The following is a 144,179-nucleotide window of genomic DNA, read 5'->3' as shown; positions in this document are numbered from 1 at the left end:
TTCTATGTTGAACCGGCTCGATGACGCCTATCAGTTTTGTCAGGTAAAACTCGGGCCAGGCTAGGCTGGGGCCTAGGTTTTCATCTTCGGACTTTTTCAGGCCCAACCCGCCTCGAGTTTTGCCTAGGTATACTCATATCTAAATTGAGCAACAACGACGAGAGGGTTTTAAGCAAACAAAGTTTACTACCTGACTCGAGCTTGTTGATCATGCCACCGCTATCACCACTGCCGATGATGCACGGATCATGGTGGGAAGGTTAGATTTTACACATGGGGAAAGATTCTGCATCAACCACTTCATGTACCTTGGATCTGCATCCGGACGTTACCGCCGCCGCCTCTAACAAGCAACATACCGTTGTTGGGATCTGGAGAAAAGGCGAGGGATTTTACGAGAGAATCCAACCCTCGCCAAGCTCACGATCCAATCACCTTCTAGGATCACGGGCTTTGATACAACTTGACAAGTTCAAGCTTGACAATCGAATATTCAGAGTAGCACAAGAAATAACATGGAATTTAGAGTTTCATTGTAGAGGGATGATATGCCATACCACGAAAATAGGCGACTAGGGTTTCAATCCAGGTTTACAAGCATGTCTGATATCTTCCGAATCCGAGGCTAAATGAAGGAAAAAAAAGGATAAAAGACAAATAAGATGGGCAATGCTAAAGCTACATACTACAACAACTACTCGACGGGGCTCGGCCGTTGGATTGACGATGGACGCTTCACCATTCGCAGCGAAGGCGCGAAGCCTACATTGTGATTAGAGTCGTCCGATGCAATATCAACGATTGACAACATCTATAGTTAACTGAGACGAAAAGTATGGGGCGTGTTTGGTAGGCTGGGCGCCCCTTGGCTCGCATCGGGCCAGAAATTTTTGGCCCATTTGGTTGCCCGGCTGAGTGGTGTTATTGCACGAACCGGTTCTTAAAGCACCCTCGAGCCAGACCCTGGAGGAACACTTGGTTCAGCAGTTTCCAGCGGTGCAGGCAAATCTCGAACGAGGCTGATACAAAAGCGAATCTTTGGTGCACGCGCGGAGACGAAGATGGAGATGGTGGGAGCTGCGGCGCGCATCGGCGAAAAGCGAAAAGAGGGGCGGGATGGATTCTGCCACCTCCCGGCACGCCCTATGGCCTATTTCTACCCCTCCCCCACTCTCCCCACAAATTTAGAGTTCCTCCTCCCGTCGGCAAGCAGGTAAGAGGCGCACGCATCTCCGGTCGGTGACGGTGGCAGTGGCGACGGCGACTGCATCTGGGCGGCTTCATCTACTTCATGGTGCATCACATCTTCACCTCCGGCGATGACTGTAAGGAATCCCTTATCCCGGTACCGTGGTTATGTTTAGATCTAGGTTAGGAGTTGTCAGATCTTGCCTAGGGTTTGCTCTTATACCAGGGGTTAGTCCGGATTGTGCTGAGCTATCATGATCTTGCTAGGGTTCGACATTTACGGTTGCTGTTTGTCCCAAATGTGATGACTTACCATGTTCTTGCTAGGGTTTTTGGTGTTCACAATTGCAATGAACTGCTTGTCTGATTTAGGATGATGTTGGCATGGTATGTGTTGTCCACTTTAGGCATGTCTTTGTTCCCAAGTAGATTCACGTTATATGTACTACGATGTATGTAAGACTCCTTCTGTGATGACTTTAGCAAGACACTTGTCTGTGTTGGGGACTCTTAGATCCCTGCGCAAGTTCCCGATTCACAGCCCCTCTATGACTCCAAGGTGGTGGTCACCCCTTTGCCGGCCATCAATGGGCCTGTGGCTGACCTGGTGGCTCAGGTAGAGGCAGAGGTTGCGGCTAGGTTGGCCGCCACAAAGAAGAACAAGAACCGTAGGGAAGCGGACTAGGACTTGAAGGCCTCACAAAAAGGGACTGGCACCATGAAATGGCTTCCATTCATGTCTAGCTTCGTCTTCGAGAAGATGTACATCTTGATCAAGACCGGAGTGAGAATTGACAAAGGATTCAAGGAAGTCCATTTGACTGTTGTGGCGATGGGCCTGTTTGAACATTGTGGTGTCTCCGCGTGCTCCACTCAGGTGTACAACCACCTGAGGAAGTGGAGGCAGAGGTGGCTCACCATTACCAGGCTTCGCGATCTAAGTAGGGCTCAATGGTGCGAGATACCAAAAGCACCATCCTTGAGGGTGAGCACTGATACGCGTACAGCACGCGTCCGTTGGGAACCCCAAGAGGAAGGTGTGATGCGTATAGCAGCAAGTTTTCCCTCAGTAAGAAACCAAGGTTTATCGAACCAGTAGGAGCCAAGAAGCACGTTGAAGGTTGATGGCGGCGGAGTGTAGTGCGGCGCAACACCAGGGATTCCGGCGCCAACGTGGAACCTGCACAACACAACCAAATTACTTTGCCCCAACGTGACAGTGAGGTTGTCAATCTCACCGGCTTGCTGTAACAAAGGATTAGATGTATAGTGTGGATGATGATGTTTGCAGAAAACAGTAGAACGAGTATTGCAGTTGATTGTATTCGATGTAAAAGAATGGACCGGGGTCCACAGTTCACTAGTGGTGTCTCTCCCATAAGATAAATAGCATGTTGGGTGAACAAATTACAGTTGGGCAATTGACAAATAAAGAGGGCATGACCATGCACATACATGTTATGATGAGTATTGTGAGATTTAATTAGGCATTACGACAAAGTACATAGACCGCTATCCAGCATGCATCTATGCCTAAAAAGTCCACCTTCAGGTTATCATCCGAACCCCCTCCAGTATTAAGTTGCGAACAACAGACAATTGCATTAAGTATGGTGCGTAATGTAATCAACAAATACATCCTTAGACATAGCATTGATGTTTTATCCCTAGTGGCAACAACACATCCACAACCTTAGAACTTTCTCATCTGTCCTGCATTTAATGGAGGCATGAACCCACTATCGAGCATAAATACTCCCTCTTGGAGTTACAAGTAACGACTTGGCCAGAGCCTCTACTAATAACGGAGAGCATGCAAGATCATAAACAACACATAGATAATAGATTGATAATCAACATAGCATAGTATTCATTATTCATCGGATCCCAATAAACGCAACATGTAGCATTACAAATAGATGATCTTGATCATGTTAGGCAGCTCGCAAGATCTAACAATGATAGCACAATTAGGAGAAGACGACCATCTAGCTACTGCTATGGACCCATAGTCCAGGGGTGAACTACTCACACATCACTCCGGAGGCGACCATGGCGATGAAGAGTCCTCCGGGAGATGATTCCCCTCTCCGACAGGGTGCCGGAGGCGATCTCCTGAATCCCCCGAGATGGGATTGGCGGCGGCGGCATCTCTGGAAGGTTTTCCGTATCGTGGCTCTCGGTACTGGAACTATTCTCGACGAAAGCTTATGTAGGCGAAGAGGTAGGTCAGGGGGCGCCACGAGGGGCCCACATGCTAGGGCCGCGCCGCCCTGTTGTGTGGCCGCCTCGTCGCCCCACTTCGTTTCCCTTTCGGACTTCTGGAAGCTTCGTGGAAAAATAGGCCCCTGGGCGTTGATTTCGTTCAATTCCGAGAATATTTCCTTACTAGGATTTCTGAAACCAAAAACAGCAGAAAACAACAACTGGCTCGTTAATAGGTTAGTGCCGGAAAATGCATAAATATGACATAAAGTATGTATAAAACATGTGAGTATCATCATAAAAGTAGCATGGAACATAAGAAATTATCGATACGTTGGAGACGTATCAGCATCCCCAAGCTTAGTTCCTACTCGTCCCGAGTAGGTAAACGATAACAAAGATAATTTCTGAAGTGACATGCCATCATAATCTTGATCAATACTATTGTAAGCACATGTAATGAATGCAGCGATTCGAAGCAATGGTAAATACAATGAGTAAACAATTGAATCATATAGCAAAGACTTTTCATGAATAGTACTTTCAAGACAAGCATCAATAAGTCTTGCATAAGAGTTAACTCATAAAGCAATAAATTCATAGTAAAGGCATTGAAGCAACACAAAGGAAGATTAAGTTTCAGCGGTTGCTTTTGACTTGTAACATGTATATCTCATGGATATTGTCAGCATAAAGTAATATAACAAGTGCAATAAGCAAGTATGTAGGAATCAATGCAAAGTTAACACAAGTGTTTGCTTCTAAGACAGAAGGAAATGGGTAAACTGACTCAACATAAAAGTAGAAGAAAGGCCCGTCGCGGAGGGAAGCATTGATTGCTATGTTTGTGCTAGAGTTTTTATTTTGAAAACAAGAAACAATTTTGTCAACGGTAGTAATAAAGCATATGTATTATGTAAATTATATCCTACAAGTTGCAAGCCTCATGCATAGTATATCAATAGTGCCCGCACCTTGTCCTAATTAGCTCGGATTACCTGGATTATCATTGCAATACATATGTTTTAACCAAGTATCACAAAGGGGTACCTCTATGCCGCCTGTACAAAGGTCTAAGGAGAAAGCTCGTATTGGATTTCTCGCTTTTGATTATTCTCAACTTAGACATCCATACCGGGACAACATAGACAACAGATAATGGACTCCTCTTTAATGCATAAGCATTTAGCAACAAATAATATTCTCATAAGAGATTGAGGATTGTCGTCCAAAACTGAAACTTCCACCATGGATCATGGCTTTAGTTAGCGGCCCAATGTTCTTCTCTAACAATATGCATACTCAAACCATTCAACTCATGGTAAATCGCCCTTACTTCAGACAAGACGAACATGCATAGCAACTCACATGATATTCAACAAAGTGTTGATGGCGTCCCCAGGAACATGGTTATCGCTCAACAAGCAACTTATAAGAGATAAGATACATAAGTACATATTCAATACCACAATAGTTTTTAGGCTATTTGTCCCATGAGCTATATATTGCAAAGACAAAGAATGGAAATTTAAAGGTAGCACTCAAGCAATTTACTTTGGAATGGCGGAGAAATACCATGTAGTAGGTAGGTATGGTGGACACAAGTGGCATAGTGTTTGGCTCAAGGATTTTGGATGCATGAGAAGTATTCCCTCTCAATACAAGGTTTAGGCTAGCAAGGTTATTTGAAACAAACACAAGTATGAACTGGTACAGCAAAACTCACATAAAAGACATATTGCAAGCATTATAAGACTCTACACCGTCTTCCTTGTTGTTCGACCCTTACTAGAAAATATCTAGACCTTAGAGAGACCAATCATGCAAACCAAATTTTAGCAAGCTCTATGTATTTCTTCACTAATAGGTGCAAAGTATATGATGCAAGAGCTTAAACATGAGCACTACAATTGCCAAGTATCACATTATTCAAGATATTATACCATTTACCACATGTAGCATTTTCCGTTTCCAACCATATAACAATTTAACGAAGCAGTTTAACCTTCGCCATGAACATTATGAGTAAAGCTAAGGACATATTTGTCCATATGCAACAGCGGAGCGTGTCTCTCTCCCACACAATGAATGCTAGGATCCACTTTATTCAAACAAAAACAAAAACAAAAACATACAGACGCTCCAAGTAAAGCGCATAAGATGTGATGGAATAAAAATATTGTTTCATTAGAGGAACCTGATAATGTTGTTGATGAAGAAGGGGATGCCTTGGGCATCCCCAAGCTTAGATGCTTGAGTCTTCTTGAAATATGCAGGGATGAACCACGGGGGCATCCCCAAGCTTAGAGCTTTCACTCTCCTTGATCATATTGTATCATCCTCCTCTCTTGATCCTTGAAAACTTCCTCCACACCAAACTCAAAACAACTCATTAGAGGGTTAGTGCATAATCAAAATTCACATGTTCAGAGGTGACATAATCATTCTTAACACTTCTGGACATTGCACAAAGCTACTGAAAGTTAATGGAATAAAGAAATCCATCAAGCATAGCAAAACAGGCAATGTGAAATAAAAGGCAGAATCTGTCAAAACAGAACAGTCCGTAAAGACGAATTTTTTAGGTGCACCAGACTTGCTCAGATGAAAATGGTCAAATTGAATGAAAGTTGCGTACATATCGGAGGATCACTCACGTAAATTGGCAGAATTTTCGGAGTTACCTACAGAGACTACTGCTCAATTTCGTGACAACAAGAAATCTGTTTCTGCGCAGTAATCCAAATCTAGTATGAACCTTACTATCAAAGACTTTACTTGGCACAACAATGCAACAAAATTAAGATAAGGAGAGGTTGCTACAGTAGTAACAACTTCCAAGACTCAAATATAAAACAAAGTACTGTAGTAAAATCATGGGTTGTCTCCCATAAGCGCTTTTCTTTAACGTCTTTCAGCTAGGCGCAGAAAGTATGTATCAAGTGTTATCAAGAGATGAAGCATCAACAGCGGGGTTTGGAGTTTTCTCAACTATGCATTGTATCTTATCTATGTAAGTTTCAGAGGCTCCCTTTTCATTAGTCTTAGGCTTGCTACCCTCATCAAACAAATTTTCAGGAACAATCCAATCAAAATTCTTTTCTAGTGCCTCACACATTCCCAAGAGCTTGCAAGGTATTGATGTTTTAATATCTCCCTCATAATTAACTTTATTAGTGTACTTTTGTCTATCTTTTTCCATCTTTTCAAGAGTGCTAGCAAAGTTGGTATAAGAGCCAAGCATATTATATTTAGTAAAGACTTTTCTAGCTTCCCTTGCTACATCACCAAATTCTTTAAGAATGGTTTCTAAGACAAAATCTTTCTTTTCTCCTTCTTCCATGTCACCTAGTGTAAGAAACATATGCTGCATTACGGGGTTGAGTTTAACAAATCTAGCTTCTAACATGTGTACTAAAGAAGCAGCAGCAATTTCGTAAGTAGGAGCAAGTTCTACCAAGTGTCTATCTTCAAAATCTTCAACCGTACTAATATGAGTGAAAAAATCTTCTATATTATCTTTTCCAATGATAGACCCTTGGCCTACCGGTACATCTTTAAGAATAAACTTAGGAGGAAACATAAGATGTGACCGAATAAAAATATAGTTTCACTAGAGGTGACTAATGTCTACGGGTTCTTCTATTCTTGTAGGCAGTGTTGGGCCTCCAAGAGCAGAGGTTTGCAGAACAGCAGCAAGTTTCCCTTAAGTGGATCACCCAAGGTTTATCGAACTCAGGGAGGAAGAGGTCAAAGATATCCCTCTCATGCAACCCTGCAACCACAAAGCAAGAAGTCTCTTGTGTCCCCAACACACCTAATACACTTGTAGGAACAACGAAGGGTAGATTTAGAAACGGGATGTGTATTTCATCGCAAAACGAGGGAAATTTCCGCGCCTTATTGCAACTAAACCTAAGAGGGATCGAGGTTCTCTCTCATTTTGCAATTAGGGTTAGGCAATGTGAGTAGGGCAATTTCGACATGATCTCTTTTGTATCTTATTGCTTTCGGGGAATGATTGCATTTGACAAGTGTTAACACATTTAACAATAAGCATCACACAACATAAATAATGAATTCATAATTCAAACACAACTTATAAATTCAAATGACTTTGAATTTCAAATTGAATATCAAATACAATATTTAATCAAGAATATAAATATTACATAAGACAAAAGCTCATAAACAAAACTTGAGCTTTATTGATACATAACACAAATTACAAAGTCTTTACAATATTCTTGATACAAGAATTGAGATATAATAAACAGAAATAAAAAGGGAAAATTACAAGTTGGTTCTAAACTAAAACCTAGACTAAATGACTTGAGGATGATTTTCTGGCCATAATTCACTTCAAACCTGTAAAACAAATAACAAGTGCTAGACCAGAATGTAAGTGTTAGAAAATTCAGTTTGGACAGTTAGCACAAATCACAGAAATTCAGTTTGGACAGTGAATACTGTTACTGCACACTTGTGCTTGTCCAAATTCCTGGACAGCACAAGATAAGACCGAGGCAGACCAAACCTGAGCAGCCACAGGGGCTCAAGTTTCAGCATATGAGGGTTGTTGCTAACCAAGCAACAGCAAGGCAATGCAAGGGATGAGTCACAAAGTAACCAGGCCTTGTGTGTCATGGCCAGAGTAGAAGTAACAACAACAACAACAACAACAACCGCAACAACAACAATAACAACCGCAACAACAACAACAACAACAAGAGGGGAAAGCCTTATGGAAAGCTGAATTGCACATCTTTGGAGCAAGCGGAAGAGTCGGATCAAACAGTCTTAGGTACGCTAAGCATTCTTACTCATCATGGCAAAGTATTATTTGATACTGGAGCAACCACATCATTTCTTGCATTAGAGTTTGTGGAAAAATTCGGGCTTAGATGTTCTGAGTTAGAAACCCCTATAACTGTTCTATCCGCGGGGGGAACGATCTTAGTAACCCACGTGAAAGAAGCACAAGTCCTAACCATATGTGACTGTGTGTATTTCGCGGACCTATTCATCATACCCATGAAGGACATATCTGTCATCCTAGGGATGGATTGGTTGACCGAGCATGGAGCGGTGATTAACTGTGGAGACAAAACAGTATCACTTCGCAACTCCATCGGAGGTCGAATAGTGTTCCAAGGAGATAAGTACAGTGAGTTGGAGATAGGATTGGAACTTAATAGTCTGAAGGAGGTGAGGATTGAAGATATTCCTGTAGTGAATGAGTTTCAAGATGTATTTCCTAAGGAACTACCGGGGATGCCACCCGATAGGGAGATAGAATTCACAATCGATCTGATTCCAGGCACAGCACCAATAGCTCAACAACCATATAAGATGGGGCCAAAGGAATTAGTGGAACTGAAAGCTCAGATTGATGAATTAGAACAGAAGGGATTCATTCAAGAAAGTGTGTCACCATGGGGTACACCAGTTATTTTTGTGGATAAAAGAGATGGAGGAAAGAGAATGTGTGGAGATTACAGAAATTTGAACAATGTAACTATCAAGAACAAGTATCCTTTACCTAGAATCCAAGATCTTTTTGATCAAGTTCAAGGAGCTGGAGTCTTCTCGAAGATAGATTTAAGGTCAGGATACCATCAAATCAAGATCAAGAAGGAGGATGTACCAAAAACAGCGTTCGTATCAAGCTATGGACACCATGAATACTTGGTTGTACCATTTGGACTAACAAATGCACCAGCAATTTTCATGAATTTGATGAACAAGATATTCATGAAGTACTTGGACAAGTTTGTGATAGTGTTCATAGATGATATTCTAATCTATTCCAAAGATAAAGAAGGACATGCCAAGCATTTGAAGATAGTTCTGCAAATTTTGAGAGAACATCAGCTGTATGCAAAGTTCAGCAAGTGCAAATTTTGGTTAGATAGTGTTGAATTTCTTGGACATGTCATAACCAAAGAAGGCATAGCGGTGAAACCAAGCAAGGTTCAGTCCGTATTGGAATGGAAATCACCTAAAAATGCTAAGGAGATACGAGGATTTCTTGGTATGGCAGGCTATTATCGGAGATTCATAGAGGGATTTTCAAAGATTGCCGGACCAATGACCAAGTTACTCAAGAAAAATACTCCATTTGAGTGGACAGATGAGTGTGAAGCCAGCTTCCAAACACTCAAAGATAAGTTAACCACAACACCGGTGTTAGCAGTTCCTGAACCTGGAAAGGATTACACGGTGTATTGTGATGCTTCCAAGAATGGACTTGGATGTGTTCTTATGCAAGACCGGAAAGTAATAGCTTATGGCTCAAGACAGTTGAAACCACATGAACACAACTACCCAGTACATGATCTAGAGTTAGCAGCAGTTGTGTATGCTTTAAAGAGTTGGAGACAATTTTTATATGGATCCAAGTGTGAGTTATACACCGATCATAAAAGTTTGAAATATTTCTTCACTCAGAAGGAATTAAACATGAGGCTGAAGAGATGGTTAGAGTTGATTAAGGATTATGACCTTACAATCAACTATACACCAGGCAAGGCTAATGTAGTAGCAGATGCTTTAAGCAGGAAGAGTACGGAGAATCAACCTACGGAATGGGAGATTCCAAAGGAACTTCGGAAAGAGCTAGAGGATGCTCAGATTTTGTTTATTCAAGGTGATGTTAAGGGAAGTATAGCAACCATGAGGATTATGGACGAGATGTACTCAGACTTGAAGTATGAGATTATCCGAAAACAAGCGGATGATTTGTTCATCCTAGAAGAAATCAAAAGGATTGGAGAGGGAAGACCATCGGAATTCCATCTAGGGGATTTTGATTCATTATACTTTCAGAAAAGGATATGTGTACCGGATGATCCTATCACATATGAAGAAATAGAATTGAAGTCTGATTTAACTTATGTGGGAAGATCGGAAAAGATTCTAGAAGTACAATGGAAGAAGTTAAGAAACAGAGCAATCAAATATTGCAAGGTTCAATGGCAACATCATCCTGAGCGCGAAGCAACTTGGGAGACGAAAGAAGAACTCAGGAAGTCTTACCCCGAGATGTTCAGGTACCAATCTTAACTTCAGGACGAAGTTTCTGTTAAGGGGGAGAGGCTGTAATAACCCAGAACATAGGAACAACGAAGGGAAGATTTAGAAACGGGATGTGCATTTCATCGCAAAACGAGGGAAATTTTCGCGCCTTATTGCAACTAAACCTAAGAGGGATCGAGGTTCTCTCTCATTTTGCAATTAGGGTTAGGCAATGTGAGTAGGGCAATTTCGACATGATCTCTTTTGTATCTTATTGCTTTGGGGGAATGATTGCATTTGACAAGTGTTAACACATTTAACAATAAGCATCACACAACATAAATAATGAATTCATAATTCAAACACAACTTATAAATTCAAATGACTTTGAATTTCAAATTGAATATCAAATACAATATTTAATCAAGAATATAAATATTACATAAGACAAAAGCTCAGATGAAAATGGTCAAATTGAATGAAAGTTGCGTACATATCGGAGGATCACTCACGTAAATTGGCAGAATTTTCGGAGTTACCTACAGAGACTACTGCTCAAATTCGTGACAACAAGAAATCTGTTTCTGCGCAGTAATCCAAATCTAGTATGAACCTTACTATCAAAGACTTTACTTGGCACAACAATGCAACAAAATTAAGATAAGGAGAGGTTGCTACAGTAGTAACAACTTCCAAGACTCAAATATAAAACAAAGTACTATAGTAAAATCATGGGTTGTCTCCCATAAGCGCTTTTCTTTAACGTCTTTCAGCTAGGCGCAGAAAGTATGTATCAAGTGTTATCAAGAGATGAAGCATCAACAGCGGGGTTTGGAGTTTTCTCAACTATGCATTGTATCTTATCTATGTAAGTTTCAGAGGCTCCCTTTTCATTAGTCTTAGGCTTGCTACTCTCATCAAACAAATTTTCAGGAACAATCCAATCAAAATTCTTTTCTAGTGCCTCACACATTCCCAAGAGCTTGCAAGGTATTGATGTTTTAATATCTCCCTCATAATTAACTTTATTAGTGTACTTTTGTCTATCTTTTTCCATCTTTTCAAGAGTGCTAGCAAAGTTGGTATAAGAGCCAAGCATATTATATTTAGTAAAGACTTTTCTAGCTTCCCTTGCTACATCACCAAATTCTTTAAGAAGGGTTTCTAAGACAAAATCTTTCTTTTCTCCTTCTTCCATGTCACCTAGTGTAAGAAACATATGCTGCATTACGGGGTTGAGTTTAACAAATCTAGCTTCTAACATGTGTACTAAAGAAGCAGCAGCAATTTCGTAAGTAGGAGAAAGTTCTACCAAGTGTCTATCTTCAAAATCTTCAACCGTACTAATATGAGTGAAAAAATCTTCTATATTATCTTTTCCAATGATAGACCCTTGGCCTACCGGTACATCTTTAAGAATAAACTTAGGAGGAAACATAAGATATGACCGAATAAAAATATAGTTTCACTAGAGGTGACTAATGTCTACGGGTGCTTCTATTCTTGTAGACAGTGTTGGGCCTCCAAGAGCAGAGGTTTGTAGAACAGCAGCAAGTTTCCCTTAAGCGGATCACCCAAGGTTTATCGAACTCAGGGAGGAAGAGGTCAAAGATATCCCTCTCATGCAACCCTGCAACCACAAAGCAAGAAGTCTCTTGTGTCCCCAACACACCTAATACACTTGTAGGAACAACGAAGGGTAGATTTAGAAACGGGATGTGTATTTCATCGCAAAACCAGGGAAATTTTCGCGCCTTATTGCAACTAAACCTAAGAGGGATCGAGGTTCTCTCTCATTTTGCAATTAGGGTTAGGCAATGTGAGTAGGGCAATTTCGACATGATCTCTTTTGTATCTTATTGCTTTGGGGGAATGATTGCATTTGACAAGTGTTAACACATTTAACAATAAGCATCACACAACATAAATAATGAATTCATAATTCAAACACAACTTATAAATTCAAATGACTTTGAATTTCAAATTGAATATCAAATACAATATTTAATCAAGAATATAAATATTACATAAGACAAAAGCTCATAAACAAAACTTGAGATTTATTGATACATAGCTGTAATGTCCCAGGTTTAGAGACGATCGAGGGGTAGATTTTAGAAAGGGATGTGCATTGCATAGTAAATTCTGGGGAAATTTCGCGCTTTTAAACAAAAACTGCATTGAAGGGGGACAAGTTTCTCTCTCGACACCTTACAGGGTTAGGGTTTCGAGAGTGCGACAAACTTGTTTCTTACTTCACTAGTTTAGGGTTTTGAGATGAGAGAGGAGGGTTTACTTGATTGAATTCCAAATGATATGACATGGTTGAATTCAAACCAAGGTTGAATTTGAATTTCAAATTTAAACATCATATGAATATCTCATAATTCAAAATTGAGGTAATTCATTAAACAAATAGTAATAATCAAGAATATAAACATTACATTTGTTTAGGAAAGCTCATTAAGGAAAATTTGAGCTTTATTGATCATCACACACATTACAATGTCATTACAATATTCATAAGTGAAATAAAAGAATAATACAACACATTACAAGAATTGAATAAATAGAAAATAGTAAATGAAAATTACAAAGATATTGTAAAGGGCTAAACTAGATAAGAAAATCTTCATGATTTTCTTGGACATCACTTGATTGAACTTCTTGATCATTTCCTTAAACCTGCATAGGAAGACAACAAAGACAAAAAAATAAGGATTATGCCAAGTGGTAAAACCACTTGGCAGGTTAGCAAATATGATCAAATTGAGAGGATAACTCAAACACTGCCGGGGTGTCAAGCCAAAGGACCAAGTCCCAACCTATGAAGCACACGAGCAGCTCACAGGGATAGCCGCATGCCTCACAAAGACACACAGACCAGGGGAGAGTCACCAAAGTGACCAGACACAAGTCTGTCGACCAGGGAGAGTACAGCAGCACCATATATAACATTTTCAGTGCTCAAACCCTAGCCATTTGCTCATCCATCGACAGCAGCAGTGGTAAGAACACCAAGAACAGCCAAGAACACCAAGAACAGATGAACAGCTAGAGCTGTTTCATCTATTCCCAATCACCAGAAAATAAACCAAGCTTCACAAGCTCACCAGGAGGAGCAGGGCAAGCAACTCAACCATCAGATCAACACTGAAGAAAATCCTCTACACCAACACTCTATTTCTAGGAGCTGGAGTGAGGTATACCACTCAACATGAACAAACCAGATGGTTTGTTCATAAATAAGCATATGCATCAAACACACAGAAGCAAAAGGGTGTGAGTACCCTGTTTGTGTCATCATCTGGCTACTAAGCCATATGGTGCAAGCAAGAGTAGAGAGGCCACTGGTTAAGCATCTAAAGGGAACAACAGCCATGTAAATTAATGCATAACTGAAGGAATCCAGTAGAGATGAAGACACAAACTAGCCTGGCCACATACTCAACACCTATAACTATTGATTCCATCATCGATAGACAATATATGTCTATTTAAGTTTGTCAACAAAGAAAGAGCCACTGGAAGTCCAAATCTGGATCAACCAGTAAGCATCCAGTAATCACAGCAAGCCAACAAGATGTGGGAGCTTCCTGAACAGTCAAAAATGGCTGTTGAGGCAACCTCTACCACTTAAGCAATCAAACCATAAAACCAGCACATATATCATTACCCAGAAGGGTTCAAGTGAAGCTAGGGTTCCCAATATATGATTGGCATCCCTCTAGCTTAATTAGATTCATTCATATGATCATCACTGCAGAGCAGTTCACATCATTTATCTACTTAATGAATCAAAGCTACACAGATAAATGAAACAGAGAAGTAAGCTATGCATCAGGCCATGCAGATGATCCAATGGATCATTGCAGATAGTAGCAGGGGCTTGAGCAAATACCAAGGAGTACAAACACAAGCCACTGTGTTACACTGACATCAGGAGAGCATCGCCTAGACCCCGAATGAAACAAAGCAGCCATTCACTGTGCAACTGATGATCATAAGATCATCAGGACTTGATCAAGCATGCTAGAACCAAGCCTAGCATCAACACTTTAACCATATAAATTAAATGGCTACAGAATAGGAACAATGGCATAGCAGACAATCAAAAATATGACAAATAATTGTATGCAGTAGCTTATCATCAAGAGAGGGTATTGTCTAGACCAAAAGCATGCTCAATGGAGCATGTCTATGAATTATAGCACACTGAAGAGCACCCAGGTGCACTGGTTCTTGCAAATTTGCAAGAGTTGCACACTGTAATCAATCCAGAGTAGTATATATGAACACATTTGATGTCAGGCAAGCATAGAACCAAGAGCAAAGGCACAGGGAAGAACTCTAGCAAGTAAAGCAAGCTTTCACAGGCATACAGCTTAGCAATCTTGCGCAGTAGCACACACATAGCGCAGCAGCATCGCATAACAGGAGCAGGCAAACATGGCGCTACAGATGAACACAGCAGGGCTTGCGTAGGCAAGCACACTACAGCAGCAGTTCTAGAGGTGGAAGAAGGTCAGGCACAGGAGGGGAGCAGGAAAGGAGGCGCACTTACCCGGAGACGAGGAGAACAGCGCAGCCATGGCGGCCACGGCGGCACACGCCGGAGCGCGGCGGCGCCAGGCCAAGCCAGGCCATGGCAGCACCATAGCACCACGGCCTGGCACAGTAACACCGCAGCATCAGGGGCGCCGGCAGGCGGCGCATCGCCATGAATCCATGCGGCCAGGGTTGCAGGCGAGTTGGGGCCGCATGGTAGCGTGGATGAAATCCAGATCGACGCGGACCACCGTGTCCGCCGTCGAAAGGCGGATCAGATCCACCTGATCTCGCCGGTGGCGGCGGCCTGAGTTGGCCGGAGAAATTCCGAGAAGGGGGCGGCGACGAGGAAATCGCCAGAGAGGCGAAGGGGATTAAGGTTAGGTCGAGCGGCGCGGGGAGAGGAAGTGAGCGACCGACCGCTCGGGTCGGTTGGACCCGAGCTGTTCTAGCCCAAACCTCTGGGCTCCACTGACAGGTGGGCCCAGGGGCAATATAGACATTTCACAATTTCATTTAAAACAAGAAAACTTGGAAATTTAATAGAAAATTGATAAGAGCTCTAAAAAAATAATTAAAAATATGAAAATTAATCAGCATAAAATTCTCAATAATAATAAAATACAAAAGAGAGTTTTTGAAGACAATTAAAAATAAGTCTTTACTTGAGGATTTAAATAATCATTTAAATCACACATAAAATTTTTCAATAATAAAATAAGTCCATTAATGAAATGGGACTTCAAAAACACCTTGACAAAATTTCAAGGTTGTATTTTACTTTAATTCATGTACCCCAAATTGTTCTTAGTATTAACCTCTTACATGAAATATTAACGACATCGGAAGGGGGGAACAAACCCTAAAAATGGAATCATGCATAATTGCTTCTTTAACCATTGCCCTTATCGGACAATGATGCTATTTTTCAGAACAAGAGGACAAGGGTCAGTCCATACCTACCAACCCAGTAACTTTGCAGTGTTCGTGCAAGTTCATCACTTGCTCATGTCATTTGAGTATTTCTATCAAATTACTTGCAAAGTATTATGGTTATCACTATTGCATAAAAAATCAAAACCACTACTTTCATAACTATGAATATGACTATGTGGTGGGCAATGGAACCATGGATTGTGTTGATATGGTGGAGGTTCCATTGCAAGGGTTTATATCCATCTAGGATTAAACAACAAATGTCGCCAGTGATTCTTGTGCCGTAATACCCGTGTTAACCATAAGATCTGGAGTGGGACGGAGTAGTCAAAAGTGTTTCCACCTCTCGTACATCAACGGATGCACTTACCGTAGACACTTGACCCAGGTTGGGCAAGCGGTGGGGTGGGGATCCCATTCTAATTCCCCACGGTAAGTGGTCTATGATGGGTTGCAGCTACCGGCGAAGGAGTTTGGTTAACGAGTCCCAAACTGTTGTCGTGGTCGGGGTCCACCCTGAAATTACGGGAATAATGGGACCGACGTGGACCCGTGGTCGGCGCATGCAACAAAGGGTGGGTGTTCGAGGTAGCGGAGGAACATGATTGGCTAGACCTTATACCGGGCCTCACACCTAAGGAAGTGTGGACGGAAAGCTGCCGGTTGGCACCAAGGTTAAGATCTCTTATGGGTAAAGCAACACACCTCTCGCAGAGCGTAAGAATCGTGGACTGTCACTCCCTGTTCCGGGATTGAGGAACTGCGAACGCGGCCGGAAAGGAGCTCCATGAAGTTCTAGTAAACCGGTGAAGGCTGACGGACATAGCTCTTTGAAATAAAAGCAATCTATTGAAGAAATGTTTATCAAAACTTGCATTGGTATTAGACTTTCTGGTCTAATATCGTAGCTAGTGCATTAAACACCTCTTATCTATAATGAACTTGTTGAGTACGCTCGTACTCATACCACTCTTAAACCCCATGCTTAGATTGTCTGAACCGTCTGGAGGAGGAGGACTACGACAGCAATGATGGAGCCGAGATCATCGGCTACGAGGAACCAGACCTCTCAGGAGGTGTTGAAGGCGTAGACTACATCATAGTCTACGGATCCGGGGAGGCTTCCGGAGGAGAACAAGCCTAAGGATATCAGGAGGAGTAGTAGTAGCCGAGCAGCACAAACTCTTACTACAGAGCTGCTCGATTAAATAAATGCTTAGTTTAATGAGACAATGGTATTGTAAGTTAAGTTGGGTTCACCTCGAACCCAGGAGTTATCCTCTTAGGACCCAAGAGGAGCTCCGAGACGACTTGTGTATGATGATTGTAATAATATGTGAATGAGTTATGGACCTTGCTATGTTCTGTTGTACTACTCTGAGGGATGTAATATTTGCGGAATGGTACTTCGCGAATGTTATATCAACGACTGGCATACTACAACATGCAGTGGTATGCAGGGTCACCACAGTTGGTATCAGAGCAAAAGCTTTGACCTTAGGTTGGAACCTAGTAAATGGGACTAAACGTTAGGAGTCAAATAGGATTAGTAAAGAATTCTCTAAAAATATGGTGTATATTCAATTGAGAATACAACAATCATATCTTTTAGTGCGATAATTCTTTATGATCTCTATTATGATGCATTATCACTAATCTTATAATCTTTCTATTTCTACAGCCAACATGGCAAGTGCACGACCGGGAAGAAACGTGAAAGTTATGGATTCCACACTGAACGAGTACAAAGGAGGACTTGCTGATATCCTACGAGCCATGTTGCTGGAATTTGGGTGTGATCCCCAGATTCCAGTAAAGAAGTACATGTTCTATGATGGACCGGTGTTAGCCAAGTGCAGAGTAGGACTGCGACTTCCCGAATCTTTGGGAATGAGCGTAGTCATGCCAGCTGGAGAAGCTAGGACAACCAACACAGCCTATCATATAGCTGTTATGAGAGCCATAATCGACATACGGGAACATAAGACAAAAGAGCTTATGGATTCCGAGTTCTCCCATATTCCTCATAATCAGGAGGAGGAAGATCCTTTGCTCAACCACTACAAATACGCCAAACGCAAACCCATAGCAGCGGCAAAATATATGGATAATAGCCGTAACTTCATATCATTACTCTTTCAGCTGAATCATCATCTGATAGGAGCTATTGATACGATGCTAGAGGAATTTACCGAACCCAAGGAGGAGAGTAGGGGGAAAGAACCTATGGAGAATGTAGTGCACACACCAGTTTATTCAGCTGGTGACTACATCAGCTTTGATCCACTTGCACGTGAACCTACACCTGCTACACCTGGGAACTACCTGAATAGTTCCTATGGGGGATACGAAGGCGGAGCGGAATCCGGAAACAACCAGCGTTCCGAGACTCCGATCGAGAATTCTAGGGGTTGGCGTTGGGGTAGTGATACTGGAACCCATAGTACTACTGAGTATTATGATGGAGAGATGAACGATGATGTAACAACCCAGAACCAGAGCTATCCTAGTAATGAAGGAGTGGATGGTGTATATCCGACACAGGTGGAGTCGGGTATGGGTTTTGGTAACCCTTATGGTGGGGCTACAGGAGAGTACACCCGATGGGTGGACTATGATGCACTCAACGATCAGTTTGTGAACACTGATTTCTCCTTAGGGTCATCATCGGATTCGGACTACAAGCCAACGGGGAGACCTTATGTTCCAGGGTCTATCAGGAGGACGACACGTTCGACCGGATGGAAGCCTGGAATGTATCGGGAGTGAAGACCGATTAGAAGTCCACCAAGGGAGGCGTGGCTATAATACACAAGTACCACGTGTATTATAGTTTGTAATATTTGTATAAATTTGTACATATACTTTAATAAGTGAGTTGCATACTCACATCGACTTGAGTATTGTAATAAGACCACTTATGTATGTATATACAGGGTATATGTTTTGTATGATTTGGATTTGCTTCTTGATTTCCATTGCGTGACTAGTTCTGTGCACAAAGTTGAGCTCAGAAAACTTGCGCATGGAGTAATTATGAGAATCATCTTGTGTTGCAGAACTAGGGGGATTATGTCGGGAACGTTAGGAAACGAGACTGAAGCACAGCGCATGGAGCGCGAAGCAAAAGAGAAGGAAGAGGCTGAGGGTGCAGCCAGAGATCAGTTTCCACCACCACCACCACCCATGACGCAGCAAAACTTTATCCAGTACATGCAACTGGCGGAAGAGAGGCAGCGTGTAACATTGGAGCTGCAGAACAAATTCCTTCAGGATCTGATGCAGCAGAATAGGGTGGAGAGACCTGAGAACCAGGGAGTCACATTAGCAGACTTCCAAAACACCAAGCCGATATCTTTCGCATACGTGCCCGAGCCGATGGACGCGGAAGATTGGTTGATGGATACTGAGCGCAAGCTCAACACGGTTGGATGCAATGACCAAGAGAAGGTCCGATATGCTACCCATCTGCTATGTGGACCAGCCGCATCATGGTGGGACAACATTGTAGCCGTGTATCCGGCAGGAAAGGTATTTACCTGGGAGGAGTTTGCAAGGAAATTCAGGGAATCCAATGTCCCTGAAAGTATTGTGGAACTGAAGCGTCGAGAGTTTGAGAGTCTCGAGCAGAAGGATAAGGCAATCCTGACTTATGTCAGGGAGTTTTCAAAGCTGTCCCGGTATGCGGTTGAGGAAGTCAATACCGAGGACAAGAAGAAGAAGAGATTTCTGAGGGGGTTAAGTCCCCAGTTTAAGGTGCAGCTACGGATGATGAGAGCAACGGAATTCCAAGAGTTGGTGGATGCAGCCATCACTCTTGAAGATGACTTTAAACAACTGCAAGAAGAAAAGAGGAAGAACGCCAAGTATGAGCCGAAGAGGTTTGTTAGTAACAAGCCTAACACCAGCTTGAGTTTCAAGCCACGGTATAACAACAACAACAACAACAACAACAACAACAACAACAGCAACCAGAGGAGGAACCAAGGATATCAATCTGCAAATCAGATTACATGCCATTCCTGTGGATTCAAAGGACATGTCGCGAAGGATTGTAAGAAACCCAAGATCATATGCTTTGGGTGTCGCTGGGGGAGGGGCACATGCTGAAGGACTGCCCCAAGAAGAATAGTGGAGGAGGAGGAAATCGAGGAAACACCGGAGGGAACTGGAAGAACAAGAGGCCCTTCGGCAAGCTGAACTGTACCAGTCTGGAGGAGGTGGTCAACTCTGACCAGGCGGTGATAGGTACGCTTCAGATACTCACTCATCCTGGCAAAGTACTTTTCGATACTGGTGCAACTACATCATTCATTTCTCAACAATTCATCATCAAACATGGGATTAGTTGCACTAAGTTAGATACACCCATAACCATACTTTCTGCGGGGGGAACGATAGTAGTAACCCATGCCAAACAAAAACAAGTCATTATGATCAATAAGTGCGCGTTTGACGCGGACCTGTTCATTTTACCGATGAAGGACATTGATGTCATTCTTGGTATGAACTGGTTAGAAGCTAATGGAGCATTGATCGACTGTGTAAACAAAACGGTGTCATTAAAAAGTCCCGATGGAAGTAGAATGATCTACCAAGGCGACAAACATACACAGATTGAAGTGGAGCTACAGCTGAATAGCATGAAGGAAGTGAAGTTAGAAGATATACCTGTAGTAAATGAATTCCAGGATGTGTTTCCTGCGGAATTACCTGGTATGCCACCAGATAGGGAGATAGAATTCACTATCGACCTAATCCCAGGAACAGCTCCGATTGCCAAAGCACCATATAAAATGGGGCCTAAGGAACTGAAAGAACTGAAGGAGCAATTGGATGACTTGGAACAAAAGGGATTCATTCAAGAGAGTGTTTCACCATGGGGATCACCTGTGATCTTCGTAGATAAAAGGGATGGAGGAAGAAGGATGTGCGGAGACTACAGGAATCTGAACAACGTCACAATCAAGAACAAGTATCCACTTCCAAGAATACAAGATCTATTTGATCAGGTTAGAGGAGCGGGAGTCTTTTCTAAAATTGATCTAAGATCGGGTTATCACCAGATAAAGATCAAGAAAGAAGATGTTCCGAAAACGGCTTTTGTCTCAAGGTATGGACACCATGAATACCTTGTAGTACCTTTTGGATTAACCAATGCCCCAGCAATATTCATGAATCTCATGAATAAGATTTTCATGCCATATCTTGACAAGTTTGTCATCGTATTCATCGATGATATTTTGATATATTCCAAGAACAAGGCGGAACATGCCGAACATTTGAGGTTAGTGTTGCAAACACTAAGGGAACACCAACTTTATGCAAAACTCAGTAAGTGTGAATTTTGGCTAGATCAAGTGGAATTTCTTGGTCATGTCATTAGTAAAGATGGAATCGCTGTCAACCCGAGCAAGGTAGCAGCAGTTTTAGAATGGGAAGCACCCAAGACTGTCAAGGAAATCTGAGGATTCCTTGGAATGGCAGGATATTATCGGAGATTCATTGAAGGATTCTCTAAGATCGCAGGACCAATGACAAAGTTGCTAAGGAAGAACACACTATTCGTGTGGTCAGAGGAGTGTGAGAAGAGTTTTCAAACTCTGAAGGAGAAACTCACCACAAAGACTTGGTGTTAGCAGTTCCGGAAGTTGGCAAGGATTACACCGTGTACTGTGACGCATCCAAACACGGATTGGGTTGCGTACTCATGCAAGATCGGAAAGTGATATCCTATGGATCGAGGCAACTCAGACCTCATGAAGTGAATTATCCAACACATGACTTAGAATTAGCAGCGGTCGTATTCGCACTTAAAACATGGAGACATTTTCTCTATGGAGCTAAGTGTGAGCTCTATACAGACCATAAAAGCCTCAAATATTTCTTCACTCAGAAGGAACTTAACATGAGACAGAAAAGATGGCTAGAATTGATCAAGGATTATGATCTGACGATCAACTATACCCCAGGGAAGGCTAATGTTGTAGCAGATGCCTTGAGTAGGAAGAGTACCGGAGGAGTGGAACAAGAAATATCACCGGAGTTGAGGAAGGAAATAAGTCAAGCCCAAATACAACTTTGGGAGAAGGAAGCCCATGAAGGATTATCGGCGTTGCAAGTAGCCGATGAGTTGAATGTCAATTTGAAGAATGAGATAATGATGGGTCAGTTGGACGATCCATTCATTGTAGAAGAGATGAGGAGAATAGATGAGGGAAGACCATCAGAATTTCACCGAGGAGAATCTGGATCTTTGTGGTTCCAGAAAAGAATTTGCGTTCCGGATATTGCTGAAATTAAGGAAGTAATACTCCGGGAAGCTCATCAGACCCCATATTCAATACATCCGGGAAGTACAAAGATGTACATGGATCTAAAGGAACTATTCTGGTGGAATAACATGAAGAGGGAGATCGCGCAATATGTGGCAGAATGCCATACCTACCAGCGAGTGAAGGCGGAACATCAGAGTCCGGCAGGGAAGTTACAACCTCTACCTATTCCAGAGTGGAAATGGGAAGAGATAGGGATGGATTTCATCACCGGACTACCCATGACTAATAAAAAGAAGGACATGATATGGGTAATTGTGGACCGGTTGACAAAAAGTGCACATTTCTTAGCGGTAAACCAGCAGGATAAAGGAGAGAAACTTATCGATCTTTACATTAAAGAGATCGTAAGTAAGCATGGAGTGCCAAAGAAGATTGTATCGGATCGAGGATCCGTGTTCACATCGGCATTCTGGAAGCAACTTCACAAAGCTTTAGGATCCAAGTTGGATTACAGTACCGCGTATCACCCACAAACAGGCGGACAAACTGAGAGAACCAATCAGATCTTAGAAGATATGCTTAGGGCTTGTGCCCTAGACTTCGGAGGATCATGGGAGGAGCATCTACCTTTAGCAGAGTTTTCATACAACAATAGTTATCAAAGCAGCATCAAGATGGCACCATTTGAAGCTCTGTATGGAAGGAAATGCAGATCACCAATCTGTTGGTATGAAGCCGGAGCAAGCAAAGAGTTCAACCCTGATTATGTCAAGGAAAAACAACAAATCATTGACATTATCAGAGACAGGCTCAAGATAGCCTGCAGTCGGCAAAAGAGTTACGCCGATCAGAAGAGAAGAACGTGGGAGCCACAAGTTGGAGACATGGTTTATCTTAAGGTAAGCCCGATGAAAGGACTCCAGAGGTTTGGAGTAAAAGGGAAACTCAGTCCTAGATATATAGGACCTTTCAAGATACTGAGTCAGAATCGAGGTTTAGCCTTTGAGTTGGATCTACCGGGAAGGTTAGCTCAAGTCCATAATGTATTCCATGTGTCACAACTTCGGAAATGTTTGAAGACCCCAGATGAACCAATATCACATGAAGAGCTCGAGTTACAACCAGACTTGACATACATCGAGAAGCCAGCCAAGATTCTTGAGGAAAGCTGGAAACAACTCAGAAATAAGGCGATCAAGTATTGCAAGATACAATGGAAGCACCACCCCGAGAGGGAAGCCACCTGGGAAAAAGAGGAAGACCTGAGGAAAACATACCCCGAGCTGTTCAGGTATTACAACCACAACTTCGGGACGAAGTTTTCTTTAAGGGGGAAAGGCTGTAATGTCCCAGGTTTAGAGACGATCGAGGGGTAGATTTTCGAAAGGGATGTGCATTGCATAGTAAATTCTGGGGAAATTTCGCGCTTTTAAACAAAAACTGCATTGAAGGGGGACAAGTTTCTCTCTCGACACCTTACAGGGTTAGGGTTTCGAGAGTGCGACAAACTTGTTTCTTACTTCACTAGTTTAGGGTTTTGAGATGAGAGAGGAGGGTTTACTTGATTGAATTCCAAATGATATGACATGGTTGAATTCAAACCAAGGTTGAATTTGAATTTCAAATTTAAACATCATATGAATATCTCATAATTCAAAATTGAGGTAATTCATTAAACAAATAGTAATAATCAAGAATATAAACATTACATTTGTTTAGGAAAGCTCATTAAGGAAAATTTGAGCTTTATTGATCATCACACACATTACAATGTCATTACAATATTCATAAGTGAAATAAAAGAATAATACAACACATTACAAGAATTGAATAAATAGAAAATAGTAAATGAAAATTACAAAGATATTGTAAAGGGCTAAACTAGATAAGAAAATCTTCATGATTTTCTTGGACATCACTTGATTGAACTTCTTGATCATTTCCTTAAACCTGCATAGGAAGACAACAAAGAAAAAAAAAATAAGGATTATGCCAAGTGGTAAAACCACTTGGCAGGTTAGCAAATATGATCAAATTGAGAGGATAACTCAAACACTGCCGGGGTGTCAAGCCAAAGGACCAAGTCCCAACCTATGAAGCACACAGGCAGCTCACAGGGATAGCTGCATGCCTCACAGCACACACAGACCAGGGGAGAGTCACCAAAGTGACCAGACACAAGCTGTCGACCAGGGAGAGTACAGCAGCACCATATATAACATTTTCAGTGCTCAAACCCTAGCCATTTGCTCATCCATCGACAGCAGCAGTGGTAAGAACACCAAGAACAGCCAAGAACACCAAGAACAGATGAACAGCTAGAGCTGTTTCATCTATTCCCAATCACCAGAAAATAAACCAAGCTTCACAAGCTCACCAGGAGGAGCAGGGCAAGCAACTCAACCATCAGATCAACACTGAAGAAAATCCTCTACACCAACACTCTATTTCTAGGAGCTGGAGTGAGGTATACCACTCAACATGAACAAACCAGATGGTTTGTTCATAAATAAGCATATGCATCAAACACACAGAAGCAAAAGGGTGTGAGTACCCTGTTTGTGTCATCATCTGGCTACTAAGCCATATGGTGCAAGCAAGAGTAGAGAGGCCACTGGTTAAGCATCTAAAGGGAACAACAGCCATGTAAATTAATGCATAACTGAAGGAATCCAGCAGCAGATGAAGACACAGCTAGCCTGGCCACATACTCAACACCTATAGCTATTGATTCCATCAGACTGATAGACAATATATGTCTATTTAAGTTTGTCAACAGCAAAGAGCCACTGGAAGTCCAAATCTGGATCAACCAGTAAGCATCCAGTAATCACAGCAAGCCAACAAGATGTGGGAGCTTCCTGAACAGTCAAAAATGGCTGTTGAGGCAACCTCTACCACTTAAGCAATCAAACCATAAAACCAGCACATATATCATTACCCAGAAGGGTTCAAGTGAAGCTAGGGTTCCCAATATATGATTGGCATCCCTCTAGCTTAATTAGATTCATTCATATGATCATCACTGCAGAGCAGTTCACATCATTTATCTACTTAATGAATCAAAGCTACACAGATAAATGAAACAGAGAAGTAAGCTATGCATCAGGCCATGCAGATGATCCAATGGATCATTGCAGATAGTAGCAGGGGCTTGAGCAAATACCAAGGAGTACAAACACAAGCCACTGTGTTACACTGACATCAGGAGAGCATCAGCTAGACCCCAGAATGAAACAGCAGCCATTCACCAGGCAACTGATGATCATAAGATCATCAGGACTTGATCAAGCATGCTAGAACCAAGCCTAGCATCAACACTTTAACCATATAAATTAAATGGCTACAGAATAGGAACAATGGCATAGCAGACAATCAAAAATATGACAAATAATTGTATGCAGTAGCTTATCATCAAGAGAGGGTATTGTCTAGACCAAAAGCATGCTCAATGGAGCATGTCTATGAATTATAGCACACTGAAGAGCACCCAGGTGCACTGGTTCTTGCAAATTTGCAAGAGTTGCACACTGTAATCAATCCAGAGTAGTATATATGAACACATTTGATGTCAGGCAAGCATAGAACCAAGAGCAAAGGCACAGGGAAGAACTCTAGCAAGTAAAGCAAGCTTTCACAGGCATACAGCTTAGCAATCTTGCGCAGTAGCACACACATAGCGCAGCAGCATCGCATAACAGGAGCAGGCAAACATGGCGCTGCAGATGAACACAGCAGGGCTTGCGTAGGCAAGCACACTACAGCAGCAGTTCTAGAGGTGGAAGAAGGTCAGGCACAGGAGGGGAGCAGGAAAGGAGGCGCACTTACCCGGAGACGAGGAGAACAGCGCAGCCATGGCGGCCACGGCGGCACACGCCGGAGCGCGGCGGCGCCAGGCCAAGCCAGGCCATGGCAGCACCATAGCACCACGGCCTGGCACAGTAACACCGCAGCATCAGGGGCGCCGGCAGGCGGCGCATCGCCATGAATCCATGCGGCCAGGGTTGCAGGCGAGTTGGGGCCGCATGGTAGCGTGGATGAAATCCAGATCGACGCGGACCACCGTGTCCGCCGTCGAAAGGCGGATCAGATCCACCTGATCTCGCCGGTGGCGGCGGCCTGAGTTGGCCGGAGAAATTCCGAGAAGGGGGCGGCGACGAGGAAATCGCCAGAGAGGCGAAGGGGATTAAGGTTAGGTCGAGCGGCGCGGGGAGAGGAAGTGAGCGACCGACCGCTCGGGTCGGTTGGACCCGAGCTGGTCTAGCCCAAACCTCTGGGCTCCACTGTGAGTAGGGGCCTGTGGCAATATAGACATTTCACAATTTCATTTAAAACAAGAAAACTTGGAAATTTAATAGAAAATTGATAAGAGCTCTAAAAAAATAATTAAAAATATGAAAATTAATCAGCATAAAATTCTCAATAATAATAAAATACAAAAGAGAGTTTTTGAAGACAATTAAAAATAAGTCTTTACTTGAGGATTTAAATAATCATTTAAATCACACATAAAATTTTTCAATAATAAAATAAGTCCATTAATGAAATGGGACTTCAAAAACACCTTGACAAAATTTCAAGGTTGTATTTTACTTTAATTCATGTACCCCAAATTGTTCTTAGTATTAACCTCTTACATGAAATATTAACGACATCGGAAGGGGGGAACAAACCCTAAAAATGGAATCATGCATAATTGCTTCTTTAACCATTGCCCTTATCGGACAATGATGCTATTTTTCAGAACAAGAGGACAAGGGTCAGTCCATACCTACCAACTGCAGAACTTTGCAGTGTTCAGGCAAGTTCATCACTTGCTCATGTCATTTGAGTATTTCTATCAAATTACTTGCAAAGTATTATGGTTATCACTATTGCATAAAAAATCAAAACCACTACTTTCATAACTATGAATATGACTATGTGGTGGGCAATGGAACCATGGATTGTGTTGATATGGTGGAGGTTCCATTGCAAGGGTTTATATCCATCTAGGATTAAACAACAAATGTCGCCAGTGATTCTTGTGCCGTAATACCCGTGTTAACCATAAGATCTGGAGTGGGACGGAGTAGTCAAAAGTGTTTCCACCTCTCGTACATCAACGGATGCACTTACCGTAGACACTTGACCCAGGTTGGGCAAGCGGTGGGGTGGGGATCCCATTCTAATTCCCCACGGTAAGTGGTCTATGATGGGTTGCAGCTACCGACGAAGGAGTTTGGTTAACGAGTCCCAAACTATTGTCGTGGTCGGGGTCCACCCTGAAATTACGGGAATAATGGGACCGACGTGGACCCAGGGTCGGCGCATGCAACAAAGGGTGGGTGTTCGAGGTAGCGGAGGAACATGATTGGCTAGACCTTATACCGGGCCTCACACCTAAGGAAGTGTGGACGGGAAAGCTGCCCGGTTGGCACCAAGGTTAAGATCTCTTATGGGTAAAGCAACACACCTCTGCAGAGCGTAAGAACTGTGACCTGTCACTCCCTGTTCCGGGATTGAGGAACTGCGAACGCGGCCGGAAAGGAGCTCCATGAAGTTCTAGTAAACCGGTGAAGGCTGACGGACATAGCTCTTTGAAATAAAAGCAATCTATTGAAGAAATGTTTATCAAAACTTGCATTGGTATTAGACTTTCTGGTCTAATATCGTAGCTAGTGCATTAAACACCTCTTATCTATAATGAACTTGTTGAGTACGCTCGTACTCATACCACTCTTAAACCCCATGCTTAGATTGTCTGAACCGTCTGGAGGAGGAGGACTACGACAGCAATGATGGAGCCGAGATCATCGGCTACGAGGAACCAGACCTCTCAGGAGGTGTTGAAGGCGTAGACTACATCATAGTCTACGGATCCGGGGAGGCTTCCGGAGGAGAACAAGCCTAAGGATATCAGGAGGAGTAGTAGTAGCCGAGCAGCACAAACTCTTACTACAGAGCTGCTCGATTAAATAAATGCTTAGTTTAATGAGACAATGGTATTGTAAGTTAAGTTGGGTTCACCTCGAACCCAGGAGTTATCCTCTTAGGACCCAAGAGGAGCTCCGAGACGACTTGTGTATGATGATTGTAATAATATGTGAATGAGTTATGGACCTTGCTATGTTCTGTTGTACTACTCTGAGGGATGTAATATTTGCGGAATGGTACTTCGCGAATGTTATATCAACGACTGGCATACTACAACATGCAGTGGTATGCAGGGTCACCACAATAACACAAATTACAAAGTCTTTACAATATTCTTGATACAAGAATTGAGATATAATAAACAGAAATAAAAAGGGAAAATTACAAGTTGGTTCTAAACTAAAACCTAGACTAAATGACTTGAGGATGATCTTCTGGCCATAATTCACTTCAAACCTGTAAAACAAATAACAAGTGCTAGACCAGAATGTAAGTGTTAGAAAATTCAGTTTGGACAGTTAGCACAAATCACCGAAATTCAGTTTGGACAGTGAATACTGTTACTGCACACTTGTGCTTGTCCAAATTCCTGGACAACACAAGATAAGACCGAGGCAGATGATGACCCACAAGTATAGGGGATCGCAACAGTCTTCGAGGGAAGTAAAACCCAATTTATTAATTCGACACAAGGGGAGACAAAGAACACTTGGAAGCCTTAACAGCGGAGTTGTCAATTCAGCTGCACCTGGAAACAGACTTGCTCGCAAGAGTTTATCAGTAGTAACAGTTTTATAGCAGTAGCAGTAGTGAAATAACAGCAGCAGAGTAACAAAGACAGCAGTAGTGATTTTAGTAAACAGCAGGATTAAAATACTGTAGGCACGGGGACGGATGACGGGCGTTGCATGGATGAGAGAAACTCATGTAACAATCATAGCAGGGCATTTGCAGATAATAATAAAACGGTGTCCAAGTACAAAGCAATCAATAGGCATGTGTTCCATATATAGTCGTGCGTGCTCGCAATGAGAAACTTGCACAACATCATTTGTCCTACCAGCCGGTGGCAGCCGGGCCTCAAGGGAAACTACTGGATATTAAGGTACTCCTTTTAATAGAGTACCGGAGCAAAGCATTAACACTCCGTGAACACATGTGATCCTCACATCGCTACCATTCCCTCCGGTTGTCCCGATTTCTGTCACTTCGGGGCCATTGGTTCCGGACAGCGACATGTGTATGCAACTTATAGGTAAGACCATAAACAATGAATATCATGATGAAACAATAACATGTTCAGATCTGAGATCATGGCACTCGGGCCCTAGTGACAAGCATTAAGCATAACAAGTTGCAACAATATCATCAAAGTACCAATTACGGACACTAGGCACTATGCCCTAACAATCTTATGCTATTACATGACCAATCTCATCCAATCCCTACCATCCCCTTCGGCCTACAGCGGGGGAATTACTCACACATGGATGGGGGAAACATGGCTGGTTGATGTAGAGGCGTTGGCGGTGATGGCGGTGATGATCTCCTCCAATTCCCCGTCCCGGCGGAGTGCCAGAACGGAGACTTCTGGCTCCCGCGACGGAGTTTCGCGATGTGGCGGCGTTCTGGAGGGTTTCTGGCGACTTCGACTTCCCCTCGTGCGTTTTTAGGTCGAGGCCGATAAATAGTCCGAAGGAGGGCGTCGGAGGCCGGCCGAGGGGGCCACACCACAGGGCCGCGCGGGCCCCCCTGGGCCACGCCGCCCTATGGTGTGGGGCCCTCGGGCCTCCACCTTAATTGTCCTTCTGGCTCCGTCATTATTCTGGGAAAATAGGGCCTTCTGCATAAATTCCGAGGATTTTCCCGAAAGTTGGATTTCTGCACAAAAACGAGACACCAGAGCAGTTCTGCTGAAAACAGCGTTAGTCCGTGTTAGTTGCATCCAAAATACACAAATTAGAGGCAAAACAATAGCAAAAGTGTTCGGGAAAGTAGATACGTTTTGGACGTATCAACTCCCCCCAAGCTTAGCTTATTGCTTGTCCTCAAGCAATTCAGTTAACAACTGAGCGATAAAAGAACTTTCACGAACACCTTTGCTCATATGATGTATATATTCTCATGCTATGGCTAATACTTAAGCAGTTCATAATGAGATTCATGCAAATAAGATCATCTAACAGCTATGTCAATCATGGAGAGGTACCAACAATTAATAATAAGCATCATGAATCATGTATATAAGCAGGATTGCAATGTTCATAAGAGAGTATGATAAAGTGGTATCTCGCTTGCCTGTATTTGATTGGCAAAACATAAATGCCCGGGCACCTCTGGAGTTCATAGAAAGACTAGAAGTAGTGATTGTCAAAAGATAAATGCATCAAAGTTATACCACAATCAACCATATTTTGAGACAAGCATATTATACTAAGAATGACAGTTGTGCTCTCAAGATAGTGCTCAAAGAAATAATGGAGACACAACATAAAAGTAAAAGATTGACCCTTCGCAGAGGGAAGCAGGGATTAACATGCGCTAGAGCTTTTCATTTTTATAAAGACAGGAGTAAAATTATTTTGAGAGGTGTTTGTTGTTGTCAACGAATGGTAATGGGTACACTAACTACCTCGCCAACCGGACTTCCAAGAGCGGCTCCCATGAATTATTGCATATTTATTTGGCACTCCTTCCAACCTTTCTTTCACAAACCATGGCTAACCGAATCCTCGGGTGCCTGCCAACAATCTCGTACCAAGAAGGAGTGCCTTTTTATTTTATTTTCATTATGATGATGACACTCCCCCCAACCTTTGCTTACACAAGCCATGGCTAACCGAATCCTTCGGGTGCCGTCCAACAATCACAAACCATGGAGGAGTGTCTATTTAAGTTAATTAATTCGGGACTGGGAATCCCATTGCCAGCTCTTTTTGCAAAATTATTGGATAAGCGGATGTGCCACTAGTCCATATGAGAGTCCGTCAAAAGTAAATGACAAGGTTGAAAGCTAAACACCACATACTTCCTCATGAGCTATGAAACATAAACACAAATTGAGAAACATTTTGAAGATTTTAAAGGTAGCGCATGAGAATTTACTTGGAATGGATTGAAATGCCATGCATAGGTATTTATAGTGGACACTTTTGGAACAACTTGGTTTTCAGGTGTTTGGAAGCACGAGCAGCGTTCCCGCTCAGTACAAGTGAAGGCTAGCAATAGACTAGAGAGCGACAAATCAAGAGAGCAGTAACTGTCATAATCATGCTTGCAGCAAAATAAATTAACGGAGGCATAAAAATGATACAAGAACTCTGAAGCAATATAGATCATCGAGGCTTAATTGACTTTTTGTTCAGTCATATGCATGCGTGAGCATGTGCCAAGTCGATATGAATGAATTATTCAGAGGAGGATACCACAATGCCATACTTACTTATGAATAAAACAATGCAAGCAAACATCCATGACATGCTACCCATATTAATAGATTGGAGCTAAACATGAGAGATCATGAACTACTAGACTTTCTCAAATAACATATACCTCACATGAACCAACTAAGCATGCTCACATGGATGAGTATATGTACAAAAATGAAAACAAATAGAGTTCATACCAGCCTCTCACCACAATCAGATTGTCGTAGATCGTCATTATTGCCTTTCACTTGTGCAGCTTGGATAATATGAAATGAAAACCACGCTCCAGCCACCGAAGACCATTGAACTCAAGATGAACTTTACAAACCAAAGAAGAACAGCAAATATTTTTGGTGTTTTCGAATTGCAAATAAGAACAAAAGGAAACAAACAAACAAAGCAAAATCTTTTTGGGTTTTCTTATAGCAAACTAGCAATAGCAAATAAAGTGAAACAAATGCAAGAAACCAAAGCAAACAAATGGTGCAGAGAAACAACAGAAATATTTTTGGTCTTTTTGTGTTTTGGAAAGGAAACAAGGCAGAAACAAGAAATAGCAAACTAAAAGAAACACAGAAAAGCGAGATGACAGAAATCTGCCAAAACCTGACAGCAGTACAGAAATCGATTTTTACAAAAATCTTACGTTGCTCAGATCGAAAAGTGTTGAACTAATGAAAGTTAGATAACAACCTGGGGAACCTGCACAAAAATTGGCAGCTCAAAATGACGCTCTGGCTATTTTTGAGAATTTTTACGGTAACATTCCAGAATCTGTTTTCAGGCAGCACTTCCCCAAATATCATCTTCCTCTCATTAGAAAACCACTCGAACGAACAAAACAAGTATGTACAAGTATCCAGCAACCATAATATGCAAAGAATGAGTGATGCCGGTATACCTCCCCCCAAGCTTAGGCTTTTGGCCTAAGTGGAGTTCAATCCCATCGATCCCATGAGGTAGTATCTCCGTAGTACGACGAAGATGGATCATCTTCCGGGTATGTGCTAGAAGAAGCACCCGGATACGTGACGGTGTGGTCGTAGGAGGCCCCGGCGTCCTCGTAGTCATGTTGCTGGTGGAAGTCTTTTATCTTTAAATGTTCATCCACTTCCTCCTTAGTGCACGACCATGATTGCCTGTCAATACTGAACAAACCTGGTTGGGGAAAAGGAATTTCCTTCTCATCCCCGTCAGAAAACAACATTCTATAGACCATATTATCTAAAGTAGAATCAGCGGTAACAAAATGATGACTCTTCATAGCAGCAATATCGAGTCTCCTAGGGGCCAATGGCACATCATTAGGATCAATAGGAAGACTTAGATATGTTAAAACGCGCAGTGCGATAGTTCCTCCAAAAATAGGCCCCCTGGTAGTCAGGCGGCGAGCAATAAGAGCACCAAGGTGATAAGATGTCTGACCAGTAAGTGCAATATTCAAGAAAGCAAGATGGTAACTAGAAATGTTGCTAGTGTTCTCCCTACCAAGAATGCTAGTAGCAATGTAATATGCAAAATATTTAATGGCGGGGAGTTGAATTTTCCTTATCTTGCCACGCTGAATGGTGCGACAATCATCATCGGTGATCCCTCGATAGAGCTCCAACAAGTCCCGGGGGTTGTCATCAATCCTACTTCCTGTACCTACAGGTGCAATATCCAATGCACGACAAAAATCTTCCAATCCCATAGTAACAGGATTACCATAGATCCTGAATGCAACCGTCGGCTCATATTGTTTGTTGTTGAACTGGAAACTCTCGACGAAGATCTTGGTGAGCATGTAGTATTGCTCCCTTTCATCTCCCACATAGGTGGTTAACCCTGCCCTGTTGACAAGGGTGAAGAAATCCTCCAATATCCCTGCATTCCTCAGAAAATCATAGCATGGAAAAGACGAAGCATTAGGAGCCCCGTTGTCCTCTTCGGGCGCAAAGCTAGGCGCGATGATGTCTTAATTGTATGATCGCCTAATCCGGGTGGCGGCCCTAGAAGGCCTCCCAGTGCTGGTTGTTCCTTTCTTGAAAAACTCTCCAAAGTTGAACTTCTTCATAGCTTCTCTGAAATTTTCAACAAGTGATATAAAATTTGGTTTGGTGACATATAATTGAGGGAAACTACCATAGGAACTTGCTAGAGTACTAATCATGCATCAAAACTAGTTTCTACCACTTAGAACAAGCATGCAAGCTCACTAAACATGTTACCTACAGTAGCAAAATATTCAAGATATACTCAACCAAACAAAATTCTACTTGGATGGGTGGAGGAGTCACATACCAAGGAGCAAATGTGCCAAATTTCAGCAAGAAATCTGGGCTGAGCAAAGAGATCGAGAAATCTGGAGTTCTTGAGCAAAAACGCGAGTGAGAGGAACTTGGTACGAGTTTTTTCGGGAGAGAGAAGGTGCTGGGAGAAAGAGATGGCAAAGTGGGGCAAAGAGGGGCAAAGAGGGGCCCACACCACATGGTGGCGCGGCCACCTCCTTGGCCGCGCCGGCCTGTGGTTTGGCGCCCTCTGGTGCCCCACAGGTCATCCTCTGGTGCTCCCAGGTGCCTTATCGAAAAATAGGACCAACGGTATAATTTTTGTGAATTTTTGAAAACTTTGAAAAACGCACATTTCTGGGTATTTAGTTTATTATTACTGGCCAGGAAATTTTTTGAAATCTTCGATTAACTAAGGAACTTTGCAAGTTAAAAGTGCTATAGCAACTAGAGCAAGTGGATGAAGAAAGAGATGTTGTTTACCCTCTCTATGCATGTAAAAGGTATTTGTTAACAAGGTTGATCAGGTCTTGCCACCAAATAAATTTTACATAGCATAAGAAGAAATAAACCTCAAATCAATCATGTTACCTTGAATTGTATTGATATGGATCCAATCACGAGAGTTTGATATTCTTCCTTAGGCTCATATATAGGACAATCAATAGTTCCAACTTTGATAGTTCTCACATTAAAAATAGTATTGACTCCACATACTTTATCAATCTTCTTGGGGAAATAGACGGTATGCTCCCTATCATCAACATTGAAAGTAACCTTTCCTTTATTGCAATCAATAACAGCCCCTGCGGTGTTAAGAAAAGGTCTCCCAAGAATAATAGACATATTATCATCTTCCGGCATTTCCAACACAACAAAATCAGTTAATATCAAGCAATTAGTAGTAACTTGAACAGGGACATTCTCACATATACCAACAGGAATAGCAGTAGATTTATCAGCCATTTGCAAAGATATATCAGTAGGTATCAACTTATCTAAATAAAGTCTCTTATAAAGAGAAAAAGGCATAACACTAACACCGGCTCCCAAGTCACATAGAGCAGTTTTAACATAATTATTCTTAATAGAACAAGGAATAGTAGGTATACCTGGGTCGCCCAACTTCTTTGGAACTTTGCCATTGAAAGAGTAATTAGCAAGCATAGTGGAAATTTCCTCATTGGGGATTTTCCTTTTGTTAGTAACAATATCTTTCATATACTTTGAATAAGGAGGCAATTTAATAGCATCAGTCAAAGGGATTTGCAAGAATAAAGGTTTCATCCAATCACAAAATTTATTATAGTGTTCTTCTTCCTTTGATTTTAGTTTCTTAGCAGGAAAAGGCATTTGCTTTTGCACCCAAGGTTCTCTTTCATTACCATGTTTCTCAGCAATAAAATCTTCTTTAGTGTACTTTTTATTTTTAGCATGCTTTTCAGGTTCTTATTCAACTTCTTCCTTATCAGGAGCATCATTCTTATCATTATCATTATCATGTTCATTACCACTTTCAGTTTCAGCATCAGAAATAGAAATACTATTAGGATCATTAACAGGTTCAGAGGATTCTACAACATTTTTATGTTTCTTTTTCTTTTTCTTCTTAGAATGAGCACTAGGTTCAATGCATTGAGAATCTTGTTCAGTTCTTTTGGGATGCCCTTCAGGATATAGATGATCCTGGGTAGAGACACCACCTCTAGTTGTTACTTCATAAGCATGTTTCTCTTTAGAATTATTCCCTAACAAGTCATTTTGCACTTTAGTGAGTTGATCAATTTGAGTTTGAATCATATGAAAATGTTTAACAAGCATCTTAACATCATTGGAGGTTCTTTCCACAATATCATGCAATTCACTAATAGCTCGAGAATTTTCCATTAAATGATTCTCTACTCTCATATTAAAATTTTCTTGCTTAACAATATAATTATCAAACTCATCTAAGCATTGTGCAGGAGGTTTCGAATACGGAATATCTTCCCTAGTAAAGCGTTGAAGGGAGTTTACCTCAATCATGGATGAAGGGGGAATTATCTCACATATATCTTCTATAGGAGGTAGATTCTTCATATCTTCAGATTTAATACCTTTCTCCTTGAGAGACTTCTTGGCTTCCCTCATATCTTCATCATTCAATTTAATTAAACCCCTCTTCTTCAATATTGGCGTTGGAGTTGGTTCAGGCGTAGTCCAATCATCATGATTCCGGCTTATTTTAGCCAATAATTCTTCAGCATCGTCTGGAGTTCTTTTCCTGAAAACACAACCAGCACAACTATCCAGGTATGCCCTAGACTCAATGGTTAGTCCACTATAAAATATATCAAGTAACTCATGCTTTTCCAGATCATGCTCAGGCCGAGCTCTAATAAGAGAGCAAAATCTCGCCCAAGCCTCAGGCAATTTCTCTTCATCTCCCTGGTCAAAATTATAAATTCTCTGCAAAGCAATATGTTGAGCACTAGCAGGAAAGTATTTGCGGAAGAAAACATCAAGCAGTTCTTTTGGACTTCTAATAGAATTAGGTGGCAAATTATTATACCAAGTTTTAGCGTCATCCTTTAATGAGAATGGAAAAATTTTAGCAACAAAGTAAGTACGCATCTTGACATCATCAGAAAACAAGCTACTTAGAGTAGATAACTCAGTCATGTGTTCAACAGCACTTTCTTTTTCAGTACCACAAAAGGGTGCTTTCTCAACAATAGCTATATGAGATAGATCAAGAGAAAAATCATAATCTTTATCCTTAATGTTTATAGGAGATGTGGCAAACTTAGGATCAGGAGACAGTTTATATCTAACAGCATGTTCTGCAAGCAACTTTTTAATTTTTCTTGCATCAGTAGTAGCATTGCATTTTTCAATAAAATCATCATTAAGCTCCACATAATCTTCATCAGGATCATCACTAAAATAATCAAGTTCAGGTGAACTAACAGGTGTAGTAGCATTAGGAGTTTTAGTATTTTCGATTTGTCTAGACCTAGCAATTGTAGCATCTAGAAAAGATCCCAATGAACCACTATCATCAAGCACAGCAGAAATATTATCAATATTATGAGAGTTTTCAGATTCAGCAGAAGTACCCGCATGTGAAGCATGTGGCGGTGAAACAAGTTTATCAATCACAGATGGTGAATCAAGAGCAGCAGAGGTATTCAGAATTGTACCTTTTCTTGTAGTGGATGGTAATATGGCGATCTTAGTATCGCGAGGTTTACCCATGATGGAGAATTTGCAGCGAACAATATTAATCCAAGTGAACTTCCAAATAAAGCTATGCTCCCCGGCAACGGCACCAGAAAATAGTCTTGATGACCCACAAGTATAGGGGATCGCAACAGTCTTCGAGGGAAGTAAAACCCAATTTATTGATTCGACACAAGGGGAGACAAAGAACACTTGGAAGCCTTAACAGCGGAGTTGTCAATTCAGCTGCACCTGGAAACAGACTTGCTCGCAAGAGTTTATCGATAGTAACAGTTTTATAGCGATAGCGGTAGTGAAATAACAGCAGAGTAACAAAGACAGCAGTAGTGATTTTAGTAAACAGCAAGATTAAAATACTGTAGGCACGGGGACGGATGACGGGCGTTGCATGGATGAGAGAAACTCATGTAACAATCATAGCAGGGCATTTGCAGATAATAATAAAACGGTGTCCAAGTACAAAGCAATCAATAGGCATGTGTTCCATATATAGTCGTGCGTGCTCGCAATGAGAAACTTGCACAACATCTTTTGTCCTACCAGCCAGTGGCAGCCGGGCCTCAAGGGAAACTACTGGATATTAAGGTACTCCTTTTAATAGAGTACCGGAGCAAAGCATTAACACTCCGTGAACACATGTGATCCTCACATCGCTACCATTCCCTCCGGTTGTCCCGATTTCTGTCACTTCGGGGCCATTGGTTCCGGACAGCGACATGTGTATACAACTTATAGGTAAGACCATAAACAATGAATATCATGATGAAACAATAACATGTTCAGATCTGAGATCATGGCACTCGGGCCCTAGTGACAAGCATTAAGCATAACAAGTTGCAACAATATCATCAAAGTACCAATTACGGACACTAGGCACTATGCCCTAACAATCTTATGCTATTACATGACCAATCTCATCCAATCCCTACCATCCCCTTCGGCCTACAGCGGGGGAATTACTCACACATGGATGGGGGAAACATGGCTGGTTGATGTAGAGGCGTTGGCGGTGATGGCGGTGATGATCTCCTCCAATTCCCCGTCCCGGCGGAGTGCCAGAATGGAGACTTCTGGCTCCCGCGACGGAGTTTCGCGATGTGGCGGCGTTCTGGAGGGTTTCTGGCGACTTCGACTTCCCCTCGTGCGTTTTTAGGTCGAGGCCGATAAATAGTCCGAAGGAGGGCGTCGGAGGCCGGCCGAGGGGGCCATACCACAGGGCTGCGCGGGCCCCCCCTGGGCCACGCCTCCCTATGGTGTGGGGCCCTCGGGCCTCCACCTTAATTGTCCTTCTGGCTCCGTCATTATTATGGGAAAATAGGGCCTTCTGCATAAATTCCGAGGATTTTCCCGAAAGTTGGATTTCTGCACAAAAATGAGACACCAGAGCAGTTCTGCTGAAAATAGCGTTAGTCCGTGTTAGTTGCATCCAAAATACACAAATTAGAGGCAAAACAATAGCAAAAGTGTTCGGGAAAGTAGATACGTTTTGGACGTATCAGCAGACCAAACCTGAGCAGCCACAGGGGCTCAAGTTTCAGCATATGAGGGCTGTTGCTAACCAAGCAACAGCAAGGCAATGCAAGGGATGAGTCACAAAGTAACCAGGCCTTGTGTGTCATGGCCAGAGTAGAAGTAGGGAGCATATAAATAGAACACAAACCCTAGAACCCTGACAGTCGACAGATAGGATAATTCACCAGGTAAGGGTGAAGCTAGAGCCAATACAAGTTCATCCAGTTCATACTCAATAACAGCAGCAACACACAACCACTTAGCCACCAGGAATCATGGTGACCTGAGAAGATCAACCAGAGCCTGGAGGTGAAGGGCTGTGCACAAAACCACAAGTCTGCAACAACAAAACATCTCATACTAGGAGCTGGAACAAGGTATACCAAGTTCCTGGACAGATCCAATGGATCTGATCCATACATTATGCATGACATAGTCATGGGATTGAGCAGATGCTCAAAGGGGTAGATCATCACTTGGTTTTCACCAAGGATTACTGCCAGTCTAAAAGCCACTAAAAATGCAAATCATCTAGATACAGATCTTGTACACACAAGCTAGCAATCATGCACAGATGCACACACTAGCCAGATCATATGCACAGATAGCACCAGTAGATGTATTGCAAGGATTAGCAGCTAATAAAGACTACACAGTAAATCCTAAGCATGTAATCATCAGTAAACCCTAGATTTCATCAGGCAAGCATATTGGCATTCATATCTAGTATGATCCCCAAATATGCAAGCAAAGGTTGAGTAGCCACAAGATCCAATCAAATAGGTGAGCAACCAATCAGTAGCAAGGCTACTGAGGTCACATCACACCTAGCACCATTTAAAATAAAGCCAACTATAGCACATCATTATCCAGAAATGGATTCAGATTCATTTGCTTGTTAAACAATCATGAATAGCCAATTCATATACAAGCAAGAAATTTAAATCATCACTGCATAAGTAGTTCATTATGAATCAATTTAATTCAAGCATGAATTTATTACAGATCCATGCTTAGTACTAACAATAGCATACTGTTAAGCAACACAGCACCAACCACTAGATCATAGCCACTGGATCTAGTCCAGTAAGCTTGAATGAGCAATAACACAAGTAAGTAGTAGCATAGTGATGCTTGAGCATCATCATCAACAAGGAAAATGAATCACTTAGCCACAGAATTAAACAGAAAGCCATCACTGACATTTAATTGATCAAATGGATCAATTGAATCAAGTCAAGCCACACAGACAAGCTAGCCAACAAGAAATGGTTGATCCAAGGGATCATTGGCTTACACAGGAAGCACATAGGCACTTCAGAAGCACCACTGGCACTCACAAGTGTCACTGATGCACCACAGTACACCTAGACAAGCAAGTATAACATGCCAGTGAGCACAAGCAAGCCCATAAGCAAGTACCACATGGCATAGCAAGCTCTTAAGCAAGCACAACGGAGCATAGCAAGATTAGAGCAGGCTAGGAGCAACAGATAAGCAAACAGAGTATGTATAGCAAGCAAGGCAGCTCTGGCCAGTACCAGGAACTGGTGATTTGGCCATGAGCTTGCAGCAAATAGAAGCATAGGCAGATTAAGCAGCCATGGCAGAGCTCTGTGTGATCACAGGATCACCAGAGAGCAACAGAACATGAGGAGGAAGAAGTACAGTAGCAAGGGAGGCGCACAGGCATGGAGAAGAGAAGGAGGAGGTGAAGGTTACTTACACGCGCCTGGAAGCAGAAGCTAGGGCATGGCGAGGCAGTGCTCGCGCGGCCATAGCAGCTGCAAAGCCAGGGTAGGCGCCGACGTTACGCCGGCGAACACGAACACACCACCGTAGCAGAGCACCAGAGACGACGGCACAGGTACTGCGAGCAGCACCCGCGCCAGGTCAGTCTTGGAGGCGCACATGTCGACGGCGAGGACGAGGGCTCGTCGGAGATCGTCAATCACCAGAGGCGATTCTCCACGAGATCCAGAGGGGAGGCGATTCGCCAGGAGAGGAAGAAATGGGGGAAACCACGCGGACAGATCGGTAGATCATCTCGCGGCGGTCCCGATTTGGTAAGTGGCTAGAGCAGGGGAGCATGGAGATGGTCGGAGAGTGGCGGCGGCCATAGCGGCGACGCCATCGCCACGGGCGACGCGAGAGAGAGTTAGGGTTAGAGACGAGCGCGTGAGAGAGACAGTGAGGGAGCGAGGTGGGCCGCTTCGGCGCCACCGACCCATAATGGGACAAGCCTTAGTGGGCTGGCCCAATAGGGGCCAGGGGTATTTCTATCTTTTTACTTTTTAGAAAAATACCAGAATTTCACCAATTTTTAGTAAATAAAATACAACTCTAAAAATCCATTAAAAATTGGATTAGTGAATGAAAAATAAATCTTAACCAGAATAAAATATGAAATAGAATTTAAGAAACAAATTCAAAATTACGAATTTGATGAATTTAAATAATAACTTGGAATTTTAAACTACTATTTCCTTGTATTTAAAATTCAAGGAAAAATCTCAAATAAGTTCAAATACTTATTTTCAAACATTTCAAAATGAAATTCTATTATTCCAAGTCATTTCTATTGAAAAAGGTATTTTTCCAAGAAAAATACTATATTCCTTTTTATTCCAAAAACTATAGAGGTAACTCTATGATTTCAAATTATTTTTGGAATGAGTAAAGGAATCACCAAGTAAAGTAGTTTTACTTTGAAGTATCTTACTTTATGTGAATTAAAAAAGGTTTACACTTTTAAATCAATTGCAAGTTACTGCCAAAGTCATAAATCTTAACTCAACCCTAAATTGCTATAACTCAACGGGGTAAAGGGATTCAACATAAAATAATACATCCATGATTGCATTATTTGGATTTTAGAACATTGTCCTTACCGGACAATGATGCTTCTTACAGAACCAGAGGTCCAGGTTCCATCAACTGCATTGAACTGCACTATCTCGCAGTCCACAGGCAAGTTCACCCTTGCTCATGTCAACTTGATTATTTTCTACTACTTTAATGCAAAGCTATATACTTATCATTCCTGCATCGCAAACAAAATGTTACTTTTCAACTATGAATATGACTATGTGGCTGGCAGTGGAACCATGGTATGTGTTGATATGGTGGAGGTTCCATTGCATGGGTTATATCACCCTAGGATTAATTACCAATGCCGTCCAGTGATTCTAGCGCCGTACAAACCGCGTTGACCATGAGATCTATAATGGCTCTAGGGAAGCCAGCCGTATCTTTTCCCTTCTGCACGCCAACGGATTGGTAGAGCTGGTGGGGTGTTGGAGGCACTGCCGCAATAGGTTGGGATATCCTTTTAAATCCCCATCCATTAGTGATGATAAGCTCTACGATCTATGATGGATTGTCCGGAGTACACCGTGAGTAAAGCCGTATTATCGGGAGAAGTCTACTGGGGGTGTACGGTTGGACAAAAGGGTGGGTTTGCAGTCGCGGAGAAGGCGGTGTGGGCTTGGATTTTCATACCTGGCCTCACACCAAAGGAAGTGTGAACGGGGGCAAGTCCCTGCGGATGGCAAAAGGGGTGGAATCTCTTATGGGAAAAGTAACGCACCTCTGCAGAGGATACTGAATTGTGACTGTCACTCCTTGTTCCGGGAAGGGAACTACGAACGCGGCAGGAAAGGAACTCCACGAAGTTCTAGTCAACCTGTGAAGACTGACGGGCATAGTTTTCATAATAAAAGCAACCTTTTGATGAAATGATTTCAAAACATGCATTGACCTGCGATTTCCTGATCAATGGTCGTAGCTAGTGCATCAAACACCTTTTTACTCTTTTAGAACTTGCTAAGTACCTCTGTACTCACTTTCTTTCGACACCCTTGCTAGACTGTGATCCGAAAGTGGAGGCCATCAACGATGGAGCACCAGAAGGAAGTTACGAGCTGGTCTACGAGGAACCTGATCTTACCGGCGGAGTGGAAGGAGTAGACTATGGGATAGTCTACGGACCAGATGACACGGAGGTGGAGGAGTAGTGACATACCCTAGCATCATAGAGCCGAGCAACGTAGAACTTACCTAAATAAGTTGTTGAGCTCTCTTTATATTTGTTATGAGTTGTAATCATACTTAAGTAGTATCTTAGGGTGTTCTCATAGGACCTGTGAGAATACAAACTTGTTAAGACAATGTTTGTAATAAAGTATGGAGTGTTATGACCTGCAATGTTTCTGTTGTACCACTCTGAGGGATATGACAATTTGTGAAGAAGTCCCTTCACAAAGATCATATCAACGACTTGTATACTACAACATGCAGTGGTATGCTGGGTTACCGCACCACCCCCTGAAGGAGATATGCCCTAGAGGCAATAATAAAATGGTTATTATTTATATCTTTATGTTTATGATAAATGTTTATATATCATGCTAGAATTGTATTAACCGAAACATTAGTACATGTGTGATATGTAGACAAACAAGAAGTCCCTAGTATGCCTCTTAAACTAGCTTGTTGATTAATGGATGATTAGTTTCATAATCATGAACATTGGATGTTATTAATAACAAGGTTATGTCATTGTGTGAATGATGTAATGGACACACCCAATTAAGCGTAGCATAAGATCTCGTCATTAAGTTATTTGCTATAAGCTTTTGATACATAGTTACCTAGTCCTTATGACCATGAGATCATGTAAATCACTTATACCGGAAAGGTACTTTGATTACACCAAAAACCACTGCGTAAATGGGTGGCTATAAAGGTGGGATTAAGTATCCGGAAAGTATGAGTTGAGGCATATGGATCAACAGTGGGATTTGTCCATCCCGATGACGGATAGATATACTCTGGGCCCTCTCGGTGGAATGTCGTCTAAAGTCTTGCAAGCATATGAATGAGTTCATAAGAGACCACATACCACGGTACGAGTAAAGAGTACTTGTCAGGAGACGAGGTTGAACAAGGTATAGAGTGATACCGAAGATCAAACCTCGGACAAGTAAAATATCGCGAGACAAAGGGAATTGGTAATATATGTGAATGGTTCATTCGATCACTAAAGTCATCGTTGAATATGTGGGAGCCATTATGGATCTCCAGATCCCGCTATTGGTTATTGGTCGGAGTGAGTACTCAACCATGTCCACATAGTTCTCGAACCGTAGGGTGACACACTTAAAGTTGGATGTTGAAATGGTAGCACTTGAATTATGGAATGGAGTTCGAATATTTGTTCGGAGTCCCGGATGAGATCCCGGATATCACGAGGAGTTCCGGAATGGTCCGGAGAATAAGATTCATATATAGGATGTCATTTTATGTGAAATAAAATGTCACGGAAGGTTCTATGGAAGGTTCTAGAAGGTTCTAGAAAAGTCCGGAAGAAACCACCAAGGAAGGTGGAGTCCACAAGGGACTCCACCTCCATGGCCGGCCAGCCCTAGATGGGGTGGAGTCCCAAGTGGACTCCACCATAGGGGGCCGGCCACCCCCACATGGGAGGTGGGAATCCCACCTTTGGGTGGGAGTCCTAGTTGGGCTAGGTTTCCCCTCCTATGGAAGGTTTTGGTTTCGGGTCTTATTCGAAGACTTGGACACCAACACTTGGGATCCACCTATATAATGAGGGGCCAAGGGAGGGGGCCGGCCACCCCAAGACCATAAGCTGGCCGCCCCCTTGAGTGGCCGGCCACCCTCCCAAACCCTAGCTTTGCTCCTCCACTCCATATTGCCCGCATAGCTTAGCGAAGCTCCGCGGACTTCTACACCGCCACCGACACCACGCCGTCGTGCTGTCGGATTCAAGAGGAGCTACTACTTCCGCTGCCCGCTGGAACGGGGAGGTGGACGTCGTCTTCATCAACAACCGAACGTGTGACCGAGTACGGAGGTGCTGCCCGTTCGTGGCGCCGGAACCGATCGTGATCAAGATCTTCTACGCGCTTTTGCAAGCGGCAAGTGATCGTCTACCGCAGCAACAAGAGCCTCCTCTTGTAGGCTTTGGAATCTCTTCAAGGGTGAGACTCGATACCCCTCGTTGCTACCGTCTTCTAGATTGCATCTTGGCTTGGATTGCGTGTTCGCGGTAGGAAAATTTTTGTTTTCTATGCAACGTTATCCTACAGTGGTATCAGAGCCGTGTCTATGCATAGATGGTTGCACGAGTAGAACACAATGGTTTGTGGGCGTTGATGCTCTTGTTATCTTTAGTTTGAGTACTTTGCATCTTTGTGGCATAGTGGGATGAAGCGGCTCGGACTAACTTTACATGACCGCGTTCATGAGACTTGTTCCTCGTTCGACATGCAACTTGTATTGCATAAGAGGCTTTGCGGGTGTCTGTCTCTCCTACTATAGTGAAGATTCAATTTACTCTTCTATTGAAAACATTAGTATCAACGTTGTGGTTCATGTTCGTAGGTAGATTAGATCTCTCTCGAAAACCCTAAACCACGTAAAATATGCAAACCAAATTAGAGACGTCTAACTTGTTTTTGCAGGGTTTGGTGATGTGATATGGCCATAATGTGATGATGAATATGTATGAGATGATCATTATTGTATTGTGGCAACCGGCAGGAGCCTTATGGTTGTCTTTAAATTTCATGTTGAGTAGTATTTCAAAGTAGTTGTAATAGTTGCTACATGAGGTGAACAACCATGAAGACGGCGCCATGAACCTTGACGCTACGCCAACGATGATGGAGATCATGCCCGTTAATGATGGAGATCATGTCCGTGCTTTGGAGATGAAGATCGAAGGCGCAACGACAAAAGGGCCATATCATATCACATATGAATTGCATGTGATGTTAATCCTTTATGCATCTTATTTTGCTTAGAACGCGACGGTAGCATTATAAGATGATCCCTCACATTAATATCAAGATAATAAAGTGTTCTCCCCTCGTATGCACCGTTGTAACAGTTCGTCGTTTCAAAGCATCTCGTGATGATCGGATGTGATAGATTCAACGATTCACATACAACGGGTGTAAGCCATGTTGCACACGCGGAATACTTGGGTTTGCTTGACGAGCCTAGCATGTATAGACATGGCCTCGGGACAACGGAAACCGAAAGGTTGAACACGAGTCATATGGATGATATGATCAACATGTTGATGTTCACCATTGAAGCTACATCATCTCACGTGATGATCGGTTTTTGGTGTAGTGGATTTGGATCGTGTACCACTTAACAACTATGAGGGATGTTGTAATAAGTGGGAGTTCATTAGTAATTAGATTAAAACATGAACTAATTATCATAAACATAGTTTGAGTAGTATTTTGAATTAATTTTGTAGTATTGGCATCCGTTTACTACTATGCGCTAGTCTTGTAATTGAGATAGAAATACTGTTAAAATCTGACAAGAAACTTTACGGTTTGGTACCGTATTGTTAAAGAATCAAGATTAATTAAGTCCTATTGCAAACTTTTAGTAAACCTCACATTGTTGATTCAAAGAGTTATAGTTTCAATTAGTACCTAAAGTTATCTTGTCTCCGTAAAACTTGAAGTTCAAATTTGTTTGAAAAGTAAGGAGCTGAAAATTTAATTTTCAGAAATAATCAAGGTATGAGATATATGTGATATCTAAGACCTTATTACAAGATAATAGAATATAATTTGGTGAGACTACATAAACTCATAAGTTTTATGGGAATGTATGAAGGTTGAAGACGCTAGGCGTCACAATCCTCCAACTATTGGGGCACTAACGATATTCGCATATCCATGAAGTGATTGTCCTTAGTATGCACCGTTGCTAAGACTCGTCGTTTCGAAGCATCATGTGATGATCGGGTGTTATAGATTCTACGTGTGCTTCCAACGGGTGCAAGCCAGATTTGCATATGCGAATACTAAGGTTTAAACTTTATGAGCCTAGCATGTACAGACATGGTCTCAGAAAGTTATCATGAATTGATGGATAAAATTATGAGTGAAATTGTTCATCATATTACAAAGTTACTAATAGTGAAATCTGAAACACTTGTCAACTTCAAAGTAAGAACCTCAAGGTTATTGGTATTTGACCAACAAACCTAGAAGTTATTGATGTTGAAATGTTTTTCTGAATAATGAGGAAAGCTAAAAAGAGAAACTGCAAAAGATATTTTGGCAAAAGAAAAAAAGAAAAGACTAGAAAGTCTAGCTCAGGTGTATATAAATGATATACATGTTATGGTTGTATTCCTAGGTAAGTTACACAATGAAATTCTTGGGTATTAGTACCATATTGGTTGGTATGAAGTGTCATACAAAACAACGCAATACAAGAATACAATGGCCTAAGTGACTGACAAGGAATATGATAGGAATGCACGTCTGGAACAAAATAAAGTGTTATTATGTTCGTCGTTGGCATTCTATCTAGCCCTTAGAATTTATAATAAAGAACTTAATAATTGTTATTTTGCTCTGGTCAAATGAAAACAATGAGTTGTTCAAATTATGACATTACTCCATGTACGATGGATAAGTTATTATAAATCTTAATGGTGAAACATACATACATAACACTGACGCTAAAAATGCCATAAGGCATATGATTTGAATTCCACTTATTTGTGGAACCGCAATTTAAGTCATGTTAGAAAGGATCGCATGAAGGAACTCCATGCAAATGGATTTTTGGAGTCATTTGATTTTTGAATCATTTGGCGCTTGCAAATCTTTTCTAAAGAGAATGATTAAAATACCGTTCATAGGCCAAAAGTAGAACGGACAACTAACTTAGTGAAAAATACATGATGATGTATGTGGTTCACTGGGCATAGTTGTGTGCGGGAGATTCTTCTACTTCATGAAAACTTTCAACAATGAATTGAGTATATATATGTGGATATATTCAATAAGGAAGAAGTTTGAAACATTTGAATGGATTCAAATAAATTTCAGTATGAAGTGGAAATCATCGTAATAGAAATCGAATATCTATGATTGGATCATGGTGGAAATATTTGAATTACGAGTTTTAGCGAACATCTAAGAGAGTTATGAAATTGTTCTACAACTTATGTTTCTTGGAGTATCATAGTGATGAAGAAGTATCCAAGAGATATATCCAAATTTTGTTGGATCAATGATGAGATAAAATATTGATGCCATTATATTTTTGTGGATTATGCTTTAGTGACTACCGCTTTTACACTGAATAGAGCATCATCATGATCCGTTGAAATGACACCATACAAGTTATGGCATGGGTATAAACCCTAATAGTCAACCAAAATCGGATGAATGTCTTTGTTGGTTATCCCAGAGATTTAATTGGGAATTCTTCCCACGAGACAAAAGTGTTTGTCAATGTTTCTTATTTCCGAGAAATTGTTTCGAGTGAAGTATTTGAGTGGGAGGACAATATAATTTGATAAGGTTTATGAACCTAAGCATAATGATCAGAGTAGCGCAGCATCAGAATTGGTTTCGGAAGCGGCCACGACGATCATGGCTCTCATGACTACAAAGTGTTTTAGCCATGGAGATCGAAGTACATATTGAACCTTGTAGGTATGGTTTACTTTGTGATCAAATAAATGATTTGTGGACAAAGGATTGATTTTGAACAATGATAAACCAACTACAAACAAAGAAGTTATGATGGGCCCTGACTTCGTTAAAATGGCTATACGCCATAAAATCCAAGATAGATGAATACTTTTTGAAAGTAAATGGATCTATGAAATTGATGGACTTGGATGAAATATCCTTGAAGAAGCTCAACTTATTGAAAAGTTGTTTATGACAAAGTTCAAAGAGTTGACTACGATAAGATTAGATCTTCCGTAGCAATGCTTATAGTCTATGTGGATTATTCTAGTAATCACTACATACTTCTTTTATGAGATATGTTAGTAAGATGGCAAAATACACTACTTAACAGAAGTGTATATTAAAGGTGTGTACTAGATACAAACCAAGAGTTTTGCTGGTCCGTGAAATACTAGATAGGTATACGAACTTCAATTGGATGAAGTAAGTATCGCGGAGTTTGAATCTTCACTGGATGAAATAGTCAAATAGTTTTTGATTTCATCAGAGACGATGAAGAGGCTTGCATTTGCAAGAAATTAAGTGGGAGCGCTGAGACATATTTATAATACTTATGTAGAAGACATATAGTTGGTTATAAATAATGTAATTACATACTTGATTAAAAGGTTTCATTGAAAATTAACTTCAATGAAAGGATATGGACTAAAACATATTTAGTGTCAAGATCTATGAAGATAGATTGAAACACATAATAAGTTTAAGTCGAAGTACATAGAATGGATATTGAAATAGTTCAATATAGAAATATTAAGAAAATGTTCTTGTCATGTGAAAGTTTAACAAGACTTGAGTGTATCTGACACTCGATGAGTAAAAATACATGAGTGATTTTAGATCACAAATAAAATGTACAAAATCAGATATCTTGTGCTCTAAAATGTTATGAGCATATACCGGAATGATTCATAAGATGATCATAGGACGACAGTAAGAATATCCTTGAGTACTTTAGAAGAACTAAGGATATACATATATATTTTTGTATGAAGAAATGACAAACAAATCGCTGTAAGGTGTTACACCGATATTTATTTTGTCACATATCAAAATAGAATTTCAATCTCAAATTAGACTAAGTGTTGTTTTAAAGGTAGCACAATGAACTAGAAGTTGTCTATGTTAGATTTAGAAGAGTTCTAAATATTGTGATGGATTCTACAAAACGAAGGCAGAATATGTCATTTGTTTTGACAAATGACTGAGGATGTTGAGTCAAGAAGTTCTTTGAGAACTTGGTGTAGTTTCGATAGTGTCAGAACTTTGAAGCTATATTGTATGTGACAATATTAGTGACTTATTTCAGACCGCGGAATTAAGGTTCCACCATAAGATCAAACATATTTAATGCCAACTCATTTGGAAATGAGTGATGCGTTGAGACGCAAATGAATTACAAAATACATACGTTTCTAAGCGTGTCAGATCCGTTGACTAAAAACCTCTCCCGTGAGCTATACATGATAAAGCACCATAAGGCCAAGGTGTTATATCTTTACAAATGTAAACTAGATTATTGACTCTAGTGCAAGTGGGAGACTGAAGGAGATATGCCCTAGAGGCAATAATAAAATGGTTATTATTTATATCTTTATGTTTATGATAAATGTTTATATATCATGCTAGAATTGTATTAACCGAAACATTAGTACATGTGTGATATGTAGACAAACAAGAAGTCCCTAGTATGCCTCTTAAACTAGCTTGTTGATTAATGGATGATTAGTTTCATAATCATGAACATTGGATGTTATTAATAACAAGGTTATGTCATTGTGTGAATGATGTAATGGACACACCCAATTAAGCGTAGCATAAGATCTCGTCATTAAGTTATTTGCTATAAGCTTTTGATACATAGTTACCTAGTCCTTATGACCATGAGATCATGTAAATCACTTATACCGGAAAGGTACTTTGATTACACCAAAAACCACTGCGTAAATGGGTGGCTATAAAGGTGGGATTAAGTATCCGGAAAGTATGAGTTGAGGCATATGGATCAACAGTGGGATTTGTCCATCCCGATGACGGATAGATATACTCTGGGCCCTCTCGGTGGAATGTCGTCTAAAGTCTTGCAAGCATATGAATGAGTTCATAAGAGACCACATACCACGGTACGAGTAAAGAGTACTTGTCAGGAGACGAGGTTGAACAAGGTATAGAGTGATACCGAAGATCAAACCTCGGACAAGTAAAATATCGCGAGACAAAGGGAATTGGTAATATATGTGAATGGTTCATTCGATCACTAAAGTCATCGTTGAATATGTGGGAGCCATTATGGATCTCCAGATCCCGCTATTGGTTATTGGTCGGAGTGAGTACTCAACCATGTCCACATAGTTCTCGAACCGTAGGGTGACACACTTAAAGTTGGATGTTGAAATGGTAGCACTTGAATTATGGAATGGAGTTCGAATATTTGTTCGGAGTCCCGGATGAGATCCCGGATATCACGAGGAGTTCCGGAATGGTCCGGAGAATAAGATTCATATATAGGATGTCATTTTATGTGAAATAAAATGTCACGGAAGGTTCTATGGAAGGTTCTAGAAGGTTCTAGAAAAGTCCGGAAGAAACCACCAAGGAAGGTGGAGTCCACAAGGGACTCCACCTCCATGGCCGGCCAGCCCTAGATGGGGTGGAGTCCCAAGTGGACTCCACCATAGGGGGCCGGCCACCCCCCCCATGGGAGGTGGGAATCCCACCTTTGGGTGGGAGTCCTAGTTGGGCTAGGTTTCCCCCCTCCTATGGAAGGTTTTGGTTTCGGGTCTTATTCGAAGACTTGGACACCAACACTTGGGATCCACCTATATAATGAGGGGCCAAGGGAGGGGGCCGGCCACCCCAAGACCATAAGCTGGCCGCCCCCCCTTGAGTGGCCGGCCACCCCCTCCCAAACCCTAGCTTTGCTCCTCCACTCCATATTGCCCGCATAGCTTAGCGAAGCTCCGCCGGACTTCTACACCGCCACCGACACCACGCCGTCGTGCTGTCGGATTCAAGAGGAGCTACTACTTCCGCTGCCCGCTGGAACGGGGAGGTGGACGTCGTCTTCATCAACAACCGAACGTGTGACCGAGTACGGAGGTGCTGCCCGTTCGTGGCGCCGGAACCGATCGTGATCAAGATCTTCTACGCGCTTTTGCAAGCGGCAAGTGATCGTCTACCGCAGCAACAAGAGCCTCCTCTTGTAGGCTTTGGAATCTCTTCAAGGGTGAGACTCGATACCCCTCGTTGCTACCGTCTTCTAGATTGCATCTTGGCTTGGATTGCGTGTTCGCGGTAGGAAAATTTTTGTTTTCTATGCAACGTTATCCTACACCCCCCACATCGAAGGGTGGGAATCCCACTTGAGGTGGGAGTCCCACCTTGGGTAGGTTTCCCTACAACATGGAAGTTTTTGGGTTTGGGTCTTATTCGAAGACTCTTCTATTGACAACACTAGTATCACCGTTGTGGTTCATGTTCGTAGGTAGATTAGATATCTCTCAAAAACCCTAAACACGTAAAATATGTGATACGTCTCCAACGTATCGATCATTTCTTATGTTCCATGCTTGTTTTATGACAATACCTACATGTTTTATACACACTTTATGTCATATTTATGCATTTTCCGGCACTAACCTATTAACGAGATGCCGAAGAGCCAGTTGCTGTTTTCTGCTATTTTTGGTTTCAGAAATCCTAGTAAGAAAATATTCTCGGAATTGGACGAAATCAACGCCCAGGGTCTTATTTTTTCTCGAAGCTTCCAGAAGTCCGAAAGGGAAACGAAGTGGGGCGACGAGGCGTCGACACAACAGGGCGGCGCGGGCAGGGCTTGGGCCGCGCGGCCCTGGCGTGTGGTGCCCTCGCGTCGCCCCTAAACGTACCCTTCCGCCTATAAGAAGCCTTCGTCGATAATAACTCCAGTACCGAGAGCCACAATACGGAAAACCTTCCAGAGACCGCCGCCACCAATCCCATCTCAGGGGATTCAGGAGATCGCCTCCGGCACCCTGCCGGAGAGGGGAATCATCTCCCGGAGGACTCTTCACCACCATGGTCGCCTCCGGAGTGATGTGTGAGTAGTTCACCCCTGGACTATGGGTCCATAGCAGTAGCTAGATGGTTGTCTTCTCCTCATTGTGCTATCATTGTTCGATCTTGTGAGCTGCCTAACATGATCAAGATCATCTATTTGTAATGCTACATGTTGCGTTTGTTGGGATCCGATGAATATGGAATACTATGTTATGTTGATTATCAATCTATCATCTATGTGTTGTTTATGATCTTGCATGCTCTCCGTTATTAGTAGAGGCTCTGGCCAAGTCGTTACTTGTAACTCCAAGAGGGAGTATTTATGCTCGATAGTGAGTTCATGCCTCCATTAAATCTGGGATAGTGACAGAAAGTTCTAAGGTTGTGGATGTGCTGTTGCCACTAGGGATAAAACATCAATGCTATGTCTAAGGATATTTGTGTTCATTACATTACACACCATACTTAATGCAATTGTCTGTTGTTTGCAACTTAATACTGGAAGGGGTGCAGACGCTAACCTGAAGGTGGAATTTTTAGGCATAGATGCATGCTGGATAGCAGTCTATGTACTTTGTCGTAATGCCCAATTAAATCTCACACTACTCATCATAATATGTATGTGCATTGTCATGCCATCTTTATTTGTCAATTGCCCAACTGTAATTTGTTCACCCAACATGCTATTTCTTATGGGAGAGACACCACTAGTGAACTGTGGACCCCTGTCCATTCTTTACATCGAATACAATCTACTGCAAACATTGTTCTTACTGTTCTCTGCAAACATCATCATCCACACTATACATCTAATCCTTTGTTACAGCAAGCCGGTGAGATTGACAACCTCACTGTTTCGTTGGGGCAAAGTATCTTGGTTGTGTTGTGCAGGTTCCACGTTGGCGCCGGAATCCCTGGTGTTGCGCCACACTACACTCCGCCGCCATCAACCTTCAACGTGCTTCTTGGCTCCTACTGGTTCGATAAACCTTGGTTTCGTACTGAGGGAAAACTTGCTGCTATACGCATCACACCTTCCTCTTGGGGTTCCCAACGGACGCGTGATGTACGCGTATCAAGCTCTTTTTCTGGCGCCGTTGCCGGGGAAGTGAAGGAAATTACACCACAGAGATTTCTAACTCCCACGTCAACTGCACGCCAGCAACTCTTTTTCTGGCGCCGTTGCCGGGGAGATCAAGACACGCTGCAAGGGGAGTCTCCACTTCCAATCTCTTTACTTTGTTTTTGTCTTATTTATTTTATTTACTACTTTGTTTGTTGCACTATATCAAAATACAAAAAAATTAGTTACTTGCTTTACTTTATTTACTATCTTGTTTGCGTTCTCCATATTAAAAACACAAAAATTAGTTACTTGCATTTACTTTACTTATTTCATCATGTTTCCTCCTAAGTTTACTCTTAAAGATATACCGGTAGGACAAGGGTCTATCATTGGAAGAGATAATATAGAAGAATTTTTCACCCATGTTAGCATGGATGAAGATTTTGAAGATATACCCTTGGTAAAAGCTGTCCCTACTTATGAAAGTGCCTCTGCCTGTTTGGTACACATGTTGGAAACTAGATTTGTTAATCTCAATCCCATAATACAACATATGTTTCTTACACTTTCTGATATGGAGATGGGAGAAAAGAGAGATTTTGTTTTAAAGGTCCTTGTTCGAGAATTTGAAGATATAGCAAAAGAAGCTAGAAAAGTTATTATTAAGCATAAGAGGCTTGGTTTGTTCACTGATTTTAAAAGAACACTTGAAAAGATGGACATGGATAGAATAAGTTACACTAATAATGTTAATGATGGTGGGGAGATTAAAGCACCGATACCTAGTAAGCTCCTAGGAATGCATGAAGCTCTAGAAAATAATTATGCTTGGCTTGTCCCTGAAAATTTGTTTGATTAGAATAGAAAGCCTAAAACAAATGAAAAGGGAGCCTCTGAAACTTACATATACAAGATACAATGCATAGCTGAGAAAACTCCAAACCCCGCTGTTGATGCTTCATCTCTTGATAATACTTCATACACACTTTCTGCGCCTAGCTGAAAGGCGTTAAAGAAAAGCGCTTATGGGAGACAACCCATGATTTTACTACAGCACTTTTATTTTATATTTGAGTCTTGGAAATTGTTACTACTGTAGCAACCTCTCCTTATCTTTATTTTGTTTCATTGTTGTGCCAAGTAAAGTCTTTGATAGTAAGATTCATACTAGATTTGGATTACTGCGCAGAAACAGATTTCTTGCTGTCACGAATTTGAGCAGTATTCTCTGTAGGTAACTCAGAAAAATCTGCCAATTTACGTGAGTAATCCTCAGATATGTACGCAACTTTCATTCAATTTAAGCATTTTCATTTGAGCAAGTCTGTAGCACCTAAAAAATTCGTCTTTACGGACTGTTCTGTTTTGACAGATTCTGCCTTTTATTTCACATTGCCTGTTTTGCTATGTTTGATGGATTTCTTTATTCCATTAACTTTCAGTAGCTTTGTGCAATGTCCAGAAGTGTTAAGAATGATTGTGTCACCTCTGAACATGTGAATTTTTGATTATGCACTAACCCTCTAATGAGTTGTTTTGAGTTTGGTCTGGAGGAAGTTTTCAAGGGTCAAGAGAGGAGGATGATATAATGTGATCAAGAAGAGTGAAAGCTCTAAGCTTGGGGATGCCCCGGTGGTTCATCCCTGCATATTTCAATAAGACTCAAACATCTAAGCTTGGGGATGCCCAAGGCATCCCCTCTTCATCGACAACATTATCAGGTTCCTCTAGTGAAACTATATTTTTATTCCGTCACATCTTATGTGCTTTACTTGGAGCGTCTGTATGTTTTTGTTTTTGTTTTGTTTGGATAAAATTGGATCCTAGCATTCATTGTGTGGGAGAGGGACACGCTCCGCTGTTGCATATGAACAAATATGTTCTTAGCTTTATTCTTAATGTTCATGGCGAAGGTTGAAACTGCTTCATTAATTGTTATATGGTTGGAAGCGGGAAATGCTACATGTGGTAATTGGTATAATGTCTTGAATAATTTTATACTTGGCAATTGTTGTGCTCATGTTTAAGCTCTTGCATCATATACTTTGCACCTATTAGTGAAGAAATACATAGAGCTTGCTAAAATTTGGTTTGCATGATTGGTCTCTCTAAAGTCTAGATATTTTCTAGTAAGGGTTTGAACAACAAGGAAGACAGTGTAGAGTCTTATAATGCTTGCAATATGGTCTTATGTGAGTTTTGCTGTACCGGTTCATACTTGTGTTTGCTTCAAACAACCTTGCTAGCCTAAGCCTTGTATTAAGAGGGATTACTTCTCGTGCATCCAAATCCTTGAGCCAAAAACTATGCCACTTGTGTCCACCATACCTACCTACTACATGGTATTTCTCTGCCATTCCAAAGTAAATTGCTTGAGTGCTACCTTTAAAATTCCATTCTTTGTCTTTGCAATATATAGCTCATGGGAAAAATAGCTTAAAAACTATTGTGGTATTGAATATGTACTTATCTATCTTATTTCTTATTAAGTTGCTTGTTGTGCGATAATCATGTTCCTGGGGACGCCATCAACTATCTTTGTTGAATATCATGTGAGTTGCTATGCATGTTCATCTTGTCTGAAGTAAGGGTGATTTATCATGATCAATGGTTTGAGTATGCATATTGTTAGAGAAGAACATTGGGCCGCTAACTAAAGCCATGATCCATGGTGGAAGTTTCAGTTTGGAAAACAATCCTCAATATCTTATGAGAATTTTATTTGTTGTTGAATGCTTATGCATTAAAGAGGAGTCCATTATCTGTTGTCTATGTTGTCCCGGTATGGATGTCTAAGTTGAGAATAATCAAAAGCGAGAAATTCAATGCGAGCTTTCTCCTTAGACCTTTGTACAGGAGGCATAGAGGTACCCCTTTGTGACACTTGGTTAAAACATATGCTATGCAATGATAATCCATGTAAATCCAAGCTAATTAGGACAAGGTGCGGGCACTATTGGTAATCTATGCATGAGGCTTGCAACTTGTAGGATATCTTATACATAACACATATGCTTTATTACTACCGTTGACAAAATTGTTTCTTGTTTTCAAAATAAAAGCTCTAGCACAAATATAGCAATCCATGCTTCCCTCTGCGAAGGGCCTTTCTTTTACTTTTATGTTGAGTCAGTCCACCTACTTCTTTCTATCTTAGAAGCAAACACTTGTGTTAACTGTGCATTGATTCTTACATACTTGCATATTTGCATTCATCATATTACTTTGCATTGACAACTATCCATGAGATATACATGTTACAAGTTGAAAGCAACCGCTGAAACTTAATCTTCCTTTGTGTTGCTTCAATTCCTTTACTATGAATTTATTGCTTTATGAGTTAACTCTTATGCAAGACTTATTGATGCTTGTCTTGAAAGTACTATTCATGAAAAGTCTTTGCTATATGATTCAGTTGTTTACTCATTGTCTTTACCATTGCTTCGAATCGCTGCATTCATCTCATGTGCTTACAATAGTATTGATCAAGATTATGATAGCATGTCACTTCAGAAATTATCTTTGTTATCTTTTACCTACTCGGGGACGAGTAGGAACTAAGCTTGGGGACGCTGATACGTCTCCAACGTATCGATAATTTCTTATGTTCCATGCTTGTTTTATGACAATACCTACATGTTTTATACACACTTTATGTCATATTTATGCATTTTCCGGCACTAACCTATTAACGAGATGCCGAAGAGCCAGTTGCTATTTTCTGCTATTTTTGGTTTCAGAAATCCTAGTAAGGAAATATTCTCGGAATTGGACGAAATCAACGCCCAGGGTCTTATTTTTCCACGAAGCTTCCAGAAGTCCGAAAGGGAAACAAAGTGAGGCGACGAGGCGCCGACACAACAGGGCGGCGCGGCCAGGGCTTGGGCCGCGCGGCCCTGGTGTGTGGGGCCCTCGCGTCGCCCGTAAACCTACCCTTCCGCCTATAAGAAGCCCTCGTCGATAATAACTCCGGGACCGAGAGCCACGATACGGAAAACCTTCCAGAGACGCCGCCGCCGCCAATCCCATCTCGGGGGATTCAGGAGATCGCCTCCGGCACCCTGCCGGAGAGGGGAATCATCTCCCGGAGGACTCTTCACCATCATGGTCGCCTCCGGAGTGATGTGTGAGTAGTTCACCCCTGGACTATGGGTCCATAGCAGTAGCTAGATGATTGTCTTCTCCTCATTGTGCTATCATTGTTCGATCTTGTGAGCTTCCTAACATGATCAAGATCATCTATTTGTAATGCTACATGTTGCGTTTGTTGTGATCCGATGAATATGGAATACTATGTTATGTTGATTATCAATCTATCATCTATGTGTTGTTTATGATCTTGCATGCTCTCCGTTATTAGTAGAGTCTCTGGCCAAGTCGTTACTTGTAACTCCAAGAGGGAGTATTTATGCTCGATAGTGGGTTCATGCCTTCATTAAATGCAGGACAGTGATGAAAGTTCTAAGGTTGTGGATGTGTTGTTGCCACTAGGGATAAAACATCAATGCTATGTCTAAGGATATTTGTGTTGATTACATTACGCACCATACTTAATGCAATTGTCTGTTGTTTGCAACTTAATACTGGAAGGGGTGCGGACGCTAACCTGAAGGTGGACTTTTTAGGCATAGATGCATGCTGGATAGCGGTCTATGTACTTTATCGTAATGCCCACTTAAATCTCATACTACTCATCATAATATGTATGTGCATTGTCATGCCATCTTTATTTGTCAATTGCCCAACTGTAATTTGTTCACCCAACATGCTATTTCTTATGGGAGAGACACCACTAGTGAACTGTGGACCCCGGTCCATTCTTTACATCGAATACAATCTACTGCAAACATTGTTCTTACTGTTCTCTGCAAACATCATCATCCACACTATACATCTAATCCTTTGTTACAGCAAGCCGGTGAGATTGACAACCTCACTGTTTCGTTGGGGCAAAGTATCTTGGTTGTGTTGTGCAGGTTCCACGTTGGCGCCGGAATCCCTGGTGTTGCGCCGCACTACACTCCGCCGCCATTAACCTTCAACGTGCTTCTTGGCTCCTACTGGTTCGATAAACCTTGGTTTCTTACTGAAGGAAAAGTTGCTGCTATACGCATCACACCTTCCTCTTGGGGTTCCCAATGGACGCGTGCTGTACGCGTATCAATATGAAAACAAAATTAGAGACGTCTAACTTGTTTTTGCAGGGTTTGGTGATGTGATATGGCCATAATGTAATGATGAATATGTATGAGATGATCATTATTGTATTGTGGCAACCGGCAGGAGCCTTATGGTTGTCTTTAAATTTCATGTTGAGTAGTATTTCAAAGAAGTTGTAATAGTTGCTACATGGGAGAACAATCATGAAGACGGCGCCATTGACCTTGACGCTACGCCGACGATGATGGAGATCATGCCCGTTGATGATGGAGATCATGTCCGTGCTTTGGAGATGAAGATCAAAGGCGCAAAGACAAAAGGGCCATATCATATCACATATGAACTGCATGTGATGTTAATCCTTTTATGCATCTTATTTTGCTTAGATCGCGACGGTAGCATTATAAGATGACCCCTCTCACTAAAATATCAAGATAATAAAGTGTTCATCCTTAGTAGCACCGTTGCCAAGACTTGTCGTTTCGAAGCATCTCGTGATGATCGGGTGTGATAGAATCAACAAGTGCATACAACGGGTGCAAGCCAGTTTTGCACATGCGGATACTAAGGTGGCCTTGACGAGCCTAGCATGTACAGACATGGTCTCGGAACACGTGATATCGAAAGGTAGAGCATGAATCATATGATTGATATGATGAACACTTTGAGTGTTCACCATTGAAGTTACATCTTGTCTCGTGATGATCGGACTTGGTGTGGTGGATTTGGTTCGTGTGATCACTAAGAAAATTCGAGGGATATTGTTTTGAGTGGGAGTTCACCTAGTTTTTAATTATGTTGAATTAAAATTTGAACTCAATTTGTCATAAACTTAGTCTAAACTATTGCAAATATATGTTGTAGATATGGCGTCCCCAATCTATTTTAACCAGTTCCTAGAGAAAGAAAAGCTTAAGAGCAACGGTAGAACCTTCACCGACTGGTTCCGTCATGTGAGGACCTTCCTCGCTGGTGGAAATCTGCAATATGTGCTTGATGCACCGCTAGGTGACCCTCCTGCAGAAACTGAAACTGATGAAGTAAAGAATGTTTACGCAACTCGGAAAACTCGGTACTCTCAAGTTCAGTGTGCCATCCTATGCAGTCTGGAAGCCGATCTTCAAAAACGTTTTGAGCACCACGATCCTCATGAGTTGGTCAATGAGATGAAAGCTATCTTTGAAACTCATGCGGCCGTGGAATGCTATGAAGCATCGAAACACTTCTTCAGCTGCATGATGGAAGAAGGCAGCTCCGTTAGTGAGCACATGCTCTCCATGACCGGGCATGGAAAGAAACTCAGTGACTTGGGAATAGTGATTCCTAACAGACTGGGGATTAATCGTGTCCTTCAATCACTGCCACCTAGTTACAAGAACTTTGTGATGAACTACAATATGCAGAACATGAACAAAGAGTTACATGAACTCTTCGCCATGCTAAAGTCTGCTGAGATTGAGATCAAGAAAGAGCACCAAGTGTTGATGGTCAACAAGACCACCAGTTTCAAGAAACAGGGCAAGTCTAAGGGAAAATTCAAGAAGGGTGGCAAGAAAGCTGCCACGCCTCCTATGATACCTAAGAACGGCCCTAAGCCTGATGCTGAGTGCTATTACTGCAAGGAGAAGGGACACTGAAAGCGTAATTGCTCCAAGTATTTGGCTGATCTGAAGAGCGGCCTTGTCAAGAAGAAGAAAGAAGGTATATCTGATATACATGTTATATATGTTTATCTTACTGGTTCTCGTACTAGTACCTGGGTATTTGATACTGGTTCGATTGCTCATATTTGTAACTCGAAACAGGAACTAAAGAATAAACGAAGACTACTGAAGGATGAAGTGACGATGCGCATTGGAAATGGATCCAAAGTCGATGTGATCGATGTCGGCACACTTCCTCTACATCTACCTCCGGGATTAGTTTTAAGCCTCAATAATTGTTATTTTGTACCCGCGTTGAGCATGAACTTTATATCTGGATCTTGTTTAATGCAAGATGGTTATTCATTCAAGTCTGAGAATAATGGCTGTTCTATTTTTATGAATAATATCTTTTATGGTCGAGCACCTGAAAAGAATGGCTTATTTCTGTTAGATCTCGATAGTAGTGATACAAATATACATAACATTGATGCTAAGCGAATTAGATTGAATGATAATTCTACTTATATGTGGCACTGTCGTCTTGGTCATATTGGAGTGAAACGCATGAAGAAACTCCATACCGATGGATTACTTAAATCACTTGACTTTGAGTCACTTGATAAATGCGAAGCATGTCTAATGAGAAAAATGACTAAGACTCCATTCTCTGGTATTATGGAGCGAGCTACTGACTTATTAGAAATCATACATACCGATGTGTGCGGACCAATGAGTGTAGCATCGCACGGTGGTTATCATTATGTTCTAACCTTCACAGATGATCTGAGTAGATATGGGTATATCTATTTCATGAAACATAAATCCAAAACTTTCGAGAAGTTTAAGGAATTTCAAAGTGAAGTAAAAAATCAACGTAACAAGAAGATTAAATTTCTACGATCTGATCGCGGAGGTGAATATCTGAGTTATGAGTTTGGCATGCATTTAAAGAAATGCGGAATACTTTCACAATTGACACCGCCGGGAACACTTCAACGAAACGGTGTGTCCGAATGTCATAATCGAACTCTCTTAGATATGGTTCGTTCTATGATGTCTCTTACTGATTTGCCGTTATCATTTTGGAGTTATGCATTAGAGACATCCGCATTCACTTTAAATAGAGCACCATCAAAATCCGTTGAAACGACACCGTATGAATTATGGTTTAATAAGAAACCTAAGATGTCGTTCCTTAAAGTTTGGGGTTGCGAAGCCTATGTAAAAAAGTTACAACCGGACAAGCTAGAACCCAAAGCGGAGAAATGCGTCTTCATAGGATACCCTAAGGAAACTATAGGGTACACTTTCTATCACAGATCCGAAGGCAAAATCTTTGTTGCTAAGAACGGAACCTTTCTTGAGAAAGAATTTCTCACTAAAAAAGTGACTGGAAGAAAAGTAGAACTCGACGAGATTACTGAATCTTCACTAGTTGATCAGAGTAGAGCAGTACCGGAAGTTGTTCCTGTGCCGCCTACACCGGCAACAGAGGAAGCTAATGATAATGATCATGAAACTTCGAACGAGGAAGCTACTGAACCTCGCAGATCGACAAGGGAACGTGCCACTCCTGATTGGTATGATCCTTGTCTAAATGTCATGATTGTGGACAACAATGATGAAGACCCTGCGACGTATGAAGAAGCAATGATGAGCCCAGATTCCAACAAATGGCAAGAAGCCATGAAATCCGAAATGGGATCCAAGTGTGGACTTTGGTAGACTTACCTGATAGCCGCAAGGCTGTCGAGAATAAATGGATCTTCAAGAGAAAAACAGATGCTGATGGTAATATTACTGTCTATAAAGCTCGAATTGTCGCAAAGGGTTTCTGACAAATTCAAGGTGTTGACTACGATGAGACTTTCTCACTTGTAGTGAAGCTAAAATCTGTGAGGATTTTGTTAGCAATAGCTGCATTTTTCGATTATGAGATTTGGCAGATGGATGTCAAAACGGCGTTCCTTAATGGAGACATTGAGGAAGAGTTGTATATGGTACAACCCAAAGGTTTTGTCGATCCTAAAAATGCTGACAAAGTATGCAAACTTCAGCGTTCAATTTATGGACTGAAGCAAGCATCGAGAAGTTGGAACCGACGCTTTGATAAGGTGATCAAGGACTTCGGGTTTATACAGTGTCATGGAGAGGCCTGTATTTACAAGAAAGTGAGTGGGAGCTCTGTAGCGTTCCTGATATTATATGTAGATGACATATTATTGATTGGGAATGATATAGAACTATTAAGCAGTGTAAAAGGTTATTTGAATAATAGTTTTTCAATGAAAGACCTTGGTGAAGCATCGTATATATTAGGCATCAAGATTTATAGAGATAGATCAAGATGCCTAATAGGGCTATCACAGAGTACATACCTGGACAAGATTCTAAAGAAGTTTAGAATGGACGAAAGTAAGAAAGGATTCTTACCTATGTTACCAGGCAAGGTCTTGAGTAAGACTCAAGGTCCGGCTACGGCAGAAGAAAGAGAAAGGATGAGTCAGATCCCCTATGCTTCGGCAGTAGGCTCTATCATGTATGCCATGCTATGTACTAGACCGGATATAGCACATGCTGTTAGTTTGACTAGCAGATATCAAAGTGATCCAGGAACGGAACACTGGACAACGGTCAAGAATATCCTGAAGTACTTGAAAAGAACTAAGGATATGTTTCTTTGTTATGGAGGTGACCAAGAGCTCGTTGTAACCAGTTACACCGATGCAAGTTGGAACACTGATCCTGATGACTCTAAGTCACAGTCTGGGTACGTGTTTATATTGAATGGTGCGCGATGGCTGGGCAAGCTCGAAGCAGTGCACGGTGGCGAAGTCATCAACAGAATCGGAGTACATAGCGGCTTCAGAGGCTTCATCAGAAGCGGTATGGATGAAAAGGTTCATTGTAGAGCTCGGTGTGGTTCCTAGTGCATTGGACCCACTAGTTATCTACTGTGACAACATGGGTGCCATTGATACGTCTCCGACGTATCGATAATTTCTTATGTTCCATGCCACATTATTGATGATATCTACATGTTTTATACACATTATATGTCATATTTATGCGTTTTCCGGAACTAACCTATTGACGAGATGCCAAAGGGCCAGTTCCTGTTTTCTGCTGTTTTTGGTTCCAGAAATCCTAGTAAGGAAATATTCTCGGAATCGGACGAAATCAACGCCCAGGTTCCTATTTTGCCCGGAAGCATCCAGAACACCCGAGAGTCGCCAGAGGAGGGCCACACAGGCCCCAGATGATAGGCCGGCGCGGCCCAGGCCCTGGCCGCGCCGCCTTATGGTGTCGTCGCCCCGTTGACCTTCTGACGCCGCCTCTTCGCCTATATAAAGGTCCCAGACCTAAAACACGATACGAAAAAGCCACGGTACGAGAAACCTTCCAGAGCCGCCGCCATCGCGAAGCCAAGATCTGGGGGACAGGAGTCTCTGTTCCGGCACGCCGCCGGGACAGGGAAGTGCCCCCGGAAGGCTTCTCCATCGACACCACCGCCATCTTCATCAACGCTACTGTCTCCCATGAGGAGGGAGTAGTTCTCCATCGAGGCTCGGGGCTGTACCGGTAGCTATGTGGTTAATCTCTCTCCTATGTACTTCAATACAATAATCTCATGAGCTGCCTTACATGATTGAGATTCATATGATGATGCTTGTAATCTAGATGTCATTATGCTAGTCAAGTGGGTTTTACTTATGTGATCTCCGGAGACTCCTTGTCCCACGTGTGTAAAGGTGACAGTGTGTGCACCGTGTGGGTCTCTTAGGCTATATTTCACAGAATACTTATTCACTGTTATGAATGGCATAGTGAAGTGCTTATTTATATCTCTTTATGATTGCAATGTGTTTTGTATCACAATTCACCTATGTGCTACTCTAGTGATATTATTAAAGTAGTTTTATTCCTCCTGCACGGTGTAATGGTGACAGTGTGTGCATCCGTGTTAGTACTTGGCGTAGGCTATGATTATGATCTCTTGTAGATTATGAAGTTAACTATTGCTATGATGGTATTGATGTGATCTATTCCTCCTACATAGTGTGAAGGTGACAGTGTGCATGCTATGTTAGTACTTGGTTTAGTCGTGTTGATCTTTCATGCACTCTAAGGTTATTTAAATATGAACATTGAATTGTGGAGCTTGTTAACTCCGGCATTGAGGGTTCGTGTAATCCTACGCAATGGTGTTCATCATCCAACAAAAGAGTGTAGAGTATGCATTATCTATTCTGTTATGTGATCAATGTTGAGAGTGTCCACTAGTGAAAGTATGATCCCTAGGCCTTGTTCCTAAATACTGCTATCGCTGCTTGTTTACTGTCCTGGGCAAAGCACTTTTCTGGTGCCGTTGCTACTACTTATTTATACCACCTGTATTTCACTATCTCTTCGCCAAACTAGTGCACCTATTAGGTGTGTTGGGGACACAAGAGACTTCTTGCTTTGTGGTTGCAGGGTTGCATGAGAGGGATATCTTTGACCTTTTCCTCCCTGAGATCGATAAACCTTGGGTGATCCACTTAAGGGAAACTTGCTGTTGTTCTACAAACCTCTGCTCTTGGAGGCCCAACACTATCTACAAGAATAGAAGCTCCCGTAGACATCAAGCTATTTTCTGGCGCCGTTGCCGGGGAGGAAAGGTAAAAGGTACTCACCCTCCGGATCTCGGCTACTAAGCTATTTTCTGGCGCCGTTGTAAGTACTCGAAGCTATTTCCTTTAGATCCTGCAATTGCATCTTTTTGTTTCTTGTTTACACTAGTTAGGCGTAATGGAAAACAACAAAAATATGAGAGATCTTTATGAACTTTATCTTGAATTAGGACATGATGTGTTTGAAGAGAGAATTAAAAAACCCATGGAACTTTATATGCATGCTAATGGGAATGTTATTAATATGAATGCTTTGAACACTATTGTTGCTAATGCTATGGAAAATTCTAAGCTTGGGGAGGTCGGTTTTGATGAAAATGATCTTTTTAGCCCTCCGGGTGTTGAGGAGAAAGTTTATGTTGATTATGATATGCCTCCCATATATGATGATTATAATGATGATAGTCTTTTGTTGCCACCTGTTATGGAGGATAAATTTGATTATGATTACAATATACCTCCTATATTTGATGATGAGAATAATAATGATAGCTACTTTGTTGAATTTGCTCTCACTACAACTAATAAAATTGATTATGCTTATGTGGAGAGTAATAATTTTATGCATGAGACTCATGATAAGAATGCTTTATGTGATAGTTATATTGTTGAGTTTGCTCATGATGCTACTAAAAATCTTTATGAGAGAGGAAAACATGGTTGTAGAAATTTTCATGTTACTAAAATGCCTCTCTATGTGCTGAAATTTTTGAAGCTACACCTATTTTATCTTTCTATGCTTGTTGCATTATGCTTCATGAACTTGTTTATTTACAAGATTCCTTTTCATAGGAAGCATGTTAGACTTAAATGTGTTTTGAATTTGCCTCTTGATGCTCTCTTTTGCTTCAAATACTATTTCTTGCGAGTGCATCATTAAAACTGCTGAGCCCATCTTAATGGCTATAAAGAAAGAACTTCTTGGGAGATAACCCATGTGTTATTTTGCTACAGTACTTTGTTTTATATTTGTGTCTTGGAAGTTGTTTACTACTGTAGCAACCTCTCCTTATCTTAGTTTTGTGTTTTGTTGTGCCAAGTAAAGTCGTTGATAGTAAGGTTCGTACTAGATTTGGATTACTGCGCAGAAACAGATTTCTTTGCTGTCACGAATCTGGGCAAAATTCTCTGTAGGTAACTCAGAAAATTATGCCAATTTACGTGAGTGATCCTCAGATATGTACGCAACTTTCATTCAATTTGAGCATTTTCATTTGAGCAAGTCTGGTGCCTCAATAAAATTCGTCTTTACGGACTGTTCTGTTTTGACAGATTCTGCTTTTTATTTCGCATTGCCTCTTTTGCTGTGTTGGATGGATTTCTTTGTTCCATTAACTTCCAGTAGCTTTGTGCAATGTCCAGAAGTGTTAAGAATGATTGTGTCACCTCTGAACATGTGAATTTTTATTATGCACTAACCCTCTAATGAGTTGTTTCGAGTTTGGTGTGGAGGAAGTTTTCAAGGGTCAAGAGAGGAGGATGATATACTACGATCAAGAAGAGTGAAAAGTCTAAGCTTGGGGATGCCCCGGTGGTTCACCCCTGCATATATCAAGAAGACTCAAGCGTCTAAGCTTGGGGATGCCCAAGGCATCCCCTTCTTCATCGACAAATTATCAGGTTCCTTCTCTTGAAACTATATTTTTATTCGGTCACATCTTATGTGCTTTGCTTGGAGCGTCGGTTTGTTTTTGTTTTTGTTTTTGTTTGGATAAATGCTTGTGTGGGAGAGAGACACGCTCCGCTGGTTCGTATGAACACATGTGTTCTTAGCTTTTAATGTTCATGGCGAAGGTTGAAACTGCTTCGTTAATTATTATATGGTTGGAATTGGAAAATGCTACATGTACTAATTGGTAGAATGTCTTGAATAATTTGATACTTGGGAATTGTTGTGCTCATGTTTAAGCTCTTGCATCATATACTTTGCACCCATTAATGAAGAAACACCTAGAGCTTGCTAAATTTGGTTTGCATATTTGGTCTCTCTAAAGTCTAGATAATTTCTAGTATTGAGTTTTGAACAACAAGGAAGACGGTGTAGAGTCTTATAATGTTTACAATATGTCTTTTATGTGAGTTTTGCTGCACCGGTTCATCCTTGTGTTTGTTTCAAATAACCTTGCTAGCCTAAACCTTGTATCGAGAGGGAATACTTCTCATGCATCCAAATATTTGAGCCAACCACTATGCCATTTGTGTCCACCATACCTACCTACTACATGGTATTTCTCCGCCATTCCAAAGTAAATTGCTTGAGTGCTACCTTTAAATTTCCATTCTTCACCTTTACAATATATAGCTCATGGGACAAATAGCTTAAAAACTATTGTGGTATTGAATATGTACTTATGCACTTTATCTCTTATTAAGTTGCTTGTTGTGCGATAACCATGTTCACTGGGGACGCCATCAACTACTCTTTGTTGAATTTCATGTGAGTAGCTATGCATGTTCGTCTTGTCTGAAGTAAGAGCGATCTACCACCTTATGGTTGGAGCAAGCATATTGTTAGAGAAGAACATTGGGCCGCTAACTAAAGCCATGATCCATGGTGGAAGTTTTAGTCTTGGACATATATCCTCAGTCTCAAATGAGAAAATTAATTGTTGTTACATGCTTATGCATAAAAGAGGAGTCCATTATCTGTTGTCTATGTTGTCCCGGTATGGATGTCTAAGTTGAGAATAATCAATAGCGAGAAATCCAATGCGAGCTTTCTCCTTAGACCTTTGTACAGGCGGCATGGAGGTACCCCATTGTGACACTTGGTTAAAACATGTGTATTGCGATGATCCGGTAGTCCAAGCTAATTAGGACAAGGTGCGGGCACTATTAGTATACTATGCATGAGGCTTGCAACTTGTAAGATATAATTTACATGATACATGTGCTTTATTACTACCGTTGACAAAATTGTTTCACGTTTTCAAAATAAAAGCTCTAGCACAAATATAGCAATCGATGCTTTTCCTCTTTGAAGGACCATTCTTTTACTTTTATTGTTGAGTCAGTTCACCTATTTCTCTCCACCTCAAGAAGCAAACACTTGTGTGAATTGTGCATTGATTCCTACATACTTGCATATTGCACTTGTTATATTTCTCTATGTTGACAATTATCCATGAGATATACATGTTATAAGTTGAAAGCAACCGCTGAAACTTAATCTTCCTTTGTGTTGCTTCAATACCTTTACTTTAATTTATTGCTTTATGAGTTAACTCTTATGCAAGACTTATTGATGCTTGTCTTTAAGTACTATTCATGAAAAGTTTTTGCTTTATGATTCATTTGTTTACTCATGTCATTACCATTGTTTTGTCGCTGCATTCATTACATATGCTTACAATAGTATGATCAAGGTTATGATGGCATGTCACTTCAGAAATTATCTTTGTTATCGTTTACCTGCTCGGGACGAGCAGAAACAAAGCTTGGGGATGCTGATACGTCTCCGACGTATCGATAATTTCTTATGTTCCATGCCACATTATTGATGATATCTACATGTTTTATACACATTATATGTCATATTTATGCGTTTTCCGGAACTAACCTATTGACGAGATGCCAAAGGGCCAGTTCCTGTTTTCTGCTGTTTTTGGTTCCAGAAATCCTAGTAAGGAAATATTCTCGGAATCGGACGAAATCAACGCCCAGGTTCCTATTTTGCCCGGAAGCATCCAGAACACCCGAGAGTCGCCAGAGGAGGGCCACACAGGCCCCAGATGATAGGCCGGCGCGGCCCAGGCCCTGGCCGCGCCGCCTTATGGTGTCGTCGCCTCGTTGACCTTCTGACGCCGCCTCTTCGCCTATATAAAGGTCCCAGACCTAAAACACGATACGAAAAAGCCACGGTACGAGAAACCTTCCAGAGCCGCCGCCATCGCGAAGCCAAGATCTGGGGGACAGGAGTCTCTGTTCCGGCACGCCGCCGGGACGGGGAAGTGCCCCCGGAAGGCTTCTCCATCGACACCACCGCCATCTTCATCAACGCTGCTGTCTCCCATGAGGAGGGACTAGTTCTCCATCGAGGCTCGGGGCTGTACCGGTAGCTATATGGTTAATCTCTCTCCTATGTACTTCAATACAATAATCTCATGAGCTGCCTTACATGATTGAGATTCATATGATGATGCTTGTAATCTAGATGTCATTATGCTAGTCAAGTGGGTTTTACTTATGTGATCTCCGGAGACTCCTTGTCCCACGTGTGTAAAGGTGACAGTGTGTGCACCGTGTGGGTCTCTTAGGCTATATTTCACAGAATACATATTCACTGTTATGAATGGCATAGTGAAGTGCTTATTTATATCTCTTTATGATTGCAATGTGTTTTGTATCACAATTCAACTATGTGCTACTCTAGTGATGTTATTAAAGTAGTTTTATTCCTCCTGCACGGTGTAATGGTGACAGTGTGTGCATCCGTGTTAGTACTTGGCGTAGGCTATGATTATGATCTTTTGTAGATTATGAAGTTAACTATTGCTATGATGGTATTGATGTGATCTATTCCTCCTACATAGTGTGAAGGTGACAGTGTGCATGCTATGTTAGTACTTGGTTTAGTCGTGTTGATCTTTCATGCACTCTAAGGTTATTTAAATATGAACATTGAATTGTGGAGCTTGTTAACTCCGGCATTGAGGGTTCGTGTAATCCTACGCAATGGTGTTCATCATCCAACAAAAGAGTGTAGAGTATGCATTATCTATTCTGTTATGTGATCAATGTTGAGAGTGTCCACTAGTGAAAGTATGATCCCTAGGCCTTGTTCCTAAATACTGCTATCGCTGCTTGTTTACTGTCCTGGGCAAAGCACTTTTCTGGTGCTGTTGCTACTACTTATTTATACCACCTGTATTTCACTATCTCTTCGCCGAACTAGTGCACCTATTAGGTGTGTTGGGGACACAAGAGACTTCTTGCTTTGTGGTTGCAGGGTTGCATGAGAGGGATATCTTTGACCTTTTCCTCCCTGAGATCGATAAACCTTGGGTGATCCACTTAAGGGAAACTTGCTGCTGTTCTACAAACCTCTGCTCTTGGAGGCCCAACACTGTCTACAAGAATAGAAGCTCCCGTAGACATCAGCCATCACCAATGCACAAGAACCAAGGTCACACAAGAGGCTGAAGCATATCAAGCTGCGTTATCATTCGATTCGCGAGTACATCGAAGATGGAGAAGTAAAGATTTGCAAAGTACACACTGATCTGAATGTAGCAGATCCATTGACTAAAGCTCTCCCTAGGGCAAAGCATGACCAACACCAGAATGGCATGGGTGTTAGGTACCTTATAATGTAATCTAGATTATTGACTCTAGTGCAAGTGGGAGACTGTTGGAGATATGCCCAAGAGGCAATAATAAAAGTGGTTATTATATATCTTTATGTTTATGATAAATGTTTATATACCATGCTATAATTGTATTAACCGAAACATTGATACATGTGTGTTATGTAAACAACAATGAGCCCCTAGTAAGCCTCTTAACTAGCTTGTTGATTAATAGATGATTAGTTTCATAATCATGAACATTGGATGTTATTAATAACAAAGTTATATCATTATATGAATGATGTAATGGACACACCCAATTAAGCGTAGCATAAGATCACGTCATTAAGTTATTTGCTATAAGCTTTCAATACATAGTTACCTAGTCCTTTCGACCATGAGATCATGTAAATCACTTATACTGAAAAGGTACTTTGATTACATCAAACACCACTGCGTAAATGGGTGGTTATAAAGGTGGGATTAAGTATCCGGAAAGTATGAGTTGAGACATATGGATCAACAATGGGATTTGTCCATCCCGATGACAGATAGATATACTCTGGGCCCTCTCGGTGGAATGTCGTCTAAATAGCTTGCAAGCATATGAATAGTTCATAAGAGACCACATACCACGGTACGAGTAAAGAGTACTTGTCAGGAGACGAGGTTGAACAAGGTATAGAGAGATACCAATGATCAAACCTCGGACAAGTAAAATATCGCGTGACAAAGGGAATTGGTATCGTATGTGAATGGTTCATTCGATCACTAAGTCATCGTTGAATATGTGGGAGCCATTATGGATCTCCAGATCCCGCTATTGGTTATTGGTCGGAGAGAGTTCTCAACCATGTCCACATAGTTCGCGAACCGTAGGGTGACACACTTAAGGTTTGATGTTGTAATAGTAAAACTTGAATATGGAATGGAGTTTGAAGTATTGTTCGAAGTCTCGGATGGGATCCCGGACATCACGAGGAGTTCCGGAATGGTTCGGAGAATAAGATTCATATATAGGAAGTCATTTTATAAGTTTGAAAATGATCCGGTGAATTTATGGAAGGTTCTAGAAGGTTCTAGAAAAGTCCGTAAGAAATCACTTTGGAAGGCGGAGTCCCGGAGGGACTCCACCACCCATGGCCGGCCAACCCTAGAAGGGTGGAGTCCCAAGTGGACTCCACCAAGGGGGCCGGCCACCCCCCACATGGAGGGGTGGGAATCCCGCTTGAGGTGGGAGTCCCACATTGGGTAGGTTTCCCTACAACATGGAAGGTTTTGGGTTGGGGTCTTATCCGAAGACTTGTAGTCCAACACTTGGGGGTTCCACCTATATAATGAGGGGCAAGGGGGAGGGGGCCGGCCACACCAAAGCCATTGTGGCCGCACCCCTCATAGTGGCCGGCCACCCCCTCTCTCCCCAAACCCTAGCCGCCCCCTCTCCTCCACCTCTCCCGCAACGCTTAGCGAAGCTCCGCCGGAGATCTCCATCGCCACCACCACCACGCCGTCGTGCTACCGGATTCAAGGAGGAGCTACTACTTCCGCTGCCCGCTGGAACGGGGCGAAGGACGTCGTCTTCATCAACACCGAGCGTGTGACCGAGTACGGATGTGCTGCCCGATTGTGGCACCGTCAAGATCTTCTACGCGCTTTTGAAAGCGGCAAGTGATCGTCCACCGCAGCAACAAGAGCCTCATCTTGTAGGCTTTGGAATTCTTCAAGGGTGAGTCTCGTTCATCCCCTCGTTGCTCCCGTCTTCTAGATTGCATCTTGGCTTGGATTGCGTTCACGCGGAAGGAAATTTTTTGTTTTCTATGCAACGTATCCCTACATGAACTGGATGATGATGATGTACATTTTGGCAATAGCTAGGGTTGAAAGACATTTGATGGCCTCCTTTTGTAACTATGATGAGGTGGTATATAATAACTCCTCAAGTGATGGTGAACTTGCGGTGTTAGGATAACACCCACTTTTGTTGTGGTGGTAGGATGACACCATAGTAGTGTAGGATGAACTTGTGATCCACTTTTGTAATGATCATGCATGGCCCTGTTAGTTTATCATTTGTTGTTAACACTTGTGTGGTTCTATCGCTCTGTTATGAGTTGGTTCATGGTTGTGATCGATTACCTGTTCTTCTTATGCCGTGCTAGTGGTATGTGGTGTTCCGTGGACGGGTTCGAGGAATATACAGCTCATGGAGGGTCTGTTAAGACCAGGTCAGTAGCTACTCCAACAACAACTACCGAGGGTATGGAACATTGGAGGAGGCACAACAAGAGTACCTCACCTTCCTGGAAGAAGAGTTCCTGGAATATCAGTCCATCAATGAGGCAGTGCCATTAGCACAGCTACCGCCGGAGGAAGTGCATGATCTACAAAGAGCACCACAAGAGGTACGTCCGAGTCGGGTCAAAGATTACATCATCGCCTTCCTCATCATGGTGATCGTGGGGATCTTGTTCTTCTGAATGGTGTCTGATCATATGTAACATGCTATGGCATGATAATCTCACCCTATTTGAATTGTGGTACGGATATGGAAATGTGATTTAATCAACCAAACATCCGAGTCGTGTTTTCCTACAAATTTGAACAAGTTTTTTAAAAGATTTTTTGTTAAAATTTAAAAATCGTTCGAAATATATAATTTGTTAAAATTTAAAAATTCTTCCAAAATATGGAAATTCGTTGAAGGTTAAAAATTTGTTCAAATTTCAAAATTCATTCATTTTAAAAATCATTTAAATTTAAAATTTGTTGAAATTTCAAAGTTCGTTCAAGATTGAAAATTTGTTCACATTTTGAAATTCGTTCAAATTTTGTCAAACTAGAACAATTTGATAATTTTCGGAAAAATATTTTTGAACAGAAAAATAAAACGATAGAACAAAAAAAACACTGAAAAAAGAAAACAGAAAACAAAAAACAAAACAGAAAAGAAAAAGAGAAAATAGAAAAAAAGGCAAAAGAGAAAAAACAGGGGAAAATTGTCTAACCGGGCCGGCCCACACCGCGCGCGAGGGTGTGCGGCGCGGTGCAGGTACCGACCTGGTCGGCATATAAGAATTCCGACCAAACGAACCCATGATCGACACTTCTTCAGACAGCGGCAGGTCCTGACAACAAGACTTCGCCCGCAACCGCACCGGAAGAAAATCAAAAGAGGGGCGCTAGATTAGAGGATTTCGGCGGCGCCACCCGTCCCCGGCGGCGGCCCGCGCTACCCGTCCCCGGCAGCGACCGTCGCTTCTGCTCCCTTTTTCTCCCGTTTCGATCGATGTGAGTTATTTACCCTTCCGTCCCTTTCCGTTCCTTTATCTCGCGGGAAACCCTGATGAAACCCTACCTAGTACCTACGCTTACCTTTTACGGCAGCGAGCTGAAGCCTGGGGAGGTAGATAGATCAAGATGGATGCTCCCGAGGAGACTATGTCTCAATGGTAAGATTCAGTCTCTCCATCTCTGTCATTTTACATGTCAATTGGATGGATGGATTGATTGCTGTGTTGGCTCAACGATCGTAATTGATTGAATATAAATTAGTCCATTGTATGTATTGAATGGTCGTTTGCATTTGTTTGCCGTTGCCGATTTTGATTTTCCAGGGTAGATCCCAAGAATAACCCACCTGTGGTTAGCGAGAGGCAGAGGTGTTCCCCGACGTCAATTTCGGCGTCAGTGTCCAAGGTGCTCGATGATGACGACCTCCTCATCGAGATCCTCCTCCGCTTCGGCTTCCCTACCACCCTCGTCCTCGCCGCCGCTGCCGTTTGCAGGCGCTGGTTCCACTATGCCTCTCCGACCGCGTCTTCCTGCGCCGTTTCCGCGAGCTCCACCCGCCCCGCCTCCTCGGCTTTTACGTCAACCCCTGTGAAACACGGACCATCCCGTGCTTCGTCCCGATGCTGCCTTAGCATCCAGAGTTCGCATCTGTCATCCGCCTCGCAAGCTCCAGCTTGGCCACCTACCAGAGCGACAATGCGTCGACCTACATAAGAGACTGTTGGAACGGAACGTCCTCATCCAGCACCTGGGCAGGAATGAATCCACAACTGGAGTGCACAACCTGCTGTGTCCTGACAGAGGCATGGCCACCGTCCCACGATTCCAACCACCCCAACCCCAGAACGGTAGTTTCTACGTACACTTCCCAGAAGATTCTCTCCAAAGAAGAAGAAGGTGGCGGCCTGTCTTACTTGAATGTGTTGATGCAGTCTATTGCGGAGAGAAAAAATGCGGCACACGTGTATATGTTGCAAGATGGTGTCTGGTGCATGCATAACTTGACTATAGACCAGATTCCTCACAAAGCATGCTCGTCGACAAAATCTATATGCCAGCCGCTAAGAGGGAGATTGTTGTGTTGGATTTGACGGCTTCGAGTTTCGCCACAATTCAGTTACCGCAAGGTGTGGAGTATGGCCCGAGAAACATGTTCTCACGGGCTGAAGATGCTGCTGCTGTATATCTCGTCCGTGTGAAGGAGCTTAAGGTCAGTGTCTGGCTTCACAACGGGGACGGATGGTTGCTGTGGACACCATTTGTTTGTTTGAGATTTGTTCTAGTTTGACCATGTTAGATCGCAATGCTTCTCCGCGACTAAGACATGTGGGGGACAATGCTGAATTCGTGTTCTTGGAGCATAGTTTTAAAAACCGGACCGGTGATCGAACCGATGAGGCTGTCGGTTCAGGTTTTTATCGGTTAGACCGCTGGTTCACTGGTTCACTGTTTGATTTTTTAAGCTATAAAATAATGTGTGTTATTAATAAATATTGCAACAAATGTATACATATATATGCAGAAATATTGTAGTGTGTCTAGACTTAGAATGTGGAAGAAATAATATTTCACTCAGCAAGTTTAAATAGTCTGAGATGGCAATAACATAACTAGAACACTAGCCAATTTCCAAAAAAAAAAACAAGTTACAACATGGTGGGTCACGAATCCACTGTGCACCTAATCTGAACCTATCCAAATTCCTAAAGCTGCTTTGAGGCCCACCATATTAGTTTCAAATTATATGGAGAATATCAAATGTACTACGTGTAGATTAATTACAAATAAGAACCGTCCCTCCTCAAGTAATGACACGAAACCAGCGTGGAATAGTTGGTTGTATCGCCGCGACCACGACCTGTACAGGTAGCAAATACCAAGTTCGAATCCCGTATCTGCTGTAATTAAATTTTCCACAGCGCGCAGGGTTTGAGCCGGTTGGACCGTTTGTACGCTTTATTGAGTAAAGCCCGGCGGTTGGACCGAGGTTTGTTCGGTTCACTCCGGCTCGCTGGCGCCTCCGGTCCTGTGCGCTTAATGGACCAGTGGAGCAGCTCGTTCCGGTTTTTTCCGGTTAAACCGGCGGTCCGGTCCGTTTTCTATATCTATACCACTATATAGTACGCGAGATTTTGAATTTAAATTTAGCACTGGCCAGTTCTACAACCTTCCCGCCTATGGACCTCTTGAGTAACTCTAGCCGTTGATTTACATGCTGAAGCAGCTAGACCGTTCATCGGACCTGGAGACATACGATCTGACGGCTGACAATGCGTGGATTCGCCTCCTTCCCTTCCCGCGCTCGCGATTGTTGGCTGAAGCTGCCGGAAGCATCGGGATACATCTAGGAGTATATTATAGTCATGGTCATGATTCCACCGGGCAAAGAAAAAGCTCCACCTTCTCTCCTTGTGCAGGCAGGAGCTGCGGGGCCCATGTGGCATTCATCTACTTTGTCGGCATTGTCACCTCATGGCATGAAAGCAAACAGCTAATATTACAAACTCCATAGTTACTACCCTTGGTGATGCAAACCATTTGTTGTGCCATATATCCTTGTCTTTTTTCTTAACAGGGCCATATATCCTTGTCGAGGAAGATGTTGGTATATTATCTGATGGAAAAATCGTTCCAGTAAAAACATGTTTTATCATACGTAATATTTTGTGCGATGATAAAAGACATTAATTATTAACATGTTACCACAACCATTTTTAGACACTCACTCTGTTCTAAATTAATCTATACAACTTTGTTTAGATACATATAGCTATGTATACATGTTTTAGTGTGTAGATATATATCTAGACAAAATTAAGGCAATTAGTTTGGAACGGAAAGAGTATAACATATTGTGCACATCTCTTTTCCGGTTGTTTGATGCCAATTCTGAAAGATGGTAGTTTAAGGGAAAACTACACGTATGGAGAGGTACGATTCGAATTTTCTATGCCATAAAAGTGGATACTGAAAAAATAAAATTAATAAGGTTGAAAGTTCTATCCAAAGTCGATATTACTTTTAAGTACCCGACAATTTATTGTTTCTAAGTCGGCCAAGTGTTGTATCCAATTTATAAATAATGCAGGGATATGATTACTATGCCATAATAAGGTATTGTATTATCAGTTGTCAAAGAGGAAAACATGTGTCGACGGGCAAAGCACGTGCATCTTACTAGTAAAACTATGTCTTGGAGATGACTCGATGCACACCATACTTGGATGTTAAGTGCACAGGACAATGCGCACAGTTTATGAAATGACAGACATGCATCAGTTTCACGCTGATATCCTTTTATGATGATCTGGCCTCCCACATTCCCTGTGCTCAAGGATGGTCTTACAAAGTTTGCCTTTTGGCCTTTTATATTATCTGCATAGTGCTCTTGTTGAGGTTAAAAAGATATGCAATCCACATCGTGTTAATCTCCTTTTCTATGTTGCTGGTTGTCTTGCTATGTGCTATAAAGTTGAAATATGTCCTGTAGCTTTGATATTTACACCATGACAATCTAGTTGTATTATGTTTCAATTTGAGTGCCGCATAATGTTTGACTGCTTCTGTACAACCACCTATCTTATCAATTCTCTTAATCCAGCGATGCTTAATTGTACCCATACTGATCCTTGTTATCTTTCCTTTTTATTGGAACAGAAATGCCATGTGAAGAACAAGCAATGGATGATACCTATTTCAGTGATAGTGCAGGGTGCTATCAAGGATGAGCAGAGCAAAATGCACCTCCAAAAGTGCCTTCAGAATCATTCAGCGGCATCAGTATAAATTACGTTGTCTCCCCTCTAAATATGAACCGAACAAATGTTTATGTCACTACTCATGCATGCCTGGAAAAACAAGGGCTTTATCCCTCGCATTTCAAACTTCATCTGGTGCCTTCGAGAAAATTACAAAAACCCACCACAATTGTGGCTAAGGTTTCAAAAAACCACCACCTTTCATATTTTTGACAGAAAACCACCGGTTTGATATAACAACGTGACAAATATCCACCACTTCGTGAAATGAGGACGGTTTAGCGGTTTAAGCACCAAATTGACAGGTGGGGCCCATTGTCAGGCTGACGTGGCAAGTTTTGGAGATCTTTGTACTGTACTGTAAAGTGGTGGTTTTCTGTTATCTCTGTACTGTAAAGTGGTGGTTTCCTGTCATCTTCGACACTTGCCACGTCAGCCTGACAATAGGCCCTATTTGTCAATTTAGTGCCGAACCCGCTAAACCGTCCTCATTTCACGAAGTGGTGGGTATTTGTCACGCTGTTACACCACCAAACCGGTGGTTTTCTGTCAAAAATATGAAAGGTGGTGGTTTTTTGAAACCCTAGCCGCAATTGTGGTGGGTTTTTGTAATTATCTCGGTGCCTTCGTAGTGCTTAACAATTCTCTTGCTGTGGCAGCTAAGATTTCACTGCGTCATACTTTCTCTTAACTGTGAGAGATTTGGCAACTTGTAGACCGATGCTGAGTGCTTATTTTTCCCCACCCTTTCTCTAGAGCTATCAGCTGGTATCAATCCTCTCTTGGATTATCGTGTCATCATGATATGTCCCGTGCTAATTTTCTTCACCTTATCCTACTTAGCACTGACTTTTCTACTGGGAATTATGATCTAGTCTATCTGTAAAGCAAGAAATCGGACTAAAATAGCAACACCAACTCCTATCTTACACTTTATCACTTGCATGCATGCTAAGAGCATGTCTAACATGCCCCTCAAAGCGCGCCCACCCCGTATAATTCCGGTGGAATAGGGGGTGAGCGCAGTTTGGGCCATCTAGCACGCTCCGTATTCGGGCCGGCCCGTATCAGCGGAATACCGGGCCCATCAAAACCACACCGCCGCCCCCTACAAATACAGGGCGAAGGTGCGAGTGGGGTTCGAACCCCTCACTCGCAACCCTACCTCCGCTGTGCGCCGCCGCCTCCCCGCTAAGCTCCGGCGAGAAATTCCGCGCCGCTCGCCTCCGCATTAGCACCGCCGCTCGCCATGTCCGCATGCCGCAGCACCAGCGCGTCGCCCGCCTCCGGATCGAAGCGACCCCGCTCGCCGGACACGCTCGAGGAGGCGTGGCGGCGCCACTGCAAGCTTTCCGCCGCCGGGAGTCGCCGTGCGGCGTGCAGGTACGCCGGTGGCCTCTACGTGCCGCCGAAGCTCCGCGAGTTCGCGGCGGGCGGGCGCTGGTACAAGGCCGATCCGCCGCTCAAGCCGATGAGCGGCGTCGACTTCGAGAAATGGCACGCCGATTGGGAGATGCACCGCCGGTCGAAGGTTGCATTGGAGGCGAGCACCAGCGGCGGAGGAGCGCCGCGCGCCGACGAGGAGGCGGAGGAGGGGGAAGACCCCCTCTTCTTGCAGGCGGTGGCCGTGTCCCTGAAGGACGAAGCCGACAAGGAGAGGGCGGAGGCAGACGAGAAGGCGCAGGCCATCGCCGCCGTGAAGGAGATGGAGGCGCGGGAGGCGGAGGAGAATGCGACAGTCGTCGTCCTCGACGACTAGATAGTTTCGTAGAAGTCGCGATCCATTAGGATCGCGTAATTCTGTATGATCCGTATGTATGATTTAGCTATGAACTGATGATGAACTATCGAACAAATTTCCCGGGGTTTGCAATTTTCAAATATACGGGGTGAAATACGGGGTATGCTAGACGAAATGGTTCTTGCATGAGCAATTTTTTGATACAGGGCCCTCTACTCGCGTTTTACGGAGCAGAAAAGTAGGGGATCGACATGCTCTAAATTGCTGATGCATATATAGCTGCACCTTGCTCCCATATCATTTTTTGACGAACCAAGCCACCTTGATAGATCACTTAGGTAAGGCGGAAGCGGTATAAAAAGGACAGTCTTTCTTGCCACAAGGTACATCATTCCTGTCCTTCTCAATGTCTCACATATATAACCTTCCTTCTGAGTTTACTGTCCGCAATTAAGCATGATTTTTTTTTTGGACCAGCAGAACTCCTGATTTTGGCATGTAAGTGCATTTGGTTAGTTGCTGCGTACTGTCCTACTCGTCGTTCACAAACGCGCCTACCCCAGCGTAGGCGTGGCGTTGACGGCTGAGATCGAGGGCGGCGTGGAGGTCTGGAGGCGCGGCGCAGATGGACGGAGTCAAGGGTCAGGTGCTGAAGGAGGGGATCGAGGGTGAGGTTCTTGCTGCCTGACCGAATTTGTCGCCCATCACTAATCCCATCCCAATCTTCTCAACTCGTTCTTCATATCTCCAATTCCATCTCGTCACTTCCTCCCTCTGAATGTAGTAATTATTTTTCTTATTCTCTGTGATTGTTTTGTTGAACATGCAATTATGTTCTCATGGAGGATGTTTGGAATCACAATTCTGTAGTAAGAAATCTTGTGAGAGGTTAGCCTTGATTTTATATACTTACTATACTGTTTCAAGTAGCATCTTCGTTAGATGGTCTGTATGGATGATTAAAGGAGTAAACAAAACCTATAAGTATCCTCAGAATCACTCCCGAAAGTGACAATAATATGTTCCTTTTATGCTTCCTAGTATCACCTTCACGCTCACCATAAGATGAATCTCCATCCCTGCTTACATGCCCACATGAATGGAAATTTCCCATCTCATATACACTACATTTATGGACATACACAAGACAAACTTACTTATCAGCATCATATTCCTGTGGTATAACACAGTCAGGCTCATCGTTACCAAGAGAGTCTGCTATGTTAACTGGACCTCTCCATGCCTTACTAGCACCAACTTCAACTTTACTAGGTTTATTATTAACATCCCCCTTAAGATCATTCAGTTGGTCATCAGCATCAACGCTATAACACTCTTCTCGTGTTTTCCAAAAGAGTATCTCAAGAAATAACTGTGGCTGTTTTTTCATTACCCTCAGTACCTTCCATATAAGTTTAGAAAGAAAATTTACAATGTTTTCACTTTGCATACTCCTTTGAACTTGGCGACTTTTGTTCAGCTAATATATCATAGAAGTTAGTTAGAAACGATAGCTGTAAAAGACAGATAGTATACTGTCAGATCCCAAGAAAAATCACAGAGCTCTGATGAAACATATATGAGGGTCCTAAATTCTTAATACCTGAAAGAGCACTGGTGACAGTTATAGGTCTCTCTGTCCTAGCCTGCAAGCTACTGAGATAAGCTAAAGCAGCACTAGGTTCTACGCTGTTACCTTTGCTGCTCCAGCACTCCATTCGCCAAGAATAGCACTTAGTCTCTCATTTTTTTCGACATACTGCATTTTGTCATGTTTGGAATCAAACAAAGGATACCTTGGTTCCTCTACAATAAGTTATATTCCGCCTTAAGTAACTTGGATATATATCCTGCTAGTTGCTAGTGCAAAATTTTGAAATAGAAACACGCAAAACTGAACAATTATCTTACCAAAGCTACTTGATAGTTGTTCAAACGGATATGCTGAATCTGTGAGTCCTTTTCAGCAATCAAACCACGACAAGATGAAGCTCCGAATCCACTTGATTCATGTACATGTGTAAAGAGCAATTGAGCAGTAACATCTCGAACATGAATCAGCAGCAAGGCCACCTATTGAGTATCCCTGAAGTAAATTTAATTCATGCGTATAAGTTGGAAATAGGCCAGCTATGGATGCTAATCCTAACGTACGGCTAGACTAACTCTATTACTCCTCGAAATAAGCTTTGGTCCTGTTTTATAAATAAAGCAACCACATCGATACAAAGTTCGACAACAACGAGAAAACTGAAGGCATTTGCTGCGGTACAACCCCTCCCCCAAACTCAGAGCAAACTCAATCACAAGGACGACTGAGATCGCTTGATACACCTTCGTTATTAAAACACAACTGGTATACGTAGCCCTGTAAAAACTCGTATGGCCCAAATAAATTGTACAAGGTACGTATAAGTACGAGTACCACGCCGTTGTCGTCTCATCCAAGGTGGCTTTGCCGGGCGATGGCATTCATGGCCACGGGAGCTACAACAACACAACAGCGTGCTGGCCAGTAGGCACAACCAGCGGTGATTGCCAGCACGATCAGGTTGTACGGTGGCGTGTATTAATGGTGGCGTGGTGATGGCCGGCGGCGTACAATAACGTTGGCCTGGTGGTGTGCAGAAACTACGGCGGTGGCGTGGTGGTCCGACGAACTGTCTGGCCACCCACTCGCCGGACAGTCTGAGCTGTTGAGAACGAAGCCCGATGGCCAGCCTTGTGTTTATATTGAGGGACAGTCCAAAAACGTTTTACGCAACCACTATACACATTGCATCTCTACTCTCATGCTGCTACACAAGTTGAACACACTGTAGATGATGCAGTCACACACTGCCAAACCCAGCGCTTATACAATTGCATCAGGATTGATTGGAAAATTCTGTGTAGAGTACATGTTTAAGCACAACAGTCCAGGAATGCAAGATAGTCTGAAGAAGTGGCGGGACTTAGTAGATGTGTTGGGTCTACGCCGGACATGTAGCCGGCCTGTCCGGCCATGAAGTTACGAAGATGACCGGAAGTGACGCTGGTGGGTGTCCGGACATGATCTGCGAGGATTTGGAGATGTGAACATGGAGATCGGCTAGAGAGCGGCCGGCAGATCCACAAACGCGGCTAAACGTGGAGATCCCGGAGTTGTTGGTGCCAACTAAAAATACACGGTACCCATACATAGGTGTATACTGGGATTGGACATGGGTTTGGATTTGGGCTTACGGGCCCAAACTGAGTTTGGGAGGGGGGTTGTACTGGAGCAGACCCCAAAATTGAAAAGGAAGATAGTCTGCCACCAATAACTCAACATGCTCAAAAAGAGAAAACAAACGATACAACCCTAGGATATAGGGCAACTCATCGACTGGATGACAAAGATAAATGATGCGCCGCTAGAAGATCCTCCAACATGCCATCTAGTTAGCCCCACTGTTACAAAGAGGCAAGAATTTGAAGACAGAGTAAGAGGCCCGCCGCAAAAAGATTACAGACATTCCATAAGGTCCAATCATAGCCGCAAACAGTAACCAAAAGAGGCGCCTCCTCCTACCAGTACTGTTCCTCCAGAAACTCACCAAGATCAGGGGCCCACCACTCAGGCCCACCTCATGAAGATAGCTCTAAAGGAATTGTGCCACGGGACAGAAGAACATGATGTGCGTCGTATTCTCCGGAACCGCACACAGTAGGCATAGCCGTTACCCGGCTAGTTTCGATTAGCGCCTCCACACCAGAGGGGAGGTGGTCCCTAGGTAACTCCGATACAATTTTTTAAACTTAAGCTGAAGTGGTGCTTTCCATAGTGGGGATGTCCAAGGGAGGCATGGCCCTCAAAATAGGGCCATGTATGCCGACCTGACTGAGAACATGTCTGACGCGAACAGGTGCCAAGGAGCACTATCCGTCCCACCAGGGAGTACATCCGGGATGTGGTTCCGTAGCGAGTCCCACCCCAGGGGTTAGGCCCTGGCGAAACGGGATAGCCCATCCTCCATGTGCATCATCCGCCACCAGAATGGACGGTTCTACGCATATGGCATACAGTTCCGGAAAATCCACCCTAAGAGGCCGCTCATCAAGCAACGAGTTTAACCAGAACATTGTCCCTCTACCATCTCCTATGGAGAGGGACAACCTGGATCTGATCTTGTGCTTGATATCCTGGAGGGATCTCCAAAACTGAGATCCCTCTTGACGCTCGCACGCGAGGAGCAAGGGAGACACTTTAGGCCACTGTTGGGTGGGGGTGGGTGGGTGGGGGGGGGGGGGGGGAATGTGCTATTTTTAGCCAAAATGTCAAATATGAAGGGATATTAGGAAAAAAATTCTTGCGGGGGGGGGGGGGGGGGGGGTTTGCCCCCCTGAACTCTACATAGCTGAAGCACTGGCCCTGAAGATACTTAGCTTTCACCAGATTGAGCCAAAGACCTCCGTCTTCCTTCAGGATCCTGCACACCCATTTTATCATTAAAGCAACATTCATGATTTTGGAGGCCCTTCGAATCACAACCATTAGCGAGGCGTGCAGGGTTGTTTGGGAAAGAACTAGAACAATAACATGGAACCTCGATAACTATGCTCACTACATGCTGGCCTAGAGCGGTCTTTTCCTTCTTTACCGGACGAATGATCTTGGCTAGCTGAATCCAGTCCAGCGAACAGGTGAAAAGGGTTGGAATAACGACGGCACAGGTTGCAGGTAACATTATAGATCTAGTCTACATATCAAAAGACTAAAAAAACATTGTAGAAGCTTTCGACTTTATGCTGTGAGAAGATATGTATGACGAAATTTGCTACTCCATATTGGTTGAAATTTGAAAAAAGAAACTCTACAGTATGTACTGTTGGAGAGCTGTATTGAGAAACCTTTGATTTCATATGGTAAGAAGATTGTGTACTTCTGAAATTTGTACTCTATATTTGCAGCGATCTATACCACAAAACTTCGCTGTCTATAGTGTTAGAAACCTGTGCTGCGGAGCCTTGGATTCTACATGGTTAGAAAAGTAGTGACAACTTTATACGGATTGTTACAAACTACACCAACTAAACTTCTAATTTATGCCTGGTTTGAGAAAGAAAGGAGGCAGAGGAGGGAGTATATAGCATGGTCAAGTTTCTTATACCAATTAGCTCCTTCTCTTGTGGGTCACTTTTGAGTGATGCAGCGGGTACCATCTTCGATTTATCTATCCATAGGACCTGGGTATAGATAAATAAATATATTTATTGTCATGTCATGGTTTATCTATCAAGCTATGAGTTCTGCCTATCATCTTCAACAATATATATTATTTTGAAACAACCTGTCGAATTTGCCAGGCGCCACCTTAAGGACTTTTAGCGCCTTTGGTCCTTCACCTCCCAGCTACAACTCGACGAGTCCACTCCGGACTCCACTTTGTGGAAGCTTACTACCTCTGGGTCGTACTGCTTGGCCATGGACTATGAACACACTTCGCTGGCAACATTCGATTGGCAATGAACGTATCTTTTTGGAAGAATTGGACCCCTCTCCCAAATAAGCTATTCTCTTGGCTTGTCATTCAAAATTGAGTTTGGACGGGTAGTTAAATTGCGAGAATTGTTCTCTTTACAATCAATCTAGTGAGTCAGTGGCTCGCCTTCTTTTCGGACGCCGCTACTCCATTAGGATTTAGAACATGATCAAGATTTGGCTTACATGTGATATTGTTGATGACGTTCAAGATTGGTGGCATCATGTGGCCCTTGCTCACCCAAGGAAAGCGATATCCTGTCTTCTCATGCTTGCGTCTTGGGGATTTGGACCGAGCATAATGCAAGCTTTTTCAACAATAAGCAAACCCTTTCGATCGAGATCATTTTTGAAAGTATCAAATTGGAAGCTGCCAATTGGATGTTTGCGGTTGCTAAATCCTGGGCATAGTAAATTTTGTAGTGGTTGTATGCCTTTGGGGCATGCCGCATGACATAGACATCCCCAATGGACCTGCCGAAGGTGGTACCCGGGGTTTACTGAAGGCCCACGGCCCGATATTTGTGAAGCCCGAAGGCCCAGTCAGGAGATAGTTTGGAAAGATAGAGTTGTATTAGGAATATTAACTTGTAACTATTACGGGACGAACTCAGATAGTCTCCCGGACTTTGTAACTTGTACATCACGAAACCCTCGGCTTCGCCTCGTATATAAGGGGGATTCGAGGGACAAAGAAAGCATCGATTTCATTGTCAATACAACCCTAGTTTCATAATAGTCGAGTACTTTTCCGGCTGAACCTTCGAGATCTACTTGCCCTTTACTTCCCTGAAAATCCTAGTCTACAATCTGTAGGCATTGACAAGTTGATATCTTGTCAATTGGCGCCGACTGTGGGGATTGAAGGCGACAAAGATCTGATCTCGATGGCACGCTCAACATCGTCGACGTCTTCGGTGGCAAGCAACGCAATGGACAGAGGTAAACAGATCGAAACTGATCTAGTCGATTTTGTTCCTCACCCGCCCTCCCGTGTGGATGCATATGCGTATCTGGAGGAGCCTATGGAGATGACGTTCGGGAGGTTCCACTTCCGCGTCGGAAAAGAGGGGGTCACATCGTCTCGAGGTTCCGGTTTCATCGGGATCTTTGGCGGCTGATTCCGATTTTTCGGGATCATCGTCATCGTTCAAGATCGACGCCGAGGAAATCTCGTCGCCGCGCTTCGCCCAGTCGGCAACAAGCGGATAACTCATCAAGATCTTCGGGGGCATGTCCTTCGAGTCGTTTGCGGACTCCAATATAAGCAGCGACTCAGACAGCGTCGATAGCTACAACTTCATCGACAGATCTACTTCTGTTCAGGAGGTTTTCACCGATCTATACGACGGTGTCACCAGTCCCAACAAAGATAAAACTTCAAAATATCATCAAGTTTATGTAGTTGGGGAGCCAAGTCGTCCATAGGAGGAGACATCAGAGGCTTTCGATAATTTTGGAAATCCATATGTCGATCCCGCTGATCTTACGCGAGGTTTGGGCACTAAATATGTCGGCCCTGCGGACCGACAGATGGTGCAACTCCCACAAGCGGCTTGGGATAGAGCCGCAAAAGCTATGAACGGTACAGAGCCGATGAACACGACTGCTACAGTTGAAGAATTGCAAGCATACCAATATAGACTCGCCCGTGCGGGATGAGAACTCGAAAAGCAAACAACTGAGCTCAATAGGAGGAAAGCCGCAGCTTCTGCGTCAACCTGAAGAAGGGCGGAGCTCAGCCGACATTCAGGTACTTCGGAATCCAATCACGGTGCAGCCCGTAACAGGGGAAGATCTAGGCTGCAAAATATACCCGAAGCTAAGAGGGAAAACTTGATCCAGAACCTCGACATGTCCTTTATATCAATAGACACAAGGGGGAACATTATTCCCAAAACACCGGAAGCTGGATATATGGCGACTCAGGCCTTCATACTGGCAAATAGACCACCTCCCGGAGATCCGAGGGAAGCACTGTATAACATGACCATGGCAGGTTTTGGAGTCATGGGAACAACGTTCGCAAACACAGGCACACCTCCTGAAGGTGCTCCAAGGAAAAATAGTCCACGACCAACAGTGGTAGTATAGGACCCGCCAAGAACAAGCGCGACAAGAAATACATCAACACATGCGCGAGTTGATAGGGCACGACAAGAAAGGAGGGAACGTCGGCAGTCACCAGAAGTAGACAAAGAGGAGATGTGCGGGCTCCCCTGTTTTACTCGAAGAGTTCGCAAAACACGAGTCCCATCTGGTTTCAAGTTACCTAATATTTACAAGAAGTTCGATGGCCTGCAAGATCAAGAGGATTGGCTAGTCGATTATCTGGAAACAGTGAAGTTGACAGGAGGAACCAAAGCAACTGCCATGCAGAGCATCCAAGTGCACTTTAGTGGAGCAGCACGGTCGTGGATCAAAAAGTTGCCACCTGGGTCCATCGACAGCTGGGAAACTTTCGAGGACATGTTCGTGAAAAATGTCTTATCTACATGCAAGAAACCTGCGTCAATAGAGCAGCAGCGAGCCTGTAGACAAAAGTATGATGAATCGATGAGGACATACATCCAAAGGTGGAACATCATCAAAAACTCGGCAGAAAACATATCTGATGAAAGAGCAATAGATGCGTTCGTCGCCGAAATTCGGAGGAAGGATCTAGTCGAGGATTTGGGAAGGACTAATCCAAAAACAATAGCGGCATTGATGGAAATAGCGAATCGCTGGGCAGATGGAGAAGATGTTGTCCACAACAAGAGGCATAGGTCGCCTGAGGACGATCGTAACCGAAATATTCAAAATAGACGGCGATTTTCTCGCCAATATTCCGACTATGACGGTCCTGGCCAAATATCGGCTGGCTTACGACGAAATAGCGGAAATAATAATCGGGATGATTATCAAAAGAGTGGTGAACAACGTAGTGACTATAGGGATAGTCCACGCCCCAACAGGCATAAAAATGGCCCAAGGTTCCAGAGGCCGTACATATCTCTCGAAGATATGATGAACGGACCATGTCAGATGCACTTCTATCTCGATAACAATGGGAAGAGGCAGTCGGGACATTTGCAGAAGGATTGCCGAACTTTCCAGGCGTTGAACATTTGATACGCAGGACATGCCAACGCACAGGCATCACATAGAAATCCTGAAGAGCCAAGGAGTGAAATCCACCTTTCACCGCCTCCCGCGATCACGGACGAAAATCGACACCAGTTACAAATAGCGGCAGCCCCACACTCGCCGCCTTATATCGACACAATTTCGCGGTCTCGATGATTCAGAAGGCCAGGCCATCCAACAGAGCTTAGAAAGTAATTTCGCGACAAGTCTTCATGGCAGAGAAGATGCCTCCACCAACGATTGAGTACTTGAATTGGTCGGGACAGGACATTGGCTTCACCATCGCGGACCACCCGCAGCAAGTTCCTCGACCAGGGCAATCAGCTTTGATCTTACCAGCGGTGATCGCAGGATTCGACGTTTCACGAGTATTTATAGATGGAGGTAGCAGTTTAAACCTCATGTACGCAGATACATTGAGGAAGATGAACATATCCCTGACAAACTTAAAACCAATCGACACACGTTTCCATGGTATCACACCAGACAAGCCAAGTTATCCGCTGGGAAAGATCAATCTCGATGTTCAGTTTGGAACCCGAGAGAATTACAGGATAGAAAGGTTGGAGTTTGAAGTCGTGGATTTTCCATCACAGTACCATGCTCTACTGGGACGACCCGCGTATGCCAGGTTTATGGCGGTACCACATTACACATACTTGTTGTGGAGACTCCCTGGACCCAGAGGCCCAATCACAGTAAAAGGTAGTTTCGCGCTAGCGGATAAGTGCGACAAGGATTTTCATCGACTGTCTGAAACCTTCGGGATGCAAGCGGAGTATATGGCGTCCAAGCTAACAACTGATTATGACGTGTTGCCTGATGGAGGGAGGCCGCTAAAAGAGCCAACCTTCAACACAACCAAAACTTCAAAGGAGGTGCAGATCCACCCGACAGATCCCAAGAAGATGACATCTATCGCCATAAATATGGATCTCGCATAGGAAAGCGCGCTCGTCGAGTTCCTCCGTGAGCGCTGGAAAATCTTCGCGTGGTGTCCAGCAGACATGCCAAGAGTACCCAGGGAACTTGCCGAGCACCCCCTTAACTTGGATCCATTGGCCAGGCCAATCAGACAACCTTTGCGGCGTTTTTCGGAACCAAACCGCAAAGCTATGCTATCGGAAATTAACCGACTCAAAGAAGCTAGATTTATCAAAGAGCTGCATACATAGGCCACGTGGGTAGCTAACCCAGTGCTGGTCCCGAAGAAAAACAAAGAGGTCATTCGCATGTGCGTCGACTTCACGTGTCTCAATAAACATTGTCCAAAGGATCACTTCCCCCTCCCAAGGATCGATCGAATTATCTACTCCATGGCAGGTTGTGAACGTCCTTCCTTCCTGGACACGTATTCTGGTTACAACAGGATCTGCTTAAAATAAGAAGATGAGGTCAAAACCGCTTTTATAACACCTTATGGAGTGTTCTGCTATAGAACAATGCCCTTCGGGTTGAAAAACGTGGGAGCAACATATCAGCGGATGATGCAGAAGTGCCTTGCCACTCAAATTGACAAAAACGTTCAAGTGTACATCAATGATGTCGTCATAACAACAAAGAAAGGGTCAACACTTATTGAGGATCTCAAGGAAACTTTTGACAACCTCGATAAATTTTGCCTCAAGCTGAACCTGACGAAATGCTCTTTCGGCGTTCCTGCGGGTGAACTTCTCAGATTTTTGGTGTCAGCAAGAGGAATCGAAGCCAACTCGGAGAAAATGCAAGCCATCGTGACAATGCGGAAGCCAACAAAGCTCAAGGAAATACAACAGCTAACTGGGCGAGTCGCAGCTTTGAGCAGATTCGTCGCCAGGTTGGGAGAAAAGGCGTTGCCGTTCTATGCCTTGATCAAATAGCGAGAAAGGTTTGAGTGGAACGAAGAAGCAGACAAAGCCTTTGAAGATCTCAAATGCACAATCTCGACACCGCCAATATTGGTGGCGCCCAAGGAAAAGGAACCTCTCTTGTTGTATATCGCGGCCACACCCCAGGTGGTCAGCACAGTACTTGTGGTGGAGCGAGAAGAAGAAGGAAAACTCCACGGAGTCCAGCGGCCGGTATACTTCATCAGCGAAGTTTTATCACCCTCAAAACAGCGGTACCCGTAGTACCAAAAGTTAGCATATGGAGTATTCACAACTGCAAGAAAACTACGCTACTATTTTTCGGCACATCCGATAATAGTGGTCAACGAGGCACCTTTGTCCAATATATTGAATAACCCTGAAGCTACGAGTCGTGTCTCCCTTTCGGGAATAGAGCTTTCCCCTCGGGACATCACGTATGAAAAAAGAAAAGCAATAAAATCATAGATCTTACCAGACTTCGTCGCAGAGTGGATGGAGCTGCAAAATACGGGACCCCCAGACTTATCGAGAACTTGGACTATGAACTTTGACGGGTCCAAAAGGTTAGAAGGAGCTGGAGCAGGCGTGATATTAGTATCACCTCAAGGCGATAAAATGAAGTATGTACTACGGATGACGTTTCCCAACGCGTCAAACAATGAAGCGGAGTACGAAGCACTGATACATGGGATGAAGATGGCGAAAGCTTGTGGTGCAACCCGATTTAAAATTTTCGGCGACTCCCAATTGGTGGCTCAACAGGTTATGAATCAGTGTGACGCAGTCAATGATAGTATGATAGTATACAAGGAGGTATACAATGAACTCGAGAAGCTCTTTGACGGGTGTGAAGTGAATCACATCAGCAGACTCAACAACGATGAAGCCGATGTTCTGGCAAACATCGGATCGCAATGCTTAGCAATACCGCCTGGAGTATTTTGGGAGGAGATAAGTGAAAGGTCAACTAAGGCAAAGAAACAAACAAAGAAAAAAGAGAAGATCGAGAAAGACTCGGGGGCTCTAGCAGTATCGGAAGCAAGCACATCAGGAGACGACGAAGAATCTCATGAGTTGATGGTATTGCAAGTTCCTTGGATGCAGGTTTACATCGCATATATCCTAAGGAAAGAAATACCCGAGGATACAGTAGAAGCAAGGCGAGTTATTCGACGATCCAAGGCCTTCACCGTGGTTAAGGGCGAACTGTATAAGCGGAGTATATCGGGAGTCTTGCAGCGATGCGTTAGACCCGAAGAAGGTCGATTACTCTTAAAAGATGTGCACGAAGGAGTGTGTGGACACCACGCAAGCAGTCGAGCTATAGCAGCCAAGGTTTTCAGAGCAGGATTCTACTGGATAATAGCAATCGAGGATGCAAAGGACATAGTGCGTACATGTGATGCGTGCCAAAGGTTTGCCGCAAAACCTCATTCTCCGGCAGCAGAGTTGATGACAATACCTTTGTCATGGCCCTTTGCTCAATGGGGTCTTGATATGGTGGGAAAATTACACAAGGCGTGGCCAGGAGGATACGAGTATATGCTCGTAGTTGTCGATAAGTTCACGAAGTGGATCGAGGCGAAGCTGATAAACTCACCAGATGCAGCGTCGGGAATCAAGTTTATCAAGAGTATCGTTTTTCAATTTGGAGTTCCTCATAGCATCGTCACAGGCAATGACAACAACTTCACATCCAAGGAATTCAAGGCATATTGCGCAGAGGTAGGCATCAAATTACAATTTGCCTCAGTTGCGCACCCGCAAACCAATGGTCAGGTCGAAAAAGCAAACAGCATCATTCGCAACGGCATCAAGAAACGCCTGTTAACACCGTTGGAAAAAAGTTCGACACACATGGCCAAAGGAGTTGCCTAGCGTGCTATGGAGTATACGAACGACACCGAATATAGCGACACAAGAAACTCCGTTCTTTCTAGTCCATGGAGCTGAGGCAGTGCTGCCGATAGAGATAGAACACAATTCCCCGAGAGTGGAGGAATTTAATGAAGAAACCTCGAGAAAGGCACTGGAAGAGGACGTTGATGCACTCGACGAAGCTCGAGACGAGGTGTTGTCAAGGGTCACCAAGTACTAGCAAGATATGAAAAACTACCACAGTCGACGTTTGCGACCAAGGTCTTTCCAGGTAGGCGACCTACTTCTTTGGCTTACGCAAAATAGCCATGAGAAACTCGAGTCGCCATGGATAGGCCCGTACATCGTCACAGAAGTAATTCAAGGAGGAGCATACAGGATAAAGGACAAGAAGACAGGGATCGCCGAGCCAAATCCCTGGAACGTGGCGCAACTTAGGCGTTTCTACGCCTAAGTCGAAATATAGTCCTCTATGTAAACATACAATATACTGAAACGCCCGGGAGTTTTCAGACGCACTCTTTTCCTTTCAGGGCACCGAGTGAGACTGGAAGGTTTTTTATGAGGCGGACTCATGGTGCTGCAATATAGTAAAGATATTGGTGATATACATCTTTTTCTTCGACAGGCTCAGGGGCTTGCAACCCGCAAATACAATATATATACACAAGTCTTTACAATATACAATCTACAAAGTTATTTTCCTTGGTCTAAAACACCTCGCAAACCAATAAAAATAAAAATACTAGCCACCAAAACGCTCGGGGGCTAGAAGGAAGGAAAAACATACAAGTTATTTTACAATATATATAGTGCTTACAATATACAGGGTCCTTTTATAAAGGAAAATTTCGGCAGAAGAAGCAAACTTTTATTCACGACCCATCAGGTCATCTATGTTCACTCTTTCATTGTCAGCAACGGTACTCATGTGATCAGCATAGTTACCCTTCACGAAGAACTCAGCATCCATCCGAAGTAAATCATCCATCATTTCCTCGGCCACGGGGGTGACAACTTCGTTGATTTTATCGATATTCCTCCTTCGTTTCTTCAGTTTGGCATGGCAAAGTTCAACGATCTTGGTCAGATCCAACTTCGGGTAGACGATTTGCAACATGATCATAGCAAACCTAGCTCCAGCAGTCAATTGGGCCTTCACAAAGTCATGGATTCGAGGAGCATCTCTGAATTTGTTCATCAGATCAGGAAGGGTTTTTGGCTGGGAGTTTCGAGGAAACATGGTGTTGTCAACCAGGGCTAACGTCCTCGTGCAGAAAGCAAGATAATCACGGACTTGACCTACGCGATCTTGAAATCTGACGATACCTCGGGTGCGATCTGGTGTGGTCCAAAAGCTGGAACCATGGTCCAGAGCAAGCTTGACAAGAAGGTTAGATCTCGCATCCACTCGTTGGTCTTCAGTAGCAGCATCCAAAAAGGAACCTATTCGACGGAAGTATTATGGTGAGAGATGAAAAACAGGGACAAGATGGTCTACTTGACCTCGGGCTTCGCAGAATTGGGGAAAGGAGCTGGCTTTATCCGAGGAAGGAGAGGATCTTCTTCTAATGCGGTTTGGCAGCCCTAATCAAGGATTGCCACCTCTCTGTCTTCATTTTCCTCACTTCACCAACCTTCGCCCAGTCAACGTTTTGCTGGCTTTCGGCGACCAAAGCTATGGTGCCTTCAACGCCAATCTTCAGGTTATCTTGCCGAAGGGTTAGCCCAAGATATTCTTAGGGAATGAAGTGCTTGGTCAGAGCAGCGAAGGTGTCGGGCTGTTCCTTTTTTGGGAAGAAGTAGGGGAAAAGGCGCGAAAATGCCGTCTTAGCATCAGAGATACTGTGGCGCACTTCATCCCCATGAATCTCAAGGAGAGAAAGAGCATCGAGAAGACGGTCATCTTCAGGTTTTTCAAGTTCAAAATCTTGGCTCATCTTCCCTGCTGAATCAAATTTCAGGTTATCAACAAGTATACGCACAAGCTAATGTTGGAGGCAACTCGATCAAAGTGATTGGCGAACTTACTGACAAAGCGCCGATTTTGTGACTCCAAGCGGGCGATGATATCCCCCTCACGAGCGATTTGCTGGGCTGTGTTGTCGCTTAAGGCAGTTTCAGCTTCATGGAGTCTTTTTCGAAGACTCTCGACTGAGGCAGCATCTAGTTCAGCCTTTTCGCGAGTTTTTTCGCTTTGCTCCAGCTTGAGGGCAAGGTCATCGGCACGCTTATTAGCTTTGGCGAGAGCCTCTAGCAAAAGAAAGGATGACAATGTTACTACAAAATAGCAAAGGAAAATTTACTCGACAGGAAGAGACAAGAGAAGAATACCTTTCAAGTTATCAACATAGTCACGGTACCCAATAAATTGAGTACCAAGACGAATAAATTCTTTCATCAGAGGCTGAAAAAAGAAAGTGGATGAGAAGGTCAAAAAAGGAGAAAAGTTCGACAGTAAACAAAAGAGTGGTAAGGGTTCTTACATCGTCCATGGAAGGAGTTGCCGAACTCCCAGTCAAGAGGATTGGTTCTTTGCCAAGCTCAACCCTCGCTCTCTTCGGCGAAGGGGCACGAGGGCTGCCGACAGGAGTCAGGTGTCCTATGTCCTGTTGAGGAGGCGAGGTTTCCTCCGTAGTAGGGCGAGTCTCGGAAAGAACTAAAGTATGTGACGTGCTCGTGGGAGCAGTCACATTAACAATGGGTTCTTCTTCTTCGTCGCCACTGCGCACCAAAAATAGTATGAGAATACTCAAAAAGTAATATATCGAATGAAAAAGACGACATAGACTTATGAGCTAACGAGGGCATCATTGTAAGGGTTGAAGGCCTCCTCCTCTTCGGGGGAAGTTTCTTCGGCAGGTGATTCGCCGGCTTTGGAGGTGCCGAAATCTGCGACCTCACCCCTCTTCCTTTTGTTCTTTGGGGAAGCAGCGGAAGGGAGAGAGTGTGCGGACTCGGAAGCCTCAGATTCAGTCTCTTTCAGAGGGAGCCGCGGATTTATGAGATGCCGCGATTTCACTCTGATACGTCTCCAACGTATCTATAATTTCTGATGTTCCATGCTTGTTTTATGACAATACCTACATGTTTTGTTCACACTTTCTATCGTTTTGATGCGTTTTCTGGAACTAACCTATTGACGAGATGCCGAAGTGCCAGTTCCTGTTTTCTGCTGTTTTTGGTTTCAGAAATCCTAGTAAGGAAATATTCTCGGAATTGGACGAAATCAACGCCCAGCATCTTATTTTTCCCATGTTACGCTAGATCATTGCACATCCTGCTACACTGGCAGAGGAATATAGTTTTATACATCATGTTTCATTCATTATGAGTTATTTGTACCAAAAAGTGTGTTGTCATATTAGGATGTTGCCCCTAAAAGTGAAAAGAGCCATGGAGGCCATCAAAAAGAGAAAAAGAAAAGAAAGAAAAAAAATAGAAAAGAAAGAAAAAAAGAGAATAAAGAAAAAGGGGGCAACATTACTATCTTTTATCCACACTTGTGCTCATGTTTTAGCACCTGCATTATTCATAGTCATCATTTGTGCTCATGTTTAGCACCTATACTTCATATGAGAGAGTTTTCATGTTTTACTAGTATAACTATGTGGGGAATTTACACTATAGAACTTGGGTTGTATATTCCAATGATGAGCCTCCTCAAAAGTGCTCTAGGTCTTCATGAGCAACCAAGTTGGATGCACCCCCACTAGTTCCATTGGAGAGCTTTCATACACATATAGCTCTATGTGCATCCGTTGCATGGCAATCACTACTCCTTGCATAGCTTCGATTATAAGACTTCCTCTTGTCTAATAATCACTTATAGCTTTGTAAGACTTTCTTCCATTTGGCCTTCCAAACCCCCATTAACGTTCTTCATGCCATAACATCCTGGTGCTAATACCAAATGCTTGCGTTCACTGGATGAGTAGACTTCGAAATAGTTGATTCATGACGTTCATGTTTATGTTTACTTGACTGAATCCTTCTTATGTTGTGAAAATTTACTTGATGCTTGGAATGAAGGATAGAACTTCTACGCTGAATACTTAACACATCTTTAATGAACTTTATACGGTTTCATGTCTTTAAAGCAATAGTTCATGAAAACTTCTAGCTTGTTTAACTCTTGCATTATCATCTCTTATATCAATATAGACATTTGCTTTGAGTGATTTGATCTCAGTTCATATGCTTTACATTATTATTGGATCAAGATTATGTTGGTAGCATGTCACTTCAAAAATTATCTTTGTTATCGTTTACCTACTCGAGGACGAGTAGGAACTAAGCTTGGGGATGCTGATACGTCTCCAACGTATCTATAATTTCTGATGTCCCATGCTTGTTTTATGACAATACCTACATGTTTTGTTCACACTTTATGTCGGTTTGATGCGTTTTCCGGAACTAACCTATTGACGAGATGCCGAAGTGCCAGTTCCTGTTTTCTGCTGTTTTTGGTTTCAGAAATCCTAGTCAGGAAATATTCTCGGAATTGGACGAAATCATCGCCCAGCATCTTATAATTCCACGAAGCTTCCAGAACACCGGAGAGGCACCAGAGGGGAGCCATGGGGGGCCCACACGTGTGGGCGGCGCGACTCAAGGGGGGCGCGCCCCCTGTTGTCTGGCGGCCCCAGACCCCCTCCGACTCCGATTCTCCGCCTATTTAAGCCGTCCTGACCTAAATCTTCGATACGAATAAGCCACGGTACGAGAAACCTTCCAGAGCCGCCGCCATCGCGAAGGCAAGATCTGGGGGATAGGAGTCTCTGTTCCGGCACGCCGCCGGGACGGGGAAGTGCCCCCGGAAGGCATCTCCATCGACACCACCGCCATCTTCATCACCGCTGCTGTCTCCCATGAGGAGGGAGTAGTTCTCCATCGAGGCTAAGGGCTGTACCGGTAGCTATGTGGTTCATCTCTCTCTCCATGTACTTCAATACAATGATCTCATGAGCTGATTTACATGATTGAGATCCATATGATGAGCTTTGTAATCTAGATATCGTTATGCTATTCAAGTGGATTTTACTTATGTGATCTCCGGAGACTCCTTGTCCCACGTGTGTAAAGGTGACAGTGTGTGCACCGTGTGGGTCTCTTAGGCTATATTTCACAGAATACTTATTCACTGAGTTATGATTTGAGTTGGATGTTATCTTGCCAGAGAGTAATTCAGAATAGCATAGTGAAGTGCTTATCTATATTCCTTTATGATTGCAATGAGCTTTGTATCACTATTAATCTATGTGGTACTCTAGTGATGTTATTAAAGTACTCTATTCCTCCTTCATGATGTAATGGTGACAGTGTGTGCATCATGTAGTACTTGGCATAGTTTATGATTGTGATCTCTTGTAGATTATGAAGTTAACTATTACTATGATGGTATTGATGTGATCTATTCCTCCTTTCATAGCTTGATGGTGACAGTGTGCATGCTATGTTAGTACTTGGTATAATTGCGTTGATCTATCATGCACTCTAAGGTTATTTAAATATGAACATCGAATGTTGTGGAGCTTGTTAACTCCGGCATTGAGGTGCTCTTGTAGCCCTACACAATTAATGGTGTTCATCATCCAACAAGAGAGTGTAGAGTGGTTTTATTATGTGATCAATGTTGAGAGTGTCTACTAGTGAAAGTATGATCCCTAGGCCTTGTTTCCAAATACTGCAATCATCGCTTATTTACTGTTCTACTGCATCTTTACTTCCTGCAATATTACTACCATCAACTGCACGCCAGCAAGCTATTTTCTGGCACCGTTACTCCTGCTCATATACATTCATACCACTTGTATTTCACTATCTCTTCGTCGAACTAGTGCACCTATACATCTGACAAGTGTATTAGGTGTGTTGGGGACACAAGAGACTTCTTGTATTGTGATTGCAGGGTTGCTTGAGAGGGATATCTTTGACCTCTTCCTCCCTGAGTTCGATAAACCTTGGGTGATCCACTTAAGGGAAAACTTGCTGCTGTTCTACAAACCTCTGCTCTTGGAGGCCCAACACTGTCTACAGGAAAAGAAGCGTGAGTAGACATCAAGCTATTTTCTGGCGCCGTTGCCGGGGAACGAAAAGCTACACACAGAGATTTCCTCCCTCATCAACCACGCGCCAGTTGTAGACAGTCAAGTATTTTCTGGCACCGTTGCCGGGGAGGAAAGGTAAAAGGCATTCGCACTCCGGATCTCGGCAACTAAGCTATTTTCTGGGTGAGTGCTCGAAGCTATTTTCTTTAGATCCTGCAATTGCATCTTTTGGTTTCTTGTTAAACACTAGTAAGGCATAATGGAAAACAACTGTGAGCTTTTTAATCTATTTCCTGAGTTGAGACATAAATGGTGTGTTGCAAAAATTGAAAAACCTATGGAACCTTATTTGCATGCTAATGGCAATGTTATTAGTATGAATGCTTTGAACACCATTGTTGCTAATGATATGGAAAATTCTAAGCTTGGGGAAGCTGGTTTTGATGAGCTTGATATTTTTAGTCCCCCAAGCATTGAGGAGAAAATTTTCTTTGATGATACTTTGCCTCCTATTTATGATGCTTATAATGATAGTGGTCTTTTGGTGCCGCCTACTATGGAGGATAAATTTGATTATGATTACAATGCCTCCTATATTTGATGATAGCTACTTTGTTGAATTTGCTCCCACTACAATTAATAAGAATGACTATGCTTATGTTGGGAGTAGTAATAATTTTATGCATGAGACTCATGATAAGAATGTTTCATTTGATAGTTATATTGTTGAGTTTGTTCATGATGTAGGGATTCGTTGCATAGAAAACAAAAAAAATTCCTACCGCGAGAACGCAATCCAAACCAAGATGCAATCTAGAAGATGGGAGCAACGAGGGGATGAACGAGACTAACCCTTGAAGATTTCCAAAGCCTATAAGAGTAGGCTCTTATTGCTGTGGTAGACGATCACTTGCCGCTTGCAAAAGCGCGTAGAAGATCTTGATCACGGTGCCACGATCGGGCAGCACCTCCGTACTCGGTCACACGTTTGGTGTTGATGAAGACGACGTCCTTCTCCCCGTTCCAGCGGGCAGCGGAAGTAGTAGCTCCTCCTTGAATCCGGCAGCACGACGGCGTGGTGGCGATGGAGATCTCCGGCGGAGCTTCGCTAAGCGTGCGGGAGAAGAGGAGGAGAGAGGGGGCGGCTAGGGTTTGGGAGAGGGGGTGGCCGGCCACCTAGGGGTGCGGCCAAGCTATGGGCTTGTGGTGGTCAGCCCCCTCTCCTATGCCCCTCATTATATAGGTGGAAGCCCCAAGAGTTGTAGTCCAAGTCTTCGAATAAGACCCCAACACCAAAACTTCCCAAAGGTGGGAAACCTACTCAAGGAGGGAGTCCTACCCAAGGTGGGACTCCCACCTTTTCCTTAGGTGGGGTGGCCGGCCACCTCAGGTGGAATCCACCTGGGATTCCTTCCCCTTAGGGCTGGCCGGCCATGCTAGTGGAGTCCCTCCGGGACTCCTCCTTCCATAGTGCCATTCTTCCAGACTTTTCTAGAACCTTCTAGAACCTGCCATAAATGCACCGGATCATTCCCAAACTTGGAATATGACTTCCTATATATGAATCTTATTCTCCGGACCATTCCGGAACTCCTCGTGATGTCCGGGATCTCATCCGGGACTTCGAACAAAACTTCGAACTCCATTCCATATTCAAGTTCTACCATTTCAACATCAAACCTTAAGTGTGTCACCCTACGGTTCGCGAACTATGCGGACATGGTTGAGTACTCTCTCCGACCAATAACCAATAGTGGGATCTGGAGATCCATAATGGCTCCCACTTATTCAACGATGACTTCAGTGATCGAATGAACCATTCACATACGATACCAATTCCCTTTGTCACGCGATATTTTACTTGTCCGAGGTTTGATCATCGGTATCACTCTATACCTTGTTCAACCTCGTCTCCTGACAAATACTCTTTACTCGTACCGTGGTATGTGGTCTCTTATGAACTTATTCATATGCTTACAAGACATTAGACGACATTCCACCGAGAGGGCCCAGAGTATATCTATCCGTCATCGGGATGGACAAATCCCACTGTTGATCCATATGCCTCAACTCATACTTTCCGGATACTTAATCCCACCTTTATAACCACCCATTTACGCAGTGGCGTTTGATGTAATCAAAGTACCTTTCCGATATAAGTGATTTATATGATCTCATGGTCATAAGGACTAGGTAACTATGTATCGAAAGCTTATAGCAAATAACTTAATGACGTGATCTTATGCTACGCTTAATTGGGTGTGTCCATTACATCATTCATACAATGATATAACCTTGTTATTAATAACATCCAATGTTCATGATTATGAAACTAATCATCCATTAATCAACAAGCTAGTTAAGAGGCATACTAGGGACTCTTTGTTGTTTACATATCACACATGTATCAATGTTTCGGTTAATACAATCATAGCATGATATATAAACATTTATCATAAACATAAAGATATATAATAACCACTTTTATTATTGCCTCTTGGGCATATCTCCTTCAGTCTCCCACTTGCACTAGAGTCAATAATCTAGTTTACATTTGTAAAGATATAACACCTTGGCCTTCCGGTGCTTTATCATGTTTTGCTCACGGGAGAGGTTTTAGTCAACGGATCTGACATGCTCAGAACCGTATGTATTTTGTAATTTATTTGCGTCTCAACGCATCACTCATTTCCAAATGAGTCGGCATTAAATATGTTTGGTCTTCTGGTGGAACCTTAATTCCGCGGTCTGAAATATGTCACTAATATTGTCACACACAATATAGCTTCAAAGTTCTGACACTATCGGAACTACACCAAGTTCTCAAAGAACTTCTTGACTTAACATCCTCAGTCATTGTCAAAACAATGACATACTTTGCCTTTCGTTTGTAGAATCCGTCACAATATTTAGAACTCTTCTAAATCTAACATAGACAACTTCTAACTCATTGTGCTACCTTTTAAACAACACTTAGTCAAATTTGAGATTGAAATTATATATTATATGTGACAAAACCAATATTGGTGTAACACCTTACAGCGATTTGTTTGTCATTTCTCCATACAAAATTATATATATATATACTTGGTTCTTCTTAAGTACTCAAGAATATTCTTACTGTTTTTCAATGATCATCTCATGAATAATTCTGGTACATGCTCATAACACTTTTAGAGCATAGGACATCTGATTGTGTACATATTATTCGTGATCTATAATCACTCATGTGTTTTTACTCATTGAGTGTCAGATACACTCAAGTCTTGTTAAACCTTCACATGACAAGAACATTTTCTTAATATTTCTATATTGAACTACTTCAATATCCATCCTATGTACTTTGACTTAAACTTATTTATGTGTTTCAATCTATCTTCATAGATCTTGACTCTAAATTTGTTTCAGTTCATATCCTTTCATTGAAGTTAATTCTCAATGAAATCTTTTAATCAAGTATATAATTACATCATTTATAACCAACTATATGTCATCTACATAAAGTATTATAAATATGTCTCAGCGCTCCCACTTAATTTCTTGCAAATGCAAGCCTCTTCATCGTCTCTGATGAAATCAAAAACTCTTTGACTATTTCATCTGGTGAAGATTCCAACTCCGTGATACTTACTTCATCCAATTGAAGTTCGTATACCTATCTAGTATTCCACGGACCAACAAAACTCTTGGTTGTATCTTGTATACACCTTTAATACACACTTCTGATAAGTAATGTATTTTGCCATCCTACTAACATATCTCATACAGGAAATATGTAGTGATTACTAGAATAATCCATATAGACTTTAAGCATTGCTACGGAAGATCTAATCTTGTCGTAGTCAACTCTTTGAACTTTGTCGTAAACAACTTTTCGACAAGTCAAGCTTCTTCAAGGATATTTCATCCAAGTCCATCAATTTTATAGATCTATTTACTTTCAAAAAGTATTCATCTATCTTGGATTTCATGGCGTATAGCCATTTTAACGGAGTCAAGGCCCATCATAACTTCTTTGTTTGTAGTTGGTTTATCATTGTTCACAATCAATCCTTTGTCCACAAATCATTTATTTGATCACAAAGTAAACCATACCTACAAGGTTCAATATGTACTTCGATCTCCATGGCTAAAACACTTTGTAGTCATGGGAGCCATGATCGTCGTGGTCGCTTCCGGAACCAATTTCCGATGCTGCGCTACTCTGATCATTATGCTCAATTTCATAAACCTTATCAAGTTCTATTGTCCTCCCACTCAAATATTTCGCTAGAAAACAATTTCTTGGAAATAAGTAAGTAACATTAACAAACACTTTTGTCGTTTACTTCATAGTGGAAAGAATTCCCAATCAATTCTTTGGGATAACCAACAAAGACATTCATCCGATTTTGGTTGTAAACTTTTAGACCAAAATTTAAAGAAAGGACTATTAGGGTTTAGACCCATGCCATAACTCGTATGGTGTCATTTCTACGGATCATGATGATGCTCTATTTAGTGTAAAAGCGGTAGTCACTAAAGCATAATCCACAAAAATATAATGGCGTCATAATATTTTATCTCATCATTAATCCAACAAGTTTTGGATACATCTCTCGGATACTATATCATCATTATGATACTTCAAGAAATGTGAGTTGTAGAACAATTTCATGACTCTCTTAGATGTTCGCTAAAACTCGTAATTCAAATATTTCCACCATGATCCAATCATAGATATTTGAATTTTCTATTACGATGATTTCCACTTCATGCTGAAATTTATTTGAATCCATTCAAAAATTTCAAACTTCTTCCTTATCGAATATATCCACATATATATATATATATATATACTCAATTCATTGTTGGAAGTTTTCATGAAGTAGAAGAATCTCCCGCACACAACTATGCCCAGTGAACCACATACATCATCATGTATTTTTCCACTAAGTTTGTTGCCCGTTCAACTCTTGGCCTATGAACGGTATTTTAATCATTCTCTTTAGAAAAGATTTGCAAGCGCCAAATGATTCAAAAATCAAATGACTCCAAAAATCCATTTGCATGGAGTTCCTTCATGCGTTCCTTTCTAACATGACCTAAATGGCGGTTCCACAAATAAGTGGAATTCAAATCATTTGCCTTATGGCATTTTAGCGTCAATGTTATGTATGTGTGTTTCGCCATTAAGATTTATAATAACTTATCCATCGTACATGGAGTAATATCATAATTTAAACAACTCATTGTTTTCATTTGACCAGAGCAAAATAACAATTATTAAGTTCTTTATTATAAATTCTAAGGGCTAGATAGAATGCTAACGACGAACATAATAACACTTTATTTTGTTCCAGACGTGCATTCCTATCATATTCCTTGTCAGTCACTTAGGCCATTGTATTCTTGTATTGCGTTGTTTTGTATGACACTTCATACCAACCAATATAGTACTAATACCCAAGAATTTCATAGTGTGACTTAACTAGGAATACAACCATAACATGTATATCATTTATATATACCTGAGCTAGACTTTCTAGTCTTTTCTTTTCTTTTTGCCAAAATATCTTTTGCAGTTTCTCTTTTAGCTTTCCTCATTATTCAGAAAAACACTTTAACATTACTAACTTCTAGGTTTGTTGGTCAAATACCAATAACCTTGAGGTTCTTACTTTAAGTTGATCATCATATGACAAGTGTTTCAGATTTCACTATTAGTAACTTTGTAATATGATGAACAATTTCACTCATAATTTTATCCATTATATCATGACGACTTTCTGAGACCATGTCTGTACATGCTAGGCTCGTAAAGTTTTAACCTTGGTATTCGCATGTGCAAATCTGGCTTGCACCCGTTGTATGCACACGTAGAATCTATCACACCCGATCATCACGTGATGCTTCGATACGACGAGTCTTAGCAACGGTGCATACTAAGGATGATAACTTCATGGATATGCGAATATTGTTAGTGCCCCAATAGTTGGAGGATTGGGACGCCTTGCGTCTTCAACCTTCGTACATTCCCATAAAACTTATGAGTTTATGTAGTCTCACCAAATTATATTCTATCATCTTGCAATAAGGTCTTAGATATCACATATATCTCATACCTCGATTATTTATGAAAACTAAATTTTCAGCTCCTTACTTTTCAAACAGATTTGAACTTCAAGTTTCACGGAGACAAGATAACTTTATGTACTAATTGAAACCATACCTCTTTGAATCAACAATGTGAGGTTTACTAAAAATTTGCTATAGGACTTAATCACTTCTTGATTCTTTAACAATACGGTACCAGTCCGTAAAGTTTCTTGTCAGATTTTAACAGTATTTCTATCTCAATAACAAGACTAGCGCATGGTAGAAAAACGGATGCCAATACTACAAAATTAATTCAAAATACTACTCAGACTATGTTCATGATAATTAGTTCATGTTTTAATCTAATTACTAATGAACTCCCACTTAATACAACATCCCTCATAGTTGTTAAGTGGTACACGATCCAAATCCACTACACCAAAACCGATCATCACGTGAGATGATGTAGCTTCAATGGTGAACATCAACATGTGGATCATATCATCCATATGACTCGTGTTCAACCTTTCGGTTTCCGTTGTCCCGAGGCCATGTCTGTACATGCTAGGCTCGTCAAGCAAACCTAAGTATTCCGCGTGTGCAACATGGCTTACACCCGTTGTATGTGAACATTGAGTCTATCATATCCGATCATCACGAGATGCTTCAAAACGACGAACTGTACAACAGTGCATACGAGGGGAGAACACTTTATTATCTTGATATTAAATGTGAGGGATCATCTTATAATGCTACCGTCGCGATCTAAGCAAAATAAGATGCATAAAGGATTAACATCACATGCAGTTCATATGTGATATGATATGGCCATTTAGTCTTTGCGCCTTCGATTTTCATCACCAAAGCACGGACATGATATCCATCATCAACGGGCATGATCTCCATCATCGTCGGCGTAGCGTCAAGGTCCATGGCGCCGTCTTCATGGTTGTTCACCTCATGTAGCAACTATTACAACTACTTTGAAATACTACTCAACATGATTTTTAAAGACAACCATAAGGCTCCTGCCGGTTGCCACAATACAATAATGATCATCTCATACATATTCATCATCACATTATGGCCATATCACATCACCAAACCCTGCAAAAACAAGTTAGACGTCTCTAATTTGGTTTGCATATTTTACGTGGTTTAGGGTTTTCGAGAGAGATCTAATCTACCTACGAACATGAACCACAACGGTGATACTAATGTTGTCAATAGAAGAGTAAATTGAATCTTCACTATAGTAGGAGAGACATACACCCGCAAAGCCTCTTATGCAATACAAGTTGCATGTCGAACGAGGAACAAGTCTCATGAACGCGGTCATGTAAAGTTAGTCCGAGCCGCTTCATCCCACTATGCCACAAAGATGCAAAGTACTCAAACTAAAGATAACAAGAGCATCAACGCCCACAAAACCATTGTGTTCTACTCGTGCAACCATCTATGCATAGACACGGCTCTGATACCACTGTAGGGATTCGTTGCATAGAAAACAAAAAAAAATTCCTACCGCGAGAACGCAATCCAAACCAAGATGCAATCTAGAAGATGGGAGCAACGAGGGGATGAACGAGACTAACCCTTGAAGATTTCCAAAGCCTATAAGAGTAGGCTCTTATTGCTGCGGTAGACGATCACTTGCCGCTTGCAAAAGCGCGTAGAAGATCTTGATCACGGTGCCACGATCGGGCAGCACCTCCGTACTCGGTCACACGTTCGGTGTTGATGAAGACGACGTCCTTCTCCCCGTTCCAGTGGGCAGCGGAAGTAGTAGCTCCTCCTTGAATCCGGCAGCACGACGGCGTGGTGACGGTGGCGGCGGAGATCTCCGGTGGAGCTTCGCTAAGCGTGCGGGAGAAGAGGAGGAGAGAGGGGGTGGCTAGGGTTTGGGAGAATGGGTGGCCGGCCACCTAGGGGTGCGGCCAAGCTATGGGCTTGTGGTGGTCAGCCCCCTCTCCTATGCCCCTCATTATATAGGTGGAAGCCCCAAGAGTTTTAGTCCAAGTCTTCGAATAAGACCCCAACACCAAAACTTCCCAAAGGTGGGAAACCTACTCAAGGAGGGAGTCCTACCCAAGGTGGGACTCCCACCTTTTCCTTAGGTGGGGTGGCCGGCCACCTCAGGTGGAATCCACCTGGGATTCCTTCCCCTTAGGGCTGGCCGGCCATGCTAGTGGAGTCCCTCCGGGACTCCTCCTTCCATAGTGCCATTCTTCCGGATTTTTCTAGAACCTTCTAGAACCTGCCATAAATGCACCGGATCATTCCCAAACTTGGAATATGACTTCCTATATATGAATCTTATTCTCCGGACCATTCCGGAACTCCTCGTGATGTCCGGGATCTCATCCGGGACTTCGAACAAAACTTCGAACTCCATTCCATATTCAAGTTCTACCATTTCAACATCAAACCTTAAGTGTGTCACCCTACGGTTCGCGAACTATGCGGACATGGTTGAGTACTCTCTCCGACCAATAACCAATAGTGGGATCTGGAGATCCATAATGGCTCCCACATATTCAACGATGACTTCAGTGATCGAATGAACCATTCACATATGATACCAATTCCCTTTGTCACGCGATATTTTACTTGTCCGAGGTTTGATCATCGGTATCACTCTATACCTTGTTCAACCTCGTCTCCTGACAAATACTCTTTACTCGTACCGTGGTATGTGGTCTCTTATGAACTTATTCATATGCTTGCAAGACATTAGACGACATTCCACCGAGAGGGCCCAGAGTATATCTATCCGTCATCGGGATGGACAAATCCCACTGTTGATCCATATGCCTCAACTCATACTTTCCGGATACTTAATCCCACCTTTATAACCACCCATTTACGCAGTGGCGTTTGATGTAATCAAAGTACCTTTCCGGTATAAGTGATTTATATGATCTCATGGTCATAAGGACTAGGTAACTATGTATCGAAAGCTTATAGCAAATAACTTAATGACGTGATCTTATGCTACGCTTAATTGGGTGTGTCCATTACATCATTCATACAATGATATAACCTTGTTATTAATAACATCCAATGTTCATGATTATGAAACTAATCATTCATTAATCAACAAGCTAGTTAAGAGGCATACTAGGGACTCTTTGTTGTTTACATATCACACATGTATCAATGTTTCGGTTAATACAATCATAGCATGATATATAAACATTTATCATAAACATAAAGATATATAATAACCACTTTTATTATTGCCTCTTGGGCATATCTCCTTCACATGATGCTACTGAAAATCATTATGAGAGAGGAAAATATGGTTGTAGAAGTTTTCATGTTACTAAAACACCTCTCTATATGCTAAAAATATTGAAGTTGCGCTTGTCTAGTCTTCCTATGCTTGTTGCATTATGCTTAAATGACTTGTTTATTTACAAGATTCCTATGCATAGGAAGCATGTTAGACTTAAATTTGTTTCATGTTTGCTTTTTGATGCTCTCTTTTGCTTCAACTCTTATTTCTTGCGAGTGCATCATTAAAATTGCTGAGCCCATCTTAATGGCTATAAAGAAAGCACGTCTTGGGAGATAACCCATGTTTTTATTTTACTACAGCAATTTTGTTTTATATTTGAGTCTTGGAAGTTGTTACTACTATAGCAACCTCTCCTTATATTTATTTTATTGCATTGTTGTGCCAAGTAAAGTCTTTGATAGTAAGGTTCATACTAGATTTGGATTACTGCGCAGAAACAGATTTCCGTCTGTCACGAATTTGGGCAGTGTTCTCTGTAGGTAACTCAGAAAAATCTGCCAATTTACGTGAGTGATCCTAAGATATGTACGCAAATTTCATTAAATTTGAGCATTTTCATTTGAGAAATTCTGGTGCACCTAAAAAAATTCGTCTTTACGGACTGTTCTGTTTTGACAGATTCTGCCTTTTATTTCGCATTGCCTCTTTTGCTGTGTTTGATGGATTTTTTTGTTCCATTAAGTTCCAGTAGCTTTAGGCAATGTCCAGAAGTGTTAAGAATGATTGTGTCACCTCTGAACATGTGAGTTTTTGATTATGCACTAACCCTCTAATGAGTTTGTTTTGAGTTTGGTGTGGAGGAAGTTTTCAAGGGTCAAGAGAGGAGGATGATACAATATGATCAAGGAGAGTGAAAGCTTTAAGCTTGGCGATGCCCCCGTGGTTCATCCATGCATATTTCAAGAAGACTCAAGCATCTAAGCTTGGGGATGCCCAAGGCATCCCCTTCTTCATCAACAAATTATCGGGTTTCTTCTCTTGAAACTATATTTTTATTCGGTCACATCTTATGTACTTTACTTGGAGCGTCTGTTTGTTTTTATTTTTGTTTTGATCGAATAAATTCATGCTTGTGTGGGAGAGAGACACGCTCCGCTTGTTCGTATGAACACATGTGTTCTTAGCTTTTAATGTTCATGGCGAAGGTTGGAAATAGAAAATGTTGCATGTGGTAGTGGTATAATGAAACACTTGCATAATCTTGTAGATTATTGAGCTTTGATAACTTGATTCTTTGCAAACGTTTTGAGGTATTTAGATGGTAAGGCTTGCTGGATAAATAAGTTAAAATTAGTAGTGGATTGTTGTCTTTAAGCTTGTGCCGTACTACAAACTCTATTTAAATAGTTGAAGGTGTAGTTGGACTTGATAGCTTTCCATGTCTGAGAGTTCATCGTAATAACTAAGTTGTGCTGAAGGTCGAGGGAGCTAGCGGGGTACTTGTGCCACCGTGAACGGCCCTCCTTGGAGTAAATTTTAATCATGCTCTTAATGATAAAACTGCTAGTTGTTTGCAATAAGCTTGTGCGTTCTTTTTGACTAATGTTAAGCTACGGTTTTTGGCACTTCCACCATCCAAATTTGCTAGCCTCTTCGGTACTGTGCATTGCCTTTTGCTCACATTGAGAATTGTGCATACTTCGCCGGTACATCCAAACACGTGGGAGGACTTTCTCTTGTTCTCCTCCACATAAGCCCATACATCTCCTCAAAACAGCCACCATACCTACCTACCACAGCATTTCCATAGCTGTTCCGAGATATAATGCCATGCAACTTCCATCTTACATTACATGTTGTCATTTATCATTTATATATTGATTTGCATGATTCTATACAGCCGATGTGAGGTTACCCATGTTACGCTAGATCATTGCACATCCTGCTACACTGGCAGAGGCATACAGTTTTATACATCATGTTTCATTCATTATGAGTTATTTGTACCAAAAATTGTGTTGTCATATTAGGATGTTGCCCCTAAAAGTGAAAAGAGCCATGGAGGCCATCAAAAAGGGAAAATAAAAGAAAGAAAAAAATAGAAAAGAAAGAAAAAAAAGAGAATAAAGAAAAAGGGGGCAGCATTACTATCTTTTATACACACTTGTGCTCATGTTTTAGCACCTGCATTATTCATAGTCATCATTTGTGCTCATGTTTAGCACCTATACTTCATATGAGAGAGTTTTCATGTTTTACTAGTATAACTATGTGGGGAATTTACACTATAGAACTTGGGTTGTATATTCCAATGATGAGCCTCCTCAAAAGTGCTCTAGGTCTTCATGAGCAACCAAGTTGGATGCACCCCCACTAGTTCCATTGGAGAGCTTTCATACACATATAGCTCTATGTGCATCCGTTGCATGGCAATCACTACTCCTTGCATAGCTTCGATTATAAGACTTCCTCTTGTCTAATAATCACTTATAGCTTTGTAAGACTTTCTTCCATTTGGCCTTCCAAACCCCCATTAACGTTCTTCATGCCATAACATCCTGGTGCTAATACCAAATGCTTGCGCTCACCGGTTGAGTAGACTTCGAAACAGTTGATTCATGACGTTCATGTTTATGTTTACTTGACTGAATCCTTCTTATGTTGTGAAAATTTACTTGATGCTTGGAATGAAGGATAGAACTTCTACGCTGAATACTTAACACATCTTTAATGAACTTTGTACGGTTTCATGTCTTTAAAGCAATAGTTCATAAAAACTTCTAGCTTGTTAAACTCTTGCATTATCATCTCTTATATCAATATAGACATTTGCTTTGAGTGATTTGATCTCAGTTCATATGCTTTACATTATTATTGGATCAAGATTATGTTGGTAGCATGTCACTTCAGAAATTATCTTTGTTATCGTTTACCTACTCGAGGACGAGTAGGAACTAAGCTTGGGGATGCTGATACGTCTCCAACGTATCTATAATTTCTGATGTTCCATGCTTGTTTTATGACAATACCTACATGTTTTGTTCACACTTTATGTCGTTTTGATGCGTTTTCCGGAACTAACCTATTGACGAGATGCTGAAGTGCCAGTTCCTGTTTTCTGCTGTTTTTGGTTTCAGAAATCCTAGTAAGGAAATATTCTCGGAATTGGACGAAATCAACGCCCAGCATCTTATAATTCCACGAAGCTTCCAGAACACCGGAGAGGCACCAGAGGGGAGCCCTAGGGGGCCCACACGTGTGGGCGGCGCGGCCCAAGGGGGGCGCGCCCCCTGTTGTCTGGCGGCCCCAGACCCCCTCCGACTCCGATTCTCCGCCTATTTAAGCCGTCCTGACCTAAATCTTCGATACGGATAAGCCACGGTACGAGAAACCTTCCAGAGCCGCCGCCATCGCGAAGCCAAGATCTGGGGGACAGGAGTCTCTGTTCCGGCACGCCGCCGGGACGGGGAAGTGCCCCCCGGAAGGCATCTCCATCGACACCACCGCCATCTTCGTCACCGCTGATGTCTCCCATGAGGAGGGAGTAGTTCTCCATCGAGGCTAAGGGTTGTACCGGTAGCTATGTGGTTCATCTCTCTCTCCATGTACTTCAATACCATGATCTCATGAGCTGCTTTACATGAATGAGATCCATATGATGAGCTTTGTAATCTAGATGTCGTTATGCTATTCAAGTGGATTTTACTTATGTGATCTCCGGAGACTCCTTGTCCCACGTGTGTAAAGGTGACAGTGTGTGCACCGTGTGGGTCTCTTAGGCTATATTTCACAGAATACTTATTCACTGAGTTATGATTTGAGTTGGATGTTATCTTGCCAGAGAGTAATTAAGAATAGCATAGTGAAGTGCTTATTTATATTCCTTTATGTTTGCATTGAGCTTTGTATCACTATTAATCTATGTGCTACTCTAGTGATGTTATTAAAGTACTCTATTCCTCCTTCATGATGTAATGGTGACAGTGTGTGCATCATGTAGTACTTGGCATAGTTTATGATTGTGATCTCTTGTAGATTATGAAGTTAACTATTACTATGATGGTATTGATGTGATCTATTCCTCCTTTCATAGCTTGATGGTGACAGTGTGCATGCTATGTTAGTACTTGGTATAATTGCGTTGATCTATCATGCACTCTAAGGTTATTTAAATATGAACATCGAATGTTGTGGAGCTTGTTAACTTCGGCATTGAGGTGCTCTTGTAGCCCTACACAATTAATGGTGTTCATCATCCAACAAGAGAGTGTAGAGTGGTTTTATTATGTGATCAATGTTGAGAGTGTCCACTAGTGAAAGTATGATCCCTAGGCATTGTTTCCAAATACTGCAATCATCGCTTATTTACTGTTCTACTGCATCTTTACTTCCTGCAATATTACTACCATCAACTGCACGCCAGCAAGCTATTTTCTAGCACCGTTACTCCTGCTCATATACATTCATACCACTTGTATTTCACTATCTCTTCGCCGAACTAGTGCACCTATACATCTAACAAGTGTATTAGGTGTGTTGGGGACACAAGAGACTTCTTGTATCGTGATTGCAGGGTTGCTTGAGAGGGATATCTTTGACCTCTTCCTCCCTGAGTTCGATAAACCTTGGGTGATCCACTTAAGGGAAAACTTGCTGCTGTTCTACAAACCTCTGCTCTTGGAGGCCCAACACTGTCTACAGGAAAAGAAGCGTGAGTAGACATCAAGCTATTTTCTGGCGCCGTTGCCGAGGAACGAAAAGCTACAAACAGAGATTTCCTCCCTCGCCAACCACGCGCCAGTTGTAGACAGTCACACTCTCAAGGCGAGAAATGCCCTGGGAATCATCGGTGACGATAGTTCTTTCGTCGACCTCCCCACCTTCAGGTAAGGGAGGCAGAGAAGAGATAACTTGGTGTTTCTGTGTAAGGAAAAACAAGCAGAAACAGACATGTAAGCAAAAGATCGGCAGGAGAATAGTCAAGAAAGTATTAGAAAACTCGAGAGGCAAAAGTTACTTACTTTGGGGAGAGTGTTGGTGCTGCTATATGGCTCTACGCGACACGATGTTGGAACCGCGTCTTTCTTGATTAACGATGAAACACGTCGGACCAGTTTCTCCAAATCCTTCACAGAGAGATCCTTGGATAACCGGTCGACATCCTTCTTGCCAGCATACAGCCATTAAAGGTTTTTGCGAGCCTGTAGAGGCTGCACCCTAATCCTGAGGAAGTACGCAGTAATTTGAACACCCAACAATTCTTTACCGTGGGTGTTCTGGAGCTCGTGAATGCGTTTCATCAGCGCCTCTGTCACCGTTTTTTCTTCTTCAGTAGCTTCTGCATCCCAGGATCGGCGTCGAAGGATTTTGGCGCTACCATTAAAAGGCGCAACGTTGTACTCCTAGGAGTCAAGATACTCCTCGCGGATGTACAGGCATTTCCGGCGCCACCCTTGGATAGAGTCGGGGAATTTGACGTCGAAATAATCGACATCAGGATGGACACAGATAACAACGCCACCTATATTGTAAGCGACGTTGCGAGAGCTATTGCGGCGGATGCAGAAAATACGTTTCCACAAGGCCCAATTGGGATTGGTCCCGAGGAAGCATTCACAGAGGGTGATAAAGATAGAGACGTGGAGGATCGAATTAGGGATGAGCTGATGCAGCTGCAGCCCGTAAACAAAAAGTAATCCACGAAGGAATTCATGGATAGGAGGGGAAAGACCGCGAATGAGATGGTCAACGAAAGTTACCCGATATTCAATGGGGGGAGTAGGGAAGCTTTCCTCGCTGGGAAAGATCAGCGATTCCTCTTTCTTCGTCAACCCGAGCTTCTTCAGCAGGTTGATGTCCTGGTTCGAGATCTTGTTGATGTCCTGGTTCGAGATCTTTGATCTCTCCCACTCAGAGATCTCCAGGTTCTCCGTCGCCATGCTAGTCTTTGGACTGGTGTGCTTTGTGAGTTTCGGGCGCTGCGGCATCAACGTGAGCACTGGAAGTATGGAGGATGAGGATGATCGCAGGAGCTTTTCAACAGCAATGGCGGATTTTGGGAAGGATAGAGAGCAGGTGCGCGGCGCGGCGAAGGGAATTTCTGAGGAAGACGATGGTTATTTATAGTGAGTTAACGAAGCACCGCGCCGTTGGATGGTGAAAAAATGGATTTGATGCCCTACACGTGTCTCCATGGGTAATAAGGTCTTTTTACTGCTGTTATCACCAGAATTTGACCAGATCAGAGGTGGGCCGTAATTAAGATGGGCTTGAAGAATATACACGGAAGATATACGTGAATCGGCCTTGTACACGAAGTTTGGGCTAGTTTGCCCGTGTATCTGTAAATATAGTAGGATACGTGTCGGTTAGTTAGAATTTGGCTCGTACACGGTTGGGATTATTCCCACGTTAGAAAGTCTACGGACTATAAATATGTATCTAGGGTTACTGAGAAAAACAACAATCACGTTCATCACAAACCAATCTAGGCGCATCGCCAACCCCATGTTTCGAGGGTTTCTTCCGGGTAAGCATCATGCTGCCTAGATCGCATCTTGCGATCTAGGCAGTACACGTTTATTCGTTGTTCATGCGTTTCTCGTGCTGAAGCCTTGTTGATGGCGAGCAACGTGGTTATCGTACATGTGTTAGGGTTAGCATTGTTTTACCATGTTACATGCTTTGCTCTATGCTATCCCTAGACATCTAGCCGCCTTTACACCTATCTTAGGTGTAAGGGTGGCACCTTGCTTGATCCGTGTTTAGTAGATCCGATCCGTTATGATTGCTCCTTGTTCTTCAAGGATTAGTTTAATATCTGCATAGTTAGGGCTTGCAAACGGGTTGAAGGATCCAGTAGCACGTAGGGTGTGGTTTGCTAGCCCTAGATAAGATGTTCCGGGGATCAACTCTATGTTGGTTTTTAGGCCTTATATAGGGCTGGTCTATTATCATCTTACGTGGCTGCTAGGCTCAATCACGTGTAGGATGTTCCGATTATGCGGTGAAAACCCTAAATCATCGTAGGTCGTTTTAGCTTTATATTGATCAAGCAGGACCACCATGTGATCGTAGACCTCATACGAACCGTGGGTGGATCGGCTCCTTGAGCCGATTCACAGGACAACCTGAGAGCCGATCGAGGCTCGTATTTAATATTTACGTGTATGCCATGCAGGAAACTAAGCGAAGCAAATCCATCACCTTCCTGACCAGGTATAGGTCAGGTGGCACGCCCTTGCACCAGCATCGGGACGTGCGTACCAGAGGCTTTGCGGGCCGTCGCTCGGAGGGACCAGGGCCAGCCGCAGTTCTGGGAGCCTCCCGGCTCTACGTGTTGCCCGTCGCTACTCGCCGGTGGGTTTCTGACGCCAACACATTCTGGCACGCCCGGTAGGACGGTCTTCGACATCAATTGCATCGCCATCTACATCTGAGATGGCGGAAGGTACTCCAGTCACGTACGAGGATCTGACTGAGGAGCTCAAGAAGAAGTACGACGATGTCAAAGCTATCTTCGAAGCCGACCTCATCGGCTCTTTCCAGAGAACCCGCTCACACGGCATCAGGTGGAAGGGGTTCTCACCTGAAGGCGCGCTCGATGGAGTGGATCTGTCTACCCCTTCAGAAGAACGCACCAGGTCTCTGCGTCAGGAGGTTAATCACATGGTAGCTCATTCGCTACACCGCCATTCTTAGAGCCTGGTGAACGCGTTGGAGCGTGTCGCGCTTCGGGTGATCCAGGAAATCATGAGGCACCAGTACTCTCCGACAGGACCTGCTCTAGGGACTCACCAAGGGGAGGTACCGCTCCAGACCCGACCGCCGTTGCCGTTCGCGATGGCAGCACCAGAAGTGCCGAGTTCACCGGCATTCATCGTCTACAAGATCGGCGGTGATCCTAGTGATTACCAGTTCTTGTATGAAGCACCCAAGGAGATCCCGCACGGATATACGTGCACATACGTGCCAGACTGCAGCAATTGGGCACTGCGAGGCATCGCAACAGCAGGGGTTTCTGGAACAGCAGGAGGGACTTCTGGATCAGATCTTGAGAGGCAGACGTGGCTAGCTAAGTATGCCACTCCAACAAACCTCCAAAGCTCAACTCCTGCAGCTAGCTCAGATCTTGAGAAGCAGGCGTGGCTAGCTAAGTATGCCACTCCAGCAAATCTTCAGAGCTTGGCTCCTGCGGCTAGCACCGCGGATCAGATCAGTACAATCTTGAGAGACCAGTTCGGCATGGTGCCGAAAAGGAGGGCAATCGACTATTCCAAGCCGTACCCCAACGAGTACGATCTGATCCCACTACCACCCAAATATCGGCTCCCTGAATTCTCCAAGTTTAGTGGGTCAGATTGCTCCAGTTCAATCGAGCATGTGAGCCGATATTTGGCGCAGCTGGGCACGATCTCAGCATCAGATGAACTACGTGTGAGGTTCTTCGCACAGTCCCTCACAGGATCGGCTTTCGGGTGGTACACCTCGCTGCCACCAGATTCAATCCGGACTTGGAAGCAGATGGAAGAGCAGTTCCACATGCAGTATCATTCAGAGTCTTCCGAGGCTGGTATTGCCGATCTAGCACAAGTACGGCAGAAGCGTGGAGAGACAGTGGCAGAATACATCCAGCGCTTCAGGACCGTTAGGAACCGATGATATTCGGCTCGTTTGACTGAAAAAGAAGCAGTCGAGTTGGCGGTGGTGGGTCTCGCATCGCCGATCAAGGATATGGCTTCTCAAGCAGATTACCCTTCACTGGCGCATATGGTTCAGAAACTATCATTATATGAACAGCGCCACCCAGAGTTGTACCAGGACAAGTTCAAGCGTGCGGTAGTCCTGGTTGAGGCAGATGAAGCTGAAGGCTCTGCGGGAGATCAAGAGGTAGCAGTAGCTGAATGGACTCGGGGGGCAAGCCCCGTGTCCTGCAAGTGGGTTAAGCCACAAGGTCCTCCAAGAGGGTTTGACTTCGACGTGACCAAAGCTGAGCAAATTTTCGACCTCTTGCTCAAGGAAAAGCAGCTAAAGTTACCCGAAGGCCACAAATTCCCTACGGTGCAAGAGCTCAATGGCAAGCCATACTGCAAGTGGCACAACACGTTAACCCATACCACCAACGACTGCAGGGTGTGGCATCAGCAGATCCAAATGGCGATAGAGCAAGGGCGTCTAATCTTTAGCCAGTACGCCATGAAAGTCGACACGCACCCCTTCCCCGCCGTTAACATGGTGGAGTGCACTTACCCTGGGAGGTGCCAGCCAGGTTTCTCGTTCAGCATTAACATGGTAGGACCTGGGCACCACTCTGGTAAGGACAGAGACGAGGGAAGCTGCTTGTAATATCCCAGGTAATGGGGTTACAAAAATAGAGGAAAACAGATGTGTGCATTGCATTCATGCATAGAAAATCTGGGGAATTTTCGCGCTTTAAAGTAAAACAGTCACAGTAACTGAAGTTTCACTTGACCTTGGTGGAATGGAAGTAGCTCATCAAGTCAAGCGCTATAAACCTCAATGTGACTTTGCTAAAACTTTGTTTTGGGTAGAGATGATTTGATCTAAGGGGTTAGATCAAATGAAACTAATAATCAACACAACAACACTTTACTCAATGATCAATTGCTTGATCTTATGAAAGGTTATAATATGGTAATCTTTGTCATAACATATGAACACCAATTCAATTGCAAATCAAGAAATAATAAAATGGAGAAACTATTCTTGAATTATCTTCTCCATGTCATAAAACTAAACCATGATCCTACCATGAAACATCATGGTATTCATTCCACTTCAATCTTGGAAACAAGACAAGGAGATCCAACTAAGGAATATAATTCTTCTCTATCTCAAATTATTATACATCAAACCCAGAGAGGTGAGAGTTCTATATTATTTATTAGAGAAGCAATAACAAACCTGGAGCTAAACCTTGGATATACATCCAAGTATTCAAATCATCATCTCTAAGAGAAACAGTAGGATATTATTCAAGACAATTCCTAGAGAGAGAACCTAATTATGTTAAACCTAGATATTGATGATCACATCAACCTCTAGGGAGCCTAACCTTAGGTTATCATTGAATTCCTTCCCAAATAAGAGAGACCATTCATACTAACCTTAGCTTCACCTACTTAGGAATCAAGGACACCATTGAACTAAAGTAATAGGAGTTAAACCATTTCATTTGGGAGTGGTGAGATAAACCATTATCACATGGTATAATACCATATCCATGAATTGATAAGGTAAGTAAGAGACCAACCCAACTAAGCTAGAAAAATGGAACCTTAGCCTAGATACCTAAGGAGATATTAGGAATACACCATATAATAACTATTCCTATATAAGAGAGCTCAAGCTATGGTGTTACACTCAAGTTAGTTGAGGCAACACTTGAATTTAAGGGAGAGAACTATCCATATAAACCCTGATGATTATATCATCATTGCTAACGTAGAACCCTAACAGAATATCTCAGGCATTCTCCTGGATATAAGCTATTGAGACAACCATAGCCATGTCCACCCAAGAAACTATAAGAGAGATATTATACCCTAGTTGATCAAGAAAATGCTTGATCATGGGAGTGAGAAACCTAATTAATGAGAGATACCTTAGGAAGCCAAACCTTGATCATTATAAATTGAGTGATGATCATAAACCCTAAGAATTTGAAGTAAAGATATTAAGAACAAGATGATCATATATAATATATGATCATGCTTTGGAGATATGTGAGGATAAGTTAAACCCTACTAGTATAAGTAGATCTCATTTCCACATGAAATTATAGGGAGATCACTAGTAAGAAACTCTAGACTTATATCCCAACCTTAACTTGTGAACCACTTGGTGATCATAAGTAGTATTCTACCACATCTGCATTCCACTTATTCTTCACCTAAGAAACATAAGAAAACCTTAGTGTAAAACTCCATACTTAATATGGTGAGAAATCATCCATTCAAATGACCAAAGTTAACTATAAAAAGATCTATAACAACTTTAGTTACTTTAACAATAGATCAAGGATATAATAGAAAACTATTGGTATAAGATAAAACCAATTCTCAAGTCCTTAGTAACTAAAGGAGAATCTCAACTATTAAGCAAGTAACCACCTTAAAATGGATAGGGAAACTAAACCCTGGTTGTGTATCACTTGGGTGATCACAACTATAGGCCTAGTTCACATATGAGATTCAAACCATTTGCCATTAGGTGAATATGATAAGAACCCTATAATTGTTCACTAATTAAAGCTCATACTTCATTATGGAACTTAAGAATAATTTAGTGCTACACCATTTGATAAGAACCATGGTGGTGATCAACCACTCATAATTATAACCAAGACCAAACCATGATGAGAGTAATACCTACTCTAGGTAATCCAAAGTATTATTAAATATAATCCTAATGCTACCTTTGAAATATGGATACAATAAATCACAAGACCTTAATCAACAAGTGTTCACATGAAATAACAGGCACATGAACAGATTCTCAAATAGAAACCAAGCCCTCATAATAATCTTTAAAAATGCTTTGGGAAGCAATTATCCACTATAAATAATTCAAAAGAGAGTTGTATTACAAGGAGGAACAGGAATTCCAAAGAAAACATAAGCTCATGGCTAACTTGAGATTTAAATAGGACCCACAATGATACAAATAACATCATGCATAACACATTAGTTTTGGGCAATGAAATAATGCAATGATTACTATTGCTAAGTCCTAAATTGAAAATAAGTAGAAACATCTGAAAGCATAATTGAATTAAAATATGAATTCAAAACTGAATTCAAACTAGGAAATCCAAAACAGAAAATAAATAAATAAAAGGAAGAGGAACTGGGCTCACCTGACTCACCTAGTCGGTCACCGAGCCCAGCAGGAGTCCAGCAACACAGCCCACCAGGCAGCCCAAGGTCCAGCCTAAAGCACAGCCCATCTCAGCCCAAAATACCTGTTCGTTAAAAAAAAGAATGGAGGGGGGTCGTCCTCATCTTCTCCAGCACATGCTGGCCAGCGCAACGCCGTGCTCCCCTTCTCCTCGTCGGTGGCGGCTTCTCCTCGCCCGGAGGTGTGACGAGGCAACCTCCCGAGTCGTATAAAACCTAAACGATGAACCCTAGCTCGAGTTCTTTCTCTCTCTGCTCCAATTCGCCCTATGTCGAAACTCTGGCCGCACCACTCCATCATTACCGCCGTCGATTGCAGCCATCCTGGCGTCCTCGAAGTGGACGTGGAGATGCGCAAGACCATTCTGAGCATCTCTGCGAGAGGAATTGGTCCGGGGTGATCTCAGTTGGGAGAATTCCATCGATTTCATCCACAGCAGCTCGCCGGAATCCGCGACCGTGAGCTCGTCTCCGGCCAGCACTGCCTTCGGCGACCACTTCTAACAACTCAGGGTAAGATTGCGCATCGATTGAGCCCTTATTCGCTACCTATCATGCATCCTAGCTCCTTTTTGCACTTCGCCGGAGTAAACCGCCGCGGTGACGCTCGCCGGAGAGAGCTCCGGTGACCATCTCGTGGGGGCGCCACCACCATTGCACTCAGCATGCTATGGGGGTTCGAACGCACCGTTTTGCGCCGCCTCTGGTGCCTCGTATCGTCACCGCCATCATCACCTGCCGCCGGCGGCAAGCCGCCGGCGAGGCTGATGTGGCCAACGGGGACCCCACAGGAAGTTTGACCAAGTCCACACCAACGTGGCAGCCTACGTGGCACATGACCCCACTGGTCAGTGAGCACGGCTAACCCTAACCTGTGTAGAAAACGTTTCAGTCACAGTCAACTCAGTATTGACCAGTTATTTTTAAAATTCCACAAATTGCTGTAACTTTAAATAAATCTAGAAAATTCATATTAACTCGGAAAAATATAATTAAGATATCAAAATTCTTATAAAAGAAAAATCTATCCAATAAAAATATAAAATGAATTTTTTTTAAAAAAAATCAATTATTTAATACTTATGATTTAAGCATTTAATTTTAATTCTAAACTCAATTAAAATTCAATAATTAGGAAAAAGGTATAAAATAAATAAAAACCAGTAAAGTAAATATAGAAAACATTAAAACTAATTTTCTTTATTTGGAACTTATTAAATCTTTATTAATAGGATTTAAACCCTAATTAATAATTACCTTAATTATTAATTCATTAAAAAAAAGGTTAAACCCAATATTATTTTTATCTCAAGGTTATTAATAACTTCAACTTGATAATGAAGTTATTAATCCTAGAACTAATTGACAATTAAGAAACCCTAAGTTCCATATTGAATTAAGAACACAAACCCATAATTTTATGTGGGATACTAAAACCCTAATGCCATTTAGAACCCTAGCTCCCTTACCTCATATGAACCCTAAATTGTTCCCAAACCTCAACCTTAATTGTTATACTTCTTATTACTTAAGAAGTATGTTCTTCAAAAGTTATTCTTTTGAAGTAAATAAAGAATCATCATCAACCCTGCTTATAAGGACATATAAACCCTAGCCAGCCATCACCAATAAGATGAAACAGTCCTGATAGCAACCTTGTATGAATAATTGCTTAGGATGCCTAGGCTTAACTCAACCTTACCAACCCTAGGTGTTGATGAATCCAACATTGTTGGGATACATCTAATACTTACTCCAGAAACTAAATGAAACCATAGTCAACCATAGAACCCCATCAACCTAATTATCATACTTGTTCTTTATTAAAGAACATGTTCTTCAAAAGATATTCTTTTAAAGTATATGATAATTAATCATTAACCATGCCATATAGTACTAAAACTGACCACTGTTCTTTACTTGTTAACATTATGCCAATTATCATTCTTTGTGTGCTCAATTGATTATTATGCTTTATTATCTACCTGTTTATCATACCAAGTAAATCACACCTGAATAAGAACCTTGTATGTGAATCACTCTAAAAGTGCAACACACCCTAAACCAATCATTACAACTCACTGATCCTAAATCATCGGGGTTAAGTCACGCTTAGAGCGATTGCATCTCATTCTTATGCATTATTGCATCCTTGCCAATCTTTTAAACATCGTCCTTACCGGACGATGATGCTATTTCAGAATTTGGAGTTATTACGCATCGAAGACCTTGTCTGCATAATCTTGCAGCCAAGAAAGGCAAGTTCATCACTTGCTCATGTCGTTTGAGTATCTTTATCAAATTACTTGCAAAGTATTATGGTTATCACTATTGCATAAAAATCACAACCACTACTTTCATAACTATGAATATGACTATGTGGTGGGCAATGGAACCATGGATAGTGTTGATATGGTGGAGGTTCCATTGCAAGGGTTATATCCATCTAGGATTAAACAACAAATGTCGCCAGTGATTCTTGTGCCGTAATACCCGTGTTAACCATAAGATCCGGAGTGGGACGAAGTAGTCAAAAGTGTTTCCACCTCTCGTTCATCAACGGATGCGCTTTACCGTAGACACTTGTATCTGTCAGGGCAAGCGGTTGGCTGGGGAAGCCTTAAGTCCCCACGGCATAGTCCGTAGACACTTGTCGCTCGAAGAGCAAGCAGTTGGCTGGGGAAGCCTTAAGTCCCCACGGTATTGCGGTCTATGATGGGTTGCAGCTACCGGCGAAGGAGTTTGGTTCGATCCCAAACTGTCGTCGTGGTCGGGGTCCACCCGTGAGTGGGAATAATGGGACCGGCGAGGACCCAGGGTCGGGGCATGCAACAACGGGTGGGTGTTCGAGGTAGCGGATGACAAGGTATTAACATCTCCATAGGCTCTGCCAGATACGCATATGCATCCAAACGGGAGGGTGGGTGAGGAACCAAATCGACAGGATCAGCAGCAATCTGTTTACCTCGATCCATTGCGTTGCTTGCGGTTGATGATGTCGAAGATCTTGAACGTGCCATCGAGATCAGATCCTTACGCCTCTAGTCCCCACAGACGGCGCCAATTGACAAGGTATTAACTTGTCAATGCCTATGGATTGTAGGCTAGGGTTTAGTTAGAAGTAGAGGGTAAGTAGATCTCGAAGGTTTCAGCCGAAAAGTACTCGACGATTGTGAAATTTAGGGTTTGTAAACAATGACTCGATGATCTCCTCGTCCCTCGACTCCCCCTTTATATAGGGGGCGGAGCTGGGGGATTCGTGTTGTACAAGTTACAGAGTCCGGGATGGTTTCTAACTCATCCCGCAAGATTACGAATAACACTTCCTATTACAATTCTAGCTTTCCTTAATAACACCTTGGGCTTCCGAATCTTCTTATTCTTCGGGTAGTGGGCCTTCAGTAAACCCCGGGTACTATCTTCGGCAGGCCCATTTGGGATGCCTATGTCAGCGGAGGAACATGATTGGCTAGACCTTATACCGGGCCTCACACCATAGGAAGTGTGGACGAGCTCGCGGCTCGGTTGGCACAAAGGTTAAGATCTCTTATGGGTAAAGCAACACACCTCTGCAGAGTGTAAAGAACCGTGACCTGTCACTCCCTGTTCCGGGATATGGAACTGCGAACGCGGCCGGAAAGGAGCTCCATGAAGTTCTAGTAAACCGGTGAAGGCTGACGGACATAGTTCTTCTGAATAAAAGCAACCTTTTGAAGAAATGGTTATGAAAACTTGCATTGGTATTAGACTTTCTGGTCTAATGCTGTAGCTAGTGCATTAAACACCTCTTTCCTATAATGAACTTGTTGAGTACGCTCGTACTCATCCCACTCTTAAATCCCCTGCTTAGGTATGAAGGCCTCGAAGGAGGATCTACAGTGCAACTCGAAGACCAAGGAGCCAACAACTACTTCACGAGACAGGACCCTGTCAGCGGAGTCAGATACGTCATCCAACAAGGAGAAAACCTAGATTAGCAGTAGAAAGGAACTAGCTTCCTCAACCTAGCTCCTACTTAGCTAGAATCTATGCTTAGCCTCTATAGCTAGTCAAATACTCTACAAATAGAGTTCGTGATAGAATTAGACTACGAGTCGTTCTTCTGGAGTTTATTTGCAGATTTACCTCATTGTAAAGTAGGAGGCTGTGCTGATCTTATGTAATAGAATCAATGTTGTAATTCTATAGACATGCCTTGGACCCGCATATGTTTCTGTTGTACCACTCTGAGCGATATAATACTAGTGGAACGGTGTTTCATTGGTGTTATATCAGACTTGCATACTACACCATGCAGTGGTATGCCGGGTCACCACAGTTGGTATCAGAGCAAATGCTTTGACCCTAGGATTAAAACCCTTTAAAGGAGACCTATAGGATTGGTAGTGTCTATAGGAAGTTGACAATGTCAAACCAAATATTCTTATGACTTGAGATGGATATTCACTTGAGAATAATCCTGACACACTTAAGTCAACCTTTATTATCTATCTTTACTAAGTAAAGTTAGATAGCCAATCCCAAGTAGGTAGAACATCAATAAGTCCTTAGACAATAGATGAGTAGATCACAGTTGGTATACAATACATGGTAGTCCAAAGAGAGGATACAACCATAAGGAAGATATCCTATTGGAAGATGTGTACCAACAAATGTTATGGTTAAGTAAGAATTATCCAGACTTGAAATAGGAGTGATATCCAGTAATAAAGATAAGTTAAGCAGGAAGATAGCATACTAGAATAGGTATACCAAGACAAGTAATAGGAAGGTAAAATTCACCCAACTTGTGAAAACAACTAATAGCATGTGATAAATATAATTTGTATGAGGCAGTGTAGACCATGATGAGTTAAGAATAAAATTTGTCTACTTACATGGTAGAGTTGCTAATCATATATGATTCACCTGAGAATCATTATGTGATGGACTAGAACCTCATAATTAATTAAGAGGAGTACAATAAGAAGCCAAGTGCAAAACAATAGTGCAAGAATTGTGTTCCAAAAATATGGAAAGTGTGCCAAGCACATCATGACCATATGCTTATGGTAGAAACACTTAGAAGTATAGGAACTATATCCCAATAAATATGTCTTCAGGGTAACCATATTAGAACTAGAGGTATCATACAAAGTAGTCCTCAATAGCACTTATATATGGTATAATACAAAGTTAAGTAGTACTTCTGAACAAAACTAAGTTAACCCTAACTATCCTAGACCACTTTGTTTCAAGTTTATCTCATTGCAATTGTGCAATTAAGGTAAAGGTTGAGACAAATAGTAGAATCCCAGATATTCGTGCTAAGTACCACGATATAAACCTATCTTATGTGGTGTTATATACTACACATCAGAGCCTGATGTTTAGAGATGTCTTACTCAACTATTATAATTTAGGCTTATGATGATGTGTATTATATGCACAAAGCTGAATCTTCTTGGATTTTATTGGATTTTCATTGTTTGACTAGATCCATACATGAAGTTTGACTTTGATATGCAAATGCATGTTGCTATATCAAGTTCTTACTTGATGCTATAGATCTAGAGGGTAATGGTATTTGTGTGAGGAAGTGACGAATTGTGAAGATTCCGAAGACAAGATGAAGGTTCATCAGAAGAAGGAAGCAAAATTGTGGGAAGCAACCACAATATTCAGAAGGAAATACCAATCAAAATTCATGCTTTACCTCAACAGAGGAGTACTTTAGTACATAAGAAGCATGCAGGTGAGAAATATGGTGATTATAAAGAAGTAGAAGTAGAACCATAGTCATTATGGAAGAGGGAATGCATGGGAAATCACGTTGGATACTATATTCATAGTGGTTTTCTTGCAAAATAAACCCTGAAGAAAGGAAGATGACCTATGAAACCATAGCAGATATAAGAAGACCATAGTTGATATCAGAAGACCACAATTGGTATAGGATCAATCCTGCGAGATAAAGTAGAGTATTTCTCATCCAGTTCATCAAAACCTATAATAGAGTACATTTTTAGATATCAAATAGCCACAATTGATATCAAATAGTCCACCATTAGATTATTTGTACCAAGAAGTTGTGAACAAATAAAATTTTGTTAGCCAAATAACAATGACCTATAATCATTTAGTCGAAGGATTCACCTTGGATGTCCACAATTGAGTGGATACACCACAAGGATTCTTCACAAGACCTTAGAAGAATATAAACCATAAGTTAGACCCAGACCAATATTCTAACCATAAGTCCAATGGATGGAAGAAAAGGAGTTGAAGACCATAAGAAAACTCTAAGGGGTAGAGTAAAGATTGAGTTGGATGTACAATAACTCAATATTTTGAGCAAGATAGTTGAAGAAGGTCTGATCTGAGAGGAAGTTCGATCTTATTTTCATAAGATTGTTGACGCTACTTTCAGAAGGATATTAGACCAGAAGCCGAGGTTCATACCTCGAGGAAGTAAGAAGTGGACTATAACTTGAGAAAGTGAGTAATATTTACTCAGAAGTACGAGAGCTTAAGTCAGCTGATGTTAATGAAGTTGGACGAAGAAAATACTGAAGACCAAATATAGCTCAAGAAGGTCACAGACTGAAGGAGTTTAACAGTAGTAAAATCAAAGACTAATAGAATGATTCCTTTCATGGAACCTAAAGAACACAAAATAATTATAGGTATCAGCTATAAACCATGATTGGATGGACTAAATGAGTCTAATCCATTCTTAGGAAAATAAACCATCACAACCATTCCATGTTAAGTACCTTACTTAGTACCATTATTGCAGTTTTGGTAGTAAGGGAAAACAAAGACCTATTTATCAATTAGGAGTTTATTATCAAATTAGTTTTCAGATAATACTAGCAGCACCAGAATAAGACCTAATCATTGAATCTTCAAAGAGAAAGGAAACAAGCTTATAGAGATGGAAGAAATCAAAGAATCAAAGTAAGAACCATGGTTCAGAGGCAAACCCTAATGGATTCCAGGAAGAATCTGGATAAGGGATATATTCAATTATATCCAGTGAAATCACTACGGAGTTCGAGAAAAGTTTAAGTCTGCATAAGTCAGAACCACACTTCGAAACGTGAGAGAGATCAAACTTCGAGGACGAAGTTTAGTTTAAGGGGTAGAGACTGTAATATCCCAGGTAATGGGGTTACAAAAATAGAGGAAAACAGATGTGTGCATTGCATTCATGCATAGAAAATCTGGGGAATTTTCGCGCTTTAAAGTAAAACAGTCACAGTAACTGAAGTTTCACTTGACCTTGGTGGAATGGAAGTAGCTCATCAAGTCAAGCGCTATAAACCTCAATGTGACTTTGCTAAAACTTTGTTTTGGGTAGAGATGATTTGATCTAAGGGGTTAGATCAAATGAAACTAATAATCAACACAACAACACTTTACTCAATGATCAATTGCTTGATCTTATGAAAGGTTATAATATGGTAATCTTTGTCATAACATATGAACACCAATTCAATTGCAAATCAAGAAATAATAAAATGGAGAAACTATTCTTGAATTATCTTCTCCATGTCATAAAACTAAACCATGATCCTACCATGAAACATCATGGTATTCATTCCACTTCAATCTTGGAAACAAGACAAGGAGATCCAACTAAGGAATATAATTCTTCTCTATCTCAAATTATTATACATCAAACCCAGAGAGGTGAGAGTTCTATATTATTTATTAGAGAAGCAATAACAAACCTGGAGCTAAACCTTGGATATACATCCAAGTATTCAAATCATCATCTCTAAGAGAAACAGTAGGATATTATTCAAGACAATTCCTAGAGAGAGAACCTAATTATGTTAAACCTAGATATTGATGATCACATCAACCTCTAGGGAGCCTAACCTTAGGTTATCATTGAATTCCTTCCCAAATAAGAGAGACCACTCATACTAACCTTAGCTTCACCTACTTAGGAATCAAGGACACCATTGAACTAAAGTAATAGGAGTTAAACCATTTCATTTGGGAGTGGTGAGATAACCCATTATCACATGGTATAATACCATATCCATGAATTGATAAGGTAAGTAAGAGACCAACCCAACTAAGCTAGACAAATGGAACCTTAGCCTAGATACCTAAGGAGATATTAGGAATACACCATATAATAACTATTCCTATATAAGAGAGCTCAAGCTATGGTGTTACACTCAAGTTAGTTGAGGCAACACTTGAATTTAAGGGAGAGAACTATCCATATAAACCCTGATGATTATATCATCATTGCTAACGTAGAACCCTAACAGAATATCTCAGGCATTCTCCTGGATATAAGCTATTGAGACAACCATAGCCATGTCCACCCAAGAAACTATAAGAGAGATATTATACCCTAGTTGATCAAGACAATGCTTGATCATGGGAGTGAGAAACCTAATTAATGAGAGATACCTTAGGAAGCCAAACCTTGATCATTATAAATTGAGTGATGATCATAAACCCTAAGAATTTGAAGTAAAGATATTAAGAACAAGATGATCATATATAATATATGATCATGCTTTGGAGATATGTGAGGATAAGTTAAACCCTACTAGTATAAGTAGATCTCATTTCCACATGAAATTATAGGGAGATCACTAGTAAGAAACTCTAGACTTATATTCCAACCTTAACTTGTGAACCACTTGGTGATCATAAGTAGTATTCTACCACATCTGCATTCCACTTATTCTTCACCTAAGAAACATAAGAAAACCTTAGTGTAAAACTCCATACTTAATATGGTGAGAAATCATCCATTCAAATGACCAAAGTTAACTATAAAAAGAACTATAACAACTTTAGTTACTTTAACAATAGATCAAGGATATAATAGAAAACTATTGGTATAAGATAAAACCAATTCTCAAGTCCTTAGTAATTAAAGGAGAATCTCAACTATTAAGCAAGTAACCACCTTAAAATGGATAGGGAAACTAAACCCTGGTTGTGTATCACTTGGGTGATCACAACTATAGGCCTAGTTCACATATGAGATTCAAACCATTTGCCATTAGGTGAATATGATAAGAACCCTATAATTGTTCACTAATTAAAGCTCATACTTCATTATGGAACTTAAGAATAATTTAGTGCTACACCATTTGATTAGAACCATGGTGGTGATCAACCACTCATAATTATAACCAAGACCAAACCATGATGAGAGTAATACCTACTCTAGGTAATCCAAAGTATTATTAAATATAATCCTAATGCTACCTTTGAAATATGGATACAATAAATCACAAGACCTTAATCAACAAGTGTTCACATGAAATAACAGGCACATGAACATATTCTCAAATAGAAACCAAGCCCTCATAATAATCTTTAAAAATGCTTTGGGAAGCAATTATCTACTTTAAATAATTCAAAAGAGAGTTGTATTACAAGGAGGAACAGGAATTCCAAAGAAAACATAAGCTCATGGCTAACTTGAGATTTAAATAGGACCCACAATGATACAAATAAAATCATGCATAACACATTAGTTTTGGGCAATGAAATAATGCAATGATTACTATTGCTAAGTCCTAAATTGAAAATAAGTAGAAACATCTGAAAGCATAATTGAATTAAAATATGAATTCAAAACTGAATTCAAACTAGGAAATCCAAAACAGAAAATAAATAAATAAAAGGAAGAGGAACTGGGCTCACCTGACTCACCTAGTCGGTCACCGAGCCCAGCAGGAGTCCAGCAACACAGCCCACCAGGCAGCCCAAGGTCCAGCCTAAAGCACAGCCCATCTCAGCCCAAAATACCTGTTCGTTAAAAAAAAGAATGGAGGGGGGTCGTCCTCATCTTCTCCAGCACATGCTGGCCAGCGCAACGCCGTGCTCCCCTTCTCCTCGTCGGTGGCGGCTTCTCCTCGCCCGGAGGTGTGACGAGGCAACCTCCCGAGTCGTATAAAACCTAAACGATGAACCCTAGCTCGAGTTCTTTCTCTCTCTGCTCCAATTCGCCCTATGCCGAAACTCTGGCCGCACCACTCCATCATTACCGCCGTCGATTGCAGCCATCCCGGCGTCCTCGAAGTGGACGTGGAGATGCGTAAGACCATTCTGAGCATCTCTGCGAGAGGAATTGGTCCGGGGTGATCTCAGTTGGGAGAATTCCATCGATTTCGTCCACAGCAGCTCGCCGGAATCCGCGACCGTGAGCTCGTCTCCAGCCAGCACTGCCTTCGGCGACCACTTCTAACAACTCAGGGTAAGATTGCGCATCGATTGAGCCCTTATTCGCTACCTATCATGCATCCTAGCTCCTTTTTGCACTTCGCCGGAGTAAACCGCCGCGGTGACGCTCGCCGGAGAGAGCTCCAGTGACCATCTCGTGGGGGCGCCACCACCACTGCACTCAGCATGCTATGGGGGTTCGAACGCACCGTTTTGCGCCACCTCTGGTGCCTCGTATCGTCACCGCCATCATCACCTGCCGCCGGCGGCAAGCCGCCGGCGAGGCTGATGTGGCCGACGGGGACCCCACAGGAAGTTTGACCAAGTCCACACCAACGTGGCAGCCTACGTGGCACATGACCCCACTGGTCAGTGAGCACGGCTAACCCTAACCTGTGTAGAAAACGTTTCAGTCACAGTCAACTCAGTATTGACCAGTTATTTTTAAAATTCCATAAATTGCTGTAACTTTAAATAAATCTAGAAAATTCATATTAACTCGGAAAAATATAATTAAGATATCAAAATTCTTATAAAAGAAAAATCTATCCAATAAAAATATAAAATGAAATTTTTATTTTTTTTAAAAAATCAATTATTTAATACTTATGATTTAAGCATTTAATTTTAATTCTAAACTCAATTAAAATTCAATAATTAGGAAAAAGGTATAAAATAAATAAAAACTAGTAAAGTAAATATAGAAAACATTAAAACTAATTTTCTTTATTTGGAACTTATTAAATCTTTATTAATAGGATTTAAACCCTAATTAATAATTACCTTAATTATTAATTCATTAAAAAAAAGGTTAAACCCAATATTATTTTTATCTCAAGGTTATTAATAACTTCAACTTGATAATGAAGTTATTAATCCCAGAACTAATTGACAATTAAGAAACCCTAAGTTCCATATTGAATTAAGAACACAAACCCATAATTTTATGTGGGATACTAAAACCCTAATGCCATTTAGAACCCTAGCTCCCTTACCTCATATGAACCCTAAATTGTTCCCAAACCTCAACCTTAATTGTTATACTTCTTATTACTTAAGAAGTATGTTCTTCAAAAGTTATTCTTTTGAAGTAAATAAAGAATCATCATCAACCCTGCTTATAAGGACATATAAACCCTAGCCAGCCATCACCAATAAGATGAAACAGTCCTGATAGCAACCTTGTATGAATAATTGCTTAGGATGCCTAGGCTTAACTCAACCTTACCAACCCTAGGTGTTGATGAATCCAACATTGTTGGGATACATCTAATACTTACTCCAGAAACTAAATGAAACCATAGTCAACCATAGAACCCCATCAACCTAATTATCATACTTGTTCTTTATTAAAGAATATGTTCTTCAAAAGATATTCTTTTAAAGTATATGATAATTAATCATTAACCATGCCATATAGTACTAAAACTGACCACTGTTCTTTACTTGTTAACATTATGCCAATTATCATTCTTTGTGTGCTCAATTGATTATTATGCTTTATTATCTACCTGTTTATCATACCAAGTAAATCACACCTGAATAAGAACCTTGTATGCGAATCACTCTAAAAGTGCAACACACCCTAAACCAATCATTACAACTCACTGATCCTTGCCAATCTTTTAAACATTATTATGCATTATTGCATCTCATTCTTATGCATTATTGCATCCTTGCCAATCTTTTAAACATCGTCCTTACCGGACGATGATGCTATTTCAGAATTTGGAGTTATTACGCATCGAAGACCTTGTCTGCATAATCTTGCAGCCAAGAAAGGCAAGTTCATCACTTGCTCATGTCATTTGAGTATCTTTATCAAATTACTTGCAAAGTATTATGGTTATCACTATTGCATAAAAATCAAAACCACTACTTTCATAACTATGAATATGACTATGTGGTGGGCAATGGAACCATGGATAGTGTTGATATGGTGGAGGTTCCATTGCAAGGGTTATATCCATCTAGGATTAAACAACAAATGTCGCCAGTGATTCTTGTGCCGTAATACCCGTGTTAACCATAAGATCCGGAGTGGGACGGAGTAGTCAAAAGTGTTTCCACCTCTCGTTCATCAACGGATGCGCTTTACCGTAGACACTTGTATCTGTCAGGGCAAGCGGTTGGCTGGGGAAGCCTTAAGTCCCCACGGCATAGTCCGTAGACACTTGTCGCTCGAAGAGCAAGCGGTTGGCTGGGGAAGCCTTAAGTCCCCACGGTATTGCGGTCTATGATGGGTTGCAGCTACCGGAGAAGGAGTTTGGTTCGATCCCAAACTGTCATCGTGGTCGGGGTCCACCCGTGAGTGGGAATAATGGGACCGGCGAGGACCCAGGGTCGGGGCATGCAACAACGGGTGGGTGTTCGAGGTAGCGGAGGAACATGATTGGCTAGACCTTATACCGGGCCTCACACCATAGGAAGTGTGGACGAGCTCGCGGCTCGGTTGGCACCAAGGTTAAGATCTCTTATGGGTAAAGCAACACACCTCTGCAGAGTGTAAAGAACCGTGACCTGTCACTCCCTGTTCCGGGATATGGAACTGCGAACGCGGCCGGAAAGGAGCTCCATGAAGTTCTAGTAAACCGGTGAAGGCTGACGGACATAGTTCTTCTGAATAAAAGCAACCTTTTGAAGAAATGGTTATGAAAACTTGCATTGGTATTAGACTTTCTGGTCTAATGCTGTAGCTAGTGCATTAAACACCTCTTTCCTATAATGAACTTGTTGAGTACGCTCGTACTCATCCCACTCTTAAATCCCCTGCTTAGGTATGAAGGCCTCGAAGGAGGATCTACAGTGCAACTCGAAGACCAAGGAGCCAACAACTACTTCACGAGACAGGACCCTATCAGCGGAGTCAGATACGTCATCCAACAAGGAGAAAACCTAGATTAGCAGTAGAAAGGAACTAGCTTCCTCAACCTAGCTCCTACTTAGCTAGAATCTATGCTTAGCCTCTATAGCTAGTCAAATACTCTACAAATAGAGTTCGTGATAGAATTAGACTACGAGTCTTTCTTCTGGAGTTTATTTGCAGATTTACCTCATTGTAAAGTAGGAGGCTGTGCTGATCTTATGTAATAGAATCAATGTTGTAATTCTATAGACATGCCTTGGACCCTGATACGTCTCCGACGTATCGATAATTTCTTATGTTCCATGCCACATTATTGATGTTATCTACATGTTTTATGCACACTTTATGTCATATTCGTGCATTTTCTGGAACTAACCTATTAACAAGATGCCGAAGTGCCAGTTGCTGTTTTCTGCTGTTTTTCGTTTCAGAAATCCTAGTAACGAAATATTCTCGGAATCGGACGAAATCAACGCCCAAGTTCCTATTTTCACCGGAAGCATCCAGAACACACGAGAACCGCCAGAGAAGGGGGACAGGGCCACCAAACCACACCCCGGCGCGGCCAGGGGGGGGCGCGCCCCCCTATGGTTTGGGCAGCCCGTGGCCCCTCCGACTCCGACTCTTCGCCTATATAAAGCCCCTGACCTAAAAACCTCGACGCGTTCGACGAAAACCACAGAAACCTTCCAGAGCCGCCGCCATCGCGAGGCCAAGATCTGGGGGACAGGAGTCTCTGTTCCGGCACGCTGCCGGAGCGGGGAAGTGCCCCCGGAAGGCTTCTCCATCGACACCGCTGCCATCTCCACCGCCATCTTCATCACCGCTGCTGCTCCCATGAGGAGGGAGTAGTTCTCCATCGAGGCTCGGGGCTGTACCGGTAGCTATGTGGTTAATCTCTCTCCTATGTACCTCAATACAATGATCTCATGAGCTGCTTTACATGATTGAGATTCATATGAGTTTTGTATCACTACTATCTATGTACTACTCTAGCAATGTTATTAAAGTAGTTTTATTCCTCCTGCACGTGTGTAAAGGTGACAGTGTGTGCACCGTGTTAGTACTTGGTTTATGCTATGATCATGATCTCTTGTAGATTGCGAAGTTAACTATTGCTATGATAATATTGATGTGATCTATTCCTCCTACATATGCATGAAGGTGACAGTGTGCATGCTATGTTAGTACTTGGTTTAGTCTTTTGATCTATCTTACACTATAAGGTTACTTAAACATGAGCATTATTGTGGAGCTTGTTAACTCCGGCATTGAGGGTTCGTGTAATCCTACGCAATGTGTTCATCATCCAACAAGAGTGTAGAGTATGCATTTATCTATTCTGTTATGTGATCAATGTTGAGAGTGTCCACTAGTGAAAGTGTAATCCCTAGGCCTTGTTCCTAAATACTGCGTTACTACTACTTGTTTACTGCTTTAATGTGTTACTACTGTTGCAATACTACCACCATCAACTACACGCCAGCAAGCTATTTTCTGGCACCGTTGCTACTGCTCATACTTATTCATACCACCTGTATTTCACTATCTCTTCGCCGAACTAGTGCACCTATTTGGTGTGTTGGGGACACAAGAGACTTCTTGCTTTGTGGTTGCAGGGTTGCATGAGAGGGATATCTTTGACCTCTTCCTCCCTGAGTTCGATAAACCTTGGGTGATCCACTTAAGGGAAAACTTGCTGCTGTTCTACAAACCTCTGCTCTTGGAGGCCCAACACTGTCTACAGGAAAGGAGGGGGAACGTAGACATCAAGCTATTTTCTGGCGCCGTTGCCGGGGAGGAAAGGTAAAAGGTACTCACACTTCGGATCCCGGCTACTAAGCTATTTTCGCCGTTGTAAGTACTCGAAGCTATTTCCTTTAGATCCTGCAATTGCAACTTTTTGTTTCTTGTTTACACTAGTTTGGCATAATGGACAACAATGAGCTTTTTACTCTATTTCCTGATTTAAGACATGGATGGTTTGATCCGAAAATTAAAAAACCCATGGAACATGTTAGTATGAACACTTTGAATACCATTGTTGCTAATGATATGGAAAATTCTAAGCTTGGGGAAGCTGGTTTTGATGAGCATGATCTTTTTAGTCCCCCAAGCATTGAGGAGAAAATTTACTTTGATGATACTTTGCCTCCTATTTATGATGATTATAATGATAGTAGTCTTTTGTTACCACCTGTTATGGAGAGTAAATTTGATTATGATTACAATATGCCTCCTATATTTGATAGCTACTTTGTTGAATTTGCTCCCACTACAACTAATAAAATTGATTATGCTTATGTGGAGAGTAATAATTTTATGCATGAGACTCATGATAAGAATGCTTTATGTGATAGTTATATTGTTGAGTTTGCTCATGTTGCTACTGAAAGTTATTATGAGAGAGGAAAATATGGTTGTAGAAATTTTCATGTTACTAAAATACCTCTCTATGTGCTGAAATTTTTGAAGCTATGCTTGTTTTATCTTCCTATGCTTATTACTTTGCTCTTCATGAACTTGTTTATTTACAAGATTCCTATGCATAGGAAGCATGTTAGGCTTAAATTTGTTTCATACTTGCCTCTTGATGCTCTCTTTTGCCTCAAATACTATTTCTTGCGAGTGCATCATTAAAACTGCTGAGCCCATCTTAATGGCTATAAAGAAAAGAACTTCTTGGGAGATAACCCATGTGTTATTTTGCTACAGTACTTTGTTTTATATTTGTATCTTGGAAGTTGTTTACTACTGTAGCAACCTCTCCTTATCTTAGTTTTGTGTTTGTTGTGCCAAGTAAAGTCTTTGATAGTAAAGTAAGTACTAGATTTGGATTACTGCGCAGTTCCAGATTTCTTTGCTGTCACGAATCTGGGTCCACCTCCCTGTAGGTAGCTCAGAAAATTAAGCCAATTTACGTGCATGATCCTCAGATACGTACGCAACTTTCATTCAATTTGAGCATTTTCATTTGAGCAAGTCTGGTGCCCTTTTAAAATTCATCTTTACGGACTGTTCTGTTTTGACAGATTCTGCCTTTTATTTCGCATTGCCTCTTTTGCTATGTGGGATGGATTTCTTTGTTCCATTGACTTCCAGTAGCTTTGGGCAATGTCCAGAAGTGTTAAGAATGATTGTGTCACCTCTGAACATGTGAATTTTTGATTATGCACTAACCCTCTAATGAGTTGTTTTGAGTTTGGTGTGAAGGAAGTTTTCAAGGGTCAAGAGAGGAGGATGATACAATGTGATCAAGAAGAGTGAAAAGTCTAAGCTTGGGGATGCCCCGGTGGTTCATCCCTGCATATTTCAAGAAGACTCAAGCATCTAAGCTTGGGGATGCCCAAGGCATCCCCTTCTTCATCGACAAATTATCAGGTTCCTTCTCTTGAAACTATATTTTTATTCGGTCACATCTTATGTACTTTACTTGGAGCGTCTGTATGTTTCTTGTTTTTGTTCTTGTTTGAATAAATGCTTGTGTGGGAGAGAGACATGCTCCGCTGGTTCGTATGAACACATGTGTTCTTAGCTTTTAATTTTCATGGCGAAGGTTGAAACTGCTTCGTTAATTGTTATATGGTTGGAATTGGAAAATGATACATGTAGTAATTGCTATAAATGTTTTGGGTAATGTGATACTTGGCAATTGTTGTGCTCATGTTTAAGCTCTTGTATCATATACTTTGCACCTATTAGTGAAGAAATACATAGAGCTTGCTAAATTTGGTTTGCATAATTGGTCTCTCTAAAGTCTAGATAATTTCTAGTATTGAGTTTGAACAACAAGGAAGACGGTGTAGAGTCTTATAATGTTTTCAATATGTCTTTTATGTGAGTTTTGCTACACCGCTTCATCCTTGTGTTTGTTTCAAATAACCTTGCTAGCCTAAACCTTGTATCGAGAGGGAATACTTCTCATGCATCCAAATACTTGAGCCAACCACTATGCCATTTGTGTCCACCATATCTACCTACTACATGGTATTTCTCCGCCATTCCAAAGTAAATTGCTTGAGTGCTACCTTTAAAATTCCATCATTCGCCTTTGCAATATATAGCTCATGGGACAAATAGCTTAAAAACTATTGTGGTATTGAATATGTACTTATGCACTTTATCTCTTATTAAGTTGCTTGTTGTGCGATAACCATGTTTCTGGGGACGCCATCAACTATTCTTTGTTGAATTTCATGTGAGCTGCTATGCATGTTCGTCTTGTCTGAAGTAAGAGCGATCTACCACCTTATGGTTAAGCATGCATATTGTTAGAGAAGAACATTGGGCCGCTAACTAAAGCCATGATCCATGGTGGAAGTTTCAGTTTTGGACATATATCCTCAATCTCAAATGAGAAAATTATTAATTGTTGTTATATGCTTATGCATAAAAGAGGAGTCCATTATCTGTTGTCTATGTTGTCCCGGTATGGATGTCTAAGTTGAAGAATAATCAATAGCGAGAAATCCAATGCGAGCTTTCTCCTTAGACCTTTGTACAGGCGGCATAGAGGTACCCCATTGTGACACTTGGTTAAAACATGTGCATTGTGATGATCCGGTAGTCCAAGCTAATTAGGACAAGGTGCGGGCACTATTAGTACACTATGCATGAGGCTTGCAACTTGTAAGATATAATTTACATGATACATATGCTTTATTACTACCGTTGACAAAATTGTTTCATGTTTTCAAAATCAAAGCTCTAGCACAAATATAGCAGTCGATGCTTTTCCTCTTGAAGGACCATTCTTTTACTTTCAATGTTGAGTCAGCTCACCTATTTCTCTCCACCTCAAGAAGCAAACACTTGTGTGAACTGTGCATTGATTCCTACATATTTGCATATTGCACTTATTATATTACTCTATGTTGACAATATCCATGAGATATACATGTTACAAGTTGAAAGCAACCGCTGAAACTTAATCTTCTTTTGTGTTGCTTCAATGCCTTTACTTTGAATTATTGCTTTACGAGTTAACTCTTATGCAAGACTTATTGATGCTTGTCTTGAAGTGCTATTCATGAAAAGTCTTTGCTTTATGATTCACTTGTTTACTCATGTCATATACATTGTTTTGATCGCTGCATTCACTACATATGCTTTACAAATAGTATGATCAAGATTATGATGGCATGTCACTCCAAAAACTATCTGTGTTATCGTTTTACCTGCTCGGGACGAGCAGAACTAAGCTTGGGGATGCTGATACGTCTCCGACGTATCGATAATTTCTTATGTTCCATGCCACATTATTGATGTTATCTACATGTTTTATGCACACTTTATGTCATATTCGTGCATTTTCTGGAACTAACCTATTAACAAGATGCCGAAGTGCCGATTCTTGTTTCTGCTGTTTTTGGTTTCAGAAATCCTAGTAACGAAATATTCTCGGAATCGGACGAAATCAACGCCCAAGTTCCTATTTTCACCGGAAGCATCCAGAACACACGAGAACCGCCAGAGAAGGGGGACAGGGCCACCAAACCACACCCCGGCGCGGCCAGGGGGGGCGCGCCCCCCTATGGTTTGGGCAGCCCGTGGCCCCTCCGACTCCGACTCTTCGCCTATATAAAGCCCCTGACCTAAAAACCTCGACGCGTTCGACGAAAACCACAGAAACCTTCCAGAGCCGCCGCCATCGCGAGGCCAAGATCTGGGGGACAGGAGTCTCTGTTCTGGCACGCTGCCGGAGCGGGGAAGTGCCCCCGGAAGGCTTCTCCATCGACACCGCTGCCATCTCCACCGCCATCTTCATCACCGCTGCTGCTCCCATGAGGAGGGAGTAGTTCTCCATCGAGGCTCGAGGCTGTGCCGGTAGCTATGTGGTTAATCTCTCTCCTATGTACCTCAATACAATGATCTCATGAGCTGCTTTACATGATTGAGATTCATATGAGTTTTGTATCACTACTATCTATGTACTACTCTAGCAATGTTATTAAAGTAGTTTTATTCCTCCTGCACGTGTGTAAAGGTGACAGTGTGTGCACCGTGTTAGTACTTGGTTTATGCTATGATCATGATCTCTTGTAGATTGCGAAGTTAACTATTGCTATGATAATATTGATGTGATCTATTCCTCCTACATATGCATGAAGGTGACAGTGTGCATGCTATGTTAGTACTTGGTTTAGTCTTTTGATCTATCTTACACTATAAGGTTACTTAAACATGAGCATTATTGTGGAGCTTGTTAACTCCGGCATTGAGGGTTCGTGTAATCCTACGCAATGTGTTCATCATCCAACAAGAGTGTAGAGTATGCATTTATCTATTCTGTTATGTGATCAATGTTGAGAGTGTCCACTAGTGAAAGTGTAATCCCTAGGCCTTGTTCCTAAATACTGCGTTACTACTACTTGTTTACTGCTTTACTGTGTTACTACTGTTGCAATACTACCACCATCAACTACACGCCAGCAAGCTATTTTCTGGCACCGTTGCTACTGCTCATACTTATTCATACCACCTGTATTTCACTATCTCTTCGCCGAACTAGTGCACCTATTTGGTGTGTTGGGGACACAAGAGACTTCTTGCTTTGTGGTTGCAGGGTTGCATGAGAGGGATATCTTTGACCTCTTCCTCCCTGAGTTCGATAAACCTTGGGTGATCCACTTAAGGGAAAACTTGCTGCTGTTCTACAAACCTCTGCTCTTGGAGGCCCAACACTGTCTACAGGAAAGGAGGGGGAACGTAGACATCAGACCCGCATATGTTTCTGTTGTACCACTCTGAGTGATATAATACTAGTGGAACGGTGTTTCATTGGTGTTATATCAGACTTGCATACTACACCATGCAGTGGTATGCCGGGTCACCACACTGCTCTCGTAGCAAGGACAAAGAGGAAGCCGCTCCACGCGATCGGCTCCGACACGATGGCAAGCGCTACATCACAGAGGGAGAAGTGAAAAATGTGCGATATCAACAACCTCTCTCTGACCATCTCCTCAACAAATATGTGAGTCGGTACGACCATCGCCGGCGATACAACGATGAGGACGAAGGAGATCGTCCGGCTAGCAGGGACGCCAGGAGATCTCGTCGGCATGATCGCGACGAGGAGAGATATGAGTGCCATGCCAAGGAAAAACCAAGAGAGCAGGACGACGTGGACAAACACTGGGATTGTCCTTTCTTCAAGCATTGCTGGGATTCAGGGATGAGCCGATTGCCTACAATCGGCAACTGCCCAGAATGTAGACAGAAGAAGAAGGGCGCAGGAGACGTGTCAGTGTTCAAGCGTCTGGGGCCTCTTCCATCTCGGAACAAGCAAGCTGAGTCCTCTCGGGTAGAAGATCTCGAGGAATTAGAAGATGAAGAAGAAGAAGAAGATAGATACCACCGGCCAAGGTGGTGCCCTGATGGACTCAGCCGTTCCCAAAAGCGTAGGGTTCAGTGATTACGTGGCTTGGAGGAAGCCGAAAGGCTATACCTGCACACGTTAAGGAAGGCGCGGCCAGATCTAGCCGCGAAAATTCAGCGAACTCTGGACGAAGAGGGTCGACCACAAAAAATGGAGTGGCGCCCCAAACAGAAGAAAGCCGATGATGAGACATCGGCTGGCACAAATATGGTGTTCATCCTGCCAGCAGAGTTCTGTGCTCCTGGAACAAAAGAGGCGTCTGTGGCACAACTTGACTGCGGCCCACGGCCGGTTATTTTTGAGAAGCCACGAGAAAGAAGCTACAGACATCTGAAGGCCCTGTATTTACGAGGTTATATCAATGGGCAGCCGGTCAACAAGATGCTGGTGGACACCGGAGCGGCAGTCAACATCATGCCATACTCCATGCTACGTCGTCTGGGACGCTCTAGCTCGGATCTGATCAAGACCAACGTCACATTGAGCGATTTCAACGGCCAAGCTTCAGAAGCACAAGGTGTTCTGAACGTGGATCTGACCGTAGGAAGGAAGACCATCCCTACGACGTTCTTCATTGTCGATAGCAAGAGCACCTACGCTGTCCTGCTAAGGAGAGATTGGATCCACGCCAACTGCTGCATCCCATCCACGATGCATCCGTGCTTAATACAGTGGGATGGAGATGAAGTAGAGATCGTCCACGCAGATGACTCAGCCGAAATTTCAACGGCTGGCATGAACATTTGGGAGACGACAGGCCAAGAGCCGCTCTCCGGTATCACTTTGGACGACTGCGAGCGCATCGACGTGACAAAAAAATGGGGTGAGGCTGGTCTTATCCACCGGCCTGACCGTGTAACAAGAGCAAAAGTTATGGATGTACGTGGCAAGGCCGATCCTTGTGATCGGCCCCAAAAAATAAAAAGTGATGATCTTGTCTCAGGCATGCCACGTAGTCATAGTAAGACACGAACAGATGCAAACCTTCATGGAGTAATGCAATCAAAATGGGGGCCGATTCTAGCAATCGGCCCATATTATTATCCTCGCCACACGTTTTGCCTGTGTTCAGCGTCGATCTAACAGGTGACGGAAAGCTAGGGTATGGGTTTACATTCGGCTGATGAACTAGAAGAAGTCAATATTGGTCATGATAGGGCCGATGATCAGATGTAGTTCTTCGAAGGACTGTAGAGCCGATATCTGCAGTAACCTGCCAGATTCGGCTCGGGGGGCACGTAATCAGACGAACATGTGCGATACATGTGGACAATGGAATATGGGTGGCCGATCGAAAAATCGGCCAGAGAAAAAAAAAAGCCGATGTATGGCCATCGACTCTAAAGGAACAAGCTCAATTGGGCAGGTTAACAGATCGGTTTCAGGACAGAGATCATGGCATCTGAGATGATTCTCCCATTGGATTTGCTGAAACTGCACGTTTGAGGTTGGAGGATGGCTTGGGCATGGATTGGATCTGTTTGACCGTGTGAATAGGCAACTGTTTGGCCTCAAATCATGTTTATGGTACAAGCCGATGCCCTGCCATCGACTCTTTGTGCGGCGACTTCGTTTGACAATCGGCAAAATTGACAAGAAAGCAAAGTTAATAGGGGAATATTTTCTTCATTAATAAGAGGATTTATTACAAAGAAAGAGCCGATTGCTCAAGGGAGGAAGAACAAAAGAAAGGTCTATTGACCAATCTGCTACTATTACTACTAGACCTATACTAGTAGACCCTACTCTACGGGCCGTTGCTGCCCTCGTCGTCGGAGCTCTCGTCGGCGCTGCTGCCGGCGAGCTCCTCGTCGCTGCTCCCATAGCCCTCTATGGGAGCTTTCTCCTCCTCGTCGTCGTCGTCGTCGGACCCGGCGCGGAAGCGCTTCGCCGGTGGGTAGTCCTCGAGGGAGTCGTCGTCGTCTTCTTCTTCCTCGTGTAGCCGTCCCAGGAGAACGAGTCGTCCTCACTCGTCGCTTCCAGTTCCCCATTGGCAAGGAACTGGAGGTCGTCGTCACCGCTGGTCAGGGACTTGTCGTCCTCGGACCAGACGTAGGGCTCGTGGTCCTCTTTGTCCCACTCCGTTGCGGCAAGGATGTCGTGCGCCGCCAGTGAGCCCCACTCCGGCATCGGCTCCCGAGATGAAGAAGATTGGGAGAAATGATCTGACGAGGTGGAGGAGGACGAAGAGGAGAAGGACTGGGAGGAAAGGGCCGACGAGGCGGAGGAGGAAGAGGAGGAAGACATTGCTCTGAGATTGGAGTTTCTTGGTGCCGATGGATAGAACAGAGCAAAGGGATGAAGAGGCGAACTGTTCGGCGCGGTTAAATAAAAAGGGGATATAGTGGAGATTCAATGCCACAGCAGTTTCCGAGGAAGTGGTGCCCGAAAAGAAAAAAACAACGGTCAAATCACGCGGAGAAGTTGAGAAGGCAAGGCATCATGATGAAGGATACTGCGGCGGTTCTGCTCTGCCACGACATGACCCGACGAAGAAAAAGCAGAGTGATTTTGGAATTATCAATTCCAAAACCAGGGGGGCATGTGTTATCACCAGAATTTGACCAGATCAGAGGTGGGCCGTAATGAAGATGGGCTTGAAGAATATACACGGAAGATATACGTGAATCGGCCTTGTACACGAAGTTTGGGCTAGTTTGCCCGTGTATCTGTAAATATAGTAGGATACGTGTCGGTTAGTTAGAATTTGGCTCGTACACGGTTGGGATTATTCCCACGTTAGAAAGTCTACGGACTATAAATATGTATCTAGGTTTATTGAGAAAAACAACAATCACGTTCATCACAAACCAATCTAGGCGCATCGCCAACCCCTTGTTTCGAGGGTTTCTTCCGGGTAAGCATCATGCTGCCTAGATCGCATCTTGCGATCTAGGCAGTACACGTTTATTCGTTGTTCATGCGTTGCTCGTGCTGAAGCCTTGTTGATGGCGAGCAACGTGGTTATCGTAGATGTGTTAGGGTTAGCATTGTTTTACCATGTTACATGCTTTGCTCTATGCTATCCCTAGACATCTAGCCGCCTTTACACCTATCTTAGGTGTAAGGGCGGCACCTTGCTTGATCCGTGTTTAGTAGATCCGATCCGTTATGATTGCTCCTTGTTCTTCAAGGATTAGTTTAATATCTGCATAGTTAGGCCTTGCAAACGGGTTGAAGGATCCAGTAGCACGTAGGGTGTGGTTTGCTAGCCCTAGATAAGATGTTCCGGGGATCAACTCTATGTTGGTTTTTATGCCTTATCTAGGGCTGGTCTATTATCATCTTACGTGGCTGCCAGGCTCAATCACGTGTAGGATGTTCCGATTATGCGGTGAAAACCCTAAATTGTCGTAGGTCGTTTTAGCTTTATATTGATCAAGCAGGACCACCATGTGATCGTAGACCTCATACGAACCGTGGGTGGATCGGCTCCTTGAGCCGATTCACAGGACAACCTAAGAGCCGATCGAGGCTCGTATTTAATGTTTACGTGTATGCCATGCAGGAAACTAAGCGAAGCAAATCCATCACCTTCCTGACCAGGTATAGGTCAGGTGGCACGCCCTTGCACCAGCATCGGGACGTGCGTACCAGAGGCTTTGCGGGCCGTCGCTCGGAGGGACCAGGGCCAGCCGCAGTTCTGGGAGCCTCCCGGCTCTACGTGTTGCCCGTCGCTACTCGCCGGTGGGTTTCTGACGCCAACAACTGCGATGGAACTGGACAGGCACTACAGCGCGCGTGCCAGAAAAAGCGGAGGACGTGTGTCCCCCACTTGCGTAACGTGTCAAGTACCCCGAGTTTCGGGTCCACAGGTCAGTGACAGGACAGAGCTCGCGTTTTTCCGATACGGTGGTCGTGGCTAACGTCAGCACTAATGTCACTTTACAAGAAAAATTTCGACTGCGGTGTTATGAAGATTGGCGACAGCGAAAGAATAATGATAATTTCGAGAGCCTATGATCAAATACAAGCATTTGTTCATATGCTCGGGGACTACTCTTATCAGAAGTATTGTTTATACTTCTGATAAGAGGTAAACACGGACAATAAAAAATAGCGATCTTCATCAGTAAAACAAGTTGAGCCTACAGTCAAGTATAAATACTCGACTGTAGCCTCGGGGGCTACTCCCATCGGGAGCGCTGGTCGTGCACCTGATAAAGATGGAAGAACTCGAAAAGGTGACAATATAGCGACAAAGATGTTAAAGCGGTGAGCCTACAACTAAGTACAAGCACTTGACTGTAGCCTCGGGGGCTACTCCCATCGGGAACGCTGTTCGCGTGCCCGATGAAATTATAAAAGGCATGGTGAGCATATTGCGAGTTATACAAATAACTGTTCATATACTCTCATCGGGAGGACAAGATAAAAATACATAAGTCATCTGGTGACTCGAATAAATGTGCTATTCCAGCAGCCGAAAAAGGCACTCGACAATATATTCTCAGAGCACCTCAGTCGCGAATTAATCTCTGAATGCCGCAAAACTTTGCGAAGGTAAGTCCCCAGGATCCGTCCTGTGCGGCGTGGCACCTCTCTGACGGCGCTTCGCTACTTTTTCCGTATCAGCAGATACGAAGAAAAATCCTAACGGACGCGTTAGGTACCCGATAAAACATGACTGGAATTCGGCATCTGGTAAGACCATAAGCGGCACATGTCGAATTACGCCAGTATCCCGAGATCATGTCCAGGGACGTGATTTTGAAGTAGGTTTTTGCGGATTGCCACAAGAGCAGTTAACTGGTACCTGATCTGTCAGATGAACCAGCCCCAACTACCGTTATCCATGTACAACATACAGTTGCTTTATAAAGGTTATTTATTTAATTTGGAGAAGTCATTTGATAATTGTAAAGATGGAGATTTTCCCTGATTCTTCGATTCAAGCAAAATCTCGGTGGCTACTGACATATGCATCCCTAATGGGCCTGCCAAAGGTGGTACCCGGGATTTACTGAAGGCCCATGACCCGATATTTATGAAGCCCGAAGGCCCAGTCAGGAGATAGTTTAGAAAGATAGAGTTGTATTAGGAATATTGACTTGTAACTATTACGGGACGAACTCAGATAGTCTCCCAGACTTTGTAACTTGTACATCACGAAACCCTCGGCTCCGCCTCCTATCTAAGGGGGAGTCGAGGGACAAAGAAAGCATCGATTTCATTGTCAACACAACCCTAGTTTCATAATAGTCGAGTACTTTTTCGGCTGAACCTTCGAGATCTACTTGCCCTTTACTTCCCTAAAACCCTAGTCTATAATCTGTAGGTATTGACAAGTCCATACCTTGACACCGCATGCCTCTGACAAAATTTTACGACTCTTTTCTTCTATTTAATTACTATAAGATAAACTTTTTTA

Source organism: Lolium perenne, chromosome 6 (assembly GCF_019359855.2).
Source record: "Lolium perenne isolate Kyuss_39 chromosome 6, Kyuss_2.0, whole genome shotgun sequence".
NCBI classification, from domain to species: domain Eukaryota; kingdom Viridiplantae; phylum Streptophyta; class Magnoliopsida; order Poales; family Poaceae; genus Lolium; species Lolium perenne.
This window is presented reverse-complemented; position numbering follows the sequence as displayed.